The sequence below is a fragment of the Styela clava genome, chromosome 7 (genome assembly GCF_964204865.1).
Source record: "Styela clava chromosome 7, kaStyClav1.hap1.2, whole genome shotgun sequence".
NCBI lineage: Eukaryota > Metazoa > Chordata > Ascidiacea > Stolidobranchia > Styelidae > Styela > Styela clava.
The window spans coordinates 1,076,974-1,221,152 of record NC_135256.1 but is presented as its reverse complement, the minus strand read 5'-3'; the positions used below and the strand labels follow the sequence as shown (position 1 = coordinate 1,221,152).

The 144,179-nt window shown below is 37.4% G+C and overlaps 2 protein-coding genes and 1 long non-coding RNA gene across 4 annotated transcripts; 1 reads left to right on the top strand and 2 right to left on the bottom strand.

Annotated features, from left to right (window-relative positions):
• The first annotated feature begins 29,029 nt into the window (after positions 1–29,029).
• On the top strand, positions 29,030–34,090 carry LOC120342973 (uncharacterized). Of its 2 annotated transcripts, XM_078114768.1 has the most exons (6): positions 29,030–29,811; positions 30,630–30,797; positions 31,194–31,322; positions 31,733–31,887; positions 32,689–32,829; positions 33,649–34,090. In XM_078114768.1, exons 4-6 carry the CDS (start codon positions 31,821–31,823, stop codon positions 33,855–33,857), a joined length of 417 nt encoding a protein of 138 aa, XP_077970894.1. In that variant the 5' UTR covers positions 29,030–29,811; positions 30,630–30,797; positions 31,194–31,322; positions 31,733–31,820; the 3' UTR covers positions 33,858–34,090. The 2 variants fall into 2 exon arrangements, with proteins under 2 accessions (XP_077970894.1, XP_077970895.1); XM_078114769.1 differs by having other exon boundaries at positions 29,030–30,797.
• Positions 34,091–59,032: 24,942 nt separating this feature from the next.
• On the bottom strand, positions 59,033–120,694 carry LOC120330765 (protein NLRC5-like). Its single transcript, XM_078114347.1, has 12 exons — positions 120,546–120,694; positions 89,475–89,576; positions 87,756–87,899; positions 87,348–87,491; positions 84,347–84,490; positions 82,792–82,830; positions 76,976–78,355; positions 75,965–76,275; positions 74,492–74,644; positions 72,211–72,378; positions 67,743–67,907; positions 59,033–59,227 (listed from the first exon to the last, which is right to left on the bottom strand). The coding sequence occupies exons 3-12, from the start codon at positions 87,814–87,816 to the stop codon at positions 59,033–59,035; spliced, it is 2,760 nt and encodes a 919-aa protein (XP_077970473.1). The 5' UTR covers positions 87,817–87,899; positions 89,475–89,576; positions 120,546–120,694.
• A 28-nt stretch (positions 120,695–120,722) lies between these two features.
• On the bottom strand, positions 120,723–132,806 carry LOC144425052 (uncharacterized). Its single transcript, XR_013477225.1, has 3 exons — positions 132,648–132,806; positions 125,867–126,073; positions 120,723–120,752 (listed from the first exon to the last, which is right to left on the bottom strand). It is a non-coding gene; the product is annotated as an uncharacterized LOC144425052 (long non-coding RNA).
• Positions 132,807–144,179: the final 11,373 nt, after the last annotated feature.

Below are 144,179 nucleotides of genomic sequence, written 5' to 3'. Positions count from 1 at the left end.
TGCAACACTCATGATCCTCCACTTTCTATGTTTACAGAATAGATAAACTAACTCAGACAACGTGCAAGTCAACTTTTTAAAATTATATTTGGTGTATGATCATGATTTGAAAATTATTTTTAAATTTGAAAGAAATCTAGTATTTTCAACAACATTGCATTACCGCCTAATTGCGCTTTCAGTAATTCTAGAATCATAGTAATACAAAAATATTCATTAGGATAATGACAAATATATATTTAATACACAGCTCTATTATTTTGGATCAGACTGGTTAGAATGCATAAGTCAAACAGATTTGAATCGCTAAAACTATGTGGTGCCGATATTAATCGTTCGATATATCACCTCTAGGTATTATAAATAAATTTAAGTAAAATTGTGATTAACTGAAACGCGTTGAAAATTTCCCAAGGTTCAAAAGTAGCCATCTCCTGAATAATATGCGAATGCATAAATCCGCCTAATGCTCAAAATAGATTCAAATTTGTACTCTGCATAATTCTGATTTAAACTCCATTTTGTGTTCCAAGCTTCTGTCACAGATTTTGACCCAATTCTTTGCAAATCTATCCTAGACCAGCCTGACTTAGATATTCAATCACTTCGCACTCACAAATATATGATAAACTAAATTACTGTGTGCTTGATATAGTTGCCGATATACATAGAGAGATTGAACGTAAACTGCAACGCATTTCCTTATGTGTCAGGTTTCGCTCGAACGCGTCGAAGCTATAGATAGGAATAAATGGGACAGGAAATTGAGTCAATCCTCGTATGAGATTACTGGGCTATTTATAAAATGGAGAATTGCAGCAACACAATGTATTGCAGCAGAATTATATACTTCAATGAATTTTCAGGGTTGTAGTTAGGTCAACCTTTTTAACCAAAACTTCATTTGAACATTTTGTATAAAAAAATGTTCGAACGAATAACTTATATAGGTTTCGGCGATGTCAAACCTGTTTGTTAACAAACTGAATTCATGGAAATGAAAGTGTTGGTCATATAATATTCTAAATCAAGGTGATCCAAACCAAACCCTTGTACTCGGGACGCATATACCCGCGGACACATTCCGTGCGGCCCGCGGAACTTAGTTTACACTGAACCATTGACAATTATTTGTATTTATTGACAGAACATTTTTTATCTATACCAACTCGTGGTTGGGATCCTGAGATATAAACCGTTTTCCTAATCCCGATGTCGGGAATAATATTTGGTGAAATCGCGGAATTTTAAGGTTGTGGTCTACAACATAAAGGCGCTGGGAATGGCCTCCTGTGATTGGTACGAGGCAAAGCAATGAATTTTTTATAGAGAGGAGGGTGGGCTTGCCAGAGAGAAACGAATGTAAAAGCACCCTCGTTAATGTTGTAAGCCCAGTACAGGATACGCACGCTATCAATGCCCCGCACAACGCTGCCATAGGATTCTATTATGAATTATGCCGCAAACATAAATTTTAACATAGATATACCGAAAACAAAATTAAATTGTGACTGTCTCATGATATGAATATAAAAAATATAGGAATGATATACGCCAATCATTCCAAACCTAATTTCACATGTGTTGCGAAATATCAATTCATTTCCTAATAAATTGATTGTTATGAAGTCGGATTTAGAAATAAAAATCGTGCAAATTAATTTTAGGAAGATGAACTAGCTCACGTGTAGCATCGATTATATGAAAAAAATGTAAAATTCTTACTTGTCGTAAATTAATGTTAGAAAAGTCTATTTTTCTTTTCAACGCGCCGTTGTATTAAAAAGTGATTATGTCGCGACTCTGGGAAGTATCTCGAATAAGTATACAACGCTCTCCTTTTGAGCGATCAAATTTTAACGTGAGGGTTTTCATCCGTCGAGGAAAAGTATATTTTTGTGATTTATTTTAGGATACATTATTCCATCAACAAACCATGCGTTTTAAATAATTTTATTTTTCGACTAATTTCAAACTTTGTGCCATTGCTTGTCAATACTCAGCATGAACAACAACTCAGCGACAACTATGAAAACAGAAAAATATATCTTGACGACAAAATTTATTGCGTCAAATTTATACCGCACAGATGATATCCTAATGACCGTAAAACTATTGCTTTTTGAGTGGAAAAAGAAAACATATCGTAACGACAAAAATCATTGGGTTAGGATTATAACGCACAAATGATATCGTTATGACGGTAATGCGTTGACGGTAAAACGGCGCTATTGCTTTTTAAGTAGACATTTCGTATTGAATTAAATTTCCAATTGGGAGAATAACAACCCCCGTAAACCCCACAACCAGCCTAGAGAGGGGCGAAGGGGGCAACCGCCCCAGGCAGCACATTGTAGGGATGCAGCAGAACCAAGCTGTAGAGTTTGCGTTACAACACATGCTCACCTAGATGTGTTCTTATTTAATTAAAAGCTAACATGATGTGTTCTGGGGTGATGGTTATTCAACAAGGGTTGTTTCCCCGACCTTTGACCCAAGAAAAAATTTTCCTATATTTTACAATCGCAACATTTTTGATGCTCATTTTAATAAAACAAACGTTTCTTCTTTACTTGACCTTCACTTGATTTATTCTCGTGTATAACGACATCTATAATCTGTTTATCACCCAAATTACTTTAGAAGTTAGGTATAATGAGCAGCATTATCAGAAACTCGCCCCGGGCAGCAAACTAGTTTGGTACGCCTCTGCCCACAACCTTGATTCGGAATCAACTTTTGAGCCCCAACTTAAAAGGACTTGAAATCAGTAGTTTTATGTCGAAACTTTATATTTCAGAATCAAGTTTATTATTGTTTTATCTTCGACCGGAGTCGGTTTTTAGTCAGTTGATTTTTCTATCGACTTCACGGTTTGAAAATACAGAATGCAAGCGGGGCATGGGTTTTAAATACCCAATGTCTATTAGCATTATATTCAACATGACCCAATAAAAATAAATTACTGTATGTTTGAAATAATTGTCCGCTATACATACATAGCTTGGACGTAAACTGCAACGCATTTCCTTATGTGTCAGGTTTCGCTCAAACGCCTTGAAGCTATAGATGGGAATATATGGGACAGGAAATTGAGTCAATCCTTGTATAAGATTACTGAGCTATTTATAAAATGGGAATTCCAACAACACAATGTATTGCTGCATAATTATATAATTATATAGACGCGGCGGTGTGGCTCAACGGGCTAAGTGTTAGGAATACGCTCGCCACCGCACCTCTAATCACTCTGCGTGGGTTCGCAGGTTCGAATCACATGCAGGGATGGTTATGTGCGAGAGGATTGCTGGACTCCTCACCGTCGTTGGGTGGTTCACGTAACCGCTGGTCGGTTACGGCTTCCTCCACCACCAAGTCCATGCTTCCGAAAACAAACAATACAGTAAAACGAATCCCATATACCCGACTTGGAATGGTAACCGGACGAGAGGCCGTGGTTCGCCATATGGATAAGCCGTCTTATCGGCTTTCCTCTCCCCCGGGATAAATATGTAAAAATCCTATCCTATCCTATCCCTCAATAGCTTTTCGGAATTGTAGTTATATCAACCTTTTGAACCAAAACTACATTTGAACATTTTGTATAAATTAATGTTCGAATGAATAAATTCTATAGGTTTCGGAAATGTCAAACTGGGTTGTTTTAAGGAAATAATTTGATAGAAATAAAAGTGTTGTTCCATACGTATGCAGATAACGCAAATACTAGCAATTATGAATTCTATATGTATGCAGATAACGCCAAATCCTCGCAATTCTGAATTCTATATGTTTGCAGATAACGCCTCGCAATTCTGAATTCTAAATGTATGCAGATAACGCCAAAGTCTCGCAATTCTGAATTCTATATATATGCAGATAACGCCTCGCAGTTCTGAATTCTAAATGTATGCAGATAACGCCAAATTCTCGCAATTCTGAATTGTATATGTATGCAGATAACGCCAAATTCTCGCAATTCTGAAGTTTATGTGCATGCAGATAACGCCTCGCAATTTTAAATTCTATATGTATGCAGATAACGCGAAATCCTCGCAATACTGGATTTTATATGTATGCAGATAACGCCAAATCCCCGCAATACTGGATTCTATATGTATGCAGATAACGACAAATCCTCGCAATACTGAATTCTATATGTATGCAGATAACGCCAAATCCCCACACATCTGAATTCTACATGTATGCAGATAACGCCAAATCCTCGCAATACTGAATTCTATATGTATGCAGATAACGCCAAATCCCCACAATTCTGATTTCTATATGTATGCAAATAACGCCAAATCCCCGCAATACTGGATTCTATATGTATGCAGATAACGACAAATCCTCGCAATTCTGAATTCTTTATGTATGCAGATAAGGTAAAATTCTTGCAATACTAAATTCTATATGTATGCAGATAACGCCAAATCCTCGTAATTTTGAATTATATATGTATGCAGATACCGCCAAATCCTCGCAATACTGGATTCTATATGTATGCAGATAACGCAAACTCCTCGCAATACTGGATTCTATATGTATGCAGATAACGCCAAATTCTCGCAATACTGAATTCTATATGTATGCAGATAACGCCAAATCCTCGCAATACTGAATTCTATATGTATGCAGATAACGCCAAATCCTCGCAATACTGAATTCTATATGTATGCAGATAACGCCCCCCTGGATTTTATATGTATGCAGATAACGCCAAATCCCCGCAATACTGGATTCTATATGTATGCAGATAACGACAAATCCTCGCAATGCTGAACTTTATATGTATGCAGATAACGCCAAATCCCCACAATTCTGAATTCTACATGTATGCAGATAACGCCAAATCCTCGCAATACTGAATTCTATATGTATGCAGATAACGCCAAATCCCCACAATTCTGAATTCTATATGTATGCAGATAACGCCAAATCCCCGCAATACTGGATTCTATATGTATGCAGATAACGACAAATCCTCGCAATTCTGAATTCTATATGTATGCCGATAACGCAAAATTCTTGCAATACTAAATTCTATATGTATGCAGATAAAGCCAAATCCTCGTAATTTTGAATTCTATATGTATGCAGATACCGCCAAATCCTCGCAATTCTGGATTCTATATGTATGCAGATAAAGCCAAATCCTCGTAATTTTGAATTCTATATGTATGCAGATAACGTCAAATCCTCGCAATTATGAATTCTATATGTATGCAGATAAGGCCAAATCTTCGCAATACTGAATTCTATATGTATGCAGATAAGGCCAAATCTTCGCAATACTGGATTCTATGTGTATGCAGATAACTCCAAATCCTCGCAATATTGAATTCTATATGTATGCAGATAACGCCAAATTCTCGCAATACTGAATTCTATATGTATGCAGATAACGCCAAATTCTGGCTATTCTGAATTCTATATGTATGCAGATAAGCCCTAATCTTCGCAATACTGAATTCTATATGTATGCAGATAAGGCCAAATCTTCGCAATACTGGATTCTATATGTATGCAGATAACGCCAAATCCTCGAAATATTGAATTCTATATGTATGCAGATAACGCCAAATTCTGGCTATTCTGAATTCTATATGTATGCAGATAAGACCAAATCCTCGCAATTCTGAATTCAATATGTATGCAGATAACGCCAAATCCTCGCAATTCTGAATTATACCAATGAGAGATTTAAAGTCATTATACGTTTTGGGTATTGCCAATAATATTTTAAGCACCGTATCTGCATCGCCTTTTTTGCAAAAATCTTAACAAACGGAGCAAATTATTCAAAAATTATAAGCAAGAAAAACATTATAGAACACAATACATACTGCGTTTCAGAGCGTTTTGGGAAAAGTTTTCTGCATCCGAACTAGCTCGCTTTTAATATTCATGTACTTTGTTATGTACTCAGATAATGAAATGTTTGTTCAGAAAGTTTTTTTCATGGTAATATCTGAGTAATTACGCAGGGAGACTCTTGTTATAGAAATAGCTTGTTTTATAAAGATGTAGGAAAAACAATGGTAAAGTAATTACTTGTGACAATATCCAGTTCCAACATTGGTGGTGTTAATGATAATTTCATTTCAAGGCATACCATCAATTCAACATACATCACCTTGCACAGAACGATTAAAATTATTTAGAGCAATAGATTTCACCAAACTATAATCAGTGTTATGAATGAACGCCAAAATAGCTGATCCATTTACTCGAATAGTTTCCACTATTGGTGTCGTCTTTCACAACATTATTTTTTTCTTAAACTCAGCTTTTTTACGTTTGCAGAAACTAGACAAGACTAATATTTTATCAGAAAAACTCCGTTTTATTTTACAAATTTGTTCAATCTTTGAACATTAGGCTTCGTTAAAATAAATAAACCCAAATACGATATAATCCGTCAAATTACTTAAATACAAACTGACGTCGACGGAAAAACGTCCCCTGCCGATATTGGGTATTACAGCATCATATATTAATAGAGACCGCTTACCAATTGCCGTACAATAGGATTCACTACGTGGAATTATAATAAATTAACTCGCTTGTTACAATAACTCGGAGAAAGTCGTGACGATGCCGACATGAGTGTTGTTCATATATCAGGGGTAGCCAACCTGCTTTCGTACGCGATCGACTCAAATCGTCAAGATAGCTCACGATCGACTGATCTGTAACAAGGTCATACACAAAAACGAATGAGTTCCGAATATGCAGATAACTGCACACACGCATACAAAAAATTCTGCCCCTGCCAATAGGATCTGTTTATTGGGCGCATTCTTAAATAATGAGATCGCCAAAAAAATTGTATTTTATATGTTCCATTCAAATTTATTATGTAACTGTACCTGCAGTAAATGTTTCATCATTTATTTAAGATTTATTCAAATCATACAATTCAGATCTAACACCTGCCTCATGTATTATCTAAACACTTAAAAATAACATATTCCCAAACCACAAATTTTACATGCGTGCTCCAACTTTAGTATCTAGTTTACAATTTTCTCAGAGTACGATTGTTTGCTCGCTTGGAATTAGAAAAAATTCAGTATTCTGATGCCACTGCTACCGTTGCGAAAAAAATTGATCACAATACTATTTGAGCGAGAAAACACCTTTCGTATACTGCAGAAGTTATTGTAAGATCGCTTGTCAGACAAGACACACGATATTTGGTAAGTTCATTTCTAAACATTGGCAGAGGCGAAACTTGGATTTGTTACACAATATTATACTGAATACTCTATCGGTCTTAACAATACTCAAATACTATACGTGTATATCGCATTTTGCGCATGCATAGTACTGTATTATTGTTGTTTCAAAACACACAACATGCGCTGCATGGAACTGGTTCAAGGCAATTTTTTGAGGTATTATATTAAATTCACTCATCAGATGCGATCGACTACTCAGGAAGTGGCGATCGACCGGTCCGTCTACTTGTTGGCCATCCCTGCCATATACGAATAAATCATTTTAAACTTTTTCAACAAAAGATTTTTTTCAACTCAAGATGGACGTCTTAATTTGAGACGTACCAATATTTTGAACACGTCCAAGCGCATTCTAAAATAATATTTTTTGAAGGGATGGAAATAAGAAGCCTGATAAATTGGCATTGGTAAATAAAAAAATCATAAAATAATGATAAAAATTGAAAAAAGTATATGGCAACTGAGTAGTATGTAAATAATGCCAAAATTGACAAACATGAGGGGAAAAAGTAACGAGGTCCGATCGAAAAGAAGTTGAGGATTGGTCGAACTTTAACTTAATGCTTTGATTCGAACGCATCGCATATATTAACGATGCATTTTGCATGCAAGACTCATGAGTCACCTCTTACTTTGTTTACAGAATAGATGAACTAACTTAGGAAACAAAGGAAAACACCAACTTTTTAAAATTATACTTCGTGTATGATAATGATTATTCATTTTTGAATTTTTGAAAGAAGTTTAAAATTTTCAACAATATTGCATTACCGCCTACTTGTGATTTCAGTAATTCTAAAATCATAACCATACAAAAATTTTCTTCATGAAAAACATATTTAATATACAGATTTTTTATTTTGATTAAACTGGTTAGAATAAATAACACTCCGCGATACCAATATTGCTATGTTGAGAGAATAGACGGACTAACATAGACAACGTATACATCAACAATTAAAAGTATCAATACGAACTCCTCGTCATTGGCGATATAATACAAAATAAATATATTACTCCATAACTTAAGCATGGTATCATTTCTCGAAATATACTTAGTTTATTAGAATAATTTACATCAATTCTTTGAATTTGATATAGTTTTAGCATTTTCTCTCACAAAGTACCACCAATTCCTTGTGCTTATAATATTGTTATTGGTGACTAAAACACCATAATCGTGAAAAATATTTGTCGAAAGTTAGTGTCAAAATAAGCAATTTACAAGCAGATTTAACAACCTTTTGGGCGATTCGTATCGTAAATAGCAAAAAGGTGACGTGGCTCCTTCAAAGTAAGATTGGATACTTCTCCCACATAATACGCGATAACACAAATAGTAGAAACGTCTGTATATCTCCATCTAATGCTGAAAATAGGTTTGGTTTATCATATTTTATAATTTTTATTTTAACACTTTTCACTCATTTTGTTGATTGAACTTTGACAACCTTCATTTCGACCAAATTCTTTGTTAACAAACCTCTCTCAGCCCGCCTGACTTAGATATTCAAACACTTTGCAATCACAAATACATAGTAAACTAAATTACTGTATGCTTGATATAGTTGCCGCTATACATACAGAGATTGAACGTAAACTGCAACGCATTTCCTAATGTGACAAGTTGCGCTCAAACGCGTTGAAACTATAAATGGGAATATACGGGACGGAAAACTGAGTCAATCCATGTATTAGATTACTGAGCCAGTTATAAAATGGAAATTCCATCAACACAATGTATTGCAGCAGAATTATGTACTTTAGTGGCTTTTCAGGGTTGTAGTTTGATCAATCTTTTTAAACAAAACTTTATTTGAGCATGCAGGCGATCTTCGCGATAAGATCGCTAATACCAAATCCTCGAAATTTTAAATTATGCTAGAACGATATTTGAAAAACTTTAATATATTTGGGTATTCTGGGAAATTCTTTTATAAATGGATTGTATGCTTCCAAATCAAAGCCGAAAGTGTAAAAGAGATAAAAGAAACTTTTACGGGCAAATGATCAAATTTTGCTTCAAAATTGCAATGCCAATGAATTTTTACACGAAACTTGAAGTAATTTAGGGATATTTTGTACAAAGCCCCCTCAAAAATCACCCCAACCACCTCTAATATTGAAAAAAAAATAAGAATTATCGATAGTTAGAGGAATAAGAAAGAATGCAGATTGCGCTAAAAATTCGAACATTTACAAAACCTTCCTAACCCGAACCCTAACTAGAAGAAACAAATTTGTTACTTTGAAACGTGGCGAGGAATTTTTTTCTCAACTCGCATTTTTGCATCAGTGGCGGGAGCTTTGAACAAAAGATCCTAATATAAAACTTATCGTCAGGGTAACTGAAAGAAAATTCATTACAGCGGGAGTTCGGAAGTATTTTAAAATAAATTACGAACGGAGACGTCTATACTGTATGTCATTCAACAGTTAATCTAGTGCAACTTTGTAAGTCACGCCCCTTTTTAGTTGAGTCTTGCGCCCCAACTATAAAATAATTAGCAAACAATGAGCTACATATAACAGGTACTAAAGCGGAAGAATGTTTTATACGAAAAAACACCTTGAAAATACGTGGATGGAACGTAAAATAAAAATATATAAATATCCAAAATAAAGCGGGAAAGATCAAATCTAACAATTCTTTTTATTTTTGTTTAGCTTCAGGCTCCTCAAAGAATTGTCTACTCCCCCTTTTGTGGGTCGCGCCTACCATTTGAGAACCACTGATATAGTGGAATCGTCGAAAATCAATAGTGAAAAATAGGAGGAGGGTTAAACAAAATTAGTCTGTTACAATATTTATAACATGATCTAAGCAAAGCAATAGCTCATCGATAGAAGAGAGCTCACTGACAACATTTCAAATTTATTATATGGTAAGAACAAGTGATACCACTTCGACATACGCGACAAAAAACTCATTTTAAATTAGAAAAAATCAATCTAGAAATGACTATGTCGAAATTATATATGCGAAGATTCAACTTTTACCGGAGCTAATAATTGTATTGTGGGAAATGTGGTAACCTGGGCCCCAATTAAAACTAAACTAAACTGGACCCATAACCGAAATGATCCGTTTAGTTTCACAATCTTGTTCAAACTTAGGCCTCAATTATACTAAAATACAACCCTATTTCGGCATAATGCCCGCTGTCAATATCGGGTATTACAGCATCACATATAAAGAGACTGCATACCAATTGCCGCACAATAGGATTCACTATGTGGATTTATATTAAGTTTACTCGCTAGTTACAATAACTCGAAGAAAGTCATGTCGATGCCGAGATGAGTGTTGTCCATGGTGACCGTACATTTGAACCCATGTACATTTGAACCCATGTGTATATCCGCAGGTTCAATCTATATGCGTGTGCTAAACCCCATGGGTTAGGGTTAGTATGGGTTCAAATATCCGTAAGACAAAAAAATTTCCATAGGTGCAATAGTATGCAGGTGCAGTTGTTGTGGGTTCAAATGTACGTGGATTCAACTGTAATGAAACCGTTGTCCATATAAGAATAAATTGAAAACGCTCTCATGTTTATCATTAAAACCAGGAATGTGAAATCTTGAATGAATCTTAAACGGCGTCAGGTAAAATTTTTAAATAGCAATATCTTTGAGGTGGAAATAGAAACTTGGTAAATTGGTATCGGTAAATTAAAAATAACATAGAGTACGAATAAATCAAAACAAATTGGAATCGAAGCCAAGTCAAAAAACGGTAGCTTTGCGACTGAGCAGTACGTAAATAACACCGGAACTGCTAAACAAAAGGACGAAAAGTAAGGAGGTCCGATCGAAATAAGTTGGCCGAACTCTTACTTAATGCTTTGATCTTAAGGTATCGTATGTATTAACGATGAATCTTGCATGCAAGACTCATGAGCCTCCACTCGCTATGTTTACAGAACAGATGAACTAACTCAGACAACGTGAAAATCAACTTTTTAAAATTATACTTGGTGTATGATCATGATTTTAAAATCAGTTTTAAATTTGAAAGAAATTTAGAATTTACAACAATATTGCATTACCGTCCACTCGTGATTTCAGTAATTCTAGAATCATAGTCATACAAAAATATTCATTTAAGGATAATGACAAAAATATATTTAATACACAGCTCTATTATTTTGGATCAGACTGGTTAGAATGCATATGTCAAACGGATTTGAATTGCTAAAACTATGTCGTGCCGATATTAATCTTTCGATATATCACCTCTAGGTATTATAAATAAATTTAGGTGAAATTGTGATTAACTGAAACGCGTTGAAACTTTTCCAAGGTTCAAAAGTAGCCATCTCCTGATCTATATGCGAATGCATAAATACGCCTAATGCTCAAAATAGATTCAAATTTGTACTCTACATAATTCTGATTTAAACTCCATTTTGTGTTCCAAGCTTCTGTCACTGATTTTAACCCAATTCTTTGCAAATCTATCCTAGACCCGCCTGACTTAAATATTCAAACACTTCGCACTCACAAACATATGGTAAACTAAATTACTGTATGCTTGATATAGTTGCCGATATACATAGAGAGATTGAACGTAAACTGCAACGCATTTCCTTATGTGTCAGGTTTCGCTCGAACGCGTCGAAGCTATAGATGGGAATAAATGGGACAGGAAATTGAGTCAATCCTCGTATGAGATTACTGTGCTATTTATAAAATGGAGAATTGCAGCAACACAATGTATTGCAGCAGAATTATATACTTCAATGGATTTTCAGGGTTGTAGTTAGGTCAACCTTTTTAACCAAAACTTCATTTGAACATTTTGTATAAAAAAAAATGTTTGAACGAATAAATTATATAGGTTTCGGCGATGTCAAACCTGGTTGTTAACAAACTGAATTCATGGAAATGAAAGTGTTGGTCATATAACATTCTAATTGAAGGTGATCCAAACCAAACCCTTGTACTCGGGACGCATATACCCGCGGACACATTCCGTGCGGCCCGTGGAACTTAGTTTACACTGAACCATTGACAATTATTTGTATTTATTGACAAAACATTTTTATCTATTCCAACTTGTGGTTCGGATTCTGAGATATAAACCGTTTTCCTAATCCCGATGTCGGGAATAATATTTGGTGAAATCGCGGAATTCTGAGATTGTGGTCTATAACATCAAGGCGCTGGGAATGACCTCTTGTGATCGGTATGAAGCGAAGCAATGATTTTTTTATAGAGAGGAGAGGGATGGGCTTGTCAGAGAGAAACGAATGTAAAAGCACCCTCGTTAATGTTGTAAGCCCAGTACAGTATACGTACGCTATCAATGCCCCGCACAACGATGCCATAGGATTCTATTATGAATTATGGCGCAAACATAAATCTTAACATAGATATAACGAAAACGAAATTAAATTGTTACTGTCTCATGATATGAATATAAAAAATATAGGAATGATATAAGCCAATCGTTCCAAACCTAATTTCACATGTGTCGCGAAATTTCAATCCATTTCTTAATAAATTGATTCTTATGAAGTCGGATTCAGAAACATAAATAGTGCAAATCAATTTTAAGAAGATGAACTAGCTCACGTGTAGCATCGATTATATGTAAAAAATTTAAAATTCTTACTTGTCTTAAATTAATGTTAGAAAAGTCTACTTTTCTTCTCAACGCGCCGTTGTATTAATTGAAGCGACTGTGTCGCGACTTTGGAAAGTATCTCGAATTAGTATACAACACTTTCCTTTTGAGCGACCAAATTTTAACATGAGGGTTTTCATCCGTGGAGGAAAAGTATATTTTTGTGATTTATTTTAGGATACATTATTCCATCAATAAACCATGCGTTTTAAAATTTTTTATTTCTCGACTAATTTCAAACTTTGTGCCATTGCTTGTTAATACTCAGCATGAACAACAACTCAGCGACAACTATGAAAAAAGGAAAAAATATCTTGACGACAAAAGTCATTGCGTCAAATTTATAACGCACAGATAATATCGTAATGACCGTAAAACTATTGCTTTTTGAGTGGAAAAAGAAAACATATCGTAACGACAAAAATCATTGGGTTAGGGTTATAACGCACAAATGATATCGTGATGACGGTAATGCATTGACGATTAAACGGCGCTATTGCTTTTTAGGTAGAAATTTCGTATTGGATTAAATTTCCAATTGGGAGAATAACAACCCCCGTAAACCCCACAACCAGAGGCGTGCTTGAAGGGGGGCGAAGGGAGCAACCGCCCCAGGCAGCACATTGTAGGGATGCAGCAGAACCAAGCTGTAGAGTTTGCGTTACTTCACACGCTCACCTAAATGTGTTCTTATTCAATTAAAAGCTAACATGATGTGTTCTTGGGTGATGGTTTTTCAAAAAGGGTTGTTTCCCCGACCCTTGACCCCAGATATCCTATATTTTACAATCGCAACATTTTTGATGCTCATTTTAATAAAACAAACGTTTCTTTCTTACTTGACCTTTACGTGATTGATGTATAACGACATCTATAATCTGTTTATCACCCAATTTATTACTTATCGATCTTAAGATCGGTAAGTATGTTGATAGGTATTTGTCTGTTTGTTTGTTTGTTTGTCGGTGAGATACACGCGATATCTCACGAAAGCGAGGGTGAATCTGTTCCAAATTTGGCATGTGCATTCATCATAGTTGGGAACAGAAGCCTATTCATTTTCGACGAATTATGTCGTATAATTAGCGAGTTATTAATTAATTAGTAGTGGGACACACGGTGTCACTATGGAGTAAGAGCACTGTTTTGGGGGATCCCCTAACCTTCGATCGATGAGTCTTCGGTTTCCAGCCGAATTCTAGTTTTAGAAGTTAGGTATAATGGACAGCATTACCAGAAACTCGCCCCGGGCCGCAGACTAGTTTGGTACGCCTCTGTCCACAACCTTGATTCGGAATCAACTTTTGAGCCCCAACTTAAAATGACTTGAAATCAGGAGTACTTATGTCAAACTTTATATTTCGGAATCGAGTTTATTATTGTTTCAACTTTGACCGGAGTCGGTTTTTAGTCAGATGATTCTTCTGTCGACTTCACAGGATGAAAATACAGAATGCAAGCGGGGCATGGGTTTTAAATAACCAATGTCTATTAGCATTTAATTCCACATGACCCAATAATTGACCTGTCCCATACTCTTTTTAATAATGCTTATTTCTTTGTGAGTATATTCCGATTTATATCGACTAGCGATTTATATTTTAGTAACGGAAATGCATTTCAAAGTAGCGAAAAATTAGATTTTAAAAGGTTTCAGTTTAAGTTCACTAAAAACCTCAACACTCACTGAATTAACCAAATGTCAGCTTGTTATGAAATACTTCTGCAATTTATAATAAAAATCTCGGTATTTTGTGTCCCCTCACTAACTCTAACTAATTTTTCAGTATCAATTTCAACCCATGCAATATTAAATTATTATCATTCTGCACTCACAATGTAATTTTAAACTCATTTTGTTTATATTCATATCAAATTCACAAATGTTATCACATCTTGATTGTGTCGCAGACCGAGCTTTCCTCGCTATAACTAGCTCATCACTTTTTATATTTGTTGTTGTTGTTCAGATATTAACATGTTTGATCATAAAAGTACTTTTTAAACTACGATTCATGGGAGGATCTGTGTAATTGTTGAAGAAACAGGTTGTTTCGTAAAAATTAAAAAAAATCATAAAATTTAGATGAAACCTATTTATCACAAAGTATCAAACGTAAAGTAATTTTCTTCTAACAATATTCTCAGTTCCTAATGATACTTTCATTACAAAACGCGGCATCTATGCAACATACATAACCTTGTTAAAAAACGCGTGAAATAATTTAATTAAAGCAATAGTTTCACTGAACAATAAACCGTTTTATGAATGAACGCCATAACAGCTGATTCATTGAATTGAATAATTTCCGCTGTTGGTGTCGTGTTCCACAACATAATGGTAAACAGTACGATATAGACATACATTTATGCAGCAAAGTTCTTGATCAAATAGAGATGTATTGTAGACGAACAAACGTTTTTGAGGCTTTTAACACATTTTGGTTTGGTTTACCCTCGGATTTACAGGATACAGAGTCCTGATACAAGTACAATACATGCTTTTTGAATATCAATGTATTTAACTTCAGTTTTGCTGTGCCAATCAACACAATGTCAACTTAGCTCCAAACCATAATTAAAACATTCCTTTAATGAACAACATGTTTTTAGAACTTGAAGAATTGTCATCGTGATCAAACTTTCCTTATTCAGAAGTATAAAACCTGAAGGGTGCTCCCGAAGTAATCGTACCAAGATGGCGCACAACCTGAACATTGTATGTGTACCAGTCTAGGTTGTTCAGGTTGTGCGTCATCTTGGTACAAATACTCCCGGAGCGCCACCTGATATGTCAACTAAGTTATTTTTTGACTTTACCTGGTTGTCTTGTATTATCTACCAGTGCACACAGTTAAGTATTTCTGCATTGTATCAACGTGGGTGGCTTGGTCACTTTCATTATTCTTCAAACTGTTCGAAGGATTGGGAATTTTGTTCAAGAAATCTTGTTCAAAATCAAGTCCATTTGTTAGTTCTATGGTTCGTTCAATATAGTATCTGAATGACAATATTGATCGGTTAAATAATCAGAGCCATACTTCCCGACAGGTAACAACAATACCGAACTAAAATAAACTGTATTTGTTTCGTTGCTCGATAACCATCTTTGTTTTCCTACGGCTTCGTTGCCCGGTAAAAAGGTCTAATGTACCTAAAAACTCGGGCAATTTGTGTACGATTGATTTTTACTAATTGCGAAAATAAACTTAATTATCTGATGCCAGCTGTTCAAAATCAACGGGCCTTCTTTTCTCGAACATACACAGCTCCCCATAGCATCAAGAGGATCTGCAAGATGTAAACCAGTGTCTTCTGCTTGTAGTGTTAGAGGCGTCGTCATATCATTTTTGTGTTGTTTTTATATTTATTGTTTAGTCCTTGCATATGTACGACTCCAAATACGTAAGCCTTGCTACTGATCGCAGCGTTTTTCTTGCTTTGGCTGCCGTGGAATAAGCACCGTATTTTGTCGCTTTGATATTATCTGCGTTAGTAAAGTATCTTCGTTTGCATAGTGAAAGTCCATTCTATTTGTGTGGCTTTGCGTGGCACACGGGATTTTCCTGAACTAATTATTAGTGGCGAGCACATATTTCGGCGAAGACGCTGCATGGCGTTCCGAGTTATTGCAACATTGAGGTCGATAGCTGGTCCAGTGCTAATTAATGTAGCAATTAGGCGTAAAATAAAAGCAGTGAAGTAGGTATACATATTAGCCCAGATGAAATGACTGCCTGTAAGTTATCCAGTCGCTGCCTATTGCATACCAAACCCTGACTTTTAAAATCATAGTCCATAAATCTATTGTCAAACTCAGTAACTATTCGGGGATTTGAATTTTGTCTGTCACAAGAGAGAGAGAGAGATTTATTTTCTCAATCCAAATAACAAACGTGTACAGTATTACAAAAGTAATAACAAGAGAGCTATGCTCAAATATATGGACACGTAAGACAAAACGAAATATTCATCATCAATTCACCGGAAATTATAGGGTATCCTGAACGAAGCCGAACAGTGAAACAGTTTCATGGCTACGTTACGGTGACTTACCCAGCATGGCACAGTTTACCAAGTACAAGTCCCCACATTTGAAGACATTAATCATAACAGCGAGTGCAAGCCCCACTTTTACGAGACAGTTTAGGGCTTAGGCAACCATATCGGCAAACCACCGCGCAAAAAACTAAAAAAACGCAATCTAAAAACGTCACTAATGAATTTCTTTGAAAAAAATAATCCGATCTACCGAAAGAAAAATTCACTACCCCAGCATTCGAGAGTTACAACAAAAAGTTGCAATTTTCGACACATGACGTGTCAGAGGCTCCTTGTTTGTGAGACAGAAAGACCGGTACACGAATTTTCAAGGTCCTGTGACGATTCCGTTTGAACGTGAATTGAAATACCAACTAATTCAATTTACTACGGTAACATAACAGCACAGTCTACAATTATATTGACACCAAGCCAAGAAGTACTCAATGCAGTAGTCTACCACCATTGATTCAATGTCTACCAAACCTTTAACATTACAGGTAACCTCAAAAAACTTTTCGAGTTTCGAGTAGCAACAATTTGTAGAGTGAGCCGTCACGCTTGGCGGATTAAAAACCGCGTTCTCATTGCCGCCCAGAAGTAGGTATACAGTTATTATTTACAAAAAGTATTACCTTCCAAGCAACTAGAAAACTAATATAAAATTCACACTAGACTTATTATCTAACAATAAGCAATTTTTGTGATCCTCAACAAGTAACATAAAGTGAACTGCAAGTAGCTTCAAAGCATATAAAATAGTTTAATAACTGTATACCTACTTTTGGGCCACCCTGTATAAACCGAGTCAGAGAGTCAGAGTTATTTTATTTGTCACTTCGAATAAAGAAAACATTCAACAATAAAGTGTATGTAATAAATACAGTATCAAAATGACAGGTGATGTGAGGGACGGATTGTTCCGTCATCTAGTCTACAGCACCTTTTTAAAAATAAGAAAAATAAAATAAATAAATAAAAAGAGAAGTAACAGTATATCACAATAGAATTGAACAGATTTCCGGTTGCTCATTGGCATACACTAGTGGTGTCAGTATCAAACCTCTAATATAGCATTATGGGAAATCGACCTATTCAAACCACGTGATTGACGGGGGAAAACCCGAGTCTTGTTAACAAAACAAACATTCTCCGAAGCAAATGACAATTGAAAAGGTGGGGTAAGTTTTAATACTACGATCAAAATATTTAAAGTTTGTGATAGTAGGGTTCTGTATAACAATATTAATAAATTTAATATCATTGGTTTACAAATCAGTTACTGGTACCGGTACGATATGGCTGTATTAACATCACAGCCAAAAACATTGCATATAAGTTATAACGTTAATAGCTGCACGATATTGGGCTTTAAAGGAGCAAACGTCAGGTTTCGAAAGTAATAGGGTATATTATTCCAAACTTTGACCCCGGTATATTTCAAGGATTGTTGGGTTCGATTCGAAGTAAATCTTTGAACTTGGTAAGATCCTCTACTGGCTGATCTGGTGTTATGGTCGTGTACTGATGACTGAGTCGTGAAGTAACCCTGAAAAGCTCTAGGCAACATATCACGAGTGAATTGATACATGATTTTGGCTATCTCAAATGTGTGGATAACATCAAATTTAAGGGTATTGGATAGTTTATAGAGTTGGCCCGGGTTCGAAGTCTGTACGGAATTTGTCAAAAATTGGATTGCTTTGTTTTGTAAAGATTTAATTTTGCGGCTGTGGCTCTTCTGGAGACACGATCCCCAAACTGTTATCCCATATTGGACATATGATTGGAATAGGGCAAAATATACCAGCCTTAGGGTACACCTAGGTAGATAATTTCGAAGTTTGCGTAATATTCCTACAGCTCTTGAAAGTTTTGCTATAATAAAGTCAATATGTTTGTCCCATCTTAATTTATTGTCTATTGTAATGCCCAAATATTTGTATGACTGGACTAATTCTAGTGAGTTGCTATTTATGGTAACATTGAACAGAGCATTGGTCTCAGTGGTGGTTGGACAAATCAGAATAGATTTTGATTTGTTTATGTTTATGGTCAATTTATTGCTGGCCATCCAGTTTGCGACCTTATTTAGTTCAATATCAACTTTTTTTTTTCAGTTGCACTAAAGACTTTGATGATTTTGAGAGTGCTGTATCGTCAGCGAACAGTTTTGTTAAAAGAGAAGAGGCATTTGGTAAGTCATTTTGTTTTCAATTCTCTACGTGACATTTTCCGAAATGAAGAATGCTTGTCTAAAAGTTGTTTTAATATGTTGATAAAACGTGTAAATAATGCATTAAAATTGTTTTTGGTGATATCTATCGAATTTAAAAAATAGTTGAGCGTTATCTCTGCATCCATTCTAAAATTAGCTGGGATTAAATTTCTTGTATCACGAGTATATATAGGTTCATGTTTAAAAGTTTTGAATTTAGCTTTCACAAAGCAGATTATAGGATAATAGTCAGTTACATCTGTAGTAACAACAAATGTTGAAGGATTCGGATCGAGCTTGTTAGAGTAAATATGGTCGATTAGTGTGCTTGATGAATGAGTCACTCTGGGGGGAACAGTGATCAAAGGTATAGCTAGGTTTGAGCGTAGCATGTTAATATAAGAGTTAACTTGTTTATCTTTTACATTTAACAGGTTGATGTTGATGTCTCCAGCAATTATAAAAGTTCTTCTAGTTGCTGTTAGATTACCAAAAATAGTTTCAAGAGCTGAAGAGAATGCCGAGGTATCAGAGCGGGGGTGTCGATAAATAAAACCTACAATCAATGAGGTAATTTTTTGTGGGCCCTGAGATCCGTTATTGATTTCTAGCCATAGGTTTTCGGCATCAGGGATATTGAAATTTAAATCAGGTCGAAGAATAAATGACACATCATATCTTATGTACGCCCCAACACCACCAGCCCTTGATGTTGATGGAATATGAGTGAAATTGTAAGGCGGAATATCTCAGATTCTCAGCAATAAACAATTTTGAGATGTCGGGGATAGATGTAGTGTTAGCAGCGGCAGATAGTTTGAATCTATGTTTTAGCATTTCATTTCTTATTCTTCGACTGAGGAATCGAACAACTATTGGAGCAGATTTTACTTTATCTGGCTTGTAAGTTTTTCGGTGTGAAGCTGAAATATCCGCTTTATCTATTTTGAAATTGAGAAGCTTCGACACCTCTACTACTAATTGATCGGTATGTTCTTCTTTTTTGTAGGGTATTCCGTGAATTTCAAGATTTAGAAGTCTCGATCTTTTTTGCTGGTCTTCAATACGCATGGAAGTACTCAACAGATCGTTTCTTAAGTTTGAGAATCTGCAATTTTGTTTTCGTTTCTCTGGGACCTCACATCCACAGCTTTCAGGCTACTTGAGATATGTTCCAATTGAGTCGAGAGGTTTGTCTGAGTTTCACTAATTCGCTTGAGATCGGATTTGATGGAGTCCACAGAAGCGGAGAGTGAATTGAGGAAACTGTGGAGAGGGGAGTTTTCACTTATGTCGGATTCTTTATTGTCGGCTGCTGTTGAGTTTTCATATTTATCAGTAATGACACTGTCGATGAGAGATGGCAGCTTTTCATGACTGCGTCCTGGGTAATTGGAAGAATTCTTGACACGAAGCTTAGGTCGTGGGTGTCGCGGCGAGGATCTTTAAATGGAGATGGTGATTGCCTTCCCTACTTGCAATCCAAGACAGAAGTTGGTATTTGGTTCTTGGATTTGATGGATGAAGATGTCGCCATTATGAGACTAAGATTATTGGTTTTGGGTTTATATTATGTATCTTAATCAAATAGCGAATAATCTTAATACAACCAAATACTCCAATCAGTGCGCTTCTCTCTCCAGTGAGCTTCTCTCTCATTTCCGCGAGACAACTTGAAGAATCTCTCGTTTTGGCAATGACAGTAATCAATTATTTGCGTCGATTTTTCTTGCATATTCTCCTGATCTTGATTCGTTTCGCATTATGTATCAAACGCTAATATATCCCAGCCCACCATACGGTGCTGATTTTGGCTGTTTTATCAATTTGCGTTAAATCGTGGATTAATAATATTGCCAACGTATCAGTCAAAAGCGTACAACAACGACCACAGAACATTAACTAATATGGCTTATCGGAATCGCTCCCCTATCTACCTGTATTTGGCCATATCATATCGCCTCAAGTATTTTGCGTGGCGATCTCAATATCATTGCGTGGCCTAGCTCTGTAGTACCCGAGCTATACATATAAATAGAACTGAAGGGAGCTCCAGAAGTGTGTGTACCAATATGGAGGTAACGAATTTTGTTCGCCCACTTTACACCAAGTTGTGTGAAGGGACTGAAACCTATGGGAACGGGGTATATTAACTCGACTGACGCAAACAGTCCCGAACTGGTAATAGAACTGAATTAAGGAAAATCGGAATAAAATTATGACCTAACCCCAACCTGGTACACACACTACGGGAGTATCAACTAAAGTGCGCTTTGCCCTCAACCGAAGACTTAGACGAAATCTTCCTCGTGAAGTGATTGCATTTTTATGATCGGCAGGAACAATTGCTTTCACCTATAACATCTATTGTGTAATCTCGTGAACAACCAAATTTTTCGAAGAACGAAATCCACTTCAGGCTCTGAATTTTTAATTCGAATACAATTGTATTTGAATATCCAGTAAGTGTCGAATATACATCCCTATTCGGATCACTGAGTACTAAAATAGAGGAAAAACAGGCAAATACCAGATGAAGCATGAAGAAACTTTGGAAGCATATATTCCAAAATGGCGGCGATCAATTTTTCCTGCGCTGAGACAACGCAAAACGAGAGAGAAGATTGATCCATATATTTCCAGTTTAGTTGTTCCCATATTCATAAAGTAATGCATCGAAATTTTGGAAGAAATATTAGACCTCGTAGGATTCATAAAAAATTTTGAAAGAAATAAAAGGGATAGGCTAGGAATAAAAATCAATCTTCACCCACTGAAAATTTCAAAGCAATTTGTCTGGTATTCCAAACGAAAAGCTATTTTATAATGATGATGAACGATCGTTACGTTCACTAACGTGTGTGACGGGACTGGAGTTGTACTTTTTTTTTATTGTTTATTATTTTATTTATTTTTCTTGTCTGGTTATTGCATAGGCATTGGTGTGAGGAGTCTGAGCCCTACTTTGCCCAGTAGTTAGATTCAGTTACTCGACTCCAACCACCACTGCATATGCGAACTGTGATGCGGATCCGCAGTGTCAGCCTCTTCTTGCTTCTGCTGTCGCTGTGTGAGGACCGTATTTTGTCGCTCTTGTTTTATCTACTTTAGGCGTGGATTTTACACTATTAATAAAGTCTCTTCGTTTGCTAGACTGTATTAGTGGCGAGCACCTACCGGTATTCCGGTTAAGTCGTACTGTTGCACGTGTCCAACAAATGGGAACTTTACTGGGGGTTAACGGTTGTGAAATTATTCTTAGAAAATTCATTTCCACAGTTTTCAGATTCGCGTCTGTTGTTATTGGAATACTGTAAAGTTGAAGCCGAAAGCTGTTGATTCTTCTCATCTTTGTTTACGGACAAATGAAATGCTGATAGAAAGTCTGCATTTGAGATATAGACAAAACTTGTACAGTTAATTCTGTTTTCGTTTTCAATGATGTTGCTGGATGCAGGCATTTGACACTACACATTTACGCAAGCATGCTGAAAAAAATTGATGCAACATTCGTCATGGATTGCAAAGATGACTCCATTGTTGGCGTCAATAAATTGATAAGGTTGAATCCTTCAACAGGCCAAGGTGAGATATTAAATTGTCAAGTTCTGAAGTTACTAGTGATTTTGTTTAACTGATGAACTGTCTGATTCATAGGTTTGTATGTCAGTACCGGTACCGTACTGTAGTATGTATTGTATATTTTGCAAGGACTAATAATGCTATGGAATCGATCTTTTTCATATTGGGATTGTTACGACGAGAAAACGAGAGAAATAGCTATCTTGATTTTGGGTGATCGTCGCCGCGTTTTCTGATTTTGGACGACCATCCGTACGGTAGCGGTACACTTTGGAGGTCTTTAATACGCCACTGTGACGTAATTTGGTGAAGTAGTCAGGTGGGGGTTAGGAATGACACATGCAAAAATTGTTGATCCAGGCCAATTAGAAGTATATGTTGTACTAAACTATACCAGACCCCAAAAATTGTTTTGCTACGCCCACTAGAAGTATTTGAGGTATGAAACTGCGCAATCAATGAATATTTACAGGTTGTTGTTGGTGTATTCCCAAATTCCAAATAGAAATGAGCAATATGTTGTTTTGTAGATTCACCCTCTGCACGAAGTGGTCACAGAGCTGTCGCTAACGAAATCCACATGTGGTTTCTTGGGGGGTACAACCCTGGGAATGTCGATACACCGCTTTTCAGGTAATTCACTATTTGATTGTTTTCTTATATAGGCTTGACAAATTTCAATTGCAATCTCTCGTTATATTACTGCTGTATTGTTATTCATAATATTCAAGGAAATTTGGAGGTTGTACATTGCAACAGGACAATGGAATTTAATGCAGTGCGAAGGAGATATGAGAAGGAGAACTTGCGTCACATTCAAGTATAGTCTAATAAAATTTTATTTTTTGGAATCTTGAGCTGATCACTTATTACTCATCGATCTTGATCGGTAAGTATGTTGATAGGTATTTGTCTGTCTGTATGTTAGATGCACGCGATATCTCACGAAAACGAGGTTCAATCTACTCCAAATTTTGCATGTGCATTCATCTTTGCTCGGATCAGAAGCCTATTGATTTTGGATGGATTATGTCGTATAATTAGCGAGTTATTAATTAATTAGTGATGGGACACATGGTGTCACTATGGAGTAAGACCACTGTTTTGGGGGATACCCTAAACTTCGATCTACAAGTCTTCGGTCTAAGTCTAAGAATTCTAGTTATTCATTTTGATAAATTCTAGATTTGTATCTCTGAACCTGAGTACATTAATTTGGATACCATTTATTGGGTAAAGTTTTTGACAGACTCGTTTCCTCTTTTAACTAAGCATAAAATAAAATGACTTGGATCACCACTAAAGGGCTTATCTTTAGATACAAAAACTTACTAGCCTGTGTAACATTGCCCTGGATCTGCTTCGTTGTGTTGATGCCAATGCATGAATAACTCCTGGCTTGATTTTCGAAAAATCTATAGAAATTAATATTTTTAATATGAATGATACATGCCCATCTCACTGTTAATGAAATTTTCTATGATTTGTGACTCAACTTGATTGACTCTGATGATTTGTGACTTGGAATTTAGGGTCTCGGGCCAAACCCTGATACAGCTTGCAAATAATGGCATAATATTTGTTTTCATCTGAAAGTAATTGAAGACAATGTTTCTGTTAGCTCATTAATCACAAGTCTAATAAACTATGAACATTTTCTTGACTGTTATCAAATATTCCTCCTTGGTCCCGACAAATCGTACTGATGCTATTTTAAAACTTTTTTCTTTTTCTCAGATATGCTCTCAAATTATATTTAGTACAATTCATACTGATTTTCTTGTTTATTTCTTTTCTCCTAAAGCTATCATCGATAACAGTCACATGCTTGTATTTGGTGGAACGGGGTATCCATTTGAAATAAATAGTAGCATAAATTGAGTATATGTAACTTGCGCTCAGGTGTTTGGAGAGAACTAAAATGTGATGAGAATCTACCTGATGAAAAATATGGCCAGGTAAACACAAAATAAATTGATATACTAATACAGGGGTTTAGTGATAATGGGCCATAGATTTGATGTACAGATATTCATGTATTGAAAAGATCTTCACAAAAAATTTGGGCTCATGTACGGTCCCTCAGGTTTTCGATCAGGGATAAATACATCTCCTGTTTTGCCAATTTAGATTAACAATTATGCTTTTGGAATAAAATTGATCTTTGTGCTTGTCTTGACCAAGTCTCTTTTGCTTGGCCTGAGTTGCTTTTTTAAACGTCTTTGATATCTGATGTCATTCAAAGAGCTACTTTATTCCTCCTGGTTAAGCATAGCCTTTCAAATTTATTATACCCTGGGTGAGAAGCCTCAACTGACATCTGAATTCTTCCTATTTGATAGGACCGGAAATCCCCAATTCTTCTAGTTTGGCATAGCCAAACACCCAGGGTGAGATAGTGGGCAGGATATATTAACCAGAAATGTGTATACTTTATCTGAATTAGAGCCAGACTATATTTCTTTTCAATGATTATAAAAACTCCTTCCGTACCTTCATTTAGGCGATGACACTTTACATAAGGAAGTTAATTGTTCATGGAGGAACATCTGGATATTTTTATAATACTGATCTACACAAATTAAATTTGAAGACCTTAAAATGGAACAGAATCATACCAAATAATGTGTTTTCTGAAATGCCAGCTGGAAAGTTTTTTAATTACCATACTATTTTTACTTCAATGATAACTACTGATTCCAAATTTTATCGATATTTTGTTTTAACATAAGGTTTTGTTGAAAAAGATTTACTGCGACCCCCATTGAGCCCTTTTGTGACCCCCAATTTGAAGAGCCTTGATCTAATTTACTTGTCCAAATGTTGCAAGTCCTCCATTAGACTTGTAAGGCTAACCAACCCCAATAATCACTGCAAAATTACAGGCACTGTTCACTTTGACAAAGTTCTGAAATTGATGGTAGGCATTATTGATTTTGTTTTTGCAGGTACAGACATGAAATTGCATTATTTCAAGACAATTTAATTATCCTGAGTGGAGGAACATCCAATTCTGTCAATAATCTAAGAATATTGCATTCTTTTAATTTAAAAACAACGAGGTTGACATGTCGTGTCACAAAACCTGATTTTCTACAAAACCCTGGTAAGTTATCAACTTTTCATACATCAGGGTATTTTAATTTGTGTTATCAGATATTGCTGCAGATTGAAAATGCAATGCATTATATCGCGCTTGGTATAGATTACTCGTCTTTGTATTAATAAATATTTTTCTTTACTGAATACTAATTATTAATATATGGCACACTGATGTCACAATCACGTCACAGAGCCTGCCAAAGTATACCTATGATTATGTGAGTGAACATGTACTACCTATTTGGTAAACGCATTTGAATCCTGTACCATTGGGGCCTTGAACCCTTCGGACTCAAGAGGTTTTGTTTGCTCTACTGATTTTATAATCAGTTTTATCAATTATTTCATCGTCCTTTATGTTGGTTATGGACTCGAAACAAAACTTATTACTTTCTTTGCCAACATTGTGATGAGAAGTTTTGGAATATCAAATATTACAACTGCTAATTTTAGTAATTGGTTGTTCCAGATTATTCTGCACCAAGACGTTGCCATGGTTGTGAGCAATTGCAAGATGACGCCATAATAAGTGGTGGATATGATGGTATTTGTATAACTGGAGTTGTTTGAACAATCAATTTACGAACTATGCAATGGACAAAAATAACTGATATGATAAAGCCAGTTTATTTCCATTCTGCAACTGTGACTCCGGTATGTATGTAAAGCTAGATTTTGTTATAATCTGATGGGAGGTAAAACAAATATACAAGTAAAATTAAGACTATAGAGCCAGAGCCAAACTTACCATATTGGACGGCTGTCAGAGATTGTTGTGGCTTTAGCTAGCTCCACGCTTTTTAAATTTCTTTTTTCAAATTTAGTTTATAACATTTACAAGTTAGCGGTTGGATTTTTTATATTTAAAACCATTATATCATAGTTTTGACTCGTACTGTTTCTGTAACTGTATTTGGGCTAATATTTCATGGCAGTAAACATATCAGAAAAGTAGAAGCCCTACAAGAATTAAGAAATGGGGCCATTGTGATTTCAAATCATCTCCATCCACAGCCCAGGGTAGATTCACGTAATTTTTTCATATTTTTTCATAATTTTAGGATGGACGCACTTATATATTGGTGGTGTTTCTTGCATTGAACCAAACATTCGACCTGCAAGTTGTTATAGAATGGGGTTGAGACTACCTAGTCTTAAGTTGCTAAACTCTTTTCCTCAACTAAAAAAATTACTTCACAAAAAACTTATTGAGCTTGGTGTGAACAGAAGCTTGACCAGTCAGTTGCCTACTCAGTTGGAGCATGATCAAGAAATTAAGAAAAGTGTGCTATGCACGGTTACGAGCTTGTGTCATCATGATGCTGGTTTTGGACATATAAAAATGACCGTCAGATAAAATGTTGCTTTTGATGTTGTGGTATCAGAAATACCTCAAAAAATTCATTCTTCCTGTTCTACAAAATATTTGTTCTTGAAAATCCACAGTGAGGCAGTGTATCTCTCTGACAATCAGTAATAACTATCTATATTGCCAGAAGCATCTGATTTTAACGTAGGCCTGGGAAGTATAAAATGCTCCCACTCTTTCAAAATATACACTAAGCACATCTTATATAATCAATTACTTGTCCAGGCTGCATGCTTTTAATGCTATTTTATTTGTTATTATTTTTTCGCACGGTGTTTTTAGGCTAGATTTAAGCACTTAAAAATTTGTTTTCAAAATATATAATATTCCTTCAACTGGGTAATGAGACTTGATTTTTTGTCAGAACATAGTAGTTACAAAACTTGGACTAGTACTTGTTCCCAGACATGTGCGAGTAACCTTGAAAAGCTTTCAATACCTAGCGGCCACAACTTCAATTATGTTTAATAATAATTAGGTGGAGCACTCACTTTGAAATCAGATAAAAAATGTAATCACATGAAAGGCAGCCATTCAGAAAATACCAATCAAACTTGCTTCAATACAGACCCTATACTGCGTTAAATTCAACTTAACCATGGTTTTATTATCTCGCAAATAAACTCATTTTTCATGAGAATCTCCGACATATGCAGCAGCAATCGCAGGTCTGTTTTCAGTCTTCATATTAACTGTTTCTGAATCATTTAAGTTCTCAATTCCGGTCTCATTTAAAGCATTAGCTTCAATATTTAAATTATCATCATTGTCATTTTGATTTGAAGATGATGGTTTATAAATGTCTCTATTTTCTGATAGACAATCTTCCCATTTTGAAAAGTCATCAAAACATTTTTCCACAAAAGAATCTTGATCGTCCCGATTTTCAACCCAACATGTGAAAGCTTCACTAAATGAGGGGCCGCAAGGTCTATTTGGTAAGTTTCCGAGACATGGACAATCCCAGTTTATATGTCCATTCGGAAGTATTGCACCTAGGAATAATGACATATTGTCCATAATTTTACAATAAGATTTCATATCATGGTGTGTGGCCTTGATATCAGGCACCAGTAAAGGACAAGGACACTTATTTATCCCGTGTAAAAGTGTACGGGAATTGTGAAGTTGGCATCGAGAAAAAAATCTGCATTCATAACAAGTCTTTAATTAAGTCAAAATTACGTCTTATACAATATCAAGAAATTAAACATGAAAAATATAGCCAACACTTGATAATCGAGGACATTAAAATCGTGGTTTGGGACGGCTACATATTTTAAGTATATGGGTATCCACAGTTTGAGACTTACTGAGTTATGTGTAATTAACACGGTTTAGCTCAAATCCAAAAATCTGACTTTATTGAAATGGTTGGATAAATTGCCAGTAACTCTGTAACTTTTATTGATTTACACCACATGGCAGTACTGGTATATTCGAGCAGTCAAATAATATAAAAAAGGCATTTCTAACCTTCATGGCAGGTATCTACATTGCTCGGATTATCAGGGAGAAGTGGACAGTAGGACGGCAGTAGGACATTTCTTTTATCCGCATCTAAACGCCGTACCTTCCAAATCATATGTCTACCAAATCAGCGTGACTTTCACTGTTTGCACTCAACGATATGCCCTATCGGTTATTTCGGCAGAGTTAAAAACTTTCAGGAATTAAAATTACACATACCTTGAAAATATTTTTATGATTACATATACACCTAAATCAAACTATGAAATGTTGCTTGGGTAATTTTGTCTCGCGGGTATAAATACAAAAATTGGCCATCTGCATCTCTCTCTCTCTCTCTCTCTAGCTTTTGACAGAGATTCAGATTCAGATTCAGATTTTATTTTCGTCATGCAAAACCAATATACGATATGAAAAAATAAAAAAAAGACATATAACAAATTACGAAGACAGATATCGGCTTGTTGCAATAGACGAGGGATCGCGAAAGACTCAAAGAGTCATCCAGTCAGCGACACCTTGTAGCTGCATTGAAGCAGCAAATATAGCAACCGAACAACTCAATATTAAATAGTCACTAAATTCGACACAATCATATATATAAAAGGGACAACAAAAAGAAAGCCACAATGACCACGAAAAGTTACCTAAACATTCACTTAATTAGCCTCAATCACAAAAAGGAACAACAAAGTTTGAAAAATAAAATACAGGATGTCATAATAACTATGGAGTATTAGATATTTACCTAATTAAACTCGATCATACAGAGTAAGAACAAAATAAAATCGAAATAAACACCGAAAAACTACAATGATCACATCGTATTATATGACTTAACAGCGACATCTGTAAGAAGGATATGCCTCAATGACAACAAAGAATTGCGAAATAATGCTGACTAAGCATACACAGTAAACCAATATGGCGTGCCCAGCAACGGGCTTCTGGCTGCGAGAATCAATACCGTATTTAACGGATTTTTATGTTGAAAGCGATTGTTAGTGGCTATTAGAGTAGTGCAGAATAATTATGGGTTCTGCAGTATTCGTGGCATATAGGTTGGGCGGAAAATATTAAAACAAGAACAGTACACAGCGAGCACACAACTTGACGAACATGGATGGGAAAAGCAGCACCACAGGGATAGGTACGGTACATACCGGTATACAAATATAATATTTCTAGACTAATTGCAACTGGGCTTATAAGCATCTAGGTATAGGCTCTTCAGTGCATGTTTATACAAGTTATAGGTACTGGTCCTAATGCTATTGGGGAGATTATTCCACAATTTAACACCAACAAACTTGATTGAGTTTTGGGTGAGTTTGGTGCTAAAACGATTTACATAATAAGAACTGCTAATAGAGGACCGTGTTCCATATGAGTGAACATTGCTTTGTTTTGAAAAATAGTTTGTGAACGCAGGAGGGAGTTTTTTGCAGTGGTGTTGGTGCATCAATTTCAAAACTTCTATTTTGTAAATGTCTGCCAATTTAATAATTTGAAGGTTATAATAAATAGGACTGAGTCGTGAAAAATAACTAGCGGCAGATATTGCACGGATTGCTCGGTTCTGCATAATTTCAATGCGAAGTAATAATGTTTTAACAGCTGAACCCCAAGCAATTATGCCGTATTGGATATGGCTCTGGAATAAGGAGTAGTACACCATCCTTAGTGTTGTTGGTGATGTAAATCGTCTAAGCTTGTAAAGTATTCCAACCGATTTAGATAATTTAACGGATAATTTGGATAAGTGAACATCCCAATTCATTTTACTATCTAAATATATGCCAAGATATTTATAAGAATGGACATTTTCAAGTTCTTTGTCATCAATTTGTATTACTGTTTCATTTTTAGATTTGCACTGGTGTGGAGATATTAACATAGTTTTTGATTTGCCAATGTTCAGTGTTAGTTTATTAGACCGCATCCAATTTGATACTTTCGCAATTTCAGAATTTACTCTCAACTGAAGAACTGCACAAGATTTGTCGCTGTCGAGAAGATTGGTATCATCAGCAAACAATTTGGTAAAGAAGGAGGAACAACAAGTTATGTCATTTACATAGACTAGAAATAGAAGAGGACCCAAGCAACTACCTTGAGGAACTCCGTGAGTCACTGGTAAGGGAGAGGAACGACACGACCCAACTTGAACATATTGTGATCTATTACTTAAATAACTAGAAATGAGTTTGTTTGCTGTACCCCTGATACCGAAATGTCTCAACTTGTAAATCAGGATGTTATGATTTACGGTATCGAAGGCCTTCCTTAGATCTAGGAATGTTGCACTGACAAACTCCTTCCTCTCTAGTTTATCGTAGATATATGATATTGTGTCTAAGATAGCATGTGATGTAGATAGATTATTTTGGAAGCCAAACTGTGATTTATTTATTACATCATGTTTCGTAAAAAAAGCATTGAGTCGCTTATGAATCAAACGCTCAAATATTTTACTTATTGATGAAAGAATTGAAATTGGTCTGTAATTTGACATACATTTTTTATTGCCAGATTTGAAAAGAGGGATCACTCGGGCAATTTTGAGACATGCAGGGAAGATTCCAAACAAAAGTGAGCAATTGAAGAATTCAGCCAAACATGGTGCAATGAGATCAGCAACTAATTTAAGGAAACGTGCTGGTATGTTGTCTGGACCAACTGCCTTCCTGTCTTTCAAATTATGTATTTCTATTATCAATTCATTTGTAGTCGCTGGGCTCATGAAGATGGACTGGTTTATACAATTGTGAAGAAATTGTTTAAAGCTATCCTGTTCAGTGGAAAACTTGCCTGAAAGGCTAGACCCAATTGTAGAAAAATACTTATTAAATTCTGTAGCAATCAAAAGTTCATCTCTAATTATAGAGCCATTTTCAATATCGATCTCGTTAACTTTTTGATTAGATTTATTTTTTACATGAGTGATTTCGTTAACTGTTTGCCATGTTGACCTAGGATTACCTTTGTTTTTAGCAATAAGGTTTTGATAATAGGTTTGTTTTGAATCATCTATGGCTCTAATCAAAACATTTCTATACTTTTTGAAATAGGAGCGTTCGGAAGTGTTCCCTTTCAAAAAGTGGGATTCAAACATCTTATTTTTGTGGCGAATAGAAGCAAGCAGACCTTTGGTTAGCCATGGTTTTGATCGTAGCCTTTTTTGACGACGTGAGAGTGGTCGAAGCGGGGCGTGGCGATCAATCAGGTGAACAAAAGATTTTACAAATTCGCTGAAAACACCATCAAAGTTTTGGGAACTCAAATTGTTTCTAGCAATATAATTATGAAAAATTACTTGTGTATCTGTGCGAAAGCAATCGATCGAGAATTTTGACATGTCCCTTGCTATTTTGACATAATTTGTATGGGCTGGTTTTATGCCACTGAGGCAACACATAACAGGAAAATGGTCTGTTATGTCTGAGAGAACTACATGAGATTTGATTCTAAAATTTGAAATATTAGTATAAATGTGATCTATAAGTGTTGATGATGTACTGCTCACTCTAGTAGGCTTAGTGATTAATGACTTGGCATTGTGAGAAATTAACATATCGGCATAATTTGCAATTTGGGCATTAGTTGACAATGTAAGTAAGTTAATGTTAAAATCTCCTAGTATCAAAAACTGTTTCTTTGCCAATTTAGCAAGAGATGCTTCAAATGCATTAGTAAAGCTTGGAATATTATTACGAGGATGCCTATATATAACACCAACAATTATCTTATTGACTGCGTTGGCCAAACTTATTTCAAACCATATATTTTCACAGTTGGAGTGATTGAGATTGTAATCTGAAATTTCATTATAGATGAGATCGTTTCGAATATAAGCACCAACACCACCTGCTTTTGTGATGGATGGCATGTGTATAAAGCTATACCCATCAATATTAGTGTTGGAAACAGGGTTACACGATAACTTTGATTCGCTTATCGCAATTATTTGTGGAGGGGATGAGAAATTAGATAATAGGGTTGTTAATTTATCAATATTTTTTTGCAGGGATCGAATGTTCACATGGAAAATACAAAAGTCAGACACTGATTGAGAAGAATTTAAATCAACAACTCCTACATTATTGCACGTTTCAATGTCACAGGAATAAGCTAATTGAGGGTCGTTTGCTAAAGCCATGTATGAAATGTAAGAGATATTTTCTCCAGGCTGGAAATAAATGGCCGGTATTTTTGATATATGTTTGGGTAATACATAAAATTATTTTGACTATACAATGTATGAATATTTATAATCAATAGACCTACTTGATGAGAGAAAGGTCATCTTCGTTATTGATGGGGATGGTAGTTGTCATTTCGTTCTTTTTTATTAAAACTTTTCCATTATGTGTCCATAGATATTTATATCCACATTCTTTTTTAAGATCTCTTGCTTTAAAAAATAAGTCCTTGTTATTGTCATTAAGGTTTTCTATGATGAATATTCTAGTAGATCTTGTAAAATGCTGAAAATCTTCATGAAAATTGGCCGATCTCAGTTGGCGACGATTTTTTAGAATTTGATGCCTTGTTTTTCTGCGCACAAATTTAACAATAATTGGTGAAGGCTTTTTGTTGTTTTCTTTTGACATCCGGTGACAGTTTGATATGTCAGATGATTGCAGCGGTACATTTATTCGTGCTGCTACCTTCATAATTAATTTTTCACAATCTTCATCACGCGAGTAGGGTATATTGTGAAATTCTAAATTATCCAGCCTTGACCTACGCTCCTGGTCGTATTGGCGTTCAGTAAGGATATCTATTTCTTCTTCTAGTTCTTCCACAATACTTTCAAGTTGACGAATTCTTCGGGTGTTTTTAACTGTGATGGTGCTCAGTTTGTCATAATTGGCATTGAGTTCGTCAAACTTTCTGGCAATGAATTCTTGGCTTGTCTTTATTTCTCCAACCTCATCTTTAATGACATTGATCGAGGATAACTGAGTTTTCATTTGTTTTATAGATTCATCCAGAGATGATAGAGATTCCTGGATTCCAATGCTGGTCGGGGTGGTTGAAGAGAGATCCAGAGCTAATTTTTCAATGTGCTGTTCAATTATAGCCGGTATTTCCAGGCGCAGTGTCTTTAGAATTGTGCTCTCAAGTATGGAGACTAAATTGGATATATTGTGTTCTGTTAAGTTGGATGCTGAAGAAGTACATGCTGCTTGACGTTCAGTTGGACTTTTACGTTTCGGGGGTTCAGGAGGGGCATCGCTTGATCTTGAATATGGCATATTGTCCTTCCTTGAATCCACAGACAGTCAGATTGATGTTGTGAACAGATGTTATAGTTCATTTGACGAATTCAACACCAGATAATTCAACATTCCATTTTTAGAGTGTCCATTATAGGCTATGATATTATTTAACACTAGTCAACTATATCTGCAAACTTAATTATACAGCGAATGAGCAACAGTTATACAGCGAGAGCAACAGTTCGTACCTCATGAGTCAAGATGCGCAAGCAACAGCGTGGGCGCGTTCCACAAAATCCAACCAAAACAAAATCATTCAATTTGCGTTCTTTCATTGTCAGATTGGCGTTGCTGAAAACTATGGTTAATTTCAAGAGCATAAATATATTTGGACTATACGAGAATTGTATTACTACTACATTGCCATTAAAAGATTAAGCATATTTATTATTTCGGTAAACCTTGCTATTTAAATGATCTTGCATTTTTTTATTATTTTTGTTGCTCCGAGAATGTGTGACTTGTGTATAATACTATACCTAAAATATAAATTCTTCCATTCAATTTGATCAGGAATTTAAATTGCTGTATTGTAATGTACCGTACCTAGCCAATGTTGTTAGAAGGCTTCGAATATTAGAAAAAGAGAGCTATGTCAAATATATGCCAACTGGGGTATTTTTGATGACGTCATAGCAAAAAAAAAGTGATAGCCTTCTGAGGAAAAATTTTTTCAACCACTGAAAATTGGTCAAGCAATTGGTCTAGTATTCAAAGAGAAAAGCAATTTTTTAAAAACGTGTAATATAACAAGAACAACATAACAACGAAACTTTCACTATGTCCACTACGTGTCCAAAAATATACAACAACATGCGCTATTTTTTTTTTGATATACACTAGAGGAGTGATAAGACCATATATGGTGATCAGAGTCAGGCCCCCCATGTTCACTCTTGTGTATCATGTATATAAGACTGACGGTTATTGTGAGTGAATGGTGCAAAAATTGGGTTTACTGTTGAAGAGTTGAGTAGTTTTTTCTTGATTTTTTCAGGTTCGGCTTTATAATTGTATCGGACTGGAGTTGGAAACCCCACAAGATCCATCCATTAAAACACTGTTGGATGATTTTTTTATCACAGAGGACTATCTAGAAAATACTGACATATCAAATTGACATCTAATATCGAGTTAACTGGATTTTTTGCTCAAAATACCAGCTGATAAAAAATCAGTGTGTATGTGCTTGGGGGTTTATTTTCCTGAATAATATATACGGTACCTCCCTGAATATTAAAGTAAACAGGCTTAATGTATATAATATATCTAACGTATGAAAATAGGAGACTTATCTTTATTAGCCATATCTACTAATAAAATAATAGTTACGCCTTGTGAGTCTCATGCACCCAACAGATACAACAAAACTGCGGTAAAATGCTGGAAACTCGAGTGGGCGTGAACGAATCAAGTTGCACAATGGATTGCAAAGAGCTAGACACTCTTGATTGGCCAAAGTTTTAGTTTCACAGTAGTTGGCTTTTCCTGACTTGCTAATAAAAAACGATTCCATTGAAATTGAAACGATTTTGAAATAGCTTTATATATAATTATCTTCGGGTCTACTAATAAAGTGTTTCAAAATTCGACAAGACAAAAACAATCGCACATGTTCTAACTAATTTTACAACAATGAGACGAAACCGTCAGGAAACATTTGTGCAGTTTTGTGAACCACAGTTCATAAATATCATATAAAAACTGATAGTTGCTTCATTAGCAAAATTGACGATTTTACATTTCAATCCTATATTCATTATGCACTAATGTAACAACAAACGCATTCGTTTGTCGGAATCCGTGTTAATTATATGTGATATTAAATCAAAGAGCTCTCCCACAAAAGTTATTCATTTATCATGTATTTTAATAACGAGTATACGAACTTGATCTCATGATATGACTGCTCTATTGAATATTCAAAATTTTACATTTAAAATAGAAATACATACAAACGAACAACATGTGTGGTCCCAGTGTAGATCCGATTTAAAGTACTGTATACCAATAGTCATTGTACCGAGAAATATTTATTTGAACGTCCTAATCCAGGTTAAATCATTTAGGCACGATACAATCTCTTACAAAACGTAAACTGAGCTGACATTAAGCACGCCCAGCGCACGAGCAAGGAGAGGCAAATCTAAGAATGGCGACCAAAAATCAGCTAACCATGCACTTATTTCGTGACCTCACTTTTCACTTTTATAAATTATTGTTGAACTTTTCAAATTATACACTCCAGAAAAGCTTTTTTCACATATTTAATAAAAATATGTTTTTTCCCAGTATGGGTTTGTATATGCTCTCCCAAATTGCACGCCATAGCGAATTTCTTTTCACATGCTTTTCAGAAATATGGTCTTTCCCCATGATCAGTTTGTTTACGTTTTTTCAAACTGCACTCTATAGTGAAGCACTTATGTTTCACAATAATACGGCTTTTCGCCAGTATAAGTTTGTTTATTCCTTTTCAGATTACATGTTATGGCAAAGTTCCTGCCACATGTTTCACAATAATATGGCCTCTTTCAAGTATGAGTTAGTGTTTGTTTGTTCACATTAGACGCTCTTGAAAAGCTCTTCCCATGTGGTTTACAAGAATACTTCTACTCCCCAGTTTAATTTTGCATTTCTTTATTGTTACATGCCGCCGCGAAGATTTTCCCACGTGTTTCACAAAAATATGGCATCTCTCCAGGATAAGTTTGTTTACGTATTTCCGACATGTGTCACAACATTATGGCCTCTTTCCTGTATGAGTTTGTGTATCCTATTAAAATTGCAAACTACTGTTAAAATCTTCCCACATGTTTCATATGAATACGGCTACGCCCCAGTTTATGTTTCATATTTTTCTAATGTCACATGCCAACGGTGGGAAAACCACGGCTTGCCAGAGTTTTTACGCGGCTCTTCTCGCTAGCATTTATTATCTAAATTTAACTTAAGAGAACCTGTAGTGTAACATTTTTTTGAATTTATTACGCGGTAGAAGTTTTAATCAATCATTAAGACAAATTAGGTTTTAGTATGAAAATCGTTGTGGCGTGGAATTTCAAATCAGCCAAGCGACACATCTTTCGCCACAATGGTCAAATTGTATGTTGCTGCGTTGGCTGCATTGTAGCTTGATTGTGGTTAGTCTCAGTTACAGTGCGATATGTTCTCAAGTAAGAAGCCAAAATACGAATATGAAACGAGTTGTCAAGATAACAAATCTCTGTGATTAAACTTTTATAAGGCTTCTAAGTCATAATAAAGTCAGCAATGTTGAACGGCACCATGGAACGAATCACAAAAACATCGTACGAGACTACCCTTGTAAATCAGATGTAAGGAAACACAGATTAAATGGCTTTAAATTAATACTGAAAAGGCAAGAGAAATTTATGATATATATATAGCAAGGAACTCGATGCATAAATTGAAGCTAATGTTGTCATATCATGGAATATTAAACGAAAATATCTCTTCAGTAGGAGTAAGTGTTTGTCTTTTCATATTACACGATGTTGAAAAGATCCTCTCACGTGGTTTACAAGAATAATCCCGACTCTCTAGTTTAGGTTTGCATTTTTTTAATATTACATGCCGCCGCGAAGCTTTTCCCACATGTTTCACAAAAATATGGCATCTCTCTAGGATAAGTTTGTTTACGTATTTCCGACATGTGTCACAACGTTATGTCCTATTTCCAGTATGAATTTGTGTATCCTATTAAAATTGCACTGTTCAAACTGCTGTTAAAATCTTCCCACATATTTCATATGAATACGGCTATTCCCCAGTTTGAGTCTAATTTTTTTTTTTACCACGTTATAATATTCTCTTCCGAAATGTTACACAAGAATGTGGTCTTTCTCGAGAATGATTTTATTATGCTCTCCCAAATAACATACCATGGCGAGTCTCTTCTCATATGCTTCACAAAAATATGGTATATCCCAGTATGAGTATGTGTTCTTTTTTTCCTATTAACGCTCTAGAAAAACTCATCCCACATGTTTCACTAAGATACGGTTTCTACCAGTATCAGTTTCTATATTTAAGCTTTTCTCTCATGTTTCACAAAAATATGGCTTCTTCTCAGGGTATTGTTTGTTAACGTAGTTTCAAACTACACTCTCTATAGCGAAGTTCTTCCTACATGTTTCTCAATATTTATGGCTTCTCCAGGATAAGGATGGTCATGCATTTTCAAATTATACTCTATAGCAGGGGTCACCAAACTACGGCCCGCGGGCCGCATTCGGCCCGCGACGTCATTTTATCCGGCCCGTAATAACACGCAAAAATTGGTAAATTTTTTTCAAAGGGAGATTTTCCCGAGCATCATCTTTCATGTTCATTTCGTAACATTGGCCGATCAGCACGTTTCAAAAAAAGTGACGTAATAATAGGCCTTTTCGCATCCGCTCAGACACTATTGTCAGCTTGACATATTTTCAGTCGTGGTTGTAAAAAATATTTCGTTTTTGCGACTTTGAATGCTATTCGTTAGTTTTTGGTTGGGTATCGGAAATTTAAGTATGAATCAAATAAGTCAATTATCATTTGCCTCTTTAGGAGTTGTAGTTTTAATAGAAGTAATGAAAAATTTGTTTAAAAATATAGCAGTGACAAAATAGGCTAAATTCTCTACCTGTACGCAACGTTTTATGCGAAAGATGTACTTGTACACACTCGTGGCGCGTGCTTTCTACGAAACAGTTCACGTTTCTTGTGCTAAAATAAACGTCCAATGTGCATTTTGCGCTAACAGTACTGTAATTCCTCGCGTACTGCTCCAATTTAACAAGTCACACTAACTTTTGTTTTGTCTAACTGCGGATATTCATGTAAATATGTTTCCAAAAAATTGAAGTTAATCCGATTTAAATGAAAACTGCGCCAGTAGATAGATCAGAGTGAAAATAAAAAAACAATACCAAGTTTATAAAAAACGGTCAAGAAATAACGGAGATATCGGAATTTTAGTACCGCCATTGACACCGCCGAAAGATCGTCTCAAATAAACGCTAAAGTTGTGCATGACAGTTTGACAGTGGTTCATTGTGGGTAATAAATCTGATTGTACAAACTTCCTGAAAATTGGTAAGTATCAAGTTAGAAAAGAAATACACACATCCATATAAATTTATTGGTGTTCATTAAAAATATCATTAATTTGCACTACGTATAACTAGAATTCTTTTTCATGTTGTTATTGTTGTTTTAATTACTAGAACAATTGCTTCGCCATTTCAGTAGATAAAGAACCGTATACTCCCAAAGGTACTTCTTGTGGGCGCGGTGTTACAATTAGCATATTCTAGCCCCACCTTGCCACGTCATCCAAAAATTAGGTTACTGCGACGGCACAATCATACTTCAATACGAGAAAAGATAGCTTGCATTTAGTGAGTTCGTTGTTGAAGGCGCAATTACAGGCGATCGTCGGTATACTATCATTGATTTTCACTACATATAACTGGAGCGTAATTTTTAAAAGCGTCGAATGTTAGAAAATTTATGCGCTGATGAAAAAAATCAAATCCAGATAATAGTTGTTTATTTTATCTAAATTATATCAAAATTTCATGAAATTCCAAGCTACAGCAGGCAGTCCGTAGTCGTTTTTATGAGCGGTATTCCAACACGGCGTAACTAAGCAAACGTGATGCGTACATTTTTGACGCAAAAAAGCGAATTTTGTAACATTCATAATTCATGACAGCAACGTTTTGATAACAGCTAATATCAGGAAAGTTGTCTAGATATTAAAATCTTGTATATTTATTTTCCTGAGATGTTCTCGATCTATATTCTGCGATATAGATAGAATTTAATATTCAAGTCTTCAGAAATGTAAAATATATATTATTGTTGAATAAATTGAATGGATTTCCCAACTTTTGTAAATTTATTGTATTGCATTAACAAAAATATTCATCCGGCCCGTTTCAACACAGTTTGAGTCATACCCGGCCCGCGATCCAAAAAGTTTGGTGACCCCTGCTCTATAGCAAAGCTTTTGCCAAATGTTTCACAATATTATGACTTCTCCAGTATAAGTTTGTTTATGCCCACTCAAATTAGATGCTCTCGAAAATTTGTTCCCAAATTTTTCACAATAATACGGCTTCCCTCCCATATGAGATAGTGTATTTATTCTCACATACACGCCTTTTAAAAGCTCTTGCTTCATGTTTCACTATAATTCGGCGTCTGTTCTATATTAATGGGTGTGTGCCTTTTCAAATTACACGAAATTGCGATTCTCTTCCCACATGTTTCGCAAGAATACGGCTCCTCCCAATTTAAGTTTGTATATATTTTTTATTGTTACATGCTGTCACAAAGCTCTTCCCATATTTTTCACAAAAATATGGCTTTTCCTCAGGGTAAGTTGGTTTATGTCTTTTCAAATTACACTCTATAGCAAAGCTCTTGCCACATGTTTCACAAAATTATGGCCTCTTTGCAGTATAAGTTTGTTTATTCCCATTCAAATGAGACGCTCTCAAGAAGCTCTTCCCACATGTTTCACAAAAATCCAACCTCTCCCCAGTATGAGTTTGTGTATTTATTTCCAAATACATGCTATCGTACAGCTCTCGTTTTTTGTTTCACTAAAATACGGTTTCGCTTCCGTATGAATTTGTGTACGCTTTTTTTTCAAATTACACGCCGCTGCGAATGTCTTCCCACACGTTTCACAAAATAATGATCTCTCCCTATGTTAATGTTTTTATTGCTTTCTCAAATTACACGTCATGGCAAATCTATTTACACATGCTTCGCAAAAATAGGGTCTCACTTCAGTATGAGTATATGATTATCAGTATATGTTTTTCAGTTGATATTAAATGCTATGGAACAGTTCATTCCTTATGTTTCACAAGATTTTGGCTTTCCCATCTATAAATTTGTGTATGCCTTTCAAAAATTACACACTATCGCAAGTTTACTCCCACATGTTTCACAATAATATGGCTACTCCCCAGTTTTAGTTTGTATCTTTTTCTTAATGTTACATGCTGTCACGAAGCTTTTCCCACATATTTAAAAAAAATATGTCCTTTTCCAGTATTAGTTTGTGAACGGGAATTTGTATCTTTTTCTTAATGTTACATGCTGTCACGAAGCTTTTCCCACATATTTAAAAAAAATATGTCCTTTTCCAGTATTAGTTTGTAAACGGGCATTTGTGTCTTTTTCTTAATGTTACATGCTGTCACGAAGCTTTTCCCACATATTTAACAAGAATATGTCCTTATCCAGTATTAGTTTGTAAACGGGCATTTGTATCTTTTTCTTAATGTTACATGCTGTCACGAACTTTTCCCACATATTTAACAAGAATATGTCCTTATCCAGTATTAGTTTATAAACGGGCTTCAAAATGTATGCTACCGAGAATCTCGTCTCACATACTGCACAAAAATATGGCCTTTTCCAGTCTGGATATGTGTAGGACCTCTCAACTACACGCTCTTGAAAAGCTTTTCTTACATGTTAACAAGAATATGGTCTTTTCTCAGTTAGTTTGCCTTTGGCTTTTTAAATTGCACGCGATATCGAAGCTCATACTTCATGTTTTCAAAGAATACGACACTCCCAGTTGAAGTTTGTATCGTTTTTTAATGTCAAATGGTGCCACGGGGCTCTTAGCTTAGCTTTTTTTCTAAAAATACGTCCTTTCTCCACTATGAGTTTGTATTTGCCTTTTCATGTTACACGCTCTCGAAAAACTCATCCCACATAATTCGCAAAAATACGCCTACTCCCATTTTAAGTAGTATCTTTTTCTCAATGTTACATGCTGTCACGAATCTTTTTTTACATGTTTAATAATAATATAGCATTTTCAAGCAATAGTTTGTGTATGGTTTTCTCGAATTGCACGCTATCGCAAATCCTTTCCGACATGTTTCACAAGAATACGACTTCTTTTCCCCTATGGTTCATTAAATTAGGATAAGTTTGTTCACGCCTTTTCATATTACATTCTATACCAAAGCTCTTCCCACATGTTTCTATAGCATATGGCTTTTCCCTTGTATAAATTTGTTTGTGTCTTTTCATATTACACGCTGCCGTTGGAAAATCTCAGAAACTCCATTTCATTAGGTACTTTTATTGATGTTTCGAGTTTTACACAAGTACGGCATATTGTGTTCATTTAAAAATTCGAATAATAAACTGTTATTCTAATATTCGATAGAGAATATTCACTTTATTGATTTTTTGTGAATAAATTTTGTTTTTATATAAATTCTAACATAAATCGGAACATGGCTGGTATTTAGTTTAGTGAAATTATTTGCGGTTCGCAATTAATTCGCGACGCTCAAAAGGTCGCATTGACCCTCTTTTCCCGTACTCATTCCTACAATATTGATCGGGGAAAATAAATTGTTTTTAGGTTACGGTAGTAATAATATTCACGATCAAACGTTCGTGGCATAGAAATATGTCGTATCAGTAAGCTCCAGGGTGTATACGAAAACGCCCCAGGTGCTCATTCTGTGGAACATAAAAAAGTCGGATACGGCATATGATTGCGAGGGGTTTCCCAATTCTGTAAAACCTCATTCAGCTCAATAAACACCAACAAATATAATTACTTTGTTCTTTAATATCTGATTCAACATCCTAAGAAGGAAAGACACACGTAAAAAAGCCTATACCAGGGGTCGCCAACCAGTCAGAGACGAAGAGCCGCAAACCAGAGCATACATGAACATCAGATAGACCTATATTCAGCTGTGCCAGAATGCTAGTTTGTTGTAAATATCACTAACCAACATGATTATGACAGAAATATCCAAGCCGTTTATTATTATGCATGCTACTTAGTGGGCTTTATGGTATGTCGTTGTAGCCAATCAAAGCAGATTTTTCACATGGATGTCAGTCAGAACAGATCAATGCTTTTATTTCACGTCTTTGAGGTTCTAAAACACAGATTCGCAGACGTATGTTGACCGAAATATTGACAATACCCTATCCGCAGCTCGTTTGACATCGGCCAGCTTTTCCATGACTCAATGGCGCCTTTCCTTTATTTTCAGGCGCATTTGAGTTGGTTTTCCTCATAACGATCAATCATCTTCAACTCAGTTGCAGCCTCATCTGCGACTAGAGGAAATTTTGAACTATCCTTCACAGAATTAAATAAGTCGTCAAAGACGTAATATATGACGTTTTATCTGCACTTAATTTACCTCACCCAAATGGTAGGTAATTTCTCGCAGAACTACGATTACGACAACTCGTTTAGTGCAATAAGCGCGTCTCACAACAAAAAATTTAATTGTGGCGTGATAATGGACGACTGTAAGGTAAAGTGAATGAAGGCGTGCGTATCTTCGGCGTAAAGAAATATGCACGATGAATCATAATATGTTTATTTGAAAATGATAACTTGAAGTTTGCAACTTATTTTTTTTTTAGAATAAACAAGGCGAAAAGAGCCACACGAAATCGGTTCAAGAGCCGCATGCGGCTCGCGAGCCGCGGGTTGGACACTCCCGGCCTATACTAACATCATTTCACAAACTTCTTATTTGCAATTGCGTGAAATTCAAAATAAAACGCCTAAATTATTATTTAAACCCATTCCAGGCATATCGTTTTACCGTATTATTACAAATCCAAAGGTGAAACTTTCGAACAGCAATGGGAGTACCTAACAAAAATTCAAGTACAGTAATATTCTTTAATATCAAGTGAATACAATTCTAAGCAGAAAGCACACACTCATGGAAAAAAAACTAGCAAAAACTTCGGCTGAAAGTAAATTCAAACAATTTGCATTCGATAGAGTTTTCTGTCAGCAATGTAAACAACATAATATTCCCGGACAATGAACTGATAGACAGGCCGGCACAACTCTAACGCTACTATTTACAATGCAACAAATACATCAACATATCGAATTGTTATCTTTACTCTTGCTACAGCATCCTTGCATTACATGCAAGGTTCCCCTTAAGCTGCGCAATTGTGCAGTACCACCAGAACATTTGCGCAGTAAAATGAATCTCATTCTCGCGCAGGCATTTGCTCATGGCACCCATAGATAGCAATAAATTGGACAGGCAATGCATAAAATGTCAGACTTTGCATAAATAGTCCTGCATAGGTATTATGTCGAGCGTCTAGGTTTGGAAAACACCAGAAAATATGGCTCGAGAGTATTTAATGCTTAGCACGACATGAACTAATAAAATTATGATTTCAACACTTAATTTCCTGGTTGATCGAAATTTGGACTCAAGCTCCGAACTCTCAAAGAAATCGAATTTTATAACAAAAATCTGGTCTTTTTAACTTGAGGAATATTTCACTGGAATCTTTTGCGCAGAAATCAATTTAATTTATAATGTTTTTCTGGGATCTCTTATATAAACAGGGCTCTAGACAAACTTCCCGTTTACATTGAGAACAAATATATTTAGCCTCGCGACAATCGTATAATAACTCTAAATACAAATAAATGAAACTGATTATAGAATCAGGAGAGCAAGCAAAATTTTGAGTGAGGTTTGTAGCTCTTGATATGTCACTGGTCGCCTTTAACTTTGCTCAGAGAAGAGTCGTCTTCACTTCTGAGTGAGTGCCCTTGATTTTGATAGTGATGAGTTTCCTTTACTTCTGAGTGAGTGCATGTCACTTTGCTCCGAGATGAGTCATTTTCACCTTTGACAGTGTGGGGGTGAGAACATAAGGTACAAGGGCCTTTTGCTCCCTCTTTTCACGAGAAAGGCACTCAGAGGTAGCTTAATAAAGCCTGCACTGAATTAGAGAGGGTTTGATTTGTCATACTATCAAACTGTTTCATCGGCTTTCTTCTCCCCACAGGTTAAGATTGTGGACTAATCCCTTTATCGCCCTCTTTACACTTTTTCATATTTTTGTTCAAGCACTTATATAAAACTAAACAATGTTTGCACGTATCGTTATATCATCAGTGTTTCTATGGGTATTCATATGGTTGATTGCTTTGTACTTACATGGGTGGCAAACTGTATAGCAATACCTGGCTGTATGATCGCGATTAACCAAATATTGACGCCCAATCTGCTGTGTTTTGGGGTTGGTAGCCAAGTCTGTCTTTCACAGAGCTGTAGAAAAATGTACATTCGACTCCCAGTGATGAATGAACGACTCCTGTGGAAAAATTTACATTCGACTCCCGATCCCGGTTTGTAAAAATTTTCTCAACTTACAACATAAATTTATAGCCTGTAAGCCTTCTTTAATGGAAGAACTTGATTCTTTTCAAGTTTTTCTGGAACAGTTGTTCTCAAACCGTGATCCGTTGGCCAGTTACGGGCCGCTTAACGATTTAATATGGCCGAAGTTAAGTGAAACAGTTTGACACTTTATGTTTATTTTTTGTGTTCTACCGCCAATTGTTACATCATCATCACAGTTCAAGCATGTGTTTATTTGTAACAATTCAGTTCGGTATCCTAACAATCCAGTATCATAATTATACTTACCGGTATCGAAACCTTGCGGGCGATACCTAGTCTTGGCCCACAAATATCTTTCAGCTCCCAATTTTGTCCCCCTGTAAGTCAACTTTAGGAACCACTGCTCTAGAACATTCTGGCTTATTTCTTTATTGAAAGATGAAAATTTTCGATTAATGGGAATTCAGGATTTCGACTCTCACACTATAAAGTTCAATATAATATGGCTCCGGTAAAAACATATCCACAGCCTTTGATATTATCTCGAATCTTAGTATAATCTGAAAATCTGTACGATTACCATTTCGTGATACTTCAAGCAGCGCAAATTTTCACCATTCTTACGTAATTTTCTTTTTCAAAAACCTACGTAATTAGCGAACATCATACCAATCTCTTTGTTTTACATTTGTGAAGATAGCTAATATGCGAATGCATAATCTAAAAGGCCTAGCAGTTTTATAAGGAGGCCTATCTGAAGTTTGCCCGCTGAAAAAAAACTTTTGCCGAAAACTTCGATATGGTAAAACCATATTTTTACTACAAAATTTATGCCTACGCGAGCCTTTATGAACCGAATGTTGAGTCAACTTGATGCATTTTACTGTTCAGCAAACTTTGCTTAATGTCATTAGAAGTATAAAAATCTGATATGAGAATTCCAAGGAATGCAAAATATTTATTTCACTCCAGACCGAAAATACGACTTTACAACCATGAGTATAATTCTAGTAAAAAGTTTTCTCATAGATTTGTACCTTATGTTGGGGGTGTACAACCTGCGCCACACGGGCCAAATGCAGGGAATGCGGGCCCACTGCTTCACCCAGTTATTTGTATCTGACCCTCCTGTATTAAAGCTTGCTCACTCCTACCTTGAGTTCATTGAGTAGCTGTGTATGAATAACGTATAATAGTCCGGCAGATGAGGGGCCTATTTGGTCCCAACCTTGTTTTCAGACATAAAGTTTTTTTTATTTGCGATTATTCATCTTGGGGTTATTGCCCATCATTTTTACATGGGTGTGGAGTTTGCAGCCTTGAGCAATTTCTTTCACGGCTTGATATTTGTATCAGTGTTTTTTATCAAATCTGTGCACCATAATGGCGCACAACCTGAATCCTAACCTGTTACAATACTATGTTCAGGTTGTGCGCCATCTTGGTTCACAAACTACGGAAGCACCAAATTTACTAGGGAATAAAAATCAATAACTTTTAGGTATTTTTTGAACCCAGCTTTGGGTCGCAACCCATATATATGGAAATATTGTTGAAATACGCTTAAAATAAAGAGTACTATTTCAAAATACCCACTTTTGTTGCAATTAACAATACAAGCCTGGTAATACAGTCGTCAGTAGTTAAAGTGGATATACATCCGGTGGAGAACAGTCAATTATTTGTTAGCAAGTATTCTTATGCAGCGGGATGATCACGACGATGCAGTGAAAGATAATGCTATCACGTGAACAAGAATGAGAAAATTGCTACATTTTATAGTTATTTCTGGGAAAGAATGTAGTTCATTCTTATGTTCCATGCCAATGCTTTTCAAACTACCAAAGACTTTCAACACTTTTGCTTCTTCTCTTCTATAAAAATACGTTGTTATTATATATTCGCATTTCCATCTGTTTGTTCGTGCTCCCAAATAACCGATCAGTGGCCTCCGAGGAGGCCGGGGTCCCCTTTTAGGAAACCCTGGCATAAACTTTAAGAGGCTACCGTGCTTCTCTTGCCTGTTGTCATGCTGTCTCTCGAATTCAGATACAACGAAAAATTCACAAAAACGGGTTTTAGGTTTTATGATTTCATTATTATTCTCGACAATGAATGATATATATACGGGTGGTAAAATGCCGAGTTATTCCAACAACATGATCATGTTTTGCAACTTACAACCAATATTTTATATGTAACTTTGTTTGACAGAGTCGCAAGGCCAAAAGATCTGAATACAAATATATATCAAAAATGTGGGGCCAAAAAAGTTACACTTCAACATAGCCAAATGTGCTGTATTTACGATAGATAACAGGTTTACCAAAAAGCATTACATGAAAAATGGTAAAATAAAGATCAATTTAGCAATATCTACTTAGGACTTGATGATATGCATCTGTTGATAATTTTATCTGTTTGTTTCGGAAGTTTAATGACAGAATTAATTGTGGTTGTTGGAGATGTTTCAAAAAAAAAAGGTTGAATGAAAAAGGTCTGACAAAATGTCAAGGTTTGAGAGTAGTAGAGAAGTAGAAAAAATACTCCCGTGTGTTCTTCATTTGATAACCACGACACAGAACTTCTCCGATAAATATACGCAGCAATTGCAAGAAGCAGAAATGCCAATATGGGATTTCATCGCATTGCAAACCAATATTAGCGATTCTCAGATATATTCGCACATTCCCAACTGAACAGCGTGGAAAAGATTATACCTATCTACACACTTGAAAAACTATGTCAGATGAGCGTCATAATATTGAATATCAGCAAAGGAATAGTGCAATGGGGAAAGACATATAAGACGTATCTTTCAGCAATATGCATCAAATAATCTTATTGTGGAATATATATTTAAAAACATTTCGTCACGCCAACCGCAGTCCGAAACTTTTTGTCTCTGGCTCAGCTTAGATACCACTCATGTAAACTAGTGAGAGGCACGCGATGAAGCAAATAATATGAGTATCCATCCCCCAGCTGTCATTGGAGTAGGTACTGCTGTTTTTATTGCAGATGATACTGATTTTTTTGTATTAAAGATTTACTGGCATCACCGATTCAAAGATATCAAGTGATGGATATAAATAAACCATTTGAAAACCGACACGCAGTATTACAAAACTTACTTTCAACACGCGGTTTGAATGAATAAAAAAGCTGAAACTAGTATTCTTTAAAACAGCATACAAATTCTATAGAATGAAATCATACACAAAAGCTCGTCAAAACCTATAGCTCAATAAACAAGTGGAATTCGATGCATGTTCGCAAAAATGTACGCATTACTATGTACAACCGAAGCACGCAGGAAAATGTGTGTGATGTACTAGTGATCAAAATGTTTGACTCAATTATGTTGGCATAACAGGGGCACATCTCGGTTTTGCATACGCATACCTTCTATCTCCACAAGAATATATTAATTTGGCTAAAGTCAATGCTGCATCTGAAAGGTTCCTTTTCTTCCAAAAGAAAACACGTTACACATCGTCAGATACCAGTGGAAGGTTTTACATGGCCTTGTTCGGAGTGAAAGACGAGGTCGAATATTCCAATTCATTTCAACTAATAAAATATTTCCCAGGTCCCTAAGCTTTAGGCAGGAAAACGAAATGCCCGCAGCAACACAAATGTAGTTTGACGAGCGCAAAAGAAAGTGGCTAGCTAGATGCTGTCGATGGATCTTGGCTTATATTAGTGAAATAAACTACCATTTATTTTACTAAAATTGAATTTCTGACATTGTAAGGAGATGCAATGTTACTATGTATTCAAAACTAACCCATGTACTTATAAAATAATTGTTTTTAACGAAAAGGTGCTCCCGAAGTATTCGTACCAAAATGGCGCACAACCTGAACATTGCATGTGTACCAGGTTAGGATTCAGGTTGTGCGTCATCTTGGTACAAATACTTGAAATCCATTCAACATTATATACTCCACACCCACCTGGGTATCATTATTTATGTCATCGACATTATATCTAAAAAAAACTTTATGTCCCAAAACAATGTTAAGGCCCGATTCTGCCGGACTATAAGTCCTGTATTTTTACTTTTTTTTTTATATCTTCATTGCAGTTGTTCAACAGTTGCTGCTTTTATAATACATCTTTGGGCCATGTTTGATCGTTTGATACGCCTTTATCCAACAGAGAAAATCGTCCACAAAAATGGAAGCAGGCACTCAGTGAAACGACCATGTTCAAATATTCTAGCTAGTGTACAATTTGATCTCAAACGAAAGCAAGAAATCAAACAATGTCAGCAATTCCAATTGGCTGTTTAAATACAAATATTTTGATCATTCATGCTTGATTGCTTTTTCGTGATAAACTGATAATTTTTCACTGAAGTGAACCAACCTCTGAATCCAATATTTGGCAAAATAAACAACCGTATTTCACGGACCATAAGCCACATTTTAAAACATTTTTTTCTCAAAAATATTTAGTGCTTTATTGCCTACACTCAAAACCCATACCAGTGCCCGTTACATATTTTAACCAGGTGCCTTCGAAGAATATGGTGATTCAAATAATGATTTAAAGTTAACATCTAAAATGTGGAAGTCGCTTTGGTCACTTTCAAGAATTCACGGAGTCAAAAGTCATTTCAAAGCCACTGTGAGGTAAACGTACAAATGATAACCCGACTTAACCATAATACAATTTTTGCACGAAACTTAACTTTTTAAGTCGTTCGAAAATATGGCTTGAAATGCTTGGGGGTCTCTGAAATGAATGTGTCTGATTAAACCATTGGATTTCAAAGTTAGCTTGCGTTGTTTAGAAATATGGCTCTGCTAATTTTGACACTCCGGTTTCTGAAATAACTGTGATCAAAGTCACGCGAAGCCACTAAATTGACTTTTAACATTTCAAAAGATCTAAGTAGTTTTGGAATTTGGCTAGATATTTTAAGATGATCTGTGTCTATGAAGTAATTGAGGCGAATCTATATTTATAAAATTACTTGTGCATGTTATTCTCTGATCAAACATGGCTGACATGTGATAGTGCTCCTGTATATATTCTCTGCACTGCGAATTTTCATAAGTTATGTTATTTCTGACTGTGCACGTGTGTCTTGCTTGCGTAAATAGGGTAATGGAGTCGAAAAAAGTTGTTCAAATAATCACTGCAAGCCACAACGACGGAAATCCCCGAGTGTGACTGCCAACGTCAACTAAAAGCAGAATGAATACTGATAAAAGAGTTGCAAGCTTGCTCAAAGCAAGGCCCCGAGCCCTTAACTAAAAATGGAAAAAGGACTGATAGAAGAGTTGCAAGTTTGCTCAGAGCAAGGACACGGGCCCTCAACTAAAAGTAGAAAGAGTACTGATAGAAGAGTTGCAAATTTGCTCAGAGCAACGACCTGATCTTCCAACTACAAGTAGAAAGAGTACTGATAGAAGAGTTGCAAGTTTGCTCAAAGCAATGACCCGAGCTCTCAACTAAAAGTAGAAAGAGTACTGATAGAAGAGTTGCAATTTTGCTCAAAGCAAGGGCCCGGGCCCTCAACTAAAGTAGAAAGAGTACTGATAGAAGAGTTGCAAGTTTTCTCAAAGCAAGTAGAAAGAGTACTGATAAAAGAGTTCCAAGTTAGCTCAAAGCGAAATCTCTAGCCTTCAACTAAAAGTTGAGAAGGGTACTGATACAATAGTTGCAATTTTGCACAAAGCGAAGGCCCGAGCCCTCAACTAAAGCAGTGAATGGTGGTACATGAGAACAACGAAAAACAGCTCTCATACTATTCGTCTTTCGATGAGTTACGAAGTCTCCGCAAACGGACACCTGCCTTGCAGAGTGATGGAATTGATTTTGGTTTCTTCATGTAGTGTCTCATCGCGTAGTTTGACGCGAGGCAATTTTTTTGGGCCCGCATAATGGATGAGATTTTTCCAGAAAAAAAAAAATAGTAGTAATCAAGAGTCCGGGCCGACAAACTGTAAAAAGTGGAGCAAAATTCCCTCTGTTATTCCACTTTACCACGTTTATATTTTATTATATTTAATTCAAGATTGTTACAATTACAACTTTGTAAAATGTTTGTCTGAAGAAGTCCGACCTCGGTCAGACGAAACGCTACAGAAATATATTTGTGTAAGTGTGCAGCAATACTCTTGAATTGAATTAGAATAGTCATTTTCACTCTTGCTATGGCATCCTTGCGTTATACGCATACTGAACCACCTGCGCAATAGCATAGAGCAAGGAAATGTAGTTAGTTTCACGTAACCCCAACTGTTAGTTATATTTTAATATATTAAAATAATTAAATATAAATGCAATAATTTCATTTCTAGTTTTTATTATGACAAAATAAAGAAGTTTCGGTCAGATCAGCGTGCAGGTATGAATCATTATTTCTGCATATGTGCAGTTAACGCAAAACTAGATTATTATAAACTCTTCATAATGTAGTGAACCCATACGAAATGACCAAGAAGCGTAAATGTTCGGAAGTCAGAATATTTCAAGATAAATGGGAGGATCTGTATTTTGTGTACAAATATAATAACAAGGCTCATAAGTTGTACAATTGAGGCTGTTCGAAAAGAATACAAAATCCGAAGGCATTACGACTCATTCATTACACAGAGGGAAATACCATGTCCATACTGAAACAATTCGCCACAAAATGCTATTGCAAATAAAATTATCACTGATGAAACTGAGATATATTTTCTCAGACTTTCTCGCAAATCTTGTGAAGCTTCGGTTAAAGCAAACTTAAGTAAGATGATTGTGAAATCGTCGTGTCCTTTCGTTGAAGGAAGCTTTATTAAAGAGTTAGAAAACTTGCACTCGCTTGGTAAAACGTTATAGACAACGGCTTTCCAATCTTTTTCCGCCGCGGATTCCTAAATTTTTATTCAAAGTTGCATGGACCCTCAATTGTTTAATGGAGATATCCAAATTGAATCACTTGCTATCTTAAAAGAACTATTGGATTTTAGTGTACTCAGTATTATTACCATATTCAATTTCGGACTGCCAGGAAGGTATACCTGTGGCCCTTGCTTGTCTCGAGTTTGAGCTTTTCTTTTGGTTCGGGTGCTCGGTTTTCATATTCATTTCAATTTGATTTCAATTTGAAATAGTCAAGCCCTTTAATTAATGTAGCTATGATAGGTTATTTCATTTATTTTAATATTTTCCTTTTTAATTCAGGACCTGAAATCTTCAGGACTCTGCTGTCCGCTGGTTTTCTGGTACCCAAAGCAAAAGTTTTAGTAAAATAAATTTAATTTTCAAATTTTCTAACAAAACTTATTGGTAAAAAACTAACAGAGGTTTCAGTGAGAACCTGCTTGTTATTTACAAGCACCGAGATCAGTGTTCCCTCTAAGAACATTTCACACTGCGCAAATGTTGTTTTTACCGAGCAAGACTAAGGCGGAGCAGAATCTTAAATTTTTTGTGAAATATTACAATAGTATTATATATTATCGGAATGCGAACAAAGCACACATTCTACTCAAATAGCTTATTCTTGCTTTTGTGCATTCCCAATGTTCGTACACTTTTCCATGTTTATTTCCAAATCAAGCGACAATCATCTAAAGCAGTAATTCCCAAAGTGGGCGATATCGCCCCTCAGTGGGCAAAAACGATACAGAGGTGGGCGAAAAGGTCTAAGGGGGCGATAGGGGGGCGATTTCGCGAAAGCTGTTTTATGTTCGGCGCACATAATTCTGTACTCTGTGTGCATTCGCAGGCTTAAATCATGTGGGCGATATTCACACGCGAATGGATTTCAGGTCTCGTCTTCGCAGTAAGGTAAGGTAGTTTCTTTTCATACTTTACTATTTTAAAATTTTCGGTGCTTATTTCAAGAGTGGTTTCCCGAGTTGTTGCCTGTAAAATGGGGTATTTGTTTCAAAACATCATTTTAATACACATCATTTAACAATCTGTTTTTTAGAAGTACCGATAAAGAATCTTAGCATAGTCTATCACAGCTATTTCTACACTAATTTTTGATTGCTGTATTTAAACTGAAAATCATGGAAAGACAAAGTAATCATGAACTTATTTGATTTATATTTAAATTTCCGAAAAACAACTAAAAACTAACGAATATAAGTCAAAAACGCGAAAATGAGGTAGTGCTCACGACCACGCCTGAACATCTGTCTGAGTGAGAGTGTCTGAGCGCCTGCGAAAGGGGGCATTGTTACGTTTTTTGCATCTTGCTGATTGGCCAATGTCAAGAAGTAAACAAGGAAGTCTATGACCGGGGAAATATTCAAACGGCGGTTTTGACGATAAATTTTTTTTATTTATAATCTACGCTCGAGGAGTAAATTACACTTTTTTACGTAACAAAATTTATCGTGAGACACGTTTAGACTAAATTATACTATATCCTAACAATTTAGTGAACAGCCACTCGTTTAACGAGCCTTCAATTTAATTATAATTAGACAAATGGAAACACGCAGAAAAGTTGATGCTGAGTGCAGGGGTTCAATAGCGCAGTAAATATCCGAATATATTGCAAAGCAATAAGGAAATAAAATTCATATTCGATTCGAGAGATTCATCACTGCTCAATTTTTGTAAGAATATATCTTCTTAAAGAATATCTTCATCAAAATTTCACAAATCAAGCGAAAATATTCACTTCGGTGTTTGGAAGTACATATTTGTGCAAACCATTATTTCCGGAAATGAACATTACAAAAAACAAGAAAAGAAGTGGGTTTGGTGATGCCCATTTAGAAAATGTTTCAATCTTGGTGTCGTAAAGCTATCGAGCGCGATGCAGCAACAAGACAGTGTCACATTAAATGTCATTGTAATATTTTTTTAATAAGACGACTGAGTTGAGTTCACGAATTGTCGCAGTCTTCGCGTGTGTTCCGTTTTCAACTTTCAAAAACTATATGCGACCCGCAAAAGACTAGCAACCCTGAATTTTGCCCTGCGAGCGACATAAAATTTGCCGACCCCTAGGCCATAGCCGATAGTTGGTCACGGCTTCTTCCACATCCGAGTCCATGAATCTAAAAACAAATGGCTGGTTAATTATGGACTGGTGATCGGACTGGAGGCCGTGATAGGATGAGGAATCGGAATGAATCCGAAGTATTTTGGTGCAGGTCATCAGGCTGTACGAATGAATGAAATGTACGAAAATCATTATTATAAGTTTGGGAAAATTAACTTTGTTTTTATTATTTTAATGTGAATTGGGTGAATTTAGGAAGTGAAATGCTACAAGGCAAGAGTACACGGCGGTTTTTTTAGGAGGTAGAACACTGGATTCTTTCATTTCCGACCGATTATATGGTGAAAAAGGGTTTTCAGCCGTGCTACTATTGCTATTAGAACAACGAAATCACCTTTCCATCAGTAAATGGGGTAATTTTAGATATAATAAAAAACTCGCTGAAAAACACCAAGCTCATCTATCTCATTAACAAACTCTATAAACTATGATTTGTCTTCTTATTTGGTCTGTAATATATATATTCGTTTCTGACTTTATATTTTTTGTAGTGCAGGGGGGCGATGAAGTTGACATATGACTAATCATTACTTTGTGGGATAATATTGATGAATTTAGCTTAACACGTGGTAGAACACTACCTATGAGAGGCTTCATTTCACTGGACGAGTTTCCAAAACTTCATTCTCTTCATAATTGGCATTGTGGTGAAAAAGTTCAAACTACCCCCTATTAATTCAAAATATGGCTTCTGAGTTAATGCACCTAGTGCATCAATGTACTTTTTATAATTCAAAAGGCGTTTTAGAAAGTCATCTTCCCATTACTCCTATGATTTACCTTTTCCAAAATCACTATCAGGTGCCACTATCTGACAAACTCTGCAAATTATCACATTGCTTGACGCGGAATAACAACAAATTTCGGAAAGTTAGCAATTTTTTTTTTTTACATATGCATACCGGTATCACGATCGCATATTAGTGTTTCACGCTGCAATCTTGTATTTATCCATTCCACTCTAAAATAAGATATATTCTTATTTTAGCCTTGCGTTCTTGTGGCTACGAGCAACAACCAACGAACTTCCTGTAACAAAATTGGACACCAGCTTTGCAACCTCAAATACCTATTTGAATTCCAAACATTTTTTATGTTGACTACGCAACGGAAAACAAATAAATTATACCGGTGCAGCAACACGAAATCTGGGGCTCGTAAAAAATAACGGGCCCGCGCTGGCATAGAGAAATCAAGGTGCTCGGGCGGCGTAACAGATAAGTCAGTGACATCACAATGAGCAGTTCCAATTACGCGTGAAACAAAAAACGGACATTCTTGCTAGGCGTTAAAAAATATGACGATAGGGACCCACGATTTGAAAACATAATGTTGCAAGTGCGCAAAGTGGGATTTTACTGCGCACATTGTCTGAATCTACTGCGCACCTTAGAGGGAACCTAGACCGAGATCCAATTTAACACTAATCAAAGCTCTAATCTAACAGGTGCTGCGTTTATTTCAGTTTATTCAACAACACATGAAAAATGCAACAACTTTAATAAAATGTACTCGCGCTGTGGACCCATTGGGGTCCATTTGTACCGCGTTGGAAAGTCCTGTAATAGACCATAAAATGATGAAAACTAATGAAACCAGGTCGATTAAACCGCGCCAGGTATTGTTGTTTTAGGTTGTGGAGCAGAAGTTTGCATGAACTTCAATATAACTTTTCAGGCTAAATGATCGCTGTAAATTAGAGGCCTTCTGTGACTTCCACTGAAAATTAGTAGACTAGAGCAGAGTTTCCCAAACTTTTTGGGCCGCGGACCCCTATTTGTGGATATTATTTTATACGGACCCCCATCCTATACCAATTCATTTGCGTAACCAAGGAGAAAGGATGATGTTTCATTTGAATTTAGAACACAACAACACAAACGACATTAATGTGACGGATCAATTTATGACAAGCAAACTTGTGGGTCCAACTCTACGAACTAATTTAATTGTGTATACTTGAATAGTCTCTCACAATTAACTTAACTGTGTTTCACGCCTCTTCCTTGCATCAACGTGACTCAAATGACCTTGACAAAGTCGCACAAGTTCTCAACTGGTGATAACTCAATAGCGCATACAATCAATTATTACCGACGATGTAGCTCTGTGACAGATATCTACCTCACAGACGCTGAAAGCAACGATCGTCTACATTTACAACAACTTTTGCACTCCCATTAACACAGTCCCGTAACAATTACCATTTGCGATTGCGTTAGCTTTCGACTTTATCTCGTTTATGAATGTCTATGTAACTGTGGATATACGTTAAGTAGGCCTATGTATTTTTCAGACTCTTAATATTGCTGCGGACCCCCTGTGTAGTCGCCACGGACCCCAGTTTGAGAAATCCTGGACTAGAGAATTCTGTGACTTCTACTAGTAAAGAACCAAAACATAATTTGATCCATAGTCTTCTTTTTGTTTGATGCTTATAGAGATGGACATACCGTCGCTGTGAATTCTGCAGTAACAACCAACTATACATCTACTGGGCATATGAATATGGTGTGCTACAGTAAATATATATATTCTGATTTAATCTACTCTATAATCTATATACCGGCAATGTAACAAAGGGATCTAGGTATAATGAAATAGACTGGAATGCGTAATTTAAAATATGTTGCAGCAATTGCCTGGTCTACTAGTTCAGTAGAGAGATTAAGTATATTTTAACCCCAGTTTGCTGTGTTTACTGTCATTTCCATTAATGCAATATTACTTGAAATTATTGGTATGTGTTTCAGCCTACTGCGGCGTTTGTCAATTGCAACGTCTAATAAAAAAAATGCGACACCGAGTTCTCAGATCCCCGTCACCAACGGACCATACTAATTATCAGGCAAATTGTCTTGCAAACGAAGTCCACTTAAATGTAAGCGTTAAACGCCAAAAATCTTGAAAACTAATATATATAGGCAAATTCGCAACAAAAGTTTTTACCTAATTTCGAAGTTACATATTAGCGATCAAACTTTCTTGGTAACGAAAGACTTTGTATTGGTAAGATTCAATGTGGATACGAAAAACGCCGGAAGTGCCCGCAACATATAACAGTCGAATAAAAACCGGATTTCATCGAACATATGAACACATCTTAAATTGCAAAGGAATTCCTAAACCTGCAAAACCTCGTTCAGTTAAATAAACACAAACCAATCTGATTACTAGTTCTTTAATATCTGATTCAACACATCTAAAAAGGGAACACACACGAGAGAGAAATAACATAGTTTCATGCACTTCTGATTTGCATCCAACTGCATAACTTTTGTAATTGAAAAGTAACAATTTGAATCCAAGAAAATATAACGGTTGCGTGAAGTTAAAATAAAACTTTTAAATTATTATTCAAACACACGGACGTGAAAAACAATTCAATGCTTCGCATATTGTTCTGTTGTGTTGTTACAAATGCAAAAAGTGAATTTTTCAAACAGACATGAGATAAAGATACTAAACACAAATGCAATTATTATTCCTTACAACTAGTTGATACACACACAATAAACTACTAAAAGTCTTTGCTCAAACCTAATTCAAACAATTTGAATTCGCAAATTAACCAATCATAGTTTTCTATCTGCAATGTAAATGACATTATATTCCGGGACAATGAACTGATAGGGAGGCCGGTACAATTCTAACGCTACTATGTACAATGCAACAAATACATCAAAATATCTGAATTACATTTCATGATTCATTGGAAATAGTTCTGATTAAATAAAAGTAAAATACAGAAAAATATATAATCTTCTAAAGGTTTAACTATAATGCAAACAAGCAATTGAAATGTATATACATGGCGAGAAAATCAAATATGACGATTTCTCAAGCTACAGATCGCAGGTTTGTATCCACTTATTTTACCACACCACTAGAAAGTGAAACATTAGGAAAGCCGTGTCATGTTGAGAGTGTTCTCAATGTAAACGGGAAGCTTGTCTAGAGCTCTGTTTAAGTAAAGGATCCCAGTAGAAAATTAGAAATGTAGTTGATTTCTACGGAAAATATTCCAGTTAAATATTCCTCCAATTGCAAATAATCATGTTTTATCATCAAAATATACATAATAAATTCTTTCTGTGCCTGGGTTGAATAGTCTGAGTACATATTGGAATACAGTAAATCATGTAAATCATGAAATGCAACAATATAACTGTCATGTAAACTTAAAAATGTCCGCTTCATTTACACTGCAGAGGTTGAATTTCTACTTGAATTAAAGTTTAAGATCCCGGGTTTAATTTCTGGAAAGCTCAACCTACTTCCCATGTTCGCAAATTAATTTAAAAAGGTGTGTTTGAAAATTCTGAATGTTTAACATCAGAAGTATCTAAAGTCTTGTTCGGAGCGAAACAAAATACATTTTACAAATTCATTTAGAAGCTGCGTTAGTCTGTATAAGGCGAGTATTGATGCCGAGTTTGTGTTTCAAGCTTCAGGTCAGGAGTCGAAATTGTGAAGTGAACCAGGATAATGTTTTTGTGACAATAATGCGTTTCCGTGGTGAAATTTTTTCTACATCCGAAAGTTAGAGTCAAAATTATTGGAAATGGAGCAAAGTCCAAACTTGTTGTCGGGAATCGCAGTTGGGGGCCATGGTTCGACATTGCAGTGAAAGTTTAAATGCCTTCTGTATTGTTTGATCTTATAAGTATGAGTACAAGTATATAGAATCACACTAATAAACAGAAATATTCACAAACTGGATAAAATCTTCGTTTGAGTCACAATTATAATGGATATATTTGAGTGTTCTGTTAAAATCAGATAAAGGTAATGTAGTGAAGTAATGTAAAAATAGAAAATGTTATAAAGCAAAGACATTTTACAACACCCACTGTTTTGAATTAGTTAGTTGTATTTAAAATCAACTCCGGTATCAGCGATCAATGCTTTGAATCTTTTCAACTGATCATGGTTGAAGTAACAACCTACCATCGACAATGTTTGAACCTGACATTGATGAACAATTTCACTGATTGTTAAAAATAATCCTTCGTCTCCGAGTTTCCTGACTTCGTTCGATGTCAGATCCAACCACTTGAACTGAAACAAATTATGAAACTTGTTACTCAGACATAATTAATGGTTTGCAAATGCACGACTGGGAATGGAAGATAAAAATAAATGATTGCCTTGGATCATGTAAGGTCCCTATATAAATCAATCATACAATATTCGTAGAATATTATTAGTCGTGGATTATAACTGATTGATTTCCATTCTCCGTACTCAATACATACCAATTGCAATGGACGAGCAGACTGAATTCTGGTGTTCACTGCTGAACATCTAGTTATGCTAACTTCTAAAGTCGAAGTCAAAATTCGAAAATCTTCGAATGAATGTTTGGAATCTAAATCTCAGCTAAGTAGTTTGATTCACCGAGTTTGTTCAATCATTTTATGTTACAGCGTCAGTAATGTTCACTATTCTTAGCTTGGGCTATCAGTACCAATCCGCTTTATCAGTCGACCAAGTTTGGCCAGTTTCAAATTTGATATCCATTGTTTTAATAACACAATGCCTTGTTATCCAGGTTTTGTAATGCTAATTGGCTGATGATTGTAATCGAAATGAATTATCGACAAAGAACTCTAGGACATCATGCTCTTTGTTCATAAGATGTGAAGAATTAAATTATACAGTTCATGTTCTTTTGTTGAGAGTTCAACGGCGTCCGAAACTATATTTTTTCTACGGCATATTACTTACAACCACCCACCGCTAACAAGGCTCTGTACAAGCAGCTACTGTTATACAAGTTATTACTATATTTAGGAAGGACCGAAATCGTTCGTCATTTCCACCGGCATTATTGATGGGATTTGAATGAAACTTTTGTGAAATGGGACGCCGGCATAGTTCTTTCGACAACATGGGAGGTGCAATGGGAAATGGCATCGCAGGTTACAGACTTCAGGTTCAAACCCCGTGTCCACCATTTCCCCCAAAACGCAATAGATTCGATAATCTCTGCCGAACCAGAATGAACCCACTCATTTTGAATACATTATATTATTATGCTTAATTAGTGGATGCTGGTATCGAGCCTTCTGACGTCAAAACCTCCCCAAACCATTAAAACGTTGAAAGCGATATTATTGACTGTGAAATGCCAGGATATTTAGATCAGAAAACGAATATTATCAAAGAGCTTTGACGTTACTTCATCATTTTTATTTCATTCAAAAAATAATGATTGCGCCTTCCCAATGTTATTTTCAGGAAATCTCGATCGTTTTTGCAGTATTCTACACGGGCGTTCAATTGTTGGCATCAACTAATGTGGCATGTGAAGCAGAACGATATCTAATGTAACCAGCAGTTAAATCTGATTTTTCCGAATTTCATGCATTTTATTAATGATGGAGAAACTTCATAATGCAAATAGTGATTTGCGACCTAATTGTTATACAATTTAATTGATAATCCTAATTGTTCTGTTTTGGTTTAAGATCCATTGAACGTAACAAAGACCTTTTTCATTTTCTATTGGCTGCTTGTTTTGAGCCTTGTTCGGAGTGATGGTATTGGAACAATATGAACTGAATAAACGATATGACCCCGAATAACTTCCTGTACGCAATATTAACTCAATGCAGTTTGATTTTTGTTACTCAATATAAATTACATATTGGCATAGTCACGCTAGATCCAATACCATCAGTTAAGTGTGGTCCTGTATTAGAATCGTGGGTCTCGGGTTCAAACCCCTTGCATGTCACGTCATCCAGTATGTGTGAAGTTTACAGACTCTACACCAGGGGTTCTCAAACTTTTGGTGCTGAGGAGCCCTTGAAAAGGTTTACTATTATTCACGGAGCCCCAAAATAAACGTTAAAATTGTTACTTTCCGATTAATATTCCTGAGTAAGTTAAACATACTTTACTCAATTAAAATACTAAACCCTTTCAATAGGGTTAATACAAGTCATAAATAAATCTAAATTTCAAAGATAAATTGTATATATTAGGGCTGTAAATTAGGGGTCGATTCTTTTCTCCTCTTGACATTTTTGGAAGACTTAAAAGGCCGCTAATAACGTGCGCGATTGCATTTTGTTACAATCGCCGATTGTTTTCGTCAGCATGGCGTGTTTTTAAACCTCAAACATCTTTACGCCGGTGTTTATTCTCCCTAAATCAAATTTCCCTCGGCATATACATGTATTGTTTCACAATGACGACGATAGATGCTTTTTCGTTCTCGTGGGGAATTATGAGTTCAATGTGAAAAACATGTTACCATAATATAATCATCGGCGACGAAATACTACAAAATAATAGTTAATAAAGAGGTAAATCCGCAATTCAAATTTCTTGATTGAAAAGCGGCGTTCTAAAATATTAGAACTAAAACTTAAAATGGAAGATAACACTATAAGTTTTGTTTCAGCAGACTCGCATCAGAATAAAAACGCTTTTATAGACATTGTAAATCACAAAATTTGGTGTTATGTTAGGTTTTCTTCGGTTATTCATCGTAGTAACTGCGGAATTGAAACACAGTCAATTAATTATGCGCACGATGTACCATTTTTCCATTCTGAAACTACCGACGGAGCCGCATGCACCAAAATAAATTTTGCCAAGACCTTGTGATTTTTTAAACGGCGATATCTTGCTTAAAAATAATCTCGAGTGCGAAAGAACAAATCAAATTTAACAAATCCCAAGTTCGCAAAAATACGACTCCAATTTATTTATAGTTGGCAGTTTATCACGCAGTTTATGTTATTTTACAATAGTATTTTTTCATTTCAGTAATCCTAATAGTAGTCTCGAACGTGAGTAACGATGAGCACAATTAAATTTTTGCGACAAGACACTTTAAATGCTCGCATCGATCATGAATTGAACATTTTACGCAACAGAAATCTCCTTATTCGTTTTTTTTTTAATCGCAAAGAATGTTGCGCGGAAATTTCCGATTCCAATTGTGAACCTCCCCCCTCTTAAGAATCCTGGCTGCGCTCCTGCTTATAAATAATGTCATTTTAATTCCGCCACTTTGCCATATTTCGAGACTATATTGTTGTCAAATTTTATCAAAGCTGTTATTGCTTCTAGGAAAAGTTTTGAATTAGCCAAGTCAGTATTTTAAAAAGTAATAGAATAGCTCGCGGAGCCCCTGGTTTACTCTCGCGGAGCCCTGGGGCTCCGTACGGAGCACTTTGAGAATCTATGCTCTACACAAACCTGAAATTGGTAGTTTGTCACATACTAGGGGTTGCTGGCCTGGCGACTTGTTCGGTGCCAATGTATGAGACACTTATGAAATTTAGGTGAGTACAATATGCTTGGCCCATAGATGAGAAACATTGATATCAAAGCGGAATACGTTGATAGTTCCATCATTTCTATGTATTGAGTTCAATTAACCATGAAATGCCAATCAACTTTAGTGTTATTTTCTCAAGTATAAACTAATCAATATAACACTGCATTACTCAACATTTTTAATACGACGTGTCACAACCCCCACTCCTAACAAGGCTCTGTTCCATCAACTACGTCATAAATCGCATGACTACTCATGCGATTTACTTGATTAACAAGTTTTGTTCTTGGTCGGAGTTTCCGGCCAGTCGATGGTTTGAGTTGGTCAATAAAGGGTGTTGCTACAACGTCTATACTTGAGTATTTCTTGCAAACAAAAGGGGCTTAGGAACACAACAAACTGGCGACGAGAATGGGATACACACTTGTGGATGAATCGTAAACTTACAGCGATTGCAAAGACGTTGGTGAGACACTGTCATTGTTTATATCCGCAAAGACGTTTGTGAGACACTGTTATTGTTTATATGTTGGACCGCAAAACAAATTCCCTGTAAATCAAAGAAATGACTAAGAATATGATCCATTATGATGGGAGTGCTTGGCCGCTTTATTGTGAGCAATTAGAACAGTCTTTTATTGCAAATGATATTGCCGATGAGAAAAAGGTACCACCGTTAATTGCAAACTTGCCTACTAAAACCTACCAAATACTACACACTCTTTTGGCACCCGACTTACCTAGTTTCAAAACATATGATGTTATAAAGAAAACCTTGTAACATCATTTAAAACCAAAACGTTCCGTTTTTTGTGGAAAGGTTCGCATTTCACAGAAGAGATCAAAAGTTTTCTGAAGGGGTTCGTGAATATGCAGCAGAGCTAAGAAAATTGTCTGAGGGGTGTAAATTCGGTCCATTGAGGGATGATTTCATTCGCGATCGTTTAATTTTTGGTATACTCGATGAAGCTACTAGAAAAAGGTTAATGGCAAAAGAAGAGGAAAAATTAGATCTTCAAAGGGCATTTCAAATTGCAAAGTCAATGGAATTGGCCAACAGGGATGTGGCCGAAATATCAAGTGGCAGTGTTATGCCAATGGTGAAGGAGCAGTATTTTTCTAGAAAGCAACGGTTTAATACCTTAAAATGTAAGCACTGTGGTAAAACTGAACACGATTTCAAAAATTGTCGTTATAAAAACTTCAAGTGTTTTAACTGCGGCAGCCGAGGATTCAACAAGTTTGCACACGACGTACGCCAGTGGTGTCCAAAGAAAAGACGTGGAATGACCGACGCGATAATAATAAACCACGAAGTGCAAATGTTATGGAAAGCGAAAGCAGTGATAGTCCTAACTTGGGGAATTCGTCGTCTATAGAGGTTGGTAATTTACGTATAAATAACGTACTTAGAAACGAAAATGGTGCAATTTGGCTTTTTCCGATTATCAGTGGGAAAACACTAAGAATTGAACTAGATACGGAATCGGCTGTGTCTATCATTTTTTAAAATGTTTACGATTCCCATTTGTCTCATATCCGTTTAAATGATACAAAAATTTGCTTGAAGACTTATTCCAGGAAAAAGATATATCCATTGGGTGTCCTTAAAGACGATATAGAAATTAATGGCCAAAGTTGTAAATCCAGATTGTACGTAGCAAGCACAAACGGTCCGAGTTTGTTTGGGCGTGATTGGTTACATCAAATTCAATTGGACTGGAAAACGATTTTCATTATACGTGGGGCAACAGAAACAGTCTGTTTCCCCAAAACCAAAACTCGATTGAAACATTTATTGAAAAAGTACAGTGATGTATTTTCTGATGCTGCATAAAAGAGAAAAAGGCAAAACTGGTTTTGAAAAAGGGCGCCATACCTAAATTCTTCTCTCCTAGGCCTGTACCTTTTGCGCTTCGGCCTAAAATTGAAGCCGAGTTGGAAAGACTTGAACGTGATGATATAATTACCAAAGTCACTTTTAGTGAGTGGGCTACTCCAATAGTTCCAGTTCTTAAGAAAGATGGTGAAATACGACTTTGCGCTGACCTTAAAGTGACTGTAAATTCTGTTCTTTGTGTAGATCAATATCCATTACCAACAACTCTTGCAGGAGGACAAAAGTTTAGCAAAATAGATTTGAAACAAGCATATTTACAAATGGAGGTTGAAGAGGAGTCGAAGGGATTGTTGACAATTAATACTCATAAGGGATTGTATAGGTTTAATAGGATTCCATTTGGCATGGCATCAGCTCCGGGTATTTGGCAAAGAACAATTGAACAAATATTAAACGGGGCTCCAAGAAGCAAATGTATTCTCGATGACATGTTAACAACGGGTAATAATAACATTTGGACAATATTGAAAAACTTCTCATGCGTTTGCAACAATATAATCTCAAAGTGAGTAAAAGTAAAACTGAATTTTTCGAAAACAGCGTTGAAATCTGTGGATACAAAGTTGATTGTAATGGGCTTCACAAAACGGATGCTAAAATTGAAGCCATTCGTGACGCACCGAGGCCGGAAAACGTCAGTCAAGTGTGATCGTTCTTTGGCATGGTTAATTACGATCAAAGATTTATTCCGAATTTGTCATCTGTACTGTATCCTTTAAATTGTTTGCTCAGGGCTAATTGCAGATGGAAGTGGACTAAATGCTGCGAAAAAGCGTTTCTTGAAGCCAAAAAGCTTATGAACTCGAGCACTGTATTAACTCATTATGATCCTTCATTAACTTTAAAACTGGCTTGTGATGCTTCACAGTATGATCTCGAGGGAAGTAGTTTCTCATGTAATGAAAGATGGTTCCGAACGTCCCATAGCATTAGCTTCAAAATCACTTATCGAAATACAAAAGAAATATTCACAAATAGAGAAAGAGGCCCTTGCAATTATTTGGGCGATCAGAAAGTTCTATTGTTACGTATGTGGGAGGAAATTTACTCTAGTTACTGATCACCGTCCTCCAACGTCTATTTTCCATCCAAACAAAGGTATCCCTGCTACAACAGCTGCAAGGTTACAGAGATATGCTTTGTTTCTAGCAGGTTTGGACTATGAAATTGAATTCAAACCAACGGCAAAACACTGTAACGCAGATGGATTATCTAGGATGCCGCTTCAATCACAAGATAACGAAAGTGAAGACGATATTACTGATGCTACAATAAACAGCTTTGCCATTTGTGATTCTCTGCCGATAACGTGTAAACAGGTTAGAAAGCAAACGTGTTGTGACGCTGATTTAATGGAAGTATATGACTCTGTAATGAAAGGGTAGTCGTTGTCCCAGTCACAGAAACCCAGTATCAAGTCCTACTATTTTCATAAACGTGAATGAAATACCGGTACATGATGGTTGTTTGATGTGGTGTTCAAGAGTAATCATACCAAATTCTCTGAGATCACGTTTGTTAAAAGAATTGCATGATGGTCATGTAGGAATTGTGGAAATGAAATCTTTGGCTCGAAGTTATTTCTGATGGCCAGGGTTAGACAAAGACATAGAAAAAATGGTTAAAAATCGCAATGACTGCCAAATGCAGCAAAATGAACCTTCGAAAGCTCCTCTACATCACTGGGAGTGGCCTCAAGCACCATGGATCCGAGTCCACGTAAATTTTGCCGAGCCATTCAAGGGGGCGATGTTTTTAATAGTAGTAAATGCACATTCAAAATGGCCGGAGGTTATTAAAATGTCGTCAACTAACGCGAATAGTACTATCCGTGTCATAAGAAGTCTTTTTGCTAGATATAGTTTACCAGAATATCTTGTGAGCGACAATGGGCCTCAATTTTGTTCACATGAATTTGCACACTTTTTGAAAGCAAATAGTAACAAGCATAAGAAATCTGCAACTTATCATCCGTCATCTAACGGTGCTGCCGAACGATTTGTACAAACGTTCAAGCGCGTTATGTGCTCAGTTAACGATGCCAACAAATTCGACTTACATTTGGATGATTTTTTCTGGGGTATCGAAATACTCCCCATTGCACGATGGGTGAGGCACCGTCTGTATTATTCTGTAAACGACGTCTTCGTACTATTCAAACCTAACATTCGTAATCATATTGAAGAAAAACAATATAAAATGCAGACAAAGAGTAAGAAAACTCTGCGATCATTTAGCGTTGGTGAACCAGTTCCGATTACCGTGAAAACTCGAAATGGAAACTTGGTGAAATAACAAAAATAATAGGGCCACTGACTTATCTTTTCTGTGTCGCTCTCAATGTTAGTAGTAAGAGGCAAATCGACCCGATTATTCAATCTGACTTGAAAATCAAGCAAGAACATAGATATGAAGAGCAACTGGTTGAATCTGAAGATGATCATTTTGAACATGACGAGCCTGCGAGTGTGGAACCGGATGCAACAGACAGTGCAGTATCCAAAAGTCCAGTGCCGTCTCCAAACATCGAATCACCGCCACCGAACTCTCCCATCGGTCGGACACCGGTAACTGACGAATCACAGAATCAGACACCAAAGTCGACTACAGATATTGAACGACGTTACCCACTTCGGCGGAGCAGGAAACCAGATAGATTTCAATTTTAGGTTGTTTTTAATGTAAAACTCTGGTTACTACATCATTAGTATATGTATGTCAGCGTTAAATCTTGCTACTGACAATTCTTATTTTTAGGAGGGAAGTGATGTGGTGTATTTATTACGTCATAAATCGCATGACTACTCATCACGTTTTGTCCTTGGTTGGAGTTTCCGGTATTACTATATTTAGGAAGGACCGAAATCTTTCTGGTTCGGCATTGCTTATCAAGTTATTATTTGAAATGGATAAAAAAGTAAAATAATGCTCAACATTGTACAATCTACACGAGCATTAGATTGTTGGCATCAAATAATGTGGCATATAGAGCAGAACGATATCTAATGTAACGATATCTAATGTAACCAGCAGTTTAGTCTGGATTTCCCGAATTTCATGCATTTTATTAATGATGAGAAGCTCACCAATGCAAATAATGACTTGCAACCTGATTAATATACAATTCGAAATATTTCTAATTGTTTTAGTTTAGGAGCGATTGAATGTAACAAAGACTTTTTCCTTTTCTATTGCCTGAATGAACTATATTTTATACCTTAATATTAACTCAATGCAGTTTTGATTTTTGTTACTCAATATAAATTATATATTAGCATAGTCACGCTAGAACCAATACCATAAGTTATATGTGGTCCTAGCTTGATCCGTTACACTAATCTTTGAATAACCAATGTTTTATTTCAAATTATTTGTACCTTTGCATACCGAACATTTTCCTTGAATGCTTTCATTGCTTCCGCTGTCAGATTGCAACCCCGCATCACAACCTTCTCTACTTCACATTGTGACACAATAATACCTGTGACTCCTATCCCGTCAACACCAAGATTGTAATTGCCGCTGACATGGAGTTCCTTCAACTGAATGAATAATAACATTGACGATTATAACATTGAAATAATGCTCAACATAGTACAATCTACACAGGCATTCAATTAATGAAATCACCTAATGTCGCATATGGAGCAGAACGATATCCCATGTAACCAGTAATTCAGTATGACTTCCCCGAATTTCATGTATTTTATTGATAATGAGAAACTTAAAAAATACAAATAGTGACTTGCAATCTAGTTGTTATACACTTTTAACCTGAACCATGTCTAGCGACTTGTTGGTGGCAATGCATGAAACGCTCATAAAATTTAAGTGACCGCGATATGCTTGGCCCATAGATGAGAATCACTAATATGAAAGCGGAATGCGATGACAGTTACATCATTTCTATGTTTCGGGTCCAATTAACCATGAAATGCCAGTTACCTTTAGTGTTATTTTTCATAAGTATAAACCAGGCATTAGGCCCTTGGACAACTTTTCTTCTACCAAACGCCCCCCTGACAAATATAAACGAAACAACTTTATTTTCATTTATCATTAGAATAATGTGAGGTTTGAGGCGAACCTCGTGAGATGCCACCAGCTTATTAAAGTCTGGCTTCATTTTAGTCAGAAACATCTCGAGTCTCCTCGCCTGACATGATCGAGGGGATATCTTTTGATATCCAGAAGCGCGGTCACGGCACTAACGGCACGCTCTACCAAGTATGAGCTGACAAAAGGAAATAAAAAATTATTAACCCAATCCCACACGTAAGGATATATCAATTTGATTCTGTAGCCAGAAACATGGAACACCGACACACTGAATAACGCTTTGAAGGCATAGTACCAACGGTAGTGGTTCAGTGAAAATTCAGGGTTACCCAAAAAAAAAGAAACCCAATTTTTTTTAATTATTCCCACGAAAAAAGAACTATTTAATTTTATTTGCGCTTGAACTTCTGTTTGTGTGTGATTGATTATACACAGAAGTTTCAGGAATATAAGAAACTTTGTACAAAAGTAATGTTCTCTCTAGAATATGTTGCAAAATACCTCCTTGGCGTTAGAGACAGATTTGCACCCGTTTCACAAAATTGTCTATCACTCACTTAGTTTCCTGTTGAAACGGACTTTCTGCTGTTAGGTCATGTAAATAACAACAAAATGTTTAACGGGGCACAGCACCTCCAAGAGAAGGCCTTGTGTATTATTTATGTAGCCTTGTTATTCAATGACCCAAGAATGAAAAATGAACCAGTTAAGTCCCAACGTGGAGATGGTAGAATCTGGCGTACGTCATTTCAATCAGATGGTCAAGCTCTCACGTGTTACTCTCAGCATTAGCAAAATTATAAAATAAGGGTGTTGTACCCAACAACCACATATAACGCTGCTTGGGCGATGGAATAGAAGACTTTTGAATCGAAACTTCGGAAAACCGGACAGCATAAATCTTCTCGTGAATCCTATTTCAGTACTATACCTGACAGAAGCCAAGAAATTTGGAACAATTTCAGACGAAAATAAGAATAAAAACTATTGGATCCGCCTGAATAGACTTTTAAAGTTGATATTCTCAGAGAAATACAAACACGTGATCAGAATAATGATGTGATGCCAATATTTTTATTTATTGCAAGAATGGCCTCTGTTCATCTTAAATATATGAAATCTTGATTATTATAGTTCTCATATGAAACAGTTTGACTGCCTTCAAATTTTTATGTAGCAAGTAGCCTACACATGTTCCAGTGTTCGTTTGTTTTTGCAATTTTTTCAATCAAATGTAATTATGTCTGACATGTTCGTAACGCGTTTGCGTCCGATACACTATGTACTTTGTCATCTTTTTCAACTTGTATGCGTGCCTCATTTTCCCATCACATGAAACGCTCGATGAGCTATTTGATACTGCTCATCGAGTCTTTTTTACTATATTTGTTATTATGTGTGTTATTTTCGGGGAACGAAAACGTGCATTACATGCTATAAACTTTATTCTTTAGTTTTGCTCGTTTTTCTCGTTTTTCAGGCATTTCTGTAATATGTTTTTTTTTAACTGAGTGTTGAGTTTTCAGAATAATAAACTAAACAAATATGTAAACTATTGTAAATATGTACGAAATAAACTGTATTGTATTGTACCGTTTTCAATCACATTCGAATTCGATAGTAAAATGAAGCTGTAATTCGAAACAGAACAACGAAACGTGCTTGACATCATAGAAGGGGAATGTTGGAGGAAGCGTATGCCACGCGCTATACTAGTATTATTGCGAAACAATACGGATTTGATAAATCATAATATTCTACGTTTAAGCGAAAAATTTCCAACTACGAAATCACAGGCTAACTAGGTTGAACCAAAACATAAGAGTAAGTTATAATGAGAGATAATACCTCACGTCTTGTGATTGCCCGAAATGTTGTCAGCGCCCCCCATTCGCTCAGTTTAACAGCTAGCGCCCCCCAATTGCCCAAATCGACACAGGGGCTCTTCCAGTTATCGCAAACGCCCACAAGGAGGCGTTTTCGCCCGCTTCGGGAACCGCTGAGCTAGACCATTGCATCCACTATAATATGATTATTATGAAATTTATCGAATCCAGGCAACATGAGAGGCACGATGGCGATCGTATTGTCGTTGCGCGCGTAAGACTTTGGGTTCAAACCCCATGTCCACCATCTCACCCAAGCTGCAATAGAGTTGATGATCTCTGACGAACCAGAATGCCGTCGCGAAAGCGCATTGTTAATTCTCGCGCGTGTCTGAAAATATACGCGTACGTGTTTTTGTCCATATCATCACCTTATAAGAGTGAAACATTTTAGTGTTGCAAAATGATTGTATTTAGATATCTAATTAACATTCCTAAATCAAAAATAAGGAGCGTGTTGCATTTTATACATAATTTCAAATGCCTCCACGCAGTCAAAAACGAATCGTCAACAAATCAAACCAAATAAATGCACTCCATAAGATGAAACCCCGCACACGTTTCTACATATTTTACTTTCATATTCTGTTTCGATTTCGAATTAATTATGGAGCAATCTGCAATATTTTAACTTGGGACTAAACAAAAAACACTGTTGAAATATACATAATAGGATTTCAAATTTATCCATATTCAAGAGCATCTTTCCATTTCTCAGAGTTTCGTACGCTTTCTCAAAACCTACCACGTTTTATCAAGGCTGTCTTTGTTTTGCTAAAAAACTCAAATGTTCTGAAAGTTCCCCGTTTCATCGGAGCATCGTCAAACGTGTTCAATAATTTTTAACTTTTCAGCCAACGTTCACTGCCCACGTGAATGCGAAGGTAATATTTTACCCCAAATCGACCGTTTGTTGTTTAAACCTTAAACTGTTTTTGGTGTTTAGCAATTCTTTGTTCGAGTCTGTGCCAAATCGCAGACACAGTGTATTTTATTTTCATTCATTGCAATATTTTATTATCGCGAGCTCATTTTTATTGATTTTGCTATTGTTTTATTGAGTATAAAAGGAGTGGGAACCACTGAACCAAATAAACAGTTACCTACAACAGCGCAATCAAACTTACAGTCGATATACAGGCACATTGTTCCCATTGATTAAATAGAATGTTTAGAATAGAAGATATTGATTTTCTAATTTTTCTCGTTGTAGGGTCGCGAGTATCTGTAGTATTTGGTTTTACAAAAATTGGAATCGCAGAAAAAAATGTTGGGAACCACTGCTCTATGAAAGTTTCACATTCAGTCTGTTAGCATCAAGATGGCTGAACAGCAAAAATATGACAAAGACTCATCTCCATTTAAGCCTTCCGTATAAAAAAAAATGTTAAAATTTTTTCCTTACATCTGCATTTTTGTAGCAGTTTAAAAAAGAGGGGAAAAACGAAAATTTAGTTTTGATATCATATTCATGAATATATCGCACACAAACAAGTAGTTGTGAGCATAACACCACTGCATTTAAAATCATTATCCCCTTCGTCTCCACTTACTCATGTGGTCATGGATTTTCTACGCTTGTTCACATGAGATAAATCAGCTATTTGCGTACGTGAGGAGTGGCAACTAATTTAAATGTTGTCCCTAATAGCTCTATGCTATGTTCTCCTATTGTGTTTTTCGGTTTGAAAATTGTGGGGGCTGTGGTTACTTCAGAGAAGCATGAAGGGTCCACAGGAACATAAAGTTAGAGAAGCACGGTTCTACATAAAGTAAATAGTGACTTGCATCCTTTATGATGTTCAATTCAAAATAAACCAAATCGTCATGTTTTGGTCTAATTTTATATTAATCAAATCAATTGTTTGTGCTTTATATTTTTACAATGTTAATCACTTACTTTACCATTCCCAACATGTTTCAAGAAATTACGAAGATGAATCTCTCTCAAGTTAGCATAGATCAGATTCAGATATTCAACATTATACTTGGAACAAACGATTCCCGTTTCAATGCTGAGTTGTTCTGACATCTTGCTACCATACAAATTTATCTTGTTGATAAGCACCTGGATAAAGATAGATCAAGTTTATTCAGCATTTACTGTGATAACCTGAGTAAAGTCAAGTTGAAATTGTAAAAAGTTCGAAACGATTGAATCAAACTTTTTGTATATTTCATTAGTGATTTGACAGAACAGTCACAAATAATGGGCTTGCGAAATTCAAACAAAATAAATGAAATGTTTTGAAAACCCCCTTTTTGGAAAGTGAAAAAAATTGACGACTAATAGGTGCGACTTGCCACGCGCCGAATAAGCGCAGCAAACTTTATGGCTCCGTTTCCGAGCTGATATGAAGCTGCCTCGAACCAACCAATGAAGTTAGGTTTATTTGCATTGCATACCATGGGTAGTACGTGCGTAAAAGAATTGCAGAAAACGAATAGACGCTGTGAACCAAAAACAATTCGAATAAACGTTGAGCTCTCCTCTGCATAAACGCAATAATTCATTTTATCGGAATGCAATGGTTAGTCAAATAATCGTACTTCATTTGGTCATTGAAAACCAATATCCAAATGAAATTTTAAATTTGGTTCGGATTCGGTTGTTAAAGGGAGATCCACTTCTTTAGACTTCGGCTCGTCAACGAATCTTGAAAGATCGTATTTCACTATGAAAGGAGGTTTCTGTCCTTGGTCATCGATCCCTCCTGATCTTGTGAAATATGAAACTCTCGATCTCAGCTTGTTACTCATTTTCAGAAGACCACTGCCTCTGCATGCTATGCTGTTTCTAACGTCAATCTGTCTTACTGCTGCCGTACCGGTATTCGCGAAACGCCGCTTGTGGTCTAAAGTAGAACTGACGTGATTGCAACCGAATAAGGCGATTTATTCGGTCCGCAATTTTTATTTGTAGCCCTTGTTCCTGGCGAATCTTGACATATTCAGTTTCGATTTGTAAAAAATATTCGTCTGTATTACACATAGCAATTTTTCGTAGCTTGGAACACTTTTTAAAACAACAATTCTCATGGAAACCCGCATTTTCCGACTGCCGGCCAGACCACCTGGCTGTAAAGGCCGGTAAACAGTGTGCAAACAACCACAGCGTATTTTTTTTTGGTTTGTTTTTCATTTTATTCGTCTGCGATGGACTACGTTTCGTTGCGCTGCGTTTGTCTGAGTTGGAGAACGCTTGAGTAGCGTTTTCTTACCGCAGTTCACCGTACTGACAGTCTTGCTCTGCTCGTTCTGGTGGTTTTCTGAGACAACTGGTTGTATTTCATGTGACAAGCGAAAGTTTTCGAGTTGCTTTTATCGTTTTCGAGTTGCTTTTACAACGGTTGAAGTTCAGTCCCACTAGGGCTACCGGTTACCGTGCGGTTTGTAATATCACCAGTACCGGTACCGTGGTACATTGGTACGGTAACAGTATGATATGCGGGGTACTTTGTGTTGTCAAGTGTGTTCTTATCGTTGATGATTATTCCAAACCGTTCAGCTTTCACCAATTCGATTTTTTTTACCAGATTTTAACTGAACATTGAATATTAAATTATGGTTCAATAGGGTACGGTACCGATACGTACGGAAGACAGGTCTGACGTCACGGTTTCGCGCATACCGCACAGTGCGCAGAGTGTAGAGTCACGGTGCGGTGAGTTATAATGCTGTCGTGTATACCGGCCTTTACAGTCTAACTTGGCAATTACAAATTTCAGAACCCCCGATTGAAAAATTTCTGTCCACGCCTTGTCATGTGTGATAAATTGCGTAGTCAATGCTGGATCGGAAATCTTGATTTCTTATCATATTCCTCATTTTATTCGAAGCATAAATGCAGGAAACGCCTTACAAAGAGTTCAATCAAATCAATTAGATCTACCTCCCAGACTTTGCCTATACTCTATTGTTTTTACTACTGTTATATATATTATGCCCAATATATATTGATAAGGTTTACAAATCGCATATTCAAAGATTTGCAAAGACCAATACTCGACTGCTTCTTATGCTTTCATCTCTATTTTAATCGGGTGTTATTACTCCAACCACGAGGCCAACATTAAAAGATGAAACATCATGCACATTAGTTATTAGTTGAAATAATATGTCAATTAGTTATCTTTAAGTAAAGAGATAGCATAGCATAGAATCTAGTAACTTCAACTCACTTTCTTAGAAATACCGCTTCTACTGATGATTCCAACTTCATCATTTCCTTTGCACTTCTCCAACACCATTTCATCAACGTAAGATTCCGTGAATTTTGTAACAGAAGCAAATATTTCAGCATTGAATTCGTTGCCCAGGACAAACTTCTTGACCTATGTATACATAACGGCAATTTTCAATTCAGTGCTGCTAAATAAAATGTTTGATATGACTCCTCGCTACGGGCTGAAACAATCGATTCCAATATTAATATTTTCAATTTTGAAAGGATTTGCAGTTTCAATTAAAATTATTTCCATGATTCGATGATCGTAGACAGCAGAAAATTAAAAAAAAAATAAAACTCCAACACCAGCAATCATTGACAAACAGCTACTTCGCAGTTTTGCTAATCCCAGACTGAAATAATTTTATCAAGCTGTTATAGAATGCATCGATGCCATGTGATGGATTCAAAACGAATCCAACTTATTTGCATCAGTCCCATATATTTTATTATGGCCATCCAGTGGTGAGTTGTCCTAGCATCGGTATTAATTCGATTGCAATGTTAATTGATGAGGTGTCTGAATAAAACTCTTTATGAAAATAAAAATAAGGCATGAACCAGGGATGCACAAACTTTTCTCGTTAGACGACGGCCGCATTATGTTTTCGTAAAATGTTTACGGCCGCCAAGTATTTTTATCGAATCAGATAATTTAAAGGTCGTTGAGAGCGCAACGAATTTTTACTTTGCTGGCTTTACTTTGTGAAATTGCCAAAATTTAACAATTGAATTTCGGTGCTGGAAGCCATATCACAATATCGATGTTGTTATGTTGTAGGTCGACCCAATTGCGAATTAGGTCTAACAGAAGTAAATCAATATAAAAATACATTTTAAATTCTCGTATTGTTCATGGATTAAATAATTTTAGCAACCAAAAAAAAAATCATTTTTCGCTGAAAAAGATAGTTTTTTTAACAAGTGGCTTCATCGTGAGCAGGGTCTCAAATAGTAACTTCTTTACATAAACGCCGAAAAATATCTAATTTCATATGGAATGACGAAATCCCGCTTAACAATATAAAAAAATAATTACCAAATGTTATTTATTTATGATCCTGATCAATTATTTTCATTACAGACACAAGTACTGCTATAACTTCGCGTAAAAATCAAGCGCCAACATAAAACATAAATTATTTGACAGTAACACACACATCAACACGGTTGCCCATATTACCTTCGACGGCCGCAGGTTGTGCACCCCTGGCGTGAACAATTATAACAAGTGGTGACGAGTCCAGTCAAATATATTCTATGCAACTCTCTACAATTAGAAGTAAATGAAACAAACAAAACGCGTAAACTGCATAAGTATAAAAGCAAGAGTGAGCCAAACAAGGTAATTTCGGCCATTGATAATTGCAACGATGGAGAATAACGCGGTGTTGATAAATCATCGCGAAGACTGAAATAAACAAACCTTAAGGTGGGAATCCTTCAGATTTGACATCATGATATCAAATAGCTCTGTGGTGAGATTGCATTCAAAGAAACGCAGAAGATTTAGATTTCCACTTCGACGCATAACTGACGATATTGCCAGCATTCCACTGGGGTTGATTGTTGCTTCCTCGAAATCGATATCATGAACGTGGGATCGAATCAATTCAGCGTCATTCGACTCGTACAAAGCTCCGAACAATTCCATCAAAGCGGTTGAATCGTTTGTTTCCTTCAGTTGTTCATTCAAGCTACGTCTCAGTATTTCTTCTTTTGCTTTCTTATCTTTACCTATAAAACAGGCTTTGAGAATGTCTTACCACCTTTGACTGACACAATACAAACATAAGTTTTAAATTGAGATTTATCAAAAAACAAATGAATATTAGTTATATCCAGTTTGAATAGAAATTTTCAAGTAATAATACATTAAATCGAATATAAATATGTCAAATTTTTACAGAACAAAAAAGTAATTACAAATACCGACATTTATTACTTCAATTTTTCATTGCAACTCATGTTCTAATAGTACAAGGCAGGATTTTGTCTCGTTCAAACTTAAATCAATACAAGGCAGGGTTTTGTCTCGTTCATACTTAAGACCCAACGAAGTAGGAATGAAACTCTTAATGTTTATAGACCAAATAAACTTTTATTATAGACGGACAGTTCTATCCACCAGATTTGTTTGTTTCATTGTTTAATTACAAACTCAGTGCAGACTATTTCTATTCCGCAACTTTGCAACCAATATTTGATCTTTTTCTGACAATGTGACACAAATAAAATGCCAACGTAAAATTCAAGTATATAGCGCACATTGTAAGTTTAGCCTCCTAGCTGAAATGAGCGTAACGTGAGCGTCGTCAATTTTTGGCTTGGAAAGAACTCAAATCGAACCAAAGCCCAATTACGTCAAACTGGGAATTAAATTTAAACGGGACTCAATTCAGATTTGTACTAATGGTTAAATGCAACAATATCTTACTTTGAAGCATTTGTGGAGGCCAATCTATTGCCAAAGCCGGGTTGAGAATTATTCCACACACGAATTTGCGAACAACCGACCAATGATCTTGATGAATGAACTCCTTCACGAAGTCTTCAAAATCTCCAACTCCCATTTCTGACACGAACATGGCGGCAAGATTTTCTTCAATTACTTGGTGCGAGAAATATATTTGTTGGGTTCCTTCAAGCAGGCAATGACTCGCCCTTGTGCGGCCTGGAACTTTGATAGCCAGGTCTTGAATCGAATCTGGATCTATTCCAAACTTCAGTAATTCGTCTTTTGTAAAAACGACTCGACCTTCACTCATTGCTCGGAAAGCCATTTCTTTCAACTTGTGCAGAACCTGCTTATCTCTGACATGCTGGGATTTCAGAAGAATATCAAGGATCTCCAACATAACTCCTGTCATGGTATCTGGTGGATTTTCCGGGTTGAACTTCTGAACGATGGCGTTGTATATTAAAAATACTGGGACCGAAGACAGAGGAATAATTGCAGGAGAGGTTGAACACATCCGATCCCATTGCTTTTGGCCGATATCACCAAGGAGTGCGATGAATAACCTCTTGACGTCATCTGGGCTCAAACCTACTAAAGCATAGATTAGCTGGGGTCGAAGGTCAATAGTGAGAGAAGCTATGCTATGCTCGCGAGAGGAGATGACAATTTTAACTCTGGGAAAAAGATGACCAGTGATAACGTTGTACACCACCGTTGGTGTACTTGCCTTTTCCTTGTGATTTATCTTGGGGTGGGGTCCGCTAAGAGACCAAGTCGCCTGATCTAAACCATCGAAGAAAAATATGACTTTTTCCTGATTTTCAATGATCCACTCATATCCATATTGATGGCTTTTCTCACTCAAATCAGTGATATTTCCGAAAAGCAATTCCATCGCAGTAATTGAATCCGATTCAAGGAGATCGCGAATGTTGACAAAATAAATAACGTCAAAGCTTTTCTTGAACCATCTTCTGAAAAATAATACCGATGAATCTTCGAACGAAGCATGGACCAAGCGTTTCGTAATTGTTGTTTTTCCACTCCCAGCCGGTCCGACGATTGCAATGAACCGATTTTTTTTTGAATGGAAACCTTCGGTCAACTGCCTAATGGTAACAAACTTTCCGTCGCTAATGTTTTCCGCCAATGCACTAAATTCGGCATCTTTACGATATTCTTTTGTTTTCAGCGCCATTTCACCTCCAAAAAAATGCGACAATTCTCTTATTCGTGGATTCACTTCGAACTCAGGTTCAACCAGCCTTTGATCCTTGTACAATCCAGTAATCGTATCCTCTGATTTCCTATACGCATCGCGATTGACTACTTTTTTGAATTTGGCCACATGTTTTCCTAAAAATAGTTGTTAATAGAACGAGTCGAGTGTAAGGCAAATCTGGCTCCAATGATGTTTTGTTCACCATGCTCGCTCCCGATGTTCATTATTTGCAGCAAAGTGCAAACTCGCACAAACGTGATATTGTGTAAAATAAAACATAAAATTTTCTTTGGTTCCATCAAATTCTACGTATTTTCCAAATATAAAATTAACCGACATTCTGATTTCTATCTCTTTGATTTATGAAGTGATTGTGAATAAAAACGACAATAGAAAATTGTGAAAGCTAAAGTTAGACAACAATTTTCAGGATCATAATATCAATGTTTGTGAAATCATTTGTTTTAATATCTTATTTATTAGTAAAAAAACATGATAGCGCAAAGATTCAACCGCCTGGTTTTCAATCTGATTTTTTTTTTGTAACCTAGAAATCTCCAACAGATCGCGCCACTGGAGTTTTCAGTTTGAACAATATCTCTTGTTGACTGTAAATAGTGAAGCAAGTAGTATACACATAAGGCGGAAAGTAATGAATGAATGGACATAAGACGGAAAATACTAGTTTGAACTCTCTGCTTCAATAACAGTCTGCATCAATTGTCTAGATTTGGTAATTTTACAATTTTGTAGAGTATAACAGATATAATGTTTAACAGCTAGTCGTTGTCTCACTGCAATCAAAGATTCTGTATATGGCGCTAAGTATATGCTTGAAATACCTTTATTCAAGTACAATTGATGAGTTGTATGAATGACAGAAAAACAGTAAGACATGTCTCGGATAAATCAGACATTGCACATATTGAAGTTTTCTTTGTACTTTATATGATTTTGATTTCCGTTGCGACCAAAACTATTGAACAGAGAAAGTAAGTAGACATGATCTTATAGACGACTGTCAAAAGATAGGATTCAAATCCTTATCTCAGTAGGGAGGAAAGCCCATAAAACGGCTTAATCATATGGCGAACCACGGCCTTTCGTTTGGTTGCCAGTCCATGTCGGGTATGAGAAAAGGTAATGAGGTATTTGTTTAGATGCATGAACTGGATAGTGGAGAAAGTCGTAATCGACCACTATTTGAACCACCGGTACGGTGGCGCGAAGAGTTCAACAATCTTCTCGCACATACTTGCCTCCCGTGGGAGATTCAAACAACCAAAGATAATCAAAGTTGATAACTCAATACTCAGCGCCAGTCGAGCTTAGTTTCATGAGTTTAAATATGTTCGAAAACAAGAAGCTCTTTTGCTCACACAATACAATACACTGGAAAAGTCATCTACCGGTATATGCTTATGTACATAAACGATATTTATAAACTTGAGAACACTCAGCTTAATAAACCTTGCCAGAGACATATCGACCAAATGTCAACAGTTCTAAAATTAAATTTATCATGGACAGTTTGCCCTAATGATATCGTACTTCAGGGGTCACCAACACGGTGCACGGTCGCCCGTAAGGACCAAATGAGCCGCCTGAAGGTCTGTTCTATAATTAGCTCAAATGGCGCGTATCGGTGTGCTGCATTTATTAATATTATTCTTGTTTAAAGCATACTGATACATGAACTACTCATCAATTATTGTAATGATCAACCTTATCTATATGCGACCTGAGTAATGTCAATGGTCACTTAATACTGTTCCAATTATGGCATCACACACACTGGGTCAGCTTATGCAATGCTTTATTCATTACTAATCCATGTATAAACAACCATGCTTTATTGAACATGGACGTGTTAAGCATGGCCGAGCAACGTTCAGCCTTGACGTTGAACAGATGGGGCTTGTAAAACTTTCAAATGACCTCTACCTCGAAGCCTATCAGGGTGTCCCAAACTTTTTGGGACGTAATTGACACAGAAACGTTCAGTGGTCTATGAACAAGTCACAAGAGATTGTTTGGTTCAACCCATCTTTGTGAATCAGTACAACACACTGGTGGAAAGCATGCAATGCCAGGTTTCCACTAACTGTCAAGGAGAATAGACCAGATTTGATCCAGGTTGAGAATAAGATATTCTCGATTTGTAAATGTGTTTGTTAACTGTAACATTTGAAGTCCATTATATCTTAACTTGTACATGGTGTTTGTTAAAAATGCTGACACATTGTGATATCCTTGGCTGTTCATTTTAAAACGTTTTATATCAAAAACATCGAATTTGAAAATGAAACTGTTATTAATAATATTTTGGCTGTTCATTTTAAAACGTTTAATTCAAAAACATCGAATTTGAAAATGAAACTGTTATTAATAATATTTTATTTCTATGTAATAATTGCATGTAATGTAATAATTGATACCTCCATGAAAAATCTCTAACATTATCAGCGTCTCCTCGTGACTAAATCCCATTAATAGTAATAGGTAAAAACTTGATCGATCTAATTGGCTTTTCATAAGTGCATCCAAATGGTACCGTAGACCTTGGTTCGGTACCCAGTTAGTAGAGCTCTGTTTCATGAAGATTGGTGACCCCTGTCATATCTCAAGAAAGTATGTTCATTTCTTATGATAATAAAAGTCCACCTTTTCCAAAGCCTGGTTATTGTACCACAATGACTTTTGTCAAACTGATGTTAGCGGACCGCATGCTGCAGAATTCTTGAAGTTTCTGATGGCTGTTTTTACATCGGCCTGAGAGTGTTGTCTTAGGATTTATAGCTAATGGGCGACTTATTTATATTTATTTGTCATAATAATAAACAGTGTGTCATTGATATTCCTCACATTGTTCATTGTAATATTGTTAAATTATTTAGTCAAGTTATTGTGATTCCAAGTTCAAGTTGCTGCTTGACGGCCCTTGAGACAAGAATTTTCGGTAAGTTCTTTGCGGAATTTTATATTCTAATGTATTTGTATACATTAGTTTGTATTTGTTTTACTGTCGGGTGCTGAGGTGCCGGCAGAGGTGGTTTGTTTATTATATTCGTTAGTGATTTCATATTTGGTCGTTAGGTATTTATTGTGTGGTGTAGTGATGATATTAAAGTTTGTTTACATTAAGGGTGAGCCAACTGATAAAATATTGCGTCATCCTCGTTTGTGTATTTATTTTTTTCCGGTATTTCAGAAACCCTTACGGATGTACCGGTGCTGTTTGTAACACAACAGGAAATGAAACATCTTAAGCAGATACAGTGATAATACGCATCTTTTGGGCAGTGCAACCTGGGACCCCATTGGCCAAACTTCCCAAAAGCCGGGTTTTTGAGCACGTAAACTTGTCTCTCAAAAATGCAACAGCAAAATCTCGTTTAGTTCGATTCCAGAAATATCTCGTAAACACTTGATGCACGGTTAGATTTGTTTGCGACGACCTGTATGTAGGCTTTCTCTGCCTTACTTTTTTGCAGCTTGTGTTTTAGAATTTGGGTCATATAGCAGTAATCTATGGATGCATGTAAAATTGCTGAAGTACTCCTTGTAATTCGATATTGAATGTTAGTACCGGTATCTATCGCTCCATCGAGATAGTCTGTGTATTGGATGTGGCTGTGAGCCGATACCTGAAGCTGTACTTCAGTTAATGGTAAATGGTACCATCAGAGTAGACATATATAGATGGGTCAACAGTTACTCTACAGATACTAGACTACTGTCACTCTTACCCAAGTTACCCGATTTTTCATGAAGTATGCTAACACCGCAGCAAGACTATTTTTACTTGAATCTACATTTAGAGCAAGCTGAACTAGTAACGAGGAAGATTTAGCCTCGTTAATTTACAAGCACTCCAGAGTGTTATAGTACTTTGGAAAATACCAATTCTACGTAAAATGCCATTTTTGCCTTTTCGAGAGAGTTGGTGCTTTACTAACACTTTAAACCAGGGGTTTTCAACCTGGGGTCGCAAACGTGCAGGGGTTTAAAAGTACATTTCCAGGGGTACTCGGAAAGCAGTCGAGTTTTTGTGTGTTGCTGTTATTAATGTCCTTTATTACAAACAGAGGAAAATGCGTGATTGTTGTGATTGTGACGCAACAACGTGAAATTAACGGCTTCGAACACAAAGACAAACTGAAATCTTTAAGACTGCGTGCTGTGAGCATTGAGTTGATTATGCTTATTAAAACTTAGGAAAGATTTTAGAAATTCATTAGTTAGGCAGACGACAAAGGCAATAATATCAACGCGAAAATTTATTTTAGTTACATATGGTCAATAAATTGTTGTTGCAACAAATTGTTAGGCAATATATCACAACTTTGTTCGATGCCTGTTTACGGGGGTTCGCGTTAATTGTTCCGTGAATCGCATGAAATCGATTTTTTTTGGGGGGGGGGGGGCTCCAGGCGTCAAAAGCATTGGCATCGGGATATCCAATCACCCTATGTAGGGAGTCCACGATCCACAAGTGAGATTTGATCAAGTCCTGCATCAACAGTTTTTATCACACACAAAGTAAATACAAAACTAAAGCCAGACTCACGTTTTTGGAAGAAGTTTTTAGAAGATGATTTTCCTGAACCTGGATGAAAAATAACGAAATTTTATTTGATGTTGCTAATGCATTTATAGTAGAATTTATAGGACTGTAGAGAACGAAGCAACTGTGACTCAGTGAACCCGAATGATAATTTCACATAAGCTAAGCCAGCGGATTGCAACCTTCAATGCAGGAGGGCCCGTACTCCCGAAGTATGTGAACCAAGATGGCGGATACCGGAGAGTAGTATGTGAACCTGGTTAGGCCATAATTTCAGGTATAAATACTATGGGAGTCACTTCGTCAGCCCATAGAACTAAAATAAGGAAAATTGGAATAAAATTATGGTATAACCCTAATCTGGTACACATACTACGTTCCGCCATCTTGGTTCATATACTTCTGGAGGGCCAGATACAAATAACTAACTAGGGTGAAACCACGAGCCGCACTGTGCATAGGTTCTCTAGCAGTAGATTGCACAAAAATTATTGATCTTATAACATGCGTTGTTCGCTTCGCGCAAGTTATCGGTTAGGGCACTGTTACGCCATATGCAACAACGCGACGCAATTGTGTTCCGCGGGCCTCACATCACTCAAAATGGACAATTTCAGGTAACTGATCTGACCAAATTGAAAAGAGAAAACTTTACTACAGTAGAAATTTCAATTTAAAAAAGCAAAATGCATCCATGCTCTAAATCAGTGGTCACCAGAGTGTGGGTCGCGACCCCAAGTGGGGTCGCCGAGTGCCCATCGTTGTCTCTTTTTTTATTATTTTTATTATGTGTGTGTCTTCTCGACCCAACGCTAGATACTTCAAACAAAAGAATGAATACCAAGCACGCAGACAGGTAATATCAAGAGCAATTACGATAAATCAATTATGACATCATAGTCACAAATTTAGTTTGTGTGAAAAACAGCGTTCTATGACACAAATACACAACAGCGTGTAGTCTGCACTGTTAAGTTGAATAACGCTACATAGCCTAGCAAGTTTCGATATTTCGAATTGGAGTGACTTCTTTTATAATAAGGCTATTGCTTAACGACAGTAATTTATATTTTAAAGTAAATCGTTATTATGTCTTAAATGTACTGTACAGTGGCCGTTGCTTTTACTGCAAAGCCTCATTTTCCAGGCTACCGTCATATTGATAATTACAATTTATTAAATGGCTGATAAACATAAAAGAAAAATATCGTATGATCAATCTTTTTGAAAGCTTTACTTTTAGTGCTATGAGTCCGCTAAAATCAAAGCACCGAAATCGATTAAACGTAGAACACGATTTGCGTTTGAGCTTAAGCAACATTAAGCCACGAATGCAAGATCTCGTTGGAAGGAAGCAGTCGCATTCTTCACACTGATTAAATATGGTTGTTGTTGGGTTCTTTTATATAATTTCCGAATTTGATAAATATTTTTTTCGTGTCTGTAGGTGAACATATATATATATATATAAATTGGGGTCGCGAGTACTTATATTACGTAATAATATTGTAGATGGGGTCGTGTCTCAAAAAGTTTGAAGACCACTGCTCTAAATCACCTGAAATCTTTATATTCTCCCGAACGGTGACTGCCTGCCCGGCATTATCTGTTGCTGCCATTGACCGAACTGCGATTTGCTGTGCCTGACCGGTCCTTCCCGAAGTTGATGGCGCTGAGGAACCGGCTGATGCCTCAGCTTGTCCTACAAAAAATGTGAAAAAACATTTACACATTATTAGCCTACAATTGAACTCCATTAAATTCAAACATTAACTTTGAAGATGTTGTAACGACGTTTGACTTATCTCGTTATCAATGCTTTTAACTTCAAACATTTAATATTGAATAATATACTACACTATGGAATCGTGGTAACTGATCTCACCAAGTTGAAAAGAGAAAACGCAAATACAGTAGAATTTTCAATTTGAAAAAGCAAAATGCATCCGTGCTCTAAATCAGTAGTTACCAATCCTTCTACCATGGCAGACCGGTAAAATTAAATTAAATGTACTAGCAGGTCAGCAGAAAATTGAAATGACCGGAACAAAAAAGAATAACATACATTTGCGCATTATATTGCAATTTCGGGCACTCAATATGCCTCTAGACAAAAAAGGCACACTCAAAAACATTTCACACGGAGAAAAACTATCAAATAATGTGCCGATCAAAAATTGAAATAGGTGAAACATGGAATAATACCGTATATTTGCGGTATGCAGTGCTAGGCACACATTATGCGTAAGAAAGGCACGCATAAAACATCTCACATAAAAAACATGTGCATACCAAATCATGTACAAATACAATTGACTCTAGTGCAGTGCTCGTCAACCTTTTTTGTAATGGTACATCCTTTCAACCAATTCTTGAAATCTGGTACACCCCGCCGTCCTACATTTTTAATAAATGAAGAACTGAATATTTAGAAGTTATATGTATATGTTCACGTTGGCGCAATGGTTTATTATTTAGTCAATGTGACCGTTGCTGTTGGATTTAATTTCAATGAGTGCAGACAACCCTTGTTCGGAAAGGTATGTCGTAGGTTTGTAGGCATTCGTACGAGAATGGTGACAGCTTTTTGTGAAAGATTGCGATACTCGGGAACTTCTAATAGTTCTGCCTAAAATTTGTTGTAGTTTTTATATGCTTTGAACTCTGCCTTCCGTACAAGATCTGATTGTAATTCATCAATTATGTGTTCAAGAGCAACCTTTCCACTTGTGAATGGCTGAAGGGCCCATATTAGAAAACCAAGATTCTGATATTCAACATCGGGAAAATAGGCTCCGAAGTTTAGTAGTAGCACATCAAGATGCTTACCGTGTTTCCCCGAAAATAAGAGAGGGTATTATTTCAATTTACTCTCTAAAATTAACACTAGGACTTATTTTGAGGGATGCCTTTTATTTTCATTTGTCAAAAACAAAATTACAAAGTAGAGAATCACGAGATTTTCAAATATACTTACTCATAAATAACACATTTTTATTTAAAAAAACTGCTAAATATAGATTATAATCTTTTGAAACGTGTATGTGTCTTGTTATCAAATTGGTCAAAAAAAAAAATTTGCGCTATCGACCAGGACTTGGTCTTTTTATTTTAAGGGGAGGGCTTATACTAAAATCATTTTGAAAATACAGGCTAGGTCTTATTTTCGGGGAAACACGGTATGAACAATTGATCTTCTCTTAGTTTTCATATCTGCGTTTCAATTTTCCCATTATTAGGTCTCGATGAAATATTCCAGACATTCAAAATCGGAAAAATCACATTTTAATACATTTTTCTGCCACAATTACATTTTAAAAGACTCAATCTTGATACTAGCTTTAAAAATAGTACATCCTTTCCCCTCGATAACTTAAACTGATCTGATATGATTTTAAATATGATTTGTGATATTAAATATATACATCTGTTAGATGAGACAATTTTGGAAGCCAAAAATATCTTGAAAACTAGCAGCCATCGAAATTCGAAAGTTTTTCCTGGGTTAGAAGCATATCGTATGATAGTGTGTACCTTACAACATTGGGTACGGTACAGCCCTGGTACACCCTTTCGAAGTGGTACACCCTTTAAACTTTTTGGTACACCCTGGGGTGTACCATACACCCGGTTGACGAGCACTACTCGAGTGAGAATTTTGCTGCTGTTTTGTTACAAATATAGGATTGCAAACGAGGCCTTAAAGAAGTTTCCGTAACACGTAGCTCTGCAGCGGCGTGCAACCAATTTCTTTGCTTTGTTTTGATTCAATCAAATGATGAAAATGTTTTTTTGCAAAACGCAGAAACTGTTTGAACATACACAACAGTTTAATCGCTCGATTACTTAGCGATGTGTATTCGTTATCAAGAGATATCCAAAATTGTGACAGTGATTCTTTTTTAAATCTGGACTGTAGAGTAGGTAGAATCATAAGTTTAATCAAGCGTTTTTTTTCATCGGGTTCATCATATTAATGCCTCTGCAGTTGATCGACGCTTCAAACGAAATGAATTTACATTACAATGACAAAGTCGTCGGTAACTTGGGAACAGGCTGAAAATCTTACTGTCTGCTCAAAATACTGGAAAAGATCTCTGCGGCCCATGCTTTTTTGCACGTCTCGTGACCACCGGCAAGGTCGCAACAAGTTCATATCTTACTGGAATATTATACTGTTCTCGACTGTTCTTGACGGTTTAAACAAAGGAATATGCATAACGTTTTATATGGATGGTCATATTAATCAGGATATGCACGAAAAACAGAAAAAGCCCATGTGCCAATTCTTAGGGTGCTGAATCTTGCAAGATTTGACGGAGCGCATTCGCGATGAATCAGAGCCGAAAAAGCCTAAAGTGTAATTTCTCGGCGCCAAGATGTCGCGAAAGATGGTGCCAAGATGTCGTGAAAGACGTCGAAATTAGACGTCGGAAGAGAAATTGCGTAATGAACCAATGCAACCTCGTCTTCGGTGAACCAATTGAGACGTCATAAAAACAACAAAACAACGAAATTTCTTTGCCGACCGGCAGTTGGGAACCACTGCTCCTAATCACCTGAAATCTTTTTATCCTCCCGAACGGTTACTGCCTGCCCGGCATCATCTGCTGCTGCCATTGACCGAACTGGGGTCTGCTGTGCCTGACGGATCCAACCCGATGTTGATGGCGCTAAAGAGTCGGCTGATGCCTCAGCTTGTCCTACAAAAATATGAACAAACATTTAATATTGATTATATATTCTCTGAAATTGAAACTTCACTCTTCAACTTTACCATCTCTGTTTTAAAATTTTACAAGATTATACTGAGGAGAGGAAAGCTGAAAAAACGGATTAATTGTATGCCAAACCACCATACAACCAACACAACCTCGTCTTCGGTGAACCGATTGAGACGTCATGAAAACAACAAAACAACGAAATTTTGCGCAGACCGGCGGTTGGAAACCACTGATCTAAATTACCTGAAATCTTTTCATCTTCCCGAACGGTTACTGCCTGCCCGGCATCATCTGCTGCTGCCATTGACCGAACAGGGGTCTGCTGTGCCTGACGGATCCATCCCGATGTTGATGGCGCTAAGGAGTCGGCTGATGCCTCAGCTTGTCCTACAAAAAATATGAACAAACATTTACACAATAATAACCTAAAAAATGAACTCTATTACGTTAAGTATTAACTTTGAAGATGTTGTAAGGACATATGTCTTATCTTGTTATCAACGCTTTCAACTTCAATGCATGTGACTATTATAAATGAAATATTACAGTAGGAACTCTACCCACAAAATTAATTTGTTCTAAAGACCCCTTCGTTATTAGAAAATTCCCACAAAACTTGAACATAATTTTTGTATAAAATGTAATACTGGTTAAAAGCCATAACAAACGCATGTTACACATAGATTACTTTATAATAAAAAAAGGCACACATGGAAAGAAGAAATACCAGAGAAATACCGAATAAAAACCATGAACGATTTGTTCACCTTCGACGTTGGCCTACTAGACATCTAAGAGAGAACAGAATGAACAAAAATGAGCACACGCACATGAAATTCAAAATTAGAATTTACACTTTTTTATTTTGCTTTTCTGTTTTTTATTTTTTTAGTTTTGCTTTTCTAGTTAAATTTTTTTTATTGCATTTTCTTTTGTTTAACTGTTACCCGTACCATGTTTCCTCACTGAATTTTGCTAGCAACTGAAACTGGGTGATGACACATTGTACGTACCCGCTGGAAACAAACGGGGCAATGGGATAGATGGCAGATAGTTGCTGATTCTATGGCAGGACAGCTACCACAGGCTTTAATTTTTATTTTGCTCCTGCAACCATTCGTTTAGAATTGAGACCGGCAATAGTGTTCTATTTGTTTCAATCGATGTTGATTTAAATAATATGTCAGCTGTTATGATTTTATTTTTGAGTATAAATTAATACAGCTTAATACCGTCAACTTCAACTGAACAATATTGTCAACGACGCCGGAATAACAAAAAAATCCGCAATCGATACTATATGATAATTAGGAGCTATTTTAAATGCACTAAATCGCAAGAAAAATTTACCTACGTTGTTCGGACGCTATTGAAACTGAAGCTGAAAACAATTCATTTTGATACAATTTGCCTCTAGATTTAGTGCTGTGGCTGCAAAAACTATCTCCACTAAATTGAAATATTCGATAATCGTAAAATATTTAGAATCAAGAATATCCTCGACGTTGTCATGAGCACTTCAAGTCGGCACTAACAAAAATCCTCTCATATCCGCTGTTATTTACTGCCACGTGGCACACGCCTTTGATTACGTTAAATAATGAAAGAATTGTAAAATGTTTTGAATCAAAAATTTGAGGGCGGCTCTAAGAAGTGCCATATTCAGTTTGCTTATAAGCACGAAAACGATATTTGAAGATTGCGATATTTGAATGTATTCGAATATTAAATTTGATTGGACATCTTTGCTTTGTGCACTGCATTAAATCAAAATAAAATAAACAAATATCACTACACAAGTTTTTTAAGTTTTCGGGGTTCGTCCTCTCGTATGTAGAAAATCGGACTTTAGTCAAAGAAATTATATTAGGAAAATATTTTTCATAAGTTGGATTTTTTGTTACCAAACCCTTTCGCAAGTAGAGTTTCTACTGTACTTTGAAACTAGTAAATCTATCGTACCGTAATTTCCAAGCAGATTGTATACCACGATATGTTCAGCATGTATATTCTGAATATTTTCTGCCTTCAACTCTCCAACAAGAGCACCAGTTATGTTGGTTTCTGAAACAAATAGGTTTTCAATTAGCCACACTGTACATCATTTTCACATAAAATATCATGGATTGCATATCTGGAAACTATGATCGTCTTCTAGCATATCTAAAAATTGTTCGTGATACCCATGCAGGAAGCATGGCAATTTGTGTGGACGTTAGGGGTGCGACAAGATTCGGACTCGTGCTCGGATTCGTGGCCGAATCTCCCGTAATTTGATACTCGGATTCGGCCCGAGTCTTTGATGATTTCACCCGAGTTCGAGATATCATACCTCACGCGATAGTCAAGCGCAGACTGGTGGCGGATCCGACGAGAAATTCAACTTTTTCGTTCTGTTTTGCCACGAGACTGTCCAGCCTATTTTTCTACGCTGAAATTAAAACTGGGCGCCAAAACTACAAATTCACGACGCCGTAAGAACAAAAAAATGTCAGCGAAAGTCAGCTGAATAAATTCCAGTGTTGCGTGTTGCTTGCCTTCCATTGCCAGACGTCGTTTAGTGAATGTTTACCACGTCCTATTTCAAGCATATACTTGCTAATCCTCGAACAGTGATTAATCCGTAATCAGCGGTAACCATGTCGCACTGTTCACCTTTATCGTTCCATAAATGATCTAGTTATTTCCGGAGAGAAACAAATGTGAGAAATAAAACGATAAAATAGTGAAAATTACGGTACTTTTGAGAAAAAAGTACAACTCGCAGATGTCAGTGGCGTTACAATCGTATATATGTACAAAAACAATCTCGCAAGTCGCATCAATTAAATGTGTATAAATTTGGAAACTATTACTCGTGGTAATTGGGTATTAATCGGGCCGACTTTTTATTTTTATTCAATAAGTATTTACATACACCGCGATTAGTGACGGGCAAAATCAAATTTTTCCTGATCGAATAATTCGACTATTCCTTTTTATAAACCGATGGTAGAAAATTACTAGAAGACTGGAGACTCGATAGCAACGTGGCATCTTTACTTCTTATCCGTAATTTTATTACAATCGCGAATTTTTTTTTTGTCACCGCGATCGTTTCGGCGACCGACATCCTAATTATTGTTGGTAAACTATATTTTAAAAATACATTTTCTCACTATTAGTTCTCACGCAACGCCGGACATCGAAGTTTCGTTTTTATATTTCAGGCAGAAGTGCGAGTACAAATCGGTGAAGATATTAAAGACAGCTATTAATTAGTGAATTCATTAACATATTAATTTTATTCTGGTCTCATCTTCTGGATTTGATCTTCCATATCACAGTCTATAAATCACGGTCCCTGTTTTATTAACTATCGTGGATGTGTTATTTTAGTATTAGATAATAAATAAAAACTTCGGAAATTTACCATTGCGTGCCGTTTCGAGTTATGGCATTTCTATCTAGTAAAAACAATATTCCCATGTAATACATTATTTACCTGCCTCACTTAATCTGGTTTGACCTTTCTAAATGTGAAAAGGTGTTGGCGCTTAATGATAAATTGGGAATTGCAAAGATAACGATAGGCGCAGAAAGAAAAACAGAAACATAATAATAATCACATTTATCGTTTCTGTCTGTTAGCGAAAGTCGTATGTGAATTCTTACTCATAACTCTCAATAATCTGTTATTAAGTACACTTAATCTTAATAAATTCGATTTTGCTTTTCAAAGTGCCGTTATTTGTATTAATGAAAATGATCGTGTCATGACCATGAGTTTGAACAGACAGCCGTAACACATTTCGCCTTTTGCGTCTCTCTTACTGAATTATAATCAACAATTACACATTCTTATTTTCCGCGGATTCGACAATCGCTATTGATGGTTTTCAAACGAAGAATAGCTAGCTATTTTGTTACGATATATTTATAAGATACATTTATTCGATGCTTCCACAGTTGGCATTATTAATATCTCAATTATCACGGGAATGAGCGTCTGTATCAGCACGACTAAAAAAGATAACATATAAAAAAAATTTCCATAAAAAATTTGTTCCAAACGTGTGGGTTATATTTATCGTGACAGGACACGAGCACGGCGTCTTCAGCAGTCAACCCGGCGGTCGATCAGAGTTATGTAACAAAGTATTCCTTCGACGGGGAATAGGACCTATTTATACTAAATTAAACCAGCCGCTCAGCGAATGATTGTCTCGAAAGCAATAATGTTTATGTGCAACGTTTTGAATTACATAGTCTTATCTTACACAGAATGTTTAATTTACGGCGAATATACACGAACAGTATCACTTTAGGTATTTATTTCGGAGCTAGGTGTGAGAGTATTGGACTCGGGACTCGGACACAAGTCCAGCGCAAATACTCGGGATTCGGCCGAGCCGAACCTTTTTGGATTCGTCGCATCCCTAGTGGACGTTTCTGAAAAATTTGCCAAAAACTTCGTTCCTGTTTAGCATAGTCTGATATATTTGAGGGGGTGTTCTCAGTAGGATAGGGTGAGTGAAAATTCAAATAAATACTTAAAGTGAGAGGGTTAGGGTGAGTGAAAATTTAACTAAATACTGAAAGTGAGGGGATGTTTACGGTAGGTTAGGGTGAGTGAAAATTGAAAATTAATACCCAAAGTGAGAGGTTGTTCACAGTAGGTTAGGTGAGTAAAAACTTGATTAAATACTGAAAGTGAGAAGGTGTTCTCAGTAGGTTAGGGCGAATAAAAATTGAAAATTAATACTTAAAGTGAGGGGGTGTTCACAGTAGGTTAGGGTGAGTAAAAATTCAGCTCAATAATAAAAGTGAGGGGGTGTTCACAGTAGGTTAGGGTGAGTAAAAACTTGACTATATACTGAAAGTGAGGGGATGTTCACAGTAGGTTAGGGTGAGTAAAAATTCAGCTCAATAATGAAAGTGAGGGGGTGTTCACAGTAGGTTAGGGTGAGCGGAAATTCAGCTCAATAATGAAAGTGAGGGGGTGTTCACAGTAGGTTAGGGTGAGTAAAAACTTGATTAAATACTGAAAGTGAGAAGGTGTTCTCAGTAGGTTAGGGCGAGTAAAAATTGAAAATTAATACTTAAAGTGAGGGGGTGTTCACAGTAGGTTAGGGTGAGTAAAAATTCAGCTCAATAATAAAAGTGAGGGGGTGTTCACAGTAGGTTAGGGTGAGTAAAAACTTGACTAAATACTGAAAGTGAGGGGATGTTCACAGTAGGTTAGGGTGAGTAAAAATTCAGCTCAATAATGAAAGTGAGGGGGAGTTCACAGTAGGTTAGGGTGAGTAAAAATTCAGCTCAATAATGAAAGTGAGGGGGTGTTCACAGTAGGTTAAGGTGAGTAAAAATTCAGCTAAATAATGAAAGTGAGGGGGTGTTCACAGTAGGTTAGGGTGAGTGAAAATTCAGCTAAATGTTGAAAGTGAGGGGGTGTTCACAGTAGGTTAGGGTGAGTAAAAACTTGACTAAATACTTAAAGTGAGGGGTGTTCACAGTAGGTTAGGATGAGTAAAAACTTGACTAAATACTGAAAGTGAGGGGTGTTCACAGTAGGTTAGGATGAGTAAAAACTTGACTAAATACTGAAAGTGAGGGGTGTTCACAGTAGGTTAGGATGAGTAAAAACTTGACTAAATACTGAAAGTGAGGGGGTGTTCACAGTAGGTTAGGGTGAGTAAAAACTTGACTAAATAATGAAAGTGAGGGGGTGTTCACAGTAGGTTAGGGTGAGTAAAAATTCAGCTCAATAATGAAAGTGAGGGGGTGTTCACAGTAGGTTAGGGTGAGTGGAAATTCAGCTCAATAATGAAAGTGATGGGGTGCTCCCGAAGTATGCGAACCAAGATGGCGGACATCGGAACGTAACATGGGTAACAGGATTTTTTTCCAATTTTCCTTTTTTTAGTCCTATTATCAGTTCGAAGACTAGCCAAGAGCCTCCCGTAGTATTTATACCTAAAATTATGGCCTAACCCTAACCTAGTACACATATTACATTCCGATGTCCGCCATCTTGGTTCGCATACTTCGGGAGCCCCAGTGATGGGGTGTTCACAGTAGGTTAGGGTGAGTAAAAATTCAGCTCAATAATGAAAGTGAGGGGGTGTTCACAGTAGGTTAGGGTGAGCGGAAATTCAGCTCAATAATGAAAGTGAGGGGGTGTTCACAGTAGGTTAGGGTGAGTAAAAATTCAGCTCAATAATGAAAGTGAGAGGGTGTTCACAGTAGGTCAGGGTGAGTAAAAATTCAGATAAATAATGAAAGTGAGGAAGTGTTCACAGTAGGTTAGGGTGAGTAAAAATTCAGCTCAATAATGAAAGTGAGGGGGTGTTCACAGTAGGTTAGGGTGAGTAAAAATTTAGCTCAATATTGAAAGTGAGGGGGTGTTCACAGTAGGTTAGGGTGAGTAAAAATTCAGCTCAATAATGAAAGTGAGGGGGTGTTCACAGTAGGTTAGGGTGAGTAAAAATTCAGCTCAATAATGAAAGTGAGGGGGTGTTCACAGTAGGTTAAGGTGAGTAAAAATTCAGCTAAATAATGAAAGTGAGGGGGTGTTCACAGTAGGTTAGGGTGAGTGAAAATTCAGCTAAATAATGAAAGTGAGGGGGTGTTCACAGTAGGTTAGGGTGAGTAAAAACTTGACTAAATACTTAAAGTGAGGGGTGTTCACAGTAGGTTAGGATGAGTAAAAACTTGACTAAATACTGAAAGTGAGGGGGTGTTCACAGTAGGTTAGGGTGAGTAAAAATTGAGCTCAATAATGAAAGTGAGGGGGTGTTCACAGTAGGTTAAGGTGAGTAAAAATTCAGCTAAATAATGAAAGTGAGGGGGTGTTCACAGTAGGTTAGGGTGAGTGAAAATTCAGCTAAATAATGAAAGTGAGGGGGTGTTCACAGTAGGTTAGGGTGAGTAAAAACTTGACTAAATACTTAAAGTGAGGGGTGTTCACAGTAGGTTAGGATGAGTAAAAACTTGACTAAATACTGAAAGTGAGGGGTGTTCACAGTAGGTTAGGATGAGTAAAAACTTGACTAAATACTGAAAGTGAGGGGTGTTCACAGTAGGTTAGGATGAGTAAAAACTTGACTAAATACTGAAAGTGAGGGGGTGTTCACAGTAGGTTAGGGTGAGTAAAAACTTGACTAAATAATGAAAGTGAGGGGGTGTTCACAGTAGGTTAGGGTGAGTAAAAATTCAGCTCAATAATGAAAGTGAGGGGGTGTTCACAGTAGGTTAGGGTGAGTGGAAATTCAGCTCAATAATGAAAGTGATGGGGTGCTCCCGAAGTATGCGAACCAAGATGGCGGACATCGGAACGTAACATGGGTAACAGGATTTTTTTCCAATTTTCCTTTTTTTAGTCCTATTATCAGTTCGAAGACTAGCCAAGAGCCTCCCGTAGTATTTATACCTAAAATTATGGCCTAACCCTAACCTAGTACACATATTACATTCCGATGTCCGCCATCTTGGTTCGCATACTTCGGGAGCCCCAGTGATGGGGTGTTCACAGTAGGTTAGGGTGAGTAAAAATTCAGCTCAATAATGAAAGTGAGGGGGTGTTCACAGTAGGTTAGGGTGAGCGGAAATTCAGCTCAATAATGAAAGTGAGGGGGTGTTCACAGTAGGTTAGGGTGAGTAAAAATTCAGCTCAATAATGAAAGTGAGAGGGTGTTCACAGTAGGTCAGGGTGAGTAAAAATTCAGCTAAATAATGAAAGTGAGGAAGTGTTCACAGTAGGTTAGGGTGAGTAAAAATTCAGCTCAATAATGAAAGTGAGGGGGTGTTCACAGTAGGTTAGGGTGAGTAAAAATTCAGCTCAATATTGAAAGTGAGGGGGTGTTCACAGTAGGTTAGGGTGAGTAAAAATTCAGCTCAATAATGAAAGTGAGGGGGTGTTCACAGTAGGTTAGGGTGAGTAAAAATTCAGCTCAATAATGAAAGTGAGGGGGTGTTCACAGTAGGTTAAAGTGAGTAAAAATTCAGCTAAATAATGAAAGTGAGGGGGTGTTCACAGTAGGTTAGGGTGAGTGAAAATTCAGCTAAATAATGAAAGTGAGGGGGTTTTCACAGTAGGTTAGGGTGAGTAAAAACTTGACTAAATACTTAAAGTGAGGGGTGTTCACAGTAGGTTAGGATGAGTAAAAGCTTGACTAAATACTGAAAGTGAGGGGGTGTTCACAGTAGGTTAGGGTGAGTAAAAATTCAGCTAAATAATGAAAGTGAGGGGGTGTTCACAGTAGGTTAGGGTGAGTTAAAATTCAGCTAAATAATGAAAGTGAGGGGGTGTTCACAGTAGGTTAGGATGAGTAAAAACTTGACTAAATACTGAAAGTGAGGGGTATTCACAGTAGGTTAGGATGACTAAAAACTTGACTAAATACTTAAAGTGAGGGGTGTTCTCAGTAGGTAGGGGTGAGTGAAAATTTATCAAATTGAAAGTGAGGGGTATTCACAGTAGGTTGGGGTGAGTGAAAATTTATCAAATTGAAAGTGAGGGGGTGTTCACAGTAAGTTAGGGTGAGTGAAAATTTGACTAAATATTGAAAGTGAGGGGGTGTTCACAGTAAGTTAGGGTGAGTGAAAATTTAAATAAATACTTAAAGTGAGGGGGTGTAACCAGTAGGTTGGGGTGAGTGAAAATTTACCAAATTGAAAGTGAGGGGTGTTCTTAGTGGGTTAGGGTGAGTGAAAACTTGACTAAATATTGATAGTGAGGGGGTGTTCACAGTAGATTAGGGTGAGTGGAAATTCAGCTCAATAATGAAAGTGAGGGGGTGTACACAGTAGGTTAGGGTGAGTGAAAATTCAGCTAAATAATGAAAGTGAGGGGGTTTTCACAGTAGGTTAGGGTGAGTAAAAACTTGACTAAATACTTAAAGTGAGGGGTGTTCACAGTAGGTTAGGATGAGTAAAAGCTTGACTAAATACTGAAAGTGAGGGGGTGTTCACAGTAGGTTAGGGTGAGTAAAAATTCAGCTAAATAATGAAAGTGAGGGGGTGTTCACAGTAGGTTAGGGTGAGTTAAAATTCAGCTAAATAATGAAAGTGAGGGGGTGTTCACAGTAGGTTAGGATGAGTAAAAACTTGACTAAATACTGAAAGTGAGGGGTATTCACAGTAGGTTAGGATGACTAAAAACTTGACTAAATACTTAAAGTGAGGGGTGTTCTCAGTAGGTAGGGGTGAGTGAAAATTTATCAAATTGAAAGTGAGGGGTATTCACAGTAGGTTGGGGTGAGTGAAAATTTATCAAATTGAAAGTGAGGGGGTGTTCACAGTAAGTTAGGGTGAGTGAAAATTTGACTAAATATTGAAAGTGAGGGGGTGTTCACAGTAAGTTAGGGTGAGTGAAAATTTAAATAAATACTTAAAGTGAGGGGGTGTAACCAGTAGGTTGGGGTGAGTGAAAATTTACCAAATTGAAAGTGAGGGGTGTTCTTAGTGGGTTAGGGTGAGTGAAAACTTGACTAAATATTGATAGTGAGGGGGTGTTCACAGTAGATTAGGGTGAGTGGAAATTCAGCTCAATAATGAAAGTGAGGGGGTGTACACAGTAGGTTAGGGTGAGTGAAAATTCAGCTAAATAATGAAAGTGAGGGGGTGTTCACAGTAGGTTAGGGTGAGTAAAAACTTGACTAAATACTCAAAGTGAGGGGTGTTCACAGTAGGTTAGGGTGAGTAAAAATTCAGCTCAATAATGAAAGTGAGGGGGTGTTCACAGTAGGTTAGGGTGAGTAAAAATTCAGCTCAATAATGAAAGTGAGGGGGTGTTCACAGTAGGTTAAGGTGAGTAAAAATTCAGCTAAATAATGAAAGTGAGGGGGTGTTCACAGTAGGTTAGGGTGAGTAAAAATTTAAATAAATACTTAAAGTGAGGGGGTGTAACCAGTAGGTTGGGGTGAGTGAAAATTTACCAAATTGAAAGTGAGGGGTGTTCTTAGTGGGTTAGGGTGAGTGGAAACTTGACTAAATATTGATAGTGAGGGGGTGTTCACAGTAGGTTGGGGTGAGTAAAAACTTGACTAAATACTGAAAGTGAGGGGTGTTCACAGTAAGTTAGGGTGAGTGAAAATTTAAATAAATACTTAAAGTGAGGGGCTGTAACCAGTAGGTTGGGGTGAGTGAAAATTTACCAAATTGAAAGTGAGGGGTGTTCTTAGTGGGTTAGGGTGAGTGGAAACTTGACTAAATATTGATAGTGAGGGGGTGTTCACAGTAGGTTGGGGTGAGTAAAAACTTGACTAAATACTGAAAGTGAGGGGGTGTTCACAGTAGGTTAGAGTGGGTGAAAGTTTAACTAAATACTCAAAGTGAGGGGGTGTTCATAGTAGGTTAGGGTGAGTAAAAATTCAGCTCAATAATGAAAGTGAGGGGTGTTCACAGTAGGTTAGGGTGAGTAAAAATTCAGCTCAATAATGAAAGTGAGGGGGTGTTCACAGTAGGTTAAGGTGAGTAAAAATTCAGCTAAATAATGAAAGTGAGGGGGTGTTCACAGTAGGTTAGGGTGAGTGAAAATTCAGCTAAATAATGAACGTGAGGAGGTGTTCACAGTAGGTTAGGGTGAGTAAAAACTTGACTAAATACTTAAAGTGAGGGGTGTTCACAGTAGGTTAGGATGAGTAAAAACTTGACTAAATACTGAAAGTGAGGGGTGTTCACAGTAGGTTAGGATGAGTAAAAACTTGACTAAATACCTAAAATTATGGCCTAACCCTAACCTAGTACACATATTACATTCCGATGTCCGCCATCTTGGTTCGCATACTTCGGGAGCCCCAGTGATGGGGTGTTCACAGTAGGTTAGGGTGAGCGGAAATCCAGCTCAATAATGAAAGTGAGGGGGTGTTCACAGTAGGTTAGGGTGAGTAAAAATTCAGCTCAATAATGAAAGTGAGAGGGTGTTCACAGTAGGTCAGGGTGAGTAAAAATTCAGCTCAATAATGAAAGTGAGGGGGTGTTCACAGTAGGTCAGGGTGAGTAAAAATTCAGCTAAATAATGAAAGTGAGGAAGTGTTCACAGTAGGTTAGGGTGAGTAAAAATTCAGCTCAATAATGAAAGTGAGGGGGTGTTCACAGTAGGTTAGGGTGAGTAAAAGTTCAGCTCAATATTGAAAGTGAGGGGGTGTTCACAGTAGGTTAGGGTGAGTAAAAATTCAGCTCAATAATGAAAGTGAGGGGGTGTTCACAGTAGGTTAGGGTGAGCGGAAATCCAGCTCAATAATGAAAGTGAGGGGGTGTTCACAGTAGGTTAGGGTGAATAAAAATTCAGCTCAATAATGAAAGTGAGAGGGTGTTCACAGTAGGTCAGGGTGAGTAAAAATTCAGCTAAATAATGAAAGTGAGGAAGTGTTCACAGTAGGTTAGGGTGAGTAAAAATTCAGCTCAATAATGAAAGTGAGGGGGTGTTCACAGTAGGTTAGGGTGAGTAAAAATTCAGCTCAATATTGAAAGTGAGGGGGTGTTCACAGTAGGTTAGGGTGAGTAAAAATTCAGCTCAATAATGAAAGTGAGGGAGTGTTCACAGTAGGTTAGGGTGAGTAAAAATTCAGCTCAATAATGAAAGTGAGGGGGTGTTCACAGTAGGTTAAGGTGCGTAAAAATTCAGCTAAATAATGAAAGTGAGGGGGTGTTCACAGTAGGTTAGGGTGAGTGAAAATTCAGCTAAATAATGAAAGTGAGGGGGGTTGACAGTAGGTTAGGGTGAGTAAAAACTTGACTAAATACTTAAAGTGAGGGGTGTTCACAGTAGGTTAGGATGAGTAAAAACTTGACTAAATACTGAAAGTGAGGGGGTGTTCACAGTAGGTTAGGGTGAGTAAAAATTCAGCTAAATATTGAAAGTGAGGGGGTGTTCACAGTAGGTTAGGGTGAGTAAAAATTCAGCTAAATAATGAAAGTGAGGGGGTGTTCACAGTAGGTTAGGGTGAGTGAAAATTCAGCTAAATAATGAAAGTGAGGGGGTGTTCACAGTAGGTTAGGGTGAGTAAAAACTTGACTAAATACTTAAAGTGAGGGGTGTTCACAGTAGGTTAGGATGAGTAAAAACTTGACTAAATACTGAAAGTGAGGGGTGTTCACAGTAGGTTAGGATGAGTAAAAACTTGACTAAATACTGAAAGTGAGGGGGTGTTCACAGTAGGTTAGGGTGAGTAAAAACTTGACTAAATAATGAAAGTGAGGGGGTGTTCACAGTAGGTTAGGGTGAGTAAAAATTCAGCTCAATAATGAAAGTGAGGGGGTGTTCACAGTAGGTTAGGGTGAGTGGAAATTCAGCTCAATAATGAAAGTGATGGGGTGCTCCCGAAGTATGCGAACCAAGATGGCGGACATCGGAACGTAACATGGGTAACAGGATTTTTTTCCAATTTTCCTTTTTTTAGTCCTATTATCAGTTCGAAGACTAGCCAAGAGCCTCCCGTAGTATTTATACCTAAAATTATGGCCTAACCCTAACCTAGTACACATATTACATTCCGATGTCCGCCATCTTGGTTCGCATACTTCGGGAGCCCCAGTGATGGGGTGTTCACAGTAGGTTAGGGTGAGTAAAAATTCAGCTCAATAATGAAAGTGAGGGGGTGTTCACAGTAGGTTAGGGTGAGTGAAAATTCAGCTCAATAATGAAAGTGAGGGGGTGTTCACAGTAGATTAGGGTGAGTAAAAATTCAGCTCAATAATGAAAGTGAGAGGGTGTTCACAGTAGGTCAGGGTGAGTAAAAATTCAGCTAAATAATGAAAGTGAGGAAGTGTTCACAGTAGGTTAGGGTGAGTAAAAATTCAGCTCAATAATGAAAGTGAGGGGGTGTTCGCAGTAGGTTAGGGTGAGTAAAAATTCAGCTCAATATTGAAAGTGAGGGGGTGTTCACAGTAGGTTAGGGTGAGTAAAAATTCAGCTCAATAATGAAAGTGAGGGGGTGTTCACAGTAGGTTAGGGTGAGTAAAAATTCAGCTCAATAATGAAAGTGAGGGGGTGTTCACAGTAGGTTAAGGTGAGTAAAAATTCAGCTAAATAATGAAAGTGAGGGGGTGTTCACAGTAGGTTAGGGTGAGTGAAAATTCAGCTAAATAATGAAAGTGAGGGGGTTTTCACTGTAGGTTAGGGTGAGTAAAAACTTGACTAAATACTTAAAGTGAGGGGTGTTCACAGTAGGTTAGGATGAGTAAAAACTTGACTAAATACTGAAAGTGAGGGGGTGTTCACAGTAGGTTAGGGTGAGTAAAAATTCAGCTAAATAATGAAAGTGAGGGGGTGTTCACAGTAGGTTAGGGTGAGTAAAAATTCAGCTAAATAATGAAAGTGAGGGGGTGTTCACAGCAGGTTAGGATGAGTAAAAATTTGACTAAATACTGAAAGTGAGGGGTATTCACAGTAGGTTAGGATGAGTAAAAACTTGACTAAATACCTAAAGTGAGGGGTGTTCTCAGTAGGTAGGGGTGAGTGAAAATTTATCAAATTGAAAGTGAGGGGTATTCACAGTAGGTTGGGGTGAGTGAAAATTTATCAAATTGAAAGTGAGGGGGTGTTCACAGTAAGTTAGGGTGAGTGAAAATTTGACTAAATATTGAAAGTGAGGGGGTGTTCACAGTAAGTTAGGGTGAGTGAAAATTTAAATAAATACTTAAAGTGAGGGGGTGTAACCAGTAGGTTGGGGTGAGTGAAAATTTACCAAATTGAAAGTGAGGGGTGTTCTTAGTGGGTTAGGGTGAGTGAAAACTTGACTAAATATTGATAGTGAGGGGGTGTTCACAGTAGATTAGGGTGAGTGGAAATTCAGCTCAATAATGAAAGTGAGGGGGTGTACACAGTAGGTTAGGGTGAGTGAAAATTCAGCTAAATAATGAAAGTGAGGGGGTGTTCACAGTAGGTTAGGGTGAGTAAAAACTTGACTAAATACTCAAAGTGAGGGTTGTTCACAGTAGGTTAGGGTGAGTAAAAATTCAGCTCAATAATGAAAGTGAGGGGGTGTTCACAGTAGGTTAGGGTGAGTAAAAATTCAGCTCAATAATGAAAGTGAGGGGGTGTTCACAGTAGGTTAAGGTGAGTAAAAATTCAGCTAAATAATGAAAGTGAGGGGGTGTTCACAGTAGGTTAGGGTGAGTGAAAATTTAAATAAATACTTAAAGTGAGGGGGTGTAACCAGTAGGTTGGGGTGAGTGAAAATTTACCAAATTGAAAGTGAGGGGTGTTCTTAGTGGGTTAGGGTGAGTGGAAACTTGACTAAATATTGATAGTGAGGGGGTGTTCACAGTAGGTTGGGGTGAGTAAAAACTTGACTAAATACTGAAAGTGAGGGGTGTTCACAGTAAGTTAGGGTGAGTGAAAATTTAAATAAATACTTAAAGTGAGGGGCTGTAACCAGTAGGTTGGGGTGAGTGAAAATTTACCAAATTGAAAGTGAGGGGTGTTCTTAGTGGGTTAGGGTGAGTGGAAACTTGACTAAATATTGATAGTGAGGGGGTGTTCACAGTAGGTTGGGGTGAGTAAAAACTTGACTAAATACTGAAAGTGAGGGGGTGTTCACAGTAGGTTAGAGTGGGTGAAAGTTTAACTAAATACTCAAAGTGAGGGGGTGTTCACAGTAGGTTAGGGTGAGTAAAAATTCAGCTCAATAATGAAAGTGAGGGGTGTTCACAGTAGGTTAGGGTGAGTAAAAATTCAGCTCAATAATGAAAGTGAGGGGGTGTTCACAGTAGGTTAAGGTGAGTAAAAATTCAGCTAAATAATGAAAGTGAGGGGGTGTTCACAGTAGGTTAGGGTGAGTGAAAATTCAGCTAAATAATGAACGTGAGGAGGTGTTCACAGTAGGTTAGGGTGAGTAAAAACTTGACTAAATACTTAAAGTGAGGGGTGTTCACAGTAGGTTAGGATGAGTAAAAACTTGACTAAATACTGAAAGTGAGGGGTGTTCACAGTGGGTTAGGATGAGTAAAAACTTGACTAAATACTGAAAGTGAGGGGTGTTCACAGTAGGTTAGGATGAGTAAAAACTTGACTAAATACTGAAAGTGAGGGGGTGTTCACAGTAGGTTAGGGTGAGTAATAACTTGACTAAATAATGAAAGTGAGGGGGTGTTCACAGTAGGTTAGGGTGAGTAAAAATTCAGCTCAATAATGAAAGTGAGGGGGTGTTCACAGTAGGTTAGGGTGAGTGGAAATTCAGCTCAATAATGAAAGTGATGGGGTGCTCCCGAAGTATGCGAACCAAGATGGCGGACATCGGAACGTAACATGGGTAACAGGATTTTTTTCCAATTTTCCTTTTTTTAGTCCTATTATCAGTTCGAAGACTAGCCAAGAGCCTCCCGTAGTATTTATACCTAAAATTATGGCCTAACCCTAACCTAGTACACATATTACATTCCGATGTCCGCCATCTTGGTTCGCATACTTCGGGAGCCCCAGTGATGGGGTGTTCACAGTAGGTTAGGGTGAGTAAAAATTCAGCTCAATAATGAAAGTGAGGGGGTGTTCACAGTAGGTTAGGGTGAGCGGAAATCCAGCTCAATAATGAAAGTGAGGGGGTGTTCACAGTAGGTTAGGGTGAGTAAAAATTCAGCTCAATAATGAAAGTGAGAGGGTGTTCACAGTAAGTCAGGGTGAGTAAAAATTCAGCTAAATAATGAAAGTGAGGAAGTGTTCACAGTAGGTTAGGGTGAGTAAAAATTCAGCTCAATAATGAAAGTGAGGGGGTGTTCACAGTAGGTTAGGGTGAGTAAAAATTCAGCTCAATATTGAAAGTGAGGGGGTGTTCACAGTAGGTTAGGGTGAGTAAAAATTCAGCTCAATAATGAAAGTGAGGGGGTGTTCACAGTAGGTTAGGGTGAGTAAAAATTCAGCTCAATAATGAAAGTGAGGGGGGGTTCACAGTAGGTTAAGGTGAGTAAAAATTCAGCTAAATAATGAAAATGAGGGGGTGTTCACAGTAGGTTAGGGTGAGTGAAAATTCAGCTAAATAATGAAAGTGAGGGGGGTTCACAGTAGGTTAGGGTGAGTAAAAACTTGACTAAATACTTAAAGTGAGGGGTGTTCACAGTAGGTTAGGATGAGTAAAAACTTGACTAAATACTGAAAGTGAGGGGGTGTTCACAGTAGGTTAGGGTGAGTAAAAATTCAGCTAAATAATGAAAGTGAGGGGGTGTTCACAGTAGATTTGGGTGAGTAAAAATTCAGCTCAATATTGAAAGTGAGGGGGTGTTCACAGTAGGTTAGGGTGAGTAAAAATTCAGCTCAATAATGAAAGTGAGGGGGTGTTCACAGTAGGTTAGGGTGAGTAAAAATTCAGCTCAATAATGAAAGTGAGGGGGGGTTCACAGTAGGTTAAGGTGAGTAAAAATTCAGCTAAATAATGAAAATGAGGGGGTGTTCACAGTAGGTTAGGGTGAGTGAAAATTCAGCTAAATAATGAAAGTGAGGGGGGTTCACAGTAGGTTAGGGTGAGTAAAAACTTGACTAAATACTTAAAGTGAGGGGTGTTCACAGTAGGTTAGGATGAGTAAAAACTTGACTAAATACTGAAAGTGAGGGGTGTTCACAGTAGGTTAGGATGAGTAAAAACTTGACTAAATACTGAAAGTGAGGGGGTGTTCACAGTAGGTTAGGGTGAGTAAAAACTTGACTAAATAATGAAAGTGAGGGGGTGTTCACAGTAGGTTAGGGTGAGTAAAAATTCAGCTCAATAATGAAAGTGAGGGGGTGTTCACAGTAGGTTAGGGTGAGTGGAAATTCAGCTCAATAATGAAAGTGATGGGGTGCTCCCGAAGTATGCGAACCAAGATGGCGGACATCGGAACGTAACATGGGTAACAGGATTTTTTTCCAATTTTCCTTTTTTTAGTCCTATTATCAGTTCGAAGACTAGCCAAGAGCCTCCCGTAGTATTTATACCTAAAATTATGGCCTAACCCTAACCTAGTACACATATTACATTCCGATGTCCGCCATCTTGGTTCGCATACTTCGGGAGCCCCAGTGATGGGGTGTTCACAGTAGGTTAGGGTGAGTAAAAATTCAGCTCAATAATGAAAGTGAGGGGGTGTTCACAGTAGGTTAGGGTGAGTGAAAATTCAGCTCAATAATGAAAGTGAGGGGGTGTTCACAGTAGATTAGGGTGAGTAAAAATTCAGCTCAATAATGAAAGTGAGGAAGTGTTCACAGTAGGTTAGGGTGAGTAAAAATTCAGCTCAATAATGAAAGTGAGGGGGTGTTCGCAGTAGGTTAGGGTGAGTAAAAATTCAGCTCAATATTGAAAGTGAGGGGGTGTTCACAGTAGGTTAGGGTGAGTAAAAATTCAGCTCAATAATGAAAGTGAGGGGGTGTTCACAGTAGGTTAGGGTGAGTAAAAATTCAGCTCAATAATGAAAGTGAGGGGGTGTTCACAGTAGGTTAAGGTGAGTAAAAATTCAGCTAAATAATGAAAGTGAGGGGGTGTTCACAGTAGGTTAGGGTGAGTGAAAATTCAGCTAAATAATGAAAGTGAGGGGGTTTTCACTGTAGGTTAGGGTGAGTAAAAACTTGACTAAATACTTAAAGTGAGGGGTGTTCACAGTAGGTTAGGATGAGTAAAAACTTGACTAAATACTGAAAGTGAGGGGGTGTTCACAGTAGGTTAGGGTGAGTAAAAATTCAGCTAAATAATGAAAGTGAGGGGGTGTTCACAGTAGGTTAGGGTGAGTAAAAATTCAGCTAAATAATGAAAGTGAGGGGGTGTTCACAGCAGGTTAGGATGAGTAAAAATTTGACTAAATACTGAAAGTGAGGGGTATTCACAGTAGGTTAGGATGAGTAAAAACTTGACTAAATACCTAAAGTGAGGGGTGTTCTCAGTAGGTAGGGGTGAGTGAAAATTTATCAAATTGAAAGTGAGGGGTATTCACAGTAGGTTGGGGTGAGTGAAAATTTATCAAATTGAAAGTGAGGGGGTGTTCACAGTAAGTTAGGGTGAGTGAAAATTTGACTAAATATTGAAAGTGAGGGGGTGTTCACAGTAAGTTAGGGTGAGTGAAAATTTAAATAAATACTTAAAGTGAGGGGGTGTAACCAGTAGGTTGGGGTGAGTGAAAATTTACCAAATTGAAAGTGAGGGGTGTTCTTAGTGGGTTAGGGTGAGTGAAAACTTGACTAAATATTGATAGTGAGGGGGTGTTCACAGTAGATTAGGGTGAGTGGAAATTCAGCTCAATAATGAAAGTGAGGGGGTGTACACAGTAGGTTAGGGTGAGTGAAAATTCAGCTAAATAATGAAAGTGAGGGGGTGTTCACAGTAGGTTAGGGTGAGTAAAAACTTGACTAAATACTCAAAGTGAGGGTTGTTCACAGTAGGTTAGGGTGAGTAAAAATTCAGCTCAATAATGAAAGTGAGGGGGTGTTCACAGTAGGTTAGGGTGAGTAAAAATTCAGCTCAATAATGAAAGTGAGGGGGTGTTCACAGTAGGTTAAGGTGAGTAAAAATTCAGCTAAATAATGAAAGTGAGGGGGTGTTCACAGTAGGTTAGGGTGAGTGAAAATTTAAATAAATACTTAAAGTGAGGGGGTGTAACCAGTAGGTTGGGGTGAGTGAAAATTTACCAAATTGAAAGTGAGGGGTGTTCTTAGTGGGTTAGGGTGAGTGGAAACTTGACTAAATATTGATAGTGAGGGGGTGTTCACAGTAGGTTGGGGTGAGTAAAAACTTGACTAAATACTGAAAGTGAGGGGTGTTCACAGTAAGTTAGGGTGAGTGAAAATTTAAATAAATACTTAAAGTGAGGGGCTGTAACCAGTAGGTTGGGGTGAGTGAAAATTTACCAAATTGAAAGTGAGGGGTGTTCTTAGTGGGTTAGGGTGAGTGGAAACTTGACTAAATATTGATAGTGAGGGGGTGTTCACAGTAGGTTGGGGTGAGTAAAAACTTGACTAAATACTGAAAGTGAGGGGGTGTTCACAGTAGGTTAGAGTGGGTGAAAGTTTAACTAAATACTCAAAGTGAGGGGGTGTTCACAGTAGGTTAGGGTGAGTAAAAATTCAGCTCAATAATGAAAGTGAGGGGTGTTCACAGTAGGTTAGGGTGAGTAAAAATTCAGCTCAATAATGAAAGTGAGGGGGTGTTCACAGTAGGTTAAGGTGAGTAAAAATTCAGCTAAATAATGAAAGTGAGGGGGTGTTCACAGTAGGTTAGGGTGAGTGAAAATTCAGCTAAATAATGAACGTGAGGAGGTGTTCACAGTAGGTTAGGGTGAGTAAAAACTTGACTAAATACTTAAAGTGAGGGGTGTTCACAGTAGGTTAGGATGAGTAAAAACTTGACTAAATACTGAAAGTGAGGGGTGTTCACAGTGGGTTAGGATGAGTAAAAACTTGACTAAATACTGAAAGTGAGGGGTGTTCACAGTAGGTTAGGATGAGTAAAAACTTGACTAAATACTGAAAGTGAGGGGGTGTTCACAGTAGGTTAGGGTGAGTAATAACTTGACTAAATAATGAAAGTGAGGGGGTGTTCACAGTAGGTTAGGGTGAGTAAAAATTCAGCTCAATAATGAAAGTGAGGGGGTGTTCACAGTAGGTTAGGGTGAGTGGAAATTCAGCTCAATAATGAAAGTGATGGGGTGCTCCCGAAGTATGCGAACCAAGATGGCGGACATCGGAACGTAACATGGGTAACAGGATTTTTTTCCAATTTTCCTTTTTTTAGTCCTATTATCAGTTCGAAGACTAGCCAAGAGCCTCCCGTAGTATTTATACCTAAAATTATGGCCTAACCCTAACCTAGTACACATATTACATTCCGATGTCCGCCATCTTGGTTCGCATACTTCGGGAGCCCCAGTGATGGGGTGTTCACAGTAGGTTAGGGTGAGTAAAAATTCAGCTCAATAATGAAAGTGAGGGGGTGTTCACAGTAGGTTAGGGTGAGCGGAAATCCAGCTCAATAATGAAAGTGAGGGGGTGTTCACAGTAGGTTAGGGTGAGTAAAAATTCAGCTCAATAATGAAAGTGAGAGGGTGTTCACAGTAGGTCAGGGTGAGTAAAAATTCAGCTAAATAATGAAAGTGAGGAAGTGTTCACAGTAGGTTAGGGTGAGTAAAAATTCAGCTCAATAATGAAAGTGAGGGGGTGTTCACAGTAGGTTAGGGTGAGTAAAAATTCAGCTCAATATTGAAAGTGAGGGGGTGTTCACAGTAGGTTAGGGTGAGTAAAAATTCAGCTCAATAATGAAAGTGAGGGGGTGTTCACAGTAGGTTAGGGTGAGTAAAAATTCAGCTCAATAATGAAAGTGAGGGGGGGTTCACAGTAGGTTAAGGTGAGTAAAAATTCAGCTAAATAATGAAAATGAGGGGGTGTTCACAGTAGGTTAGGGTGAGTGAAAATTCAGCTAAATAATGAAAGTGAGGGGGGTTCACAGTAGGTTAGGGTGAGTAAAAACTTGACTAAATACTTAAAGTGAGGGGTGTTCACAGTAGGTTAGGATGAGTAAAAACTTGACTAAATACTGAAAGTGAGGGGGTGTTCACAGTAGGTTAGGGTGAGTAAAAATTCAGCTAAATAATGAAAGTGAGGGGGTGTTCACAGTAGATTAGGGTGAGTAAAAATTCAGCTAAATAATGAAAGTGAGGGGGTGTTCACAGTAGGTTAGGATGAGTAAAAACTTGACTAAATACTGAAAGTGAGGGGTGTTCACAGTAGGTTAGGATGAGTAAAAACTTGACTAAATACTTAAAGTGAGGGGTGTTCTCAGTAGGTGGGGGTGAGTGAAAATTTATCAAATTGAAAGTGAGGGGTATTCACAGTAGGTTGGGGTGAGTGAAAATTTATCAAATTGAAAGTGAGGGGGTGTTCACAGTAAGTTAGGGTGAGTGAAAATTTGACTAAATATTGAAAGTGAGGGGGTGTTCACAGTAAGTTAGGGTGAGTGAAAATTTAAATAAATACTTAAAGTGAGAGGGTGTAACCAGTAGGTTGGGGTGAGTGAAAATTTACCAAATTGAAAGTGAGGGGTGTTCTTAGTGGGTTAGGGTGAGTGAAAACTTGACTAAATATTGATAGTGAGGGGGTGTTCACAGTAGATTAGGGTGAGTGGAAATTCAGCTCAATAATGAAAGTGAGGGGGTGTACACAGCAGGTTAGGGTGAGTGAAAATTCAGCTAAATAATGAAAGTGATGGGGTGTTCACAGTAGGTTAGGGTGAGTAAAAACTTGACTAAATACTTAAATTGAGGGGTGTTCACAGTAGGTTAGGATGAGTAAAAACTTGACTAAATACTGAAAGTGAGGGGGTGTTCACAGTAGGTTGGGGTGAGTAAAAACTTGACTAAATACTGAAAGTGAGGGGGTGTTCACAGTAGGTTAGAGTGGGTGAAAGTTTAACTAAATACTCAAAGTGAGGGGGTGTTCACAGTAGGTTAGGGTGAGTAAAAATTCAGCTAAATAATGAAAGTGAGGGGGTGTTCACAGTAGGTTAGGATGAGTAAACATTCAGCTCAATAATGAAAGTGAGGGGGTGTTCACAGTAGGTTAGGGTGAGTAAAAATTCAGCTCAATACTGAAAGTGAGGGGGTGTTCACAGTAGATTAGGGTGAGTGGAAATTAAGCTCAATAATGAAAGTGAGGGGGTGTACACAGTAGGTTAGGGTGAGTAAAAATTCAGCTCAATAATGAAAGTGAGGGGGTGTTCACAGTAGGTAAGGGTGATAAAATATTTTTTGAAAAATAAAATACTAAAAACTGAATACTGAAAGTGGGACGGGGGGTGTTCAAAGAACCCCATTTTAAACCACATTCTTTCAGTAATCCACAATTTCAAGTACCACGATAACTAAAACTATAAAATTTACTAGATGTACTCATGGGTACTTGGCAATATCAGTTCTCTATTCCTGCATTTGAAAAACTTAAGGCGCCAGTTCAGATGGACTGAGAGATGTCCGGCCCAGATTGACATGACATAGCCAGAACTCAAATTCAAGATCTCTATCACAAGAATGCGACTTGTTGACCACAATAAAAGTAAGTTTGACAAGAGGTATAAAAACTATTTACCACTAATGTTGGTTTGTTCAAGTACATTTGCAGAGATAATTGCCTCCCCTGCCTTAACGTTTGCTTGTTCAGTGGAAACAGAAACCTCCTCAGCTCGTACACTTGTCTCGTTACTCGCTGCTATGTTTGCTATCTCTGTGACCACAGAGACATTATCAGCAGTTTCGATGTCCAAGTCTTGCACTGTAGAACCAGTTATGTTGGTTTCTGAAACACAAAAGTATTGAATGAAATTATGTTCATGTTCAGCATATGACTTACTAATACTCTTTTATTCATTATAATATTATTATTTATACTCCCGACACAACGGATTCCAGAATTTCAAATTTGGCTCCAATTACAGAGTGAGTTTGGAATTGATGAAACTAAATAACAAAATGGGGGTTGTTCATGGTTAGGTAAGGGTGAATAAAAATTTACTTAAATACTTGGAGTGGGGGGGTGCAACCAGTAGGTTAGGGTGAGTGAAAATTTACCCAAATAATGAAAGTTTGGGGGTGTTGACAGTAGGTTAGGGTGAGTGAAAATTCAGCTAAATAATGAAAGTGAGGGGGTGTTCACAGTAGGTTAGGGTGAGTAAAAATTCAGCTAAATAATGAAAGTGAGGGGTCGTTCACCGTAGGTTAGGGTGAGTAAAAATTCAGCTAAATAATGAAAGTGAGGGGGTGTTCACAGTAGGTTAGGGTGAGTGAAAATTCAGCTAAATAATGAAAGTGAGGGGGTGTTCACAGTAGGTTAGGGTGAGTAAAAACTTGACTGAATACTTAAAGTGAGGGGTGTTCACAGTAGGTTAGGATGAGTAAAAACTTGACTAAATACTGAAAGTGAGGGGTGTTCACAGTAGGTTAGGATGAGTAAAAACTTGACTAAATACTGAAAGTGAGGGGTGTTCACAGTAGGTTAGGATGAGTAAAAACTTGACTAAATACTGAAAGTGAGGGGGTGTTCACAGTAGGTTAGGGTGAGTAAAAATTCAGCTAAATAATGAAAGTGAGGGGGTGTTCACAGTAGGTTAGGGTGAGTAAAAACTTGACTAAATACTTAAAGTGAGGGGGTGTTCACAGTAGGTTAGGATGAGTAAAAACTTGACTAAATACTGAAAGTGAGGGGTGTTCACAGTAGGTTAGGATGAGTAAAAACTTGACTAAATACTTAAAGTGAGGGGTGTTCACAGTAGGTTGGGGTGAATGAAAATTTATCAAATTGAAAGTGAGGGGGTGTTCACAGTAAGTTAGGGTGAGTGAAAATTTGACTAAATATTGAAAGTGAGTGGGTGTTCACAGTAAGTTAGGGTGAGTGAAAATTTAAATAAATACTTAAAGTGAGGGGGTGTAACCAGTAGGTTGGGGTGAGTGAAAATTTACCAAATTGAAAGTGAGGGGTGTTCTTAGTGGGTTGGGGTGAGTGAAAACTTGACTAAATATTGAAAGTGAGGGGGTGTTCACAGTAGGTTGGGGTGAGTAAAAACTTGACTAAATACTGAAAGTGAGGGGGTGTAACCAGTAGGTTGGGGTGAGTGAAAATTTACCAAATTGAAAGTGAGGGGTGTTCTTGGTGGGTTAGGGTGAGTGAAAACTTGACTAAATATTGATAGTGAGGGGGTGTTCACAGTAGGTTGGGGTGAGTAAAAACTTAACTAAATACTGAATGTGAGGGGGTGTTCACAGTAGGTTAGAGTGAGTGAAAGTTTAACTAAATACTTAAAGTGAGGGGGTGTTCACAGTAGGTTAGGGTGAGTAAAAATTCAGCTAAATATTGAAAGTGAGGGGGTGTTCACAGTAGGTTAGGATGAGTAAAAATTCAGCTCAATAATGAAAGTGAGGGGGTGTTCACAGTAGGTTAGGGTGAGTAAAAATACAGCTCAATACTGAAAGTGAGGGGGTGTTCACAGTAGATTAGGGTGAGTGGAAATTCAGCTCAATAATGAAAGTGAGGGGGTGTACACAGTAGGTTAGGGTGAGTAAAAATTCAGCTCAATAATGAAAGTGAGGGGGTGTTCACAGTAGGTAAGGGTGATAAAATATTTTTTGAAAAATAAAATACTAAAAACTGAATACTGAAAGTGGGACGGGGGGTGTTCAAAGAACCCCATTTTAAACCACATTCTTTCAGTAGTCCACAATTTCAAGTACCACGATAACTAAAACTATAAAATTTACTAGATGTACTCATGGGTACTTGGCAATATCAGTTCTCTATTCCTGCTTTTGAAAAACTTAAGGCGCCAGTTCAGATGGACTGAAAGATGTCCAGCCCAGATTGACATGACATAGCCAGAACTCAAATTCAAGATCTCTATCACAAGAATGCGACTTGTTGACCACAATAAAAGTAAGTTTGACAAGAGGTATAAAAACTATTTACCACTAATGTTGGTTTGTTCAAGTACATTTGCAGAGATAATTGCCTCCCCTGCCGTAACGTTTGCTTGTTCAGTGGAAACAGAAACCTCCTCAGCTCGCACACTTGTCTCGTTACTCGCTGCTATGTTTGCTATCTCTGTGACCACAGAGACATTATCAGCAGTTTCGATGTCCAAGTCTTGCACTGTAGAACCAGTTATGTTGGTTTCTGAAACACAAAAGTATTGAATGAAATTATGTTCATGTTCAGCATATGACTTACTAATACTCTTTTATTCATTATAATATTATTATTTATACTCCCGACACAACGGATTCCAGAATTTGAAATTTGGCTCCAATTACAGAGTGAGTTTGGAATTGATGAAACTAAATAACAAAATGGGGGTTGTTCATGGTTAGGTAAGGGTGAATAAAAATTTACTTAAATACTTGGAGTGGGGGGGTGCAACCAGTAGGTTAGAGTGAGTGAAAATTTACCCAAATAATGAAAGTGAGGGGGTGTTCACAGTAGGTTAGGGTGAGTAAAAATTCAGCTAAATAATGAAAGTGAGGGGGTGTTCACCGTAGGTTAGGGTGAGTAAAAATTCAGCTAAATAATGAAAGTGAGGGGGTGTTCACAGTAGGTTAGGGTGAGTGAAAATTCAGCTAAATAATGAAAGTGAGGGGGTGTTCACAGTAGGTTAGGGTGAGTAAAAACTTGACTAAATACTTAAAGTGAGGGGTGTTCACAGTAGGTTAGGATGAGTAAAAACTTGACTAAATAATTAAAGTGAGGGGTGTTCTCAGTAGGTAGGGGTGAGTGAAAATTTATCAAATTGAAAGTGAGGGGTGTTCACAGTAGGTTAGGATGAGTAAAAACTTGACTAAATACTGAAAGTGAGGGGTGTTCACAGTAGGTTAGGATGAGTAAAAACTTGACTAAATACTGAAAGTGAGGGGTGTTCACAGTAGGTTAGGATGAGTAAAAACTTGACTAAATACTGAAAGTGAGGGGGTGTTCACAGTAGGTTAGGGTGAGTAAAAATTCAGCTAAATAATGAAAGTGAGGGGGTGTTCACAGTAGGTTAGGGTGAGTAAAAACTTGACTAAATACTTAAAGTGAGGGGGTGTTCACAGTAGGTTAGGATGAGTAAAAACTTGACTAAATACTGAAAGTGAGGGGTGTTCACAGTAGGTTAGGATGAGTAAAAACTTGACTAAATACTTAAAGTGAGGGGTGTTCACAGTAGGTTGGGGTGAATGAAAATTTATCAAATTGAAAGTGAGGGGGTGTTCACAGTAAGTTAGGGTGAGTGAAAATTTGACTAAATATTGAAAGTGAGTGGGTGTTCACAGTAAGTTAGGGTGAGTGAAAATTTAAATAAATACTTAAAGTGAGGGGGTGTAACCAGTAGGTTGGGGTGAGTGAAAATTTACCAAATTGAAAGTGAGGGGTGTTCTTAGTGGGTTGGGGTGAGTGAAAACTTGACTAAATATTGAAAGTGAGGGGGTGTTCACAGTAGGTTGGGGTGAGTAAAAACTTGACTAAATACTGAAAGTGAGGGGGTGTAACCAGTAGGTTGGGGTGAGTGAAAATTTACCAAATTGAAAGTGAGGGGTGTTCTTGGTGGGTTAGGGTGAGTGAAAACTTGACTAAATATTGATAGTGAGGGGGTGTTCACAGTAGGTTGGGGTGAGTAAAAACTTAACTAAATACTGAATGTGAGGGGGTGTTCACAGTAGGTTAGAGTGAGTGAAAGTTTAACTAAATACTTAAAGTGAGGGGGTGTTCACAGTAGGTTAGGGTGAGTAAAAATTCAGCTAAATATTGAAAGTGAGGGGGTGTTCACAGTAGGTTAGGATGAGTAAAAATTCAGCTCAATAATGAAAGTGAGGGGGTGTTCACAGTAGGTTAGGGTGAGTAAAAATACAGCTCAATACTGAAAGTGAGGGGGTGTTCACAGTAGATTAGGGTGAGTGGAAATTCAGCTCAATAATGAAAGTGAGGGGGTGTACACAGTAGGTTAGGGTGAGTAAAAATTCAGCTCAATAATGAAAGTGAGGGGGTGTTCACAGTAGGTAAGGGTGATAAAATATTTTTTGAAAAATAAAATACTAAAAACTGAATACTGAAAGTGGGACGGGGGGTGTTCAAAGAACCCCATTTTAAACCACATTCTTTCAGTAGTCCACAATTTCAAGTACCACGATAACTAAAACTATAAAATTTACTAGATGTACTCATGGGTACTTGGCAATATCAGTTCTCTATTCCTGCTTTTGAAAAACTTAAGGCGCCAGTTCAGATGGACTGAAAGATGTCCAGCCCAGATTGACATGACATAGCCAGAACTCAAATTCAAGATCTCTATCACAAGAATGCGACTTGTTGACCACAATAAAAGTAAGTTTGACAGGAGGTATAAAAACTATTTACCACTAATGTTGGTTTGTTCAAGTACATTTGCAGAGATAATTGCCTCCCCTGCCGTAACGTTTGCTTGTTCAGTGGAAACAGAAACCTCCTCAGCTCGCACACTTGTCTCGTTACTCGCTGCTATGTTTGCTATCTCTGTGACCACAGAGACATTATCAGCAGTTTCGATGTCCAAGTCTTGCACTGTAGAACCAGTTATGTTGGTTTCTGAAACACAAAAGTATTGAATGAAATTATGTTCATGTTCAGCATATGACTTACTAATACTCTTTTATTCATTATAATATTATTATTTATACTCCCGACACAACGGATTCCAGAATTTGAAATTTGGCTCCAATTACAGAGTGAGTTTGGAATTGATGAAACTAAATAACAAAATGGGGGTTGTTCATGGTTAGGTAAGGGTGAATAAAAATTTACTTAAATACTTGGAGTGGGGGGGTGCAACCAGTAGGTTAGAGTGAGTGAAAATTTACCCAAATAATGAAAGTGAGGGGGTGTTCACAGTAGGTTAGGGTGAGTAAAAATTCAGCTAAATAATGAAAGTGAGGGGGTGTTCACCGTAGGTTAGGGTGAGTAAAAATTCAGCTAAATAATGAAAGTGAGGGGGTGTTCACAGTAGGTTAGGGTGAGTGAAAATTCAGCTAAATAATGAAAGTGAGGGGGTGTTCACAGTAGGTTAGGGTGAGTAAAAACTTGACTAAATACTTAAAGTGAGGGGTGTTCACAGTAGGTTAGGATGAGTAAAAACTTGACTAAATAATTAAAGTGAGGGGTGTTCTCAGTAGGTAGGGGTGAGTGAAAATTTATCAAATTGAAAGTGAGGGGTGTTCACAGTAGGTAGGGGTGAGTGAAAATTTATCAAATTGAAAGTGAGGGGGTGTTCACAGTGAGTTAGGGTGAGTGAAAATTTAAATAAATACTTAAAGTGAGGGGGTGTAACCAGTAGGTTGGGGTGAGTGAAAATTTACCAAATTGAAAGTGAGGGGTGTTCTTAGTGGGTTAGAGTGAGTGAAAACTTGACTAAATATTGATAGTGAGGGGGTGTTCACAGTAGGTTGGGGTGAGTAAAAACTTAACTAAATACTGATTGTGAGGGGGTGTTCACAGTAGGTTAGAGTGAGTGAAAGTTTAACTAAATACTTAAAGTGAGGGGGTGTTCACAGTAGGTTAGGGTGAGTAAAAATTCAGCTAAATATTGAAAGTGAGAGGGTGTTCACAGTAGGTTAGGATGAGTAAAAATTCAGCTCAATAATGAAAGTGAGGGGGTGTTCACAGTAGGTTAGGGTGAGTAAAAATTCAGCTCAATACTGAAAGTGAGAGGGTGTTCACAGTAGATTAGGGTGAGTGGAAATTCAGCTCAATAATGAAAGTGAGGGGGTGTACACAGTAGGTTAGGGTGAGTAAAAATTCAGCTCAATAATGAAAGTGAGGGGGTGTTCACAGTAGGTAAGGGTGATAAAATATTTTTTGAAAAATAAAATACTAAAAACTGAATACTGAAAGTGGGACGGGGAGTGTTCAAAGAACCCCATTTTAAACCACATTCTTTCAGTAGTCCACAATTTCAAGTACCACGATAACTAAAACTATAAAATTTACTAGATGTACTCATGGGTACTTGGCAATATCAGTTCTCTATTCCTGCATTTGAAAAACTTAAGGCGCCAGTTCAGATGGACTGAAAGATGTCCAGCCCAGATTGACATGACATAGCCAGAACTCAAATTCAAGATCTCTATCACAAGAATGCGACTTGTTGACCACAATAAAAGTAAGTTTGACAAGAGGTATAAAAACTATTTACCACTAATGTTGGTTTGTTCAAGTACATTTGCAGAGATAATTGCCTCCCCTGCCGTAACGTTTGCTTGTTCAGTGGAAACAGAAACCTCCTCAGCTCGCACACTTGTCTCGTTACTCGCTGCTATGTTTGCTATCTCTGTGACCACAGAGACATTATCAGCAGTTTCGATGTCCAAGTCTTGCACTGTAGAACCAGTTATGTTGGTTTCTGAAACACAAAAGTATTGAATGAAATTATGTTCATGTTCAGCATATGACTTACTAATACTCTTTTATTCATTATAATATTATTATTTATACTCCCGACACAACGGATTCCAGAATTTCAAATTTGGCTCCAATTACCGAGTGAGTTTGGAATTGATGAAACTAAATAACAAAATGGGGGTTGTTCATGGTTAGGTAAGGGTGAATAAAAATTTACTTAAATAATTGGAGTGGGGGGGTGCAACCAGTAGGTTAGGGTGAGTGAAAATTTACCCAAATAATAAAAGTTAGGGGGGTTGACAGTAGGTTAGGGTGAGTGAAAATTCAGCTAAATAATGAAAGTGAGGGGGTGTTCACAGTAGGTTAGGGTGAGTAAAAATTCAGCTAAATAATTAAAGTGAGGGGGTGTTCACAGTAGGTCAGGGTGAGTAAAAATTCAGCTAAATAATGAAAGTGAGGGGGTGTTCACAGTAGGTTAGGGTGAGTGAAAATTCAGCTAAATAATGAAAGTGAGGGGGTGTTCACAGTAGGTTAGGGTGAGTGAAAATTCAGCTAAATAATGAAAGTGAGGGGGTGTTCACAGTTGGTTAGGGTGAGTAAAAACTTGACTAAATACTTAAAGTGAGGGGTGTTCACAGTAGGTTAGGATGAGTAAAAACTTGACTAAATACTGAAAGTGAGGGGTGTTCACAGTAGGTTAGGATGAGTAAAAACTTGACTAAATACTGAAAGTGAGGGGTGTTCACAGTAGGTTAGGATGAATAAAAACTTGACTAAATACTGAAAGTGAGGGGGTGTTCACAGTAGGTTAGGGTGAGTAAAAATTCAGCTAAATAATGAAAGTGAGGGGGTGTTCACAGTAGGTTAGGGTGAGTAAAAACTTGACTAAATACTTAAAGTGAGGGGGTGTTCACAGTAGGTTAGGATGAGTAAAAACTTGACTAAATACTGAAAGTGAGGGGTGTTCACAGTAGGTTAGGATGAGTAAAAACTTGACTAAATACTTAAAGTGAGGGGTGTTCACAGTAGGTTGGGGTGAATGAAAATTTATCAAATTGAAAGTGAGGGGGTGTTCACAGTAAGTTAGGGTGAGTGAAAATTTGATTAAATATTGAAAGTGAGGGGGTGTTCACAGTAAGTTAGGGTGAGTGAAAATTTAAATAAATACTTAAAGTGAGGGGGTGTAACCAGTAGGTTGGGGTGAGTGAAAATTTACCAAATTGAAACTGAGGGGTGTTCTTAGTGGGTTAGGGTGAGTGAAAACTTGACTAAATATTGAAAGTGAGGGGGTGTTCACAGTAGGTTGGGGTGAGTAAAAACTTGACTAAATACTGAAAGTGAGGGGGTGTTCACAGTAGTTTAGAGTGAGTGAAAGTTTAACTAAATACTTAAAGTGAGGGGGTGTTCACAGTAGGTTAGGGTGAGTAAAAATTCAGCTCAATAATGAAAGTGAGGGGGTGTTCACAATAGGTTAGGGTGAGTAAAAACTTGACTAAATACTGAAAGTGAGGGGGTGTTCACAGTAGGTTAGGGTGAGAAAAAAATTCAGCTCAATAAAGAAAGTGAGGGGGTGTTCACAGTAGGTTAGGGTGAGTAAAAACTTGACTAAATACTGAAAGTGAGGGGTGTTCACAGTAGGTTAGGATGAGTAAAAACTTGACTAAATACTGAAAGTGAGGGGTGTTCACAGTAGGTTAGGGTGAGTAAAAACTTGACTAAATACTGAAAGTGAGGGGGTGTTCACAGTAGTTTAGAGTGAGTGAAAGTTCAACTAAATACTTAAAGTGAGGGGGTGTTCACAGTAGGTTAGGGTGAGTAAAAATTCAGCTCAATAATGAAAGTGAGGGGGTGTTCACAGTAGTTTAGAGTGAGTGAAAGTTTAACTAAATACTTAAAGTGAGGGGGTGTTCACAGTAGGTTAGGGTGAGTAAAAATTCAGCTCAATAATGAAAGTGAGGGGGTGTTCACAGTAGGTTAGGGTGAGTAAAAACTTGACTAAATACTGAAAGTGAGGGGGTGTTCACAGTAGGTTAGGGTGAGTAAAAATTCAGCTCAATAATGAAAGTGAGGGGGTGTTCACAGTAGGTTAGGGTGAGTAAAAATTCAGCTAAATAATGAAAGTGAGGGGGTGTTCACAGTAGGTTAGGGTGAGTGAAAATTCAGATAAATAATGAAAGTGAGGGGGTGTTTACAGTAGGTTAGGGTGAGTAAAAACTTGACTAAATACTTAAAGTGAGGGGTGTTCACAGTAGGTTAGGATGAGTAAAAACTTGACTAAATACTGAAAGTGAGGGGTGTTCACAGTAGGTTAGGATGAGTAAAAACTTGACTAAATACTGAAAGTGTGGGGGTGTTCACAGTAGGTTAGGGTGAGTAAAAATTCAGCTAAATAATGAAAGTGAAGGGGGTTCACAGTAGGTTAGGGTGAGTAAAAACTTGACTAAATACTGAAAGTGAGGGGGTGTTCACAGTAGGTTAGGATGAGTAAAAATTCAGCTAAATAATGAAAGTGAGGGGGGTTCACAGTGGGTTAGGGTGAGCAAAAATTCAGCTAAATAATAAAAGTGAGGGGGTGTTCACAGTAGGTTAAGGTGAGTAAAAACTTGACTAAATACTTAAAGTGAGGGGGTGTTCACAGTAGGTTAGGATGAGTAAAAACTTGACTAAATACTGAAAGTGAGGGGTGTTCACAGTAGGTTAGGATGAGTAAAAACTTGACTAAATACTTTAAGTGAGGGGTGTTCTCAGTAGGTAGGGGTGAGTGAAAATTTATCAAATTGAAAGTGAGGGGTGTTCACAGTAGGTTGGGGTGAATGAAAATTTATCAAATTGAAAGTGAGGGGGTGTTCACAGTAAGTTAGGGTGAGTGAAAATTTAAATAAATATTGAAAGTGAGGGGGTGCTCACAGTAAGTTAGGGTGAGTGAAAATTTAAATAAATACTTAAAGTGAGGGGGTGTAACCAGTAGGTTGGGGTGAGTGAAAATTTACCAAATTGAAAGTGAGGGGTGTTCTTAGTGGGTTAGGGTGAGTGAAAACTTGACTAAATATTGAAAGTGAGGGGGTGTTCACAGTAGGTTGGGGTGAGTAAAAACTTGACTAAATACTGAAAGTGAGGGGGTGTTCACAGTAGTTTAGAGTGAGTGAAAGTTTAACTAAATACCTAAAGTGATGGGGTGTTCACAGTAGGTTAGGGTGAGTAAAAATTCAGCTCAATAATGAAAGTGAGGGGGTGTTCACAGTAGGTTAGGGTGAGTAAAAACTTGACTAAATACTGAAAGTGAGGGGGTGTTCACAGTAGGTTAGGGTGAGTAAAAATTCAGCTCAATAATGAAAGTGAGGGGGTGTTCACAGTAGGTTAGGGTGAGTAAAAACTTGACTAAATACTTAAAGTGAGGGGGTGTTCACAGTAGGTTAGGATGAGTAAAAACTTGACTAAATACTGAAAGTGAGGGGTGTTCACAGTAGGTTAGGGTGAGTAAAAACTTGATTAAATACTGAAAGTGAGAAGGTGTTCTCAGTAGGTTAGGGTGAGTGAAAATTGAAAATTAATACCCAAAGTGAAAGGTTGTTCACAGTAGGTTAGGGTGAGTAAAAACTTGATTAAATACTGAAAGTGAGGGGTGTTCACAGTAGGTTAGGGTGAGTAAAAACTTGATTAAATACAGAAAGTGAGAAGGTGTTCTCAGTAGGTTAGGGTGAGTGAAAATTCGAAATTAATACCCAAAGTGAGAGGTTGTTCACAGTAGGTTAGGGTGAGTAAAAACTTGATTAAATACTGAAAGTGAGAAGGTGTTCTCAGTAGGTTAGGGCGAGTAAAAATTGAAAATTAATACTTAAAGTGTGGTGGTGTTCACAGTAGGTTTGGATGAGTAAAAATTTACCTAAATATTGAAAGTGAGGGGTTGTACACAGTAGGTTAGGGTGATAAAATATTTTTTAAAAAATAAAATACTAAAAACTGAATACTGGAAGTGGGACGGGGGGTGTTCAAAGAAGCCCATTTTAAACCACATTCTTTCAGTAGTCCACAATTTCAAGTACCATGATAACTAACACTATAAAATACACTAGATGTACTCATGGGTACTTGGCAATATCAGTTCTCTATTCCTGCATTTGAAAAATTCAAGACGCCAGTTCAGATGGACTGAAAGATGTCCGGCCCAGATTGACATGACATAGCCAGAACTCACAAGAGGTATAAAAATTATTTACCACTAATGTTGGTTTGTTGAAGTACATTTGCAGAGATAATTGCCTCCCCTGCCGTAACGTTTGCTTGTTCAGTGGAAAAAGAAACCTCCTCAGCTCGCACACTTGTCTCTTTACTCGCTGCTATGTTTGCTACCTCTGCGACCAAAGAGACATTTTCAGCAGTTTCGATGTCCAATTCTTGCACTGTAGATCCAGTTATGTTGGTTTCTGAATCACAAAAGTATTGAATGAAATTATGTTCATGTTCAGCATATGACTTCCTAATACTCTTTTATTCATTATAAAATTATTATTTATACTCCCGACACAACGATTCCAGAATTTCAAATTTGGCTCCAATCACAGAGGGAGATTGGAATTGATGAAACTAAATAACAAAATGGGGGTTGTTCATGGTTAGGTAAGGGTGAATAAAAATTTACTTAAATACTTAGAGTGGGGGGGTGCAACCAGTAGGTTAGGGTGAGTAAAAACTTGACTAAATACTGAAAGTGAGGGGGTGTTCACAGTAGGTTAGGGTGAGTAAAAACTTGACTAAATACTGAAAGTGAGGGGGTGTTCACAGTAGGTTAGGGTGAGTAAAAATTCAACTCAATAATGAAAGTGAGGGGGTGTTCACAGTAGGTTAGGGTGAGTAAAAACTTGACTAAATACTGAAAGTGAGGGGGTGTTCACAGTAGGTTAAGGTGAGTAAAAATGCAGCTCAATAATGAAAGTGAGGGGGTGTTCACAGTAGGTTAGAGTGAGTAAAAACTTGACTAAATACTGAAAGTGAGGGGGTGTTCACAGTAGGTTATGGTGAGTAAAAATTCATCTCAATAATGAAAGTGAGGGGGTGTTCATAGTAGGTTAGGGTGAGTAAAAATTCAGCTCAATAATGAAAGCGAGGGGGTGTTCACAGTAGGTAAGGGTGAGTAAAAACTTGACTTAATACTGAAAGTGAGGGGATGTTCACAGTAGGTTAGGGTGAGTAAAAATTCAGCGCAATAATGAAAGTCAGGGGGTGTTCACAGTAGGTTAGGGTGAGTAAAAATTCAGCGCAATAATGAAAGTCAGGGGGTGTTCACAGTAGGTTAGGGTGAGTAAAAACTTGACTAAATACTGAAAGTGAGGGGATGTTCACAGTAGGTTAGGGTGAGTAAAAATTCAGCTCAATAATGAAAGTGAGGGGGTGTTCACAGTAGGTTAGGGTGAGTAAAAACTTGACTAAATAATGAAAGTGCGGGGGTGTTCACAGTAGGTTAGGGTGAGTAAAAATTCAGCTCAATAATGAAAGTGAGGGGGTGTTCACAGTAGGTTAGGGTGAGTGGAAATTCAGCTCAATAATGAAAGTGAGGGGGTGTTCCCGAAGTATGCGAACCAAGATGGCGGACATCGGAACGTAACATGGGTAACAGGATTTTTTTCCAATTTTCCTTTTTTTAGTCCTATTATCAGTTCGAAGACTAGCCAAGAGCCTCCCGTAGTATTTATACCTAAAATTATGGCCTAACCTCAACCTAGTACACATATTACATTCTGATGTCCGCCATCTTGGTTCGCATAGGTCGGGAGCCCCAGTGATGGGGTGTTCACAGTAGGTTAGGGTGAGTAAAAATTCAGCTCAATAATGAAAGTGAGGGGGTGTTCACAGTAGGTTAGGGTGAGCGGAAATTCTGCTCAATAATGAAAGTGAGGGGGTGTTCACAGTAGGTTAGGGTGAGTAAAAATTCAGCTCAATAATGAAAGTGAGAGGGGGTTCACAGTAGGTTAGGATGAGTAAAAACTTGACTAAATACTTAAAGTGAGGGGTGTTCTCAGTAGGTAGGGGTGAGTGAAAATTTATCAAATTGAAAGTGAGGGGTGTTCACAGTAGGTTGGGGTGAATGAAAATTTATCAAATTGAAAGTGAGGGGGTGTTCACAGTAAGTTAGGGTGAGTGAAAATTTGACTAAATATTGAAAGTGAGGGGGTGTTCACAGTAAGTTAGGGTGAGTGAAAATTTAAATAAATACTTAAAGTGAGGGGTGTAACCAGTAGGTTGGGGTGAGTGAAAATTTACCAAATTGAAAGTGAGGGGTGTTGTTAGTGGGTTAGGGTGAGTGAAAACTTGACTAAATATTGAAAGTGAGGGGGTGTTCACAGTAGGTTGGGGTGAGTAAAAACTTGACTAAATACTGAAAGTGAGGGGGTGTTCACAGTAGGTTAGGGTGAGTAAAAACTTGACTAAATACTGAAAGTGAGGGGATGTTCACAGTAGGTTAGGGTGAGTAAAAATTCAGCTCAATAATGAAAGTGAGGGGGTGTTCACAGTAGGTTAGGGTGAGTAAAAATTCATCTCAATAATGAAAGTGAGTGGGTGTTCACAGTAGGTTAAGGTGAGTAAAAATTCAGCTAAATAATGAAAGTGAGGGGGTGTTCACAGTAGGTTAGGGTGAGTAAAAATTCAGCTCAATAATGAAAGTGAGGGGGTGTTCACAGTAGGTTAGGGTGAGTAAAAACTTGACTAAATACTTAAAGTGAGGGGGTGTTCACAATAGGTTAGGATGAGTAAAAACTTGACTAAATACTGAAAGTGAGGGGTGTTCACAGTAGGTTAGGATGAGTAAAAACTTGACTAAATAATGAAAGTGAGGGGGTGTTCACAGTAGGTTAGGGTGAGTAAAAATTCAGCTCAATAATGAAAGTGAGGGGGTGTTCACAGTAGGTTAGGGTGAGTAAAAACTTGACTAAATACTGAAAGTGAGGGGGTGTTCACAGTAGGTTAGGGTGAGTAAAAATTCAGCTCAATAATGAAAGTGAGGGGGTGTTCACAGTAGGTTAGGGTGAGTAAAAACTTGACTAAATACTTAAAGTGAGGGGGTGTTCACAGTAGGTTAGGATGAGTAAAAACTTGACTAAATACTGAAAGTGAGGGGTGTTCACAGTAGGTCAGGGTGAGTAAAAACTTGACTAAATACTGAAAGTGTGCGGGTGTTCACAGTAGGTTAGGGTGAGTAAAAATTCAGCTAAATAATGAAAGTGAGGGGGGTTCACAGTAGGTTAGGGTGAGTAAAAACTTGACTAAATACTGAAAGTGAGGGGGTGTTCACAGTAGGTTAGGATGAGTAAAAATTCAGCTAAATAATGAAAGTGAGGGGGGTTCACAGTGGGTTGGGGTGAGTAAAAATTCAGCTAAATAATGAAAGTGAGGGGGTGTTCACAGTAGGTTAAGGTGAGTAAAAACTTGACTAAATACTTAAAGTGAGGGGGTGTTCACAGTAGGTTAGGATGAGTAAAAACTTGACTAAATACTGAAAGTGAGGGGTGTTCACAGTAGGTTAGGATGAGTAAAAACTTGACTAAATACTTAAAGTGAGGGGTGTTCTCAGTAGGTAGGGGTGAGTGAAAATTTATCAAATTGAAAGTGAGGGGTGTTCACAGTAGGTTGGGGTGAATGAAAATTTATCAAATTGAAAGTGAGGGGGGGTTCACAGTAAGTTAGGGTGAGTGAAAATTTGACTAAATATTGAAAGTGAGGGGGTGTTCACAGTAAGTTAGGGTGAGTGAAAATTTAAATAAATACTTAAAGTGAGGGGGTGTAACCAGTAGGTTGGGGTGAGTGAAAATTTACCAAATTGAAAGTGAGGGGTGTTCTTAGTGGGTTAGGGTGAGTGAAAACTTGACTAAATATTGAAAGTGAGGGGGTGTTCACAATAGGTTGGGGTGAGTAAAAACTTGACTAAATACTGAAAGTGAGGGGGTGTTCACAGTAGTTTAGAGTGAGTGAAAGTTTAACTAAATACCTAAAGTGAGGGGGTGTTCACAGTAGGTTAGAGTGAGTAAAAATTCAGCTCAATAATGAAAGTGAGGGGGTGTTCACAGTAGGTTAGGGTGAGTAAAAACTTGACTAAATACTGAAAGTGAGGGGGTGTTCACAGTAGGTTAGGGTGAGTAAAAATCCAGCTCAATAATGAAAGTGAGGGGGTGTTCACAGTAGGTTAGGGTGAGTAAAAACTTGACTAAATACTGAAAGTGAGGGGATGTTCACAGTAGGTTAGGGTGAGTAAAAATTCAGCTCAATAATGAAAGTGAGGGGGTGTTCACAGTAGGTTAGGGTGAGTAAAAACTTGACTAAACAATGAAAGTGAGGGGGTGTTCACAGTAGGTTAGGGTGAGTAAAAATTCAGCTCAATAATGAAAGTGAGGGGGTGTTCACAGTAGGTTAGGGTGAGTAAAAACTTGACTAAATACTTAAAGTGAGGGGGTGTTCACAGTAGGTTAGGATGAGTAAAAACTTGACTAAATACTGAAAGTGAGGGGTGTTCACAGTAGGTTAGGGTGAGTAAAAACTTGATTAAATACTGAAAGTGAGAAGGTGTTCTCAGTAGGTTAGGGTGAGTGAAAATTGAAAATTAATACCCAAAGTGAAAGGTTGTTCACAGTAGGTTAGGGTGAGTAAAAACTTGATTAAATACTGAAAGTGAGGGGTGTTCACAGTAGGTTAGGGTGAGTAAAAACTTGATTAAATACAGAAAGTGAGAAGGTGTTCTCAGTAGGTTAGGGTGAGTGAAAATTCGAAATTAATACCCAAAGTGAGAGGTTGTTCACAGTAGGTTAGGGTGAGTAAAAACTTGACTAAATACTGAAAGTGAGGGGTGTTCACAGTAGGTTAGGGTGAGTAAAAACTTGACTAAATACTGAAAGTGAGGGGTGTTCACAGTAGGTTAGGGTGAGTAAAAACTTGATTAAATACTGAAAGTGAGAAGGTGTTCTCAGTAGGTTAGGGTGAGTGAAAATTGAAAATTAATACCCAAAGTGAAAGGTTGTTCACAGTAGGTTAGGGTGAGTAAAAACTTGATTAAATACTGAAAGTGAGGGGTGTTCACAGTAGGTTAGGGTGAGTAAAAACTTGATTAAATACAGAAAGTGAGAAGGTGTTTTCAGTAGGTTAGGGCGAATAAAAATTGAAAATTAATACTTAAAGTGAGGGGGTGTTCACAGTAGGTTAGGGTGAGTAAAAATTTACCTAAATATTGAAAGTGAGGAGTTGTACACAGTAGGTTAGGGTGATAAAATATTTTTTAAAAAATAAAATACTAAAAACTGAATACTGGAAGTGGGACGGGGGGTGTTCAAAGAAGCCCATTTTAAACCACATTCTTTCAGTAGTCCACAATTTCAAGTACCATGATAACTAACACAATAAAATACACTAGATGTACTCATGGGTACTTGGCAATATCAGTTCTCTATTCCTGCATTTGAGAAATTCAAGACGCCAGTTCAGATGGACTGAAAGATGTCCGGCCCAGATTGACATGACATAGCCAGAACTCACAAGAGGTATAAAAATTATTTACCACTAATGTTGGTTTGTTGAAGTACATTTGCAGAGATAATTGCCTCCCCTGCCGTAACGTTTGCTTGTTCAGTGGAAAAAGAAACCTCCTCAGCTCGCACACTTGTCTCTTTACTCGCTGCTATGTTTGCTACCTCTGCGACCAAAGAGACATTTTCAGCAGTTTCGATGTCCAAGTCTTGCACTGTAGATCCAGTTATGTTGGTTTCTGAATCACAAAAGTATTGAATGAAATTATGTTCATGTTCAGCATATGACTTCCTAATACTCTTTTATTCATTATAAAATTATTATTTATACTCCCGACACAACGATTCCAGAATTTCAAATTTGGCTCCAATCACAGAGGGAGTTTGGAATTGATGAAACTAAATAACAAAATGGGGGTTGTTCATGGTTAGGTAAGGGTGAATAAAAATTTACTTAAATACTTAGAGTGGGGGGGTGCAACCAGTAGGTTAGGGTGAGTAAAAACTTGACTAAATACTGAAAGTGAGGGGGTGTTCACAGTAGGTTAGGGTGAGTAAAAACTTGACTAAATACTGAAAGTGAGGGGGTGTTCACAGTAGGTTAGGGTGAGTAAAAATTCAGCTCAATAATGAAAGTGAGGGGGTGTTCACAGTAGGTTAGGGTGAGTAAAAACTTGACTAAATACTGAAAGTGAGGGGGTGTTCACAGTAGGTTAAGGTGAGTAAAAATGCAGCTCAATAATGAAAGTGAGGGGGTGTTCACAGTAGGTTAGGGTGAGTAAAAACTTGACTAAATACTGAAAGTGAGGGGGTGTTCACAGTAGGTTAGGGTGAGTAAAAATTCATCTCAATAATGAAAGTGAGGGGGTGTTCATAGTAGGTTAGGGTGAGTAAAAATTCAGCTCAATAATGAAAGCGAGGGGGTGTTCACAGTAGGTAGGGTGAGTAAAAACTTGACTTAATACTGAAAGTGAGGGGATGTTCACAGTAGGTTAGGGTGAGTAAAAATTCAGCGCAATAATGAAAGTCAGGGGGTGTTCACAGTAGGTTAGGGTGAGTAAAAATTCAGCGCAATAATGAAAGTCAGGGGGTGTTCACAGTAGGTTAGGGTGAGTAAAAACTTGACTAAATACTGAAAGTGAGGGGATGTTCACAGTAGGTTAGGGTGAGTAAAAATTCAGCTCAATAATGAAAGTGAGGGGGTGTTCACAGTAGGTTAGGGTGAGTAAAAACTTGACTAAATAATGAAAGTGCGGGGGTGTTCACAGTAGGTTAGGGTGAGTAAAAATTCAGCTCAATAATGAAAGTGAGGGGGTGTTCACAGTAGGTTAGGGTGAGTGGAAATTCAGCTCAATAATGAAAGTGAGGGGGTGTTCCCGAAGTATGCGAACCAAGATGGCGGACATCGGAACGTAACATGGGTAACAGGATTTTTTTCCAATTTTCCTTTTTTTAGTCCTATTATCAGTTCGAAGACTAGCCAAGAGCCTCCCGTAGTATTTATACCTAAAATTATGGCCTAACCTTAACCTAGTACACATATTACATTCTGATGTCCGCCATCTTGGTTCGCATAGGTCGGGAGCCCCAGTGATGGGGTGTTCACAGTAGGTTAGGGTGAGTAAAAATTCAGCTCAATAATGAAAGTGAGGGGGTGTTCACAGTAGGTTAGGGTGAGCGGAAATTCTGCTCAATAATGAAAGTGAGGGGGTGTTCACAGTAGGTTAGGGTGAGTGAAAATTTAAATAAATACTTAAAGTGAGGGGGTGTAACCAGTAGGTTGGGGTGAGTGAAAATTTACCAAATTGAAAGTGAGGGGTGTTGTTAGTGGGTTAGGGTGAGTGAAAACTTGACTAAATATTGAAAGTGAGGGGGTGTTCACAGTAGGTTGGGGTGAGTAAAAACTTGACTAAATACTGAAAGTGAGGGGGTGTTCACAGTAGGTTAGGGTGAGTAAAAACTTGACTAAATACTGAAAGTGAGGGGATGTTCACAGTAGGTTAGGGTGAGTAAAAATTCAGCTCAATAATGAAAGTGAGGGGGTGTTCACAGTAGGTTAGGGTGAGTAAAAATTCATCTCAATAATGAAAGTGAGGGGGTGTTCACAGTAGGTTAAGGTGAGTAAAAATTCAGCTAAATAATGAAAGTGAGGGGGTGTTCACAGTAGGTTAGGGTGAGTAAAAATTCAGCTCAATAATGAAAGTGAGGGGGTGTTCACAGTAGGTTAGGGTGAGTAAAAACTTGACTAAATACTTAAAGTGAGGGGGTGTTCACAATAGGTTAGGATGAGTAAAAACTTGACTAAATACTGAAAGTGAGGGGTGTTCACAGTAGGTTAGGATGAGTAAAAACTTGACTAAATAATGAAAGTGAGGGGGTGTTCACAGTAGGTTAGGGTGAGTAAAAATTCAGCTCAATAATGAAAGTGAGGGGGTGTTCACAGTAGGTTAGGGTGAGTAAAAACTTGACTAAATACTGAAAGTGAGGGGGTGTTCACAGTAGATTAGGGTGAGTAAAAATTCAGCTCAATAATGAAAGTGAGGGGGTGTTCACAGTAGGTTAGGGTGAGTAAAAACTTGACTAAATACTTAAAGTGAGGGGGTGTTCACAGTAGGTTAGGATGAGTAAAAACTTGACTAAATACTGAAAGTGAGGGGTGTTCACAGTAGGTCAGGGTGAGTAAAAACTTGACTAAATACTGAAAGTGTGCGGGTGTTCACAGTAGGTTAGGGTGAGTAAAAATTCAGCTAAATAATGAAAGTGAGGGGGGTTCACAGTAGGTTAGGGTGAGTAAAAATTCAGCTAAATAATGAAAGTGAGGGGGTGTTCACAGTAGGTTAGGGTGAGTAAAAATTCAGCTCAATAATGAAAGTGAGGGGGTGTTCACAGTAGGTTAGGGTGAGTAAAAATGCAGCTCAATAATGAAAGTGAGGGGGTGTTCACAGTAGGTTAGGGTGAGTAAAAACTTGACTAAATACTGAAAGTGAGGGGGTGTTCACAGTAGGTTAGGGTGAGTAAAAATTCATCTCAATAATGAAAGTGAGGGGGTGTTCATAGTAGGTTAGGGTGAGTAAAAATTCAGCTCAATAATGAAAGCGAGGGGGTGTTCACAGTAGGTAAGGGTGAGTAAAAACTTGACTTAATACTGAAAGTGAGGGGATGTTCACAGTAGGTTAGGGTGAGTAAAAATTCAGCGCAATAATGAAAGTCAGGGGGTGTTCACAGTAGGTTAGGGTGAGTAAAAATTCAGCGCAATAATGAAAGTCAGGGGGTGTTCAAAGTAGGTTAGGGTGAGTAAAAACTTGACTAAATACTGAAAGTGAGGGGATGTTCACAGTAGGTTAGGGTGAGTAAAAATTCAGCTCAATAATGAAAGTGAGGGGGTGTTCACAGTAGGTTAGGGTGAGTAAAAACTTGACTAAATAATGAAAGTGCGGGGGTGTTCACAGTAGGTTAGGGTGAGTAAAAATTCAGCTCAATAATGAAAGTGAGGGGGTGTTCACAGTAGGTTAGGGTGAGTGGAAATTCAGCTCAATAATGAAAGTGAGGGGGTGTTCCCGAAGTATGCGAACCAAGATGGCGGACATCGGAACGTAACATGGGTAACAGGATTTTTTTCCAATTTTCCTTTTTTTAGTCCTATTATCAGTTCGAAGACTAGCCAAGAGCCTCCCGTAGTATTTATACCTAAAATTATGGCCTAACCTTAACCTAGTACACATATTACATTCTGATGTCCGCCATCTTGGTTCGCATAGGTCGGGAGCCCCAGTGATGGGGTGTTCACAGTAGGTTAGGGTGAGTAAAAATTCAGCTCAATAATGAAAGTGAGGGGGTGTTCACAGTAGGTTAGGTTGAGCGGAAATTCTGCTCAATAATGAAAGTGAGGGGGTGTTCACAGTAGGTTAGGGTGAGTAAAAATTCAGCTCAATAATGAAAGTGAGAGGGGGTTCACAGTAGGTTAGGATGAGTAAAAACTTGACTAAATACTTAAAGTGAGGGGTGTTCTCAGTAGGTAGGGGTGAGTGAAAATTTATCAAATTGAAAGTGAGGGGTGTTCACAGTAGGTTGGGGTGAATGAAAATTTATCAAATTGAAAGTGAGGGGGTGTTCACAGTAAGTTAGGGTGAGTGAAAATTTGACTAAATATTGAAAGTGAGGGGGTGTTCACAGTAAGTTAGGGTGAGTGAAAATTTAAATAAATACTTAAAGTGAGGGGGTGTAACCAGTAGGTTGGGGTGAGTGAAAATTTACCAAATTGAAAGTGAGGGGTGTTGTTAGTGGGTTAGGGTGAGTGAAAACTTGACTAAATATTGAAAGTGAGGGGGTGTTCACAGTAGGTTGGGGTGAGTAAAAACTTGACTAAATACTGAAAGTGAGGGGGTGTTCACAGTAGGTTAGGGTGAGTAAAAACTTGACTAAATACTGAAAGTGAGGGGATGTTCACAGTAGGTTAGGGTGAGTAAAAATTCAGCTCAATAATGAAAGTGAGGGGGTGTTCACAGTAGGTTAGGGTGAGTAAAAATTCATCTCAATAATGAAAGTGAGGGGGTGTTCACAGTAGGTTAAGGTGAGTAAAAATTCAGCTGAATAATGAAAGTGAGGGGGTGTTCACAGTAGGTTAGGGTGAGTAAAAATTCAGCTCAATAATGAAAGTGAGGGGGTGTTCACAGTAGGTTAGGGTGAGTAAAAACTTGACTAAATACTTAAAGTGAGGGGGTGTTCACAATAGGTTAGGATGAGTAAAAACTTGACTAAATACTGAAAGTGAGGGGTGTTCACAGTAGGTTAGGATGAGTAAAAACTTGACTAAATAATGAAAGTGAGGGGGTGTTCACAGTAGGTTAGGGTGAGTAAAAATTCAGCTCAATAATGAAAGTGAGGGGGTGTTCACAGTAGGTTAGGGTGAGTAAAAACTTGACTAAATACTGAAAGTGAGGGGGTGTTCACAGTAGGTTAGGGTGAGTAAAAATTCAGCTCAATAATGAAAGTGAGGGGGTGTTCACAGTAGGTTAGGGTGAGTAAAAACTTGACTAAATACTTAAAGTGAGGGGGTGTTCACAGTAGGTTAGGATGAGTAAAAACTTGACTAAATACTGAAAGTGAGGGGTGTTCACAGTAGGTCAGGGTGAGTAAAAACTTGACTAAATACTGAAAGTGTGCGGGTGTTCACAGTAGGTTAGGGTGAGTAAAAATTCAGCTAAATAATGAAAGTGAGGGGGGTTCACAGTAGGTTAGGGTGAGTAAAAACTTGACTAAATACTGAAAGTGAGGGGGTGTTCACAGTAGGTTAGGATGAGTAAAAATTCAGCTAAATAATGAAAGTGAGGGGGGTTCACAGTGGGTTGGGGTGAGTGAAAATTCAGCTAAATAATGAAAGTGAGGGGGTGTTCACAGTAGGTTAAGGTGAGTAAAAACTTGACTAAATACTTAAAGTGAGGGGGTGTTCACAGTAGGTTAGGATGAGTAAAAACTTGACTAAATACTGAAAGTGAGGGGTGTTCACAGTAGGTTAGGATGAGTAAAAACTTGACTAAATACTTAAAGTGAGGGGTGTTCTCAGTAGGTAGGGGTGAGTGAAAATTTATCAAATTGAAAGTGAGGGGTGTTCACAGTAGGTTGGGGTGAATGAAAATTTATCAAATTGAAAGTGAGGGGGTGTTCACAGTAAGTTAGGGTGAGTGAAAATTTGACTAAATATTGAAAGTGAGGGGGTGTTCACAGTAAGTTAGGGTGAGTGAAAATTTAAATAAATACTTAAAGTGAGGGGGTGTAACCAGTAGGTTGGGGTGAGTGAAAATTTACCAAATTGAAAGTGAGGGGTGTACTTAGTGGGTTAGGGTGAGTGAAAACTTGACTAAATATTGAAAGTGAGGGGGTGTTCACAATAGGTTGGGGTGAGCAAAAACTTGACTAAATACTGAAAGTGAGGGGGTGTTCACAGTAGTTTAGAGTGAGTGAAAGTTTAACTAAATACCTAAAGTGAGGGGGTGTTCACAGTAGGTTAGAGTGAGTAAAAATTCAGCTCAATAATGAAAGTGAGGGGGTGTTCACAGTAGGTTAGGGTGAGTAAAAACTTGACTAAATACTGAAAGTGAGGGGGTGTTCACAGTAGGTTAGGGTGAGTAAAAATCCAGCTCAATAATGAAAGTGAGGGGGTGTTCACAGTAGGTTAGGGTGAGTAAAAACTTGACTAAATACTGAAAGTGAGAGGATGTTCACAGTAGGTTAGGGTGAGTAAAAATTCAGCTCAATAATGAAAGTGAGGGGGTGTTCACAGTAGGTTAGGGTGAGTAAAAACTTGACTAAACAATGAAAGTGCGGGGGTGTTCACAGTAGGTTAGGGTGAGTAAAAATTCAGCTCAATAATGAAAGTGAGGGGGTGTTCACAGTAGGTTAGGGTGAGTGGAAATTCAGCTCAATAATGAAAGTGAGGGGTGTTCCCGAAGTATGCAAACAAGATGGCGGACATCGGAACGTAACATGGGTAACAGGATTTTTTTCCAATTTTCCTTTTTTTAGTCCTATTACTAAATACTGAAATAAATACTAAAAACTGAATACTGGAAGTGGGACGGGGGGTGTTCAAAGAAGCCCATTTTAAACCACATTCTTTCAGTAGTCCACAATTTCAAGTACCATGATAACTAACACTATAAAATACACTAGATGTACTCATGGGTACTTGGCAATATCAGTTCTCTATTCCTGCATTTGAAAAATTCAAGACGCCAGTTCAGATGGACTGAAAGATGTCCGGCCCAGATTGACATGACATAGCCAGAACTCACAAGAGGTATAAAAATTATTTACCACTAATGTTGGTTTGTTGAAGTACATTTGCAGAGATAATTGCCTCCCCTGCCGTAACGTTTGCTTGTTCAGTGGAAAAAGAAACCTCCTCAGCTCGCACACTTGTCTCTTTACTCGCTGCTATGTTTGCTACCTCTGCGACCAAAGAGACATTTTCAGCAGTTTCGATGTCCAAGTCTTGCACTGTAGATCCAGTTATGTTGGTTTCTGAATCACAAAAGTATTGAATGAAATTATGTTCATGTTCAGCATATGACTTCCTAATACTCTTTTATTCATTATAAAATTATTATTTATACTCCCGACACAACGATTCCAGAATTTCAAATTTGGCTCCAATCACAGAGGGAGTTTGGAATTGATGAAACTAAATAACAAAATGGGGGTTGTTCATGGTTAGGTAAGGGTGAATAAAAATTTACTTAAATACTTAAAGTGGGGGGGTGCAACCAGTAGGTTAGGGTGAGTAAAAACTTGACTAAATACTGAAAGTGAGGGGGTGTTCACAGTAGGTTAGGGTGAGTAAAAACTTGACTAAATACTGAAAGTGAGGGGGTGTTCACAGTAGGTTAGGGTGAGTAAAAATTCAGCTCAATAATGAAAGTGAGGGGGTGTTCACAGTAGGTTAGGGTCAGTAAAAACTTGACTAAATACTGAAAGTGAGGGGGTGTTCACAGTAGGTTAAGGTGAGTAAAAATGCAGCTCAATAATGAAAGTGAGGGGGTGTTCACAGTAGGTTAGGGTGAGTAAAAACTTGACTAAATACTGAAAGTGAGGGGGTGTTCACAGTAGGTTAGGGTGAGTAAAAATTCATCTCAATAATGAAAGTGAGGGGGTGTTCATAGTAGGTTAGGGTGAGTAAAAATTCAGCTCAATAATGAAAGCGAGGGGGTGTTCACAGTAGGTAAGGGTGAGTAAAAACTTGACTTAATACTGAAAGTGAGAGAATGTTCACAGTAGGTTAGGGTGAGTAAAAATTCAGCGCAATAATGAAAGTCAGGGGGTGTTCACAGTAGGTTAGGGTGAGTAAAAATTCAGCGCAATAATGAAAGTCAGGGGGTGTTCACAGTAGGTTAGGGTGAGTAAAAATTCATCTCAATAATGAAAGTGAGGGGGTGTTCACAGTAGGTTAGGGTCAGTAAAAACTTGACTAAATACTGAAAGTGAGGGGGTGTTCACAGTAGGTTAAGGTGAGTAAAAATGCAGCTCAATAATGAAAGTGAGGGGGTGTTCACAGTAGGTTAGGGTGAGTAAAAACTTGACTAAATACTGAAAGTGAGGGGGTGTTCACAGTAGGTTAGGGTGAGTAAAAATTCATCTCAATAATGAAAGTGAGGGGGTGTTCATAGTAGGTTAGGGTGAGTAAAAATTCAGCTCAATAATGAAAGCGAGGGGGTGTTCACAGTAGGTAAGGGTGAGTAAAAACTTGACTTAATACTGAAAGTGAGAGAATGTTCACAGTAGGTTAGGGTGAGTAAAAATTCAGCGCAATAATGAAAGTCAGGGGGTGTTCACAGTAGGTTAGGGTGAGTAAAAATTCAGCGCAATAATGAAAGTCAGGGGGTGTTCACAGTAGGTTAGGGTGAGTAAAAACTTGACTAAATACTGAAAGGGAGGGGATGTTCACAGTAGGTTAGGGTGAGTAAAAATTCAGCTCAATAATGAAAGTGAGGGGGTGTTCACAGTAGGTTAGGGTGAGTAAAAACTTGACTAAATAATGAAAGTGCGGGGGTGTTCACAGTAGGTTAGGGTGAGTAAAAATTCAGCTCAATAATGAAAGTGAGGGGGTGTTCACAGTAGGTTAGGGTGAGTGGAAATTCAGCTCAATAATGAAAGTGAGGGGGTGTTCCCGAAGTATGCGAACCAAGATGGCGGACATCGGAACGTAACATGGGTAACAGGATTTTTTTCCAATTTTCCTTTTTTTAGTCCTATTATCAGTTCGAAGACTAGCCAAGAGCCTCCCGTAGTATTTATACCTAAAATTATGGCCTAACCTTAACCTAGTACACATATTACATTCTGATGTCCGCCATCTTGGTTCGCATAGGTCGGGAGCCCCAGTGATGGGGTGTTCACAGTAGGTTAGGGTGAGTAAAAATTCAGCTCAATAATGAAAGTGAGGGGGTGTTCACAGTAGGTTAGGGTGAGCGGAAATTCTGCTCAATAATGAAAGTGAGGGGGTGTTCACAGTAGGTTAGGGTGAGTAAAAATTCAGCTCAATAATGAAAGTGAGAGGGGGTTCACAGTAGGTTAGGATGAGTAAAAACTTGACTAAATACTTAAAGTGAGGGGTGTTCTCAGTAGGTAGGGGTGAGTGAAAATTTATCAAATTGAAAGTGAGGGGTGTTCACAGTAGGTTGGGGTGAATGAAAATTTATCAAATTGAAAGTAAGGGGGTGTTCACAGTAAGTTAGGGTGAGTGAAAATTTGACTAAATATTGAAAGTGAGGGGGTGTTCACAGTAAGTTAGGGTGAGTGAAAATTTAAATAAATACTTAAAGTGAGGGGGTGTAACCAGTAGGTTGGGGTGAGTGAAAATTTACCAAATTGAAAGTGAGGGGTGTTGTTAGTGGGTTAGGGTGAGTGAAAACTTGACTAAATATTGAAAGTGAGGGGGTGTTCACAGTAGGTTGGGGTGTGTAAAAACTTGACTAAATACTGAAAGTGAGGGGGTGTTCACAGTAGGTTAGGGTGAGTAAAAACTTGACTAAATACTGAAAGTGAGGGGATGTTCACAGTAGGTTAGGGTGAGTAAAAATTCAGCTCAATAATGAAAGTGAGGGGGTGTTCACAGTAGGTTAGGGTGAGTAAAAATTCATCTCAATAATGAAAGTGAGGGGGTGTTCACAGTAGGTTAAGGTGAGTAAAAATTCAGCTAAATAATGAAAGTGAGGGGGTGTTCACAGTAGGTTAGGGTGAGTAAAAATTCAGCTCAATAATGAAAGTGAGGGGGTGTTCACAGTAGGTTAGGGTGAGTAAAAACTTGACTAAATACTTAAAGTGAGGGGGTGTTCACAATAGGTTAGGATGAGTAAAAACTTGACTAAATACTGAAAGTGAGGGGTGTTCACAGTAGGTTATGATGAGTAAAAACTTGACTAAATAATGAAAGTGAGGGGGTGTTCACAGTAGGTTAGGGTGAGTAAAAATTCAGCTCAATAATGAAAGTGAGGGGGTGTTCACAGTAGGTTAGGGTGAGTAAAAACTTGACTGAATACTGAAAGTGAGGGGGTGTTCACAGTAGGTTAGGGTGAGTAAAAATTCAGCTCAATAATGAAAGTGAGGGGGTGTTCACAGTAGGTTAGGGTGAGTAAAAACTTGACTAAATACTTAAAGTGAGGGGGTGTTCACATTAGGTTAGGATGAGTAAAAACTTGACTAAATACTGAAAGTGAGGGGTGTTCACAGTAGGTCAGGGTGAGTAAAAACTTGACTAAATACTGAAAGTGTGCGGGTGTTCACAGTAGGTTAGGGTGAGTAAAAATTCAGCTAAATAATGAAAGTGAGGGGGGTTCACAGTAGGTTAGGGTGAGTAAAAACTTGACTAAATACTGAAAGTGAGGGGGTGTTCACAGTAGGTTAGGATGAGTAAAAATTCAGCTAAATAATGAAAGTGAGGGGGGTTCACAGTGGGTTGGGGTGAGTAAAAATTCAGCTAAACAATGAAAGTGAGGGGGTGTTCACAGTAGGTTAAGGTGAGTAAAAACTTGACTAAATACTTAAAGTGAGGGGGTGTTCACAGTAGGTTAGGATGAGTAAAAACTTGACTAAATACTGAAAGTGAGGGGTGTTCACAGTAGGTTAGGATGAGTAAAAACTTGACTAAATACTTAAAGTGAGGGGTGTTCTCAGTAGGTAGGGGTGAGTGAAAATTTATCAAATTGAAAGTGAGGGGTGTTCACAGTAGGTTGGGGTGAATGAAAATTTATCAAATTGAAAGTGAGGGGGTGTTCACAGTAGGTTAGGGTGAGTAAAAACTTGACTAAATACTTAAAGTGAGGGGGTGTTCACAATAGGTTAGGATGAGTAAAAACTTGACTAAATACTGAAAGTGAGGGGTGTTCACAGTAGGTTAGGATGAGTAAAAACTTGACTAAATAATGAAAGTGAGGGGGTGTTCACAGTAGGTTAGGGTGAGTAAAAATTCAGCTCAATAATGAAAGTGAGGGGGTGTTCACAGTAGGTTAGGGTGAGTAAAAACTTGACTAAATAATGAAAGTGCGGGGGTGTTCACAGTAGGTTAGGGTGAGTAAAAATTCAGCTCAATAATGAAAGTGAGGGGGTGTTCACAGTAGGTTAGGGTGAGTGGAAATTCAGCTCAATAATGAAAGTGAGGGGGTGTTCCCGAAGTATGCGAACCAAGATGGCGGACATCGGAACGTAACATGGGTAACAGGATTTTTTTCCAATTTTCCTTTTTTTAGTCCTATTATCAGTTCGAAGACTAGCCAAGAGCCTCCCGTAGTATTTATACCTAAAATTATGGCCTAACCTTAACCTAGTACACATATTACATTCTGATGTCCGCCATCTTGGTTCGCATAGGTCGGGAGCCCCAGTGATGGGGTGTTCACAGTAGGTTAGGGTGAGTAAAAATTCAGCTCAATAATGAAAGTGAGGGGGTGTTCACAGTAGGTTAGGGTGAGCGGAAATTCTGCTCAATAATGAAAGTGAGGGGGTGTTCACAGTAGGTTAGGGTGAGTAAAAATTCAGCTCAATAATGAAAGTGAGAGGGGGTTCACAGTAGGTTAGGATGAGTAAAAACTTGACTAAATACTTAAAGTGAGGGGTGTTCTCAGTAGGTAGGGGTGAGTGAAAATTTATCAAATTGAAAGTGAGGGGTGTTCACAGTAGGTTGGGGTGAATGAAAATTTATCAAATTGAAAGTAAGGGGGTGTTCACAGTAAGTTAGGGTGAGTGAAAATTTGACTAAATATTGAAAGTGAGGGGGTGTTCACAGTAAGTTAGGGTGAGTGAAAATTTAAATAAATACTTAAAGTGAGGGGGTGTAACCAGTAGGTTGGGGTGAGTGAAAATTTACCAAATTGAAAGTGAGGGGTGTTGTTAGTGGGTTAGGGTGAGTGAAAACTTGACTAAATATTGAAAGTGAGGGGGTGTTCACAGTAGGTTGGGGTGTGTAAAAACTTGACTAAATACTGAAAGTGAGGGGGTGTTCACAGTAGGTTAGGGTGAGTAAAAACTTGACTAAATACTGAAAGTGAGGGGATGTTCACAGTAGGTTAGGGTGAGTAAAAATTCAGCTCAATAATGAAAGTGAGGGGGTGTTCACAGTAGGTTAGGGTGAGTAAAAATTCATCTCAATAATGAAAGTGAGGGGGTGTTCACAGTAGGTTAAGGTGAGTAAAAATTCAGCTAAATAATGAAAGTGAGGGGGTGTTCACAGTAGGTTAGGGTGAGTAAAAATTCAGCTCAATAATGAAAGTGAGGGGGTGTTCACAGTAGGTTAGGGTGAGTAAAAACTTGACTAAATACTTAAAGTGAGGGGGTGTTCACAATAGGTTAGGATGAGTAAAAACTTGACTAAATACTGAAAGTGAGGGGTGTTCACAGTAGGTTAGGATGAGTAAAAACTTGACTAAATAATGAAAGTGAGGGGGTGTTCACAGTAGGTTAGGGTGAGTAAAAATTCAGCTCAATAATGAAAGTGAGGGGGTGTTCACAGTAGGTTAGGGTGAGTAAAAACTTGACTGAATACTGAAAGTGAGGGGGTGTTCACAGTAGGTTAGGGTGAGTAAAAATTCAGCTCAATAATGAAAGTGAGGGGGTGTTCACAGTAGGTTAGGGTGAGTAAAAACTTGACTAAATACTTAAAGTGAGGGGGTGTTCACATTAGGTTAGGATGAGTAAAAACTTGACTAAATACTGAAAGTGAGGGGTGTTCACAGTAGGTCAGGGTGAGTAAAAACTTGACTAAATACTGAAAGTGTGCGGGTGTTCACAGTAGGTTAGGGTGAGTAAAAATTCAGCTAAATAATGAAAGTGAGGGGGGTTCACAGTAGGTTAGGGTGAGTAAAAACTTGACTAAATACTGAAAGTGAGGGGGTGTTCACAGTAGGTTAGGATGAGTAAAAATTCAGCTAAATAATGAAAGTGAGGGGGGTTCACAGTGGGTTGGGGTGAGTAAAAATTCAGCTAAACAATGAAAGTGAGGGGTGTTCACAGTAGGTTAAGGTGAGTAAAAACTTGACTAAATACTTAAAGTGAGGGGGTGTTCACAGTAGGTTAGGATGAGTAAAAACTTGACTAAATACTGAAAGTGAGGGGTGTTCACAGTAGGTTAGGATGAGTAAAAACTTGACTAAATACTTAAAGTGAGGGGTGTTCTCAGTAGGTAGGGGTGAGTGAAAATTTATCAAATTGAAAGTGAGGGGTGTTCACAGTAGGTTGGGGTGAATGAAAATTTATCAAATTGAAAGTGAGGGGGTGTTCACAGTAAGTTAGGGTGAGTGAAAATTTGACTAAATATTGAAAGTGAGGGGGTGTTCACAGTAAGTTAGGGTGAGTGAAAATTTAAATAAATACTTAAAGTGAGGGGGTGTAACCAGTAGGTTGGGGTGAGTGAAAATTTACCAAATTGAAAGTGAGGGGTGTACTTAGTGGGTTAGGGTGAGTGAAAACTTGACTAAATATTGAAAGTGAGGGGGTGTTCACAATAGGTTGGGGTGAGTAAAAACTTGATTAAATACTGAAAGTGAGGGGGTGTTCACAGTAGTTTAGAGTGAGTGAAAGTTTAACTAAATACCTAAAGTGAGGGGGTGTTCACAGTAGGTTAGAGTGAGTAAAAATTCAGCTCAATAATGAAAGTGAGGGGGTGTTCACAGTAGGTTAGGGTGAGTAAAAACTTGACTAAATACTGAAAGTGAGGGGGTGTTCACAGTAGGTTAGGGTGAGTAAAAATCCAGCTCAATAATGAAAGTGAGGGGGTGTTCACAGTAGGTTAGGGTGAGTAAAAACTTGACTAAATACTGAAAGTGAGGGGATGTTCACAGTAGGTTAGGGTGAGTAAAAATTCAGCTCAATAATGAAAGTGAGGGGGTGTTCACAGTAGGTTAGGGTGAGTGAAAATTCAGCTCAATAATGAAAGTGAGGAGGTGTTCACAGTAGGTTAGGGTGAGTAAAAACTTGACTAAATACTGAAAGTGAGGGGATGTTCACAGTAGGTTAAGGTGAGTAAAAATTCAGCTCAATAATGAAAGTGAGGGGGTGTTCACAGTAGATTAGGGTGAGTAAAAACTTGACTAAATACTGAAAGTGAGGGGGTGTTCACAGTAGGTTAGGGTGAGTAAAAATTCAGCTCAATAATGAAAGTGAGGGGGTGTTCACAGTAGGTTAGGGTGAGTAAAAACTTGACTAAATACTGAAAGTGAGGGGGTGTTCACAGTAGGTTAGGGTGAGTAAAAATTCAGCTCAATAATGAAAGTGAGGGGGTGTTCACAGTAGGTTAGGGTGAGTAAAAACTTGACTAAATACTGAAAGTGAGGGGATGTTCACAGTAGGTTAAGGTGAGTAAAAATTCAGCTCAATAATGAAAGTGAGGGGGTGTTCACAGTAGATTAGGGTGAGTAAAAACTTGACTAAATACTGAAAGTGAGGGGGTGTTCACAGTAGGTTAGGGTGAGTAAAAATTCAGCTCAATAATGAAAGTGAGGGGGTGTTCACAGTAGGTAAGGGTGAGTAAAAACTTGACTAAATACTGAAAGTGAGGGGGTGTTCACAGTAGGTTAAGGTGAGTAAAAATTCAGCTCAATAATGAAAGTGAGGGGGTGTTCACAGTAGGTTAGGGTGAGTAAAAACTTGACTAAATACTGAAAGTGAGGGGGTGTTCACAGTAGGTTAGGGTGAGTAAAAATTCAGCTCAATAATGAAAGTGAGGGGGTGTTCACAGTAGGTTAGGGTGAGTAAAAATTCAGCTCAATAATGAAAGTGAGGGGGTGTTCACAGTAGGTAAGGGTGAGTAAAAACTTGACTAAATACTGAAAGTGAGGGGATGTTCACAGTAGGTTAGGGTGAGTAAAAATTCAGCGCAATAATGAAAGTGAGGAGGTGTTCACAGTAGGTTAGGGTGAGTAAAAACTTGACTAAATACTGAAAGTGAGTGGATGTTCACAGTAGGTTAGGGTGAGTAAAAATTCAGCTCAATAATGAAAGTGAGGGGGTGTTCACATTAGGTTAGGGTGAGTAAAAACTTGACTAAATAATGAAAGTGCGGGGGTGTTCACAGTAGGTTAGGGTGAGTAAAAATTCAGCTCAATAATGAAAGTGAGGGGGTGTTCACAGTAGGTTAGGGTGAGTGGAAATTCAGCTCAATAATGAAAGTGAGGGGGTGTTCCCGAAGTATGCGAACCAAGATGGCGGACATCGGAACGTAACATGGGTAACAGGATTTTTTTCCAATTTTCCTTTTTTTAGTCCTATTATCAGTTCGAAGACTAGCCAAGAGCCTCCGTAGTATTTATACCTAAAATTATGGCCTAACCCTAACCTAGTACACATATTACATACCGATGTCCGCCATCTTGGTTCGCATACTTCGGGAGCCCCAGTGATGGGGTGTTCACAGTAGGTTAGGGTGAGTAAAAATTCAGCTCAATAATGAAAGTGAGGGGGTGTTCACAGTAGGTTAGGGTGAGCGGAAATTCAGCTTAATAATGAAAGTGAGGGGGTGTTCACAGTAGGTTAGGGTGAGTAAAAATTCAGCTCAATAATGAAAGTGAGAGGGTGTTCACAGTAGGTTAGGGTGAGAAAAAATTTAGCTAAATAATGAAAGTGAGGGGGTGTTCACAGTAGGTTAGGGTGAGTAAAAATTCAGCTCAATACTGAAAGTGAGGGGGTGTTCACAGTAGGTTAGGGTGAGTAAAAATTCAGCTCAATAATGAAAGTGAGGGGGTGTTCACAGTAGGTTAGGGTGAGTAAAAATTCAGCTCAATAATGAAAGTGAGAGGGTGTTCACAGTAGGTTAGGGTGAGTAAAAATTTAGCTCAATAATGAAAGTGAGGGGGTGTTCACAGTAGGTTAGGGTGAGTAAAAATTCAGCTCAATACTGAAAGTGAGGGGGTGTTCACAGTAGATTAGGGTGAGTGGAAATTCAGCTCAATAATGAAAGTGAGGGGGTGTACACAGTAGGTTAGGGTGAGTAAATATTCAGCTCAATAATGAAAGTGAGGGGGTGTTCTCAGTAGGTTAGAGTGAGTAAAAATTCAGCTAAATAATGAAAGTGAGGGGGTGTTCACAGTAGGTTAGGGTGAGTAAAAATTCAGCTAAATAATGAAAGTGAGGGGGTGTTCACAGTAGGTTAGGGTGAGTAAAAATTTACCTAAATATTGAAAGTGAGGGGTTGTACACAGTAGGTTAGGGTGAGTAAAAAATTAACTAAATACTTAAAGTGAGGGGGTGTTCTCAGTAGGTTAGAGTGAGTAAAAATTTAACTAAAAACCTAAACTGAGAGGGTGTTCACAGTAGGTTAGGGTGATAAAATATTTTTTGAAAAATAAAATACTAAAACTGAATACTGAAAGTGGGACGGGGGGTGTTCAAAGAACCCCATTTTAAACCACATTCTTTCAGTAGTCCACAATTTCAAGTACCACGATAACTAAAACTATAAAATTTACTAGATGTACTCATGGGTACTTGGCAATATCAGTTCTCTATTCCTGCATTTGAAAAACTTAAGGCGCCAGTTCAGATGGACTGAAAGATGTCCGGCCCAGATTGACATGACATAGCCAGAACTCAAATTCAAGATCTCTATCACAAGCATGCAACTTGTTGACCACAATAAAAGTAAGTTTGACAAGAGGTATAAAAACTATTTACCACTAATGTTGGTTTGTTCAAGTACATTTGCAGAGATAATTGCCTCCCCTGCCGTAACGTTTGCTTGTTCAGTGGAAACAGAAACCTCCTCAGCTCGCACACTTGTCTCGTTACTCGCTGCTATGTTTGCTATCTCTGTGACCACAGAGACATTATCAGCAGTTTCGATGTCCAAGTCTTGCACTGTAGAACCAGTAATGTTGGTTTCTGAAACACAAAAGTATTGAATGAAATTATGTTCATGTTCAGCATATGACTTACTAATACTCTTTTATTCATTATAATATTATTATTTATACTCCCGACACAACGGATTCCAGAATTTCAAATTTGGCTCCAATTACAGAGTGAGTTTGGAATTGATGAAACTAAATAACAAAATGGGGGTTGTTCATGGTTAGGTAAGGGTGAATAAAAATTTACTTAAATACTTGGAGTGGGGGGGGTGCAACCAGTAGGTTAGGGTGAGTGAAAATTTACCCAAATAATGAAAGTGAGGGGGTGTTCACAGTAGGTTAGGGTGAGTAAAAATTCAGCTAAATAATGAAAGTGAGAGGGTGTTCACCGTAGGTTAGGGTGAGTAAAAATTCAGCTAAATAATGAAAGTGAGGGGGTGTTCACAGTAGGTTAGGGTGAGTGAAAATTCAGCTAAATAATGAAAGTGAGGGGGTGTTCACAGTAGGTTAGGGTGAGTAAAAATTCAGCTAAATAATGAAAGTGAGGGGGTGTTCACAGTAGGTTAGGATGAGTAAAAACTTGACTAAATAATGAAAGTGAGGGGGTGTTCACAGTAGGTTAGGGTGAGTAAAAATTCAGCTAAATAATGAAAGTGAGGGGGTGTTCACAGTAGGTTAGGGTGAGTAAAAACTTGACTAAATACTTAAAGTGAGGGGGTGTTCACAGTAGGTTAGGATGAGTAAAAACTTGACTAAATACTGAAAGTGAGGGGTGTTCACAGTAGGTCAGGGTGAGTAAAAACTTGACTAAATACTGAAAGTGTGCGGGTGTTCACAGTAGGTTAGGGTGAGTAAAAATTCAGCTAAATAATGAAAGTGAGGGGGGTTCACAGTAGGTTAGGGTGAGTAAAAACTTGACTAAATACTGAAAGTGAGGGGGTGTTCACAGTAGGTTAGGATGAGTAAAAATTCAGCTAAATAATGAAAGTGAGGGGGGTTCACAGTGGGTTGGGGTGAGTAAAAATTCAGCTAAATAATGAAAGTGAGGGGGTGTTCACAGTAGGTTAAGGTGAGTAAAAACTTGACTAAATACTTAAAGTGAGGGGGTGTTCACAGTAGGTTAGGATGAGTAAAAACTTGACTAAATACTGAAAGTGAGGGGTGTTCACAGTAGGTTAGGATGAGTAAAAACTTGACTAAATACTTAAAGTGAGGGGTGTTCTCAGTAGGTAGGGGTGAGTGAAAATTTATCAAATTGAAAGTGAGGGGTGTTCACAGTAGGTTGGGGTGAATGAAAATTTATCAAATTGAAAGTGAGGGGGTGTTCACAGTAAGTTAGGGTGAGTGAAAATTTGACTAAATATTGAAAGTGAGGGGGTGTTCACAGTAAGTTAGGGTGAGTGAAAATTTAAATAAATACTTAAAGTGAGGGGGTGTAACCAGTAGGTTGGGGTGAGTGAAAATTTACCAAATTGAAAGTGAGGGGTGTTCTTAGTGGGTTAGGGTGAGTGAAAAC

Bases quoted from the DNA above. Each gene is read 5' to 3' on its own strand.
- LOC120342973 (XM_078114768.1), top strand. From the start codon at position 31,821: ATGGTTTTGATCGTAGCCTTTTTTGACGACGTGAGAGTGGTCGAAGCG. The intron at 31,888-32,688 runs GTGAACAAAAGA...ATTTTTTTGCAG, and splicing joins GGGGCGTGGCGATCAATCAG to GGATCGAATGTTCACATGGA. The intron at 32,830-33,648 runs GTAAGAGATATT...TTTGTTTTATAG, and splicing joins GCTAAAGCCATGTATGAAAT to ATTCATCCAGAGATGATAGA.
- LOC120330765 (XM_078114347.1), bottom strand. From the start codon at position 87,816: ATGGCAGCAGCAGATGATGCCGGGCAGGCAGTAACCGTTCGGGAAGAT. The intron at 74,645-75,964 runs GTTTGTTTATTT...ATGTATACATAG, and splicing joins TGAAGGATTCCCACCTTAAG to GTCAAGAAGTTTGTCCTGGG. The intron at 72,379-74,491 runs GTGAGTTGAAGT...ATCTTTATCCAG, and splicing joins GAAGCGGTATTTCTAAGAAA to GTGCTTATCAACAAGATAAA.